Raw genomic sequence first — 142099 nt, 5'->3', positions numbered from 1 at the left:
CTCATCAGCCCCCTCTCTTCGTCCTCAGGGTAAGATCCTGGTGGGGACGAAGGACGGGGAGATCATCGAGGTCGGGGAGAAGAACGCGGCGTCCAACCTGCTGCTGGACAGTCACGCTCGGGGAGGAATCTGGGGTCTGACTGCTCATCCTGCTAAAGATCTCTGCATCACCGCCAGCGACGACGCCACCATCCGACTGTGGGACCTCACTGACAAGGTACACACACACACACACACACACACACACACAATGCAACCACCAGACTGTCACCAACATGGTGTAGCATGGTACCAAGTTACTGGACGCATCTCCAGGATATTGGATGAGTGTTATTTTCTTTTTGTCTCTTTCTGTAGAAGCTGTTGAACAAAGTGTGTGTCGGCCACGCAGCCCGCTGTGTGAGCTACAGCGCAGACGGAGAGATGCTGGCGGTGGGGATGAAGAACGGCGAGTTCCTCCTCCTCCTCGCCAACTCGCTGAAGATGTGGGCGAAGAAACGAGACCGCAGCGCCGCCATCCAGGACATCAGGTGGGAGAGACAGAAAGAGAAAGAAAACAGCCACTAAATATACAACATGTCATGAAATTCACAAATAAATGAACAAAAACAAACGGGGGGAAAACAAAAGCGACCTCTGTGTGTGTGCAGGTTCAGTCCAGACCGGCGGCTGCTGGCGGTCGGTTCAGTGGAGAGCACGGTGGATGTTTACGATGTGAGCGGAGGTCCGAGTCTGAACCGGCTGGTTTACTGCAGCGACATCCCGGCTTTCATCCTGCAGCTCGACTTCTCTGCTGACAGCTGTTATATACAGGTATATACACACACATATATACAGGTATATACACACATATACAGGTATATACACACATATATACAGGTATATACACACACATATACAGGTATATACACACACATATATACAGGTATATACACACATATACAGGTATACACACACACATATACAGGTATATACACACACATATACAGGTATATACACACATATATACAGGTATATACACACATATATACAGGTATATACACACGTATATATACAGGTATATACACACATATATACAGGTATACACACACACATATATACAGGTATATACACACGTATATATACAGGTATATACACACATATATACAGGTATACACACACATATATACAGGTATATACACACGTATATATACAGGTATATACACACATATATACAGGTATATACACACACATATATACAGGTATATACAGGGATATACACACGTATATATACAGGTATACACACACATATATACAGGGATATACACACACATATATACAGGTATATACACACCTATATACAGGGATATACACACGTATATATACAGGTATACACACACATATATACAGGGATATACACACACATATATACAGGTATATACACACATATATACAGGTATATACACACATATATACAGGTATATACACACCTATGTACAGGGATATACACACATATATACAGGGATATACACACACATATATACAGGTATACACACACATATATACAGGTATATACACACACATATATACAGGTATATACAGGGATATACACACGTATATATACAGGTATACACACACATATATACAGGGATATACACACACATATATACAGGTATATACACACATATATACAGGTATATACACACATATATACACACTGCTGACTGTGTGTGTGTTCAGGTGTCCACAGGAGTCTATAAGCGACAGGTGTTCGAGATTCCTTCAGGGAAGTTGGTGAGTGACCAGACCATCATCGACAGAATCACCTGGGCAACCTGGACCAGGTAACACACACACACACACACACACACACACACACTGTCACCTTCAGCTTTTTATTTATTTTATACACCTCTTGTCGTTTCCCCCTCAGCATTCTGGGAGATGAAGTTTTGGGGATTTGGCCGCGAAATGCTGACAAAGCTGAAGTCAACTGTGCGTGTGTGTCTCACGCCGGCCTGAACGTCGCCACTGGTGACGACTTCGGACTCGTCAAACTGTTCGACTTCCCCTGCACAGAGAAGTTTGTGAGTCACAAGAAGTTTTTGTTCCTGTGTTCATTCTGTGGTTTCGGTGGTCAGATGCAGTGATATTGTGGAGTAACCTCAACAGACGTATGATGTTGTATGGAAATAAGATGGTTAAACACTGGTTTAATTAAAGTTCCTTTTTATGTTAGAAAAGACCAAATACTTGTTTAAACGTGCTGAATATGTGACGTTGGCTCGATGATTAACAGAAGTTTGCAGGATCAGACTGAAGAATAGTTTTATTGCACAAAAGTGGCTTTAGATGGTTTATCTGTCCGTCATGGCTGTGTAGCATCGGTAGAGTTTATCAGGTGCAAAGGAGCTGTTCATGAATAAACTCGTTGATTTGAGAAAATTTTTTAAAAAATGTCAACTTCTCACAAGGATTTCTCTCGTTAGGCTATTTCGTATACATTCATTTTCTGGACATCAGATTGAAACTTGACAGAGTGAAGATTGTTGTTATCTGCCAAACAGAGAGCTTAGAAATACTATCAGCAAGAAGCAGAAGCACAGCACCTTTTGAATAACAGTGAAAAAGATGATTTTTTCTTGTTTAGTGAAGAGAATTTCTGTCTCCAGGCCAAACACAAGCGCTACCTCGGCCACTCAGCTCACGTGACCAACATCCGCTTCTCCCATGAAGACAAACACGTGATCAGCACAGGAGGAGACGACTGCAGGTGAGCTGATCACTGATCAATAACAGACGATCGCCTGAAACACGGCAACAACATGAAACATGTTTCTAGAACAGCTTCTGTGGTCGTTCTCGCTGCAGTAAGTGTCTCCAGGAACACATTTACCATGATGACACACATTCTTGGGTGCGGAGAGAGTCGTAACCGAGTCCGACCTGAACCTGAAACACGTCCGACCCGACTCGAACAGGACGCAGATAAAACCCTGTTCAGTGGTTGAAACTGTAAACTGTCAGTTCACACCGATGTGACTAGACGAGACGGTGTATCATCTCAATTGCAACGACTCGGCGTTGTACTTCAGCGCCGACTTGTCTGATTTTTCACATCTCCATATAATTTGGAGCGTCTTAAAATATGAATCAGCTGTTACCATGGTTGCAGCCTGCCTGTTAACCCTAATTACAGACAGGTAAAGTGTAGGTTACAACGAAAATGCATTGTTCATGTCCATCTAAGTTACATATAATGAGGTGACCGTACCCGACCTGAACCCTGTAAGAACAAAGTCCAGAATGTGGTCTTGGTGACAGAAGCTGCAGCAGCGACACAGTTCAGCTTCTAAAGTCAAACTGTGTTAACAACTGTTTGTCTGTTGCAGCGTGTTTGTGTGGAAATGCCTGTAAACGCACAGATTTCTGCCGTCCGGTGACGCTTTTATCCAAAGCGCCTTAACAACACCTCAAGTGGATCCAGAGGGACTCGAACCCACAACCTGAACGTCTCCACACCGCAGTTTGTTAAACAGCAGGTTTCCTTTCAAAGTCGGAGATGGAGGAAGACTCAACACAAAGCCCACCTCGGTGACGAGATGTTCAGATTCTGTTCTGGTTGGCTTCAAACTACAGACACTTGAGACGCTTCATGATGGATCACATGACGGGAAGGAACCCGTTAGAGACGCACAGAACCTGAAGAACCATCAACTTTTACAAGAAATCGTTGACTGATTGTTTTTCTTGCTCTGAACCAGAAAGCAATCCGATCCATATTTATCTATAAAGTTAAAACAACAGCTGACCAAAGTGAATCCTCTTCGCTCTGGTGAAACACATGCAGGACGGCGCCAGCGTCTGCCGCTGTCAGCACTTTTTATGTTTGTATTGTTTCTGTCATTTGCCGACTCTTTACTGGGAAGCAAACTTTTTCTAAAAAAATTATTTTGGATTTACGACTGTGCAGTTAGAAGCCAACCAGCTTTGAAAGAAAAGTCATGTGACTCACTGCTAAGGGGAGGATTCACTCACTGTCATGTCTACCCAGAAGGCCTTGCACGGGGTCGTTGTTGCAGTCGGTGCGTCTCAGATGACGAACACGCTGCACCTCCAGCTCATCCGTTGATCATGTGACCATCTGGAGCCAGAAAGAAAAGTTCAACAAAGAAAAAGCATCTGAAGCAGCTCAGTGTTTCCTCCGGTCCGGGGTCAGATGTTTAAAACTCAAATATGAAAGATTGACGCAGCCTCTCACACACGGCTTTGTTTTATTCAGATCCTCAACACCGCGTCTAGTTTCTCTTTGGTATCGAAAATGGCGTTCACTATCAATATTTTACAAAGTTAGAAATTCTAGTATCGTGTCAACTTTAATTTCAGTGTTCTGAGATTTAAGTCTGAATTCTGACTGAAAAAAAGTGAGAAAGCTGAGAGATGTTTGTACAGTGAATCCTCGTCTGTAGAAATATAGTCAGACGGTACAAAGTGTGATTCAGCGAAGGATCGAATGATAAGATGATGAGCCCAGGCCAGGTGAGCCCAGGTGTGAATGGTTGTTAAGCTGTCTGTGGAGAGAGCTCAGTACAGTATTGTAGGTGGGTGATCAGTCATGTCTTAGGCCACCTCCTCTGTTCAAAGACGGTCGTTCCAGTTGGACATTCATGGATTTACTCCTTTACTGGTTTGTGTTCTTGTCCTCGTGTCGTTTAAACATCTGACTCCTGGATTCACAACTGTTCACACACGTCTTATTAAAGCTGCTGATGCTGCGTTCAGGTCACCATCGGAAAAAAAAACATTCAAGGGGAAAAAAGTTACGTTTACAGAATATTTCATCACAGACTAAACTGACGGGAGCATTAAAGGACAATCTGTAAGACACTGGTTCATAAGTGATCTGATCAGACTGTTGGTAGATCACTCAGGACGTCTGGACCGGGAGAGAAGATGCTCTGATGCAGAAACGTCCTGAAGTTTGTCTGAAACTCAGAAAGAAACTTGACATTTGATTTCAAATCACTTTTCATTTCAAAGAGCCTTTACTGTGTCTGTCGTCGGATATCATCACACTTAAGTGCCTTTCTGGATCTTTCTACCTGTGTTTGTTTGTTTTCTTCATTATCGGGGGGGAGGGGGATATTTCATACACTGAATTTTTTTTTAATTTAATCCATAATTGAGTTTATTTTGTACTCTGTCTGGTGCTACACTGAGAATGTTCAAACTTTTATTCATCCACAATGAAAGGAAACAAAAAAAAACAACATTTTCTTTGCTGCTGCTTTTTGTTTTAGAGACATGAAACATCCAAAGCATCGTGATCGTAAAAACAACACAGGACATCTGAGGATGTCAGGAGGAACATTTACAGAAATATCTAAATGTTATTTATGCCTAATCTACAGTGTGGATGAGCTGTTGAATATTAACTGTTGTGAAAAGTGTCTAAAGAGTCTGTTTGTGTGAAGATGAAAACAGTTCAGTCTGATTTGTTGACTCGTTCGCCGTCGACACACTCGATCTCCTGAGATGGTCGCTGAAGTAATCACTGAGGCTCGACTGCTTCAGTGTCTGAAAATTAAAAAAAAGATCACAGCCTGAAAAAAACACAAAGATGGAAGGTTTTGACCCTTCACTCATAGATTTAAGGTCAAAGGTCACAGCAGCAGCTCAGTAGTGAAATGAATCTTAACTGTTACGTCAGATGATAGACGATCCTCAGAGAGGCGGGCTGACAATAAAGCTGTAATCTGTAAAATATGGCCAGAATTCAAATGTCACTCCAAAAGGAAAGAGGGCAGCATTTCATCTGCGTCACCAACAACTGCTGCTGTCTGGCAACCGTTTCTTGGCTGTAGCTAGCTACCGTTAGCTTATTAGCTTATGACTCAGTTAGCCCTTGAGCCAGTGGCCAGTTAGCCTGGACCAGGACTTTGCATTGGGGGGGATCTGAAGTGGACATGAGACCAGGACTGAACTCAGCCTCTGAGAGCGACGGAGGTCAGTGTGAAGACAGGGGACACAGTACAGAGGCGATTTACAGCAGATCTGACCAGGACTATGACTCCAGCGACGAGAAGACACGGCAGGAGAGGACTATATTTTCACGTTACTCTGTGAACTGAGGATTTATTTGGACCGAACCAGAGATGACTGTCGAGATTTGTTTGTGTGTGTTTGACGATGAGTTAACGAGGAGATTAATCTCGTCTGAGTTCAGTCACAGAGAGAAACTTGAGTTCAGACGGTGGACGGGTGTCAGAATATTTCCTCTTTGACGTTAAGTGAGTTTATTTTGTTGACTTGTTAGACTCGGTGGTGAACTTTTACATCTCCAGCTGAAACTACAGGCTGTCAGACTGTCACCTCTGAGATACACAGTGCTGTTAGGAGGCTAGCTGGTTAGCATGCTAACTTCAGTAGACGTCTCTGCAACACAGAACAGAGACGTCTTTTACTTCACGAGATGATGTTGTTTCTTCTGTTCATTTTTTAAATATTTTACATTAAAGTTCTGGCCATATCTTACAAATCACCCCTTTAAAAGGAGCATACCGTCTATTTTTTTCTGCAGATTTTAGTCCACAAACTTGAGATGAAGAGTTTCCTTTAAACCTGAAATATTGGCACACACATCTGCTCTGGCCTGCCATGGCTCAAAAAAAAGGATTTTGAAATGATTAAAAACGTTGAATTTGATCTTCGTTCCTGTGATCTAGAAAAGAGAAATGTTTGACTGAGCTGTTATTCACGTTTACTAGCAAACAGTCTGATGTACGGGCTGTTTGTGCAGAGTGCATGTGTGATGAGGTCGTCCACGGCGGCCGCAGATACTCTGACCATAAAAACAGAAGAAGACAAGAAACGTCCACAAAAAAAGAGAAATAAATGTTGCACTTGTTGAAGATGTAAAATGCTGCACTGAGATCAGTTTGGTTTGTAAATGTTTCTCTGTGTTCAGACTGTGTAGCTCTTCTGTCGTCACATGATCTGTATCATACTGTACATGGAAATATAAATGATGCTCAGATGCATGAATTTATTTTTAAACCAAAACCTGTTTGTGTATGATTGATGAGATTTTATGGTGTGCTTTAGGTTCACCGGTGGATTTTTATACCGAGGTGATTGTGATCACAGTGTGTGTGTGTGTGTGTGTGTGTGTGTGTGTGTTCATGTACAAACAGATTAAATGAGACTTGTGCAAGAAAACGAGTCTGATGTGTCTCACAGAGAATAAAGGTTTGATCAGAAGCAGAGTCTCCGTGATGATGTAGCTCTAGACCTGGACCTCATCTCCAGGAAGCATCTTAAGGCAAGAAGATCGTCCAAACATACACGTGCACGTATCTTTTATCGTAAGTGTGTGTATTGATTTGCAACTCGTCCTGGTTGTTGCAAGAACGGAAAGATGGGAAACATTTAATTTTACAGGTCTGATGTGATGGTTTGTCGGTGTCCAACATCTTTGATTGAATTTCCTTTGATTTACCCCCAAATTACCACATTTACCAAATCTATTGAGCGCCAACTTTATCGTATAGTAATGTTTCCAATAAATAATAATATATATAAAATAATAATAAGTAATTTTTTAAATACTTTTCCACAAAACTCCCAACTGGTTTCTGTTTATTTTCACCACTTGATGATTTTCCTAGATTTCATTTTTTTATTCCTTGTTGCTATTTACCATCAAACACAAGTTCATAATGAAGAATCAAGTGACAAACAACCCGTTTTAAAAGTTTCATTTTGTCTATTGAGGCCTAATAATTATGTGTCATTACTCAAGTTTAATTTTGAGACAGAAATGAATCAGCAAATAAACTAATAACAGCAGTTAACCATAAACTGGTTTAATTAAACTGCAGAAACTCCTGAGGGGAAGTTGGACAGAAACTAGTAAGATATTAAAACGTCATGATCAGCAGACAGTTGAAAGCTTCCTAATAAAAATACCATTTCCCTATGAGCTGCTTGTTAAAACATATCAGAATGTTTTTATTGAATATTATGATGTGATTTCAGTATTTTTTTTGGTTATTGTGATAATTTGAGGATGATTTCAAAGAAATATGCAATATGCTGCTTGGTAATCACAACATACTCATCATGACAGCGTCACCCAAACATGTGTTTCTTCTCCTTAACTAAATCTTCATGCAACTATTTTGCTGACTTGTTTTTGTTTTGTTGATATTTTTAAGATGATGTGTCGCAGCAGGACTCACACGACTCGGCCGATGAATAGGAGTTATGTTGGACAGACGTAGAGTCGGGAGTGTTTGGTCAACATCTCGCCACACGCTCCCCACACTGTCTTTCATACATCCTGAGTTATGAGTACGACTTTAATGAAGAAATGCCTCTAATGAAACATTTCAGAGAAAAGCTGCTGACTGATTTTAACATTTGTTTATTTGCTGTTGGTATTCAAATATTATCCAGAGATGATTACAGGCACACTTCACAGGCGTCATGGCCGAGGGTCAGCAGTTCTTTAAAAAGTCTGCTAATGAGATGATACAGTTTAGGATTAATACATATTGTCGAGGAGTCTCATCAAACTCAGAGAGAGGATTTGATTCATAGGGAAAAAAGACTTGTTGAAAAAAAACGACGGCTTGAACAACTGAATGTGTCCACCTGAAAGACATTGTCAAGGACGATGAAGAGACGATTGAGGAGGAATTACAGGCCATGGAAAGAGAGAGGAAAACCTGGACTGTAACCCTGAAACTATATGAGAAGTTTGATGAATCGATGATTGTGAAGAAGGAGAGGCAGCTAGAGAGACTTGATGTTGTGAGACGATGTAGTTCACTGAGCGCTTTGACACAAAACTACATGAGGTTTGACTTTAATACAACAAACTGACAAACATCATGTGACTCATGACCCAGTTCAACTGGATCAATAGATTATTATGGCATCATTTTATTATCTGAGGCGGACGTACCATTAAGAAAAGGTCAGCAAATGCTTTGAGCCCGAAGTCACCAAGAGACCCATAAAACACCTCATAGACTTGTGGGTAGGAAAGTTGTCTTTTACTTTTCCCTCATTAATTGTGTTGTTTTTTAATCCATCCATTAACTGACTGACTTTGTTCACCACAAACTGAACAGACGTGACGTCAGAACGTCAAAGTTTTGATTTAAACTCTTTGAAATGATTAAAGTTGATTATGAGTCAAACTCAGGATGTTTATTTAGTCTCTGACACTGACCGACCGTGAACACTCATGTTTATTCAGAGCTCAGAGAAACACCACACTGCATTCTGGGAAATCTCCCTCACAGTCTTATTTCACATCGTGTGGCTTGATGATGTCAGAGCTTCCTGGGCTGTGATTGGCTCATTTGTTGCAGCCGTTGCTGTGGCAGCAGGTCCAGCGTGGATTCGAGCAGTTGTCCAGCGTGGTGCAGCCTTTCTCTCCGTTATCTGCAGCAGCAAACAGGAAACGCATCAGAGCCGCACAACAGGTTTGTAAATCCACACGTGTCGTCACAAAGAGCAGCTGTGAATGTTTCCACACAGTCGGCTCAGCAATCTACATTTAAATGACACGGAGCAGGTGGTTGACTCACCTCTGGTGAAGCACGCCTGCTGGACTTTGCTGGTGCAGTCGAGCAGCAAGTTGTTGACCATGAAGAAGTCCTCACCATAACACTGGATGTGAAAGTCCTTAGCTGCAACACAAACACACCTGTGATCACACCTGAGACAGTCTCACCTCTTCAGATCACATCTGGGACTCACACGGCTGTGACGAGACTCACAGTCGGGTAGAGTCGACGATCCGGCTGAAATGAAGAACCTCCGTACGGTTTAAAGACAAACACCTGAACTGAAGCACACCTGGCCCCCTAAAAAACCTTCAATGGAGCAGCCAAACCTCCAGACTTAAAAAAGTCTCCAGAGCGAATGCATAAACCTCACAGGAAATCCACCATTTTGAATTTTGTGTGAAAGTGTATTTTTAAGAAGTTATCAACAGGTTGCGTGAATATAACGGCGTGGGCGTGGCAAGGAAACAGGAAGCTGTTAAATTATGACAACAACATCTGTCAGCCAATAGAATCTCTCCGCTGGTGTCAGGTGGTGTCTGTTTCAGCATCAACAGTCTGGTAGTTGTCAGTTCTGCAGGATGTGCCCAGAATACTGTACTGCCCTAACGTTAGCTCACTAGCTTAGCAGTGTTAATGTTTGCTAGCATTAGCAACATTGACAGCACAGGTCGTGAACAGGAAGCACGTGGCACACATCATCACATGGTGGTTACTCTGTTACGTGAGCTCAGTTCACTTTTTCAGTTGTGTTTACTGTCACAAAGGTCGACTGAGAGAAAACTACTTGTCATCTGTCGCCATCACAGAGATTCACTGCAGGACTTTATTCAGTATTGAACTGAGCCCACGAGGCGGCCGGTCGTCAGCTGAAGCAGGTCTGCTGCAGCTCTGTCATGGTAGCGTAGCCTCTCGACTCGGTCTGGAGCAGAAACGGTTGAAGACTTCTGATTTTCCTGTCAGCTCAGTCCGTCTGTGAATGCTGGTCTGAGGTCAGCGCGTCACAGACCTGACAGACAGCAGTTCAGTGTGTCTGAAGGCCTCGTGCAGTGATATCGCTCCTCTAGTGTAAACGTTAACCTTTAATACATTTTATTTTACGACATAACTTCGTCTTTAATTCAACAGTACTGTCATAAATCATCATCACAGCGAGAGTGATAAGAGATAAGAGCACAAACCAAGTCATTTAAATGTCTTTAGCTGCAGTTTACACCTGTGCTGTTACTAACTGCTCTGTATTCCTGGTTCACCCTCCTTCACTTTAAACACTTCAGTATAATTGTACCTGAGCAGAGCGGCAGCAGCAGCAGCAGCACCAAGTAAACCTTCATGTTCCTGTTTCTGTCGGTCCGACTCGACGAGCAGCTGAAACTGAGACGAGCTGAACGAGGCCGGACTTTTATCCTGCGCTCACACACACACACACACACACACACACACACACACACACACACAGGTGAACAAACAGATAACTCATCACAAAGTGAACTGAACTCATTTGGCCTCAGAACGACGTCCACGATGTTTCAGATCAACTCTTCATCGTGTTGTTTGACTCGTGTCCACGTGTTGGAGCGACTGAGTCTCAAGTGGCTGATGGTGTGTAAGTGTGTTTACATGAGGATTAAAGGGCGATATGAATATAAATGCATTGTGTTTCTGCTGAGTCATGACAGTGCAGTGATTGGCTGCCAGTTGATGACATCAGCAGTTTATCTGCACTTTGAACGCTGATGTTGAGCTTAAACCAACATCTGTTTGTCCCTCGCAGACTGTTTGTCCCGACCCAGCTGATATTACGTCCTCACAGATCGATCAAGATCTTTGTATCTGTAGTGTGATCACACGTCTCATCGTCTCGACCCTCGACGTCCCTGTTTACTGCTCTGACCTGTCACAGACCTGAAACCCCTGTTTTAGCGCTTTACCTCACACTGTAACTTGTTGCAATGTTTCAGTGTAACTTCAGCTGGAAAAGTTTCTGCACGACATGTTCTGAGTCAACAAGTCGTCAAGTTCGTCACAAGTCCTGAAAACTTGAGTCTCTAGCTCTTCTGGCTCTGGAGTGTTCAGGTGAGGTGAGGTCATCAGGATGATCAATACCTTGGGACCTCTTCCATCACGTTTGTTGGGAATAACTTCCGATCGGAGCGAAGCTCCATCTACGAGCTGTTCTGAGCCCAGTTGGCTCCATGTTGGTGCTGGTGACGTGTGTTGATGAGACGATGTAGTTCACTGAGCGCAAACATCATATGTGTGATTCATGACACAATTCAAACAGGATCAATAAATTATCACGGCCCCATTTATTACCTGAGGCGGACGTACCATTAGGCAAAGGTCAGCAAATGCTTTGAGCCCCAAGCTACCAAGAGACCCATAAAACACCTCATAGACTCTTTCACTCATTAATAACATAATAAAATAATATTCCCCCTTCAGTCCCCACTACTTTGGACTTTTCCATCGTACTGCGTATTTAAAGTAAAAGTACTCATTGTGCAGTAATCTGTTACTGTCAGTGTTTTATGATGTGTGTGGATTAATGTTCCTGCTGTGTTAATGTGTGCGTGTCACTTTACTGCTGCAGATGTTTAATGTTGAGCTCGTTGTAACTTCCGGTTCCTCTGGTGGAGCTTATTGATCACAGCTGTGTGTAGTGATGAAGAGAGACAGCTGATGTATTGATCCTGTTTGAACTGTGTTCAGTCACACATGATGTTTCTCAGTTTAAAAGATCATTTTCAAGTCAATGATTGATTTAGATGTTTATGTCTATAATACATATATATAATATTACAGACAGCTGAAACAGAGCATAGTTGTACATATTATGAACCATTAAAAGCCATTTAAACTATTTTTTCATCCCAGTGTCATTACAGCATAAAATCATGGATCACATGTTTTCATTCTGTGGTCCTGGGTGAGTGAATGTAATTTTTTATTATAGGCCAAATTCATGCTATCTCACCTTGTGCTCTGTGTTGCCTCATAGTAAAACTGATAGTTATTACAAAACATGTTCTGTCAAAAACTGCCAGAAAAATATTATATTAAGTTTATGGAAAATAACATTTTTGTGTTTTTTTCATTTAAACAAACTGGTATTTAAAAGGTTAAAATCCTGAAATATTGAATATTTGGTGGTTATTATCAGGACTGGTGTTGGCTAAAAAAAAGTCACCTAGCATAATTTAAAAATAATCTTAATATATAGTGTTTTTACGGCAGACCGGACTGGACCCGGGACAGTCAGCTGGGATGACCAGATGAATGTGACCTCTGTGTACCGGTCACGAGCCGGTCAGCGCTGCAGAAGACCCCGGCGTCGCTGCTCTGAGGTACGTTTCATTGTAATGTGATAATAATCTGTGTTGCACTTTGGAGCCTGCGGTCACAAATTTGCGTTGCTGCCTGTGTGAATAGTTTGAAGCGTCACGTCCCCGCTGTGTAAAGGCCTTTATGACGAAACATAATTTGTTAATCTGAAGAGAAAAATCTACAAGATGTCTCCGTGGTAACGGCAGGTTTGGGCTTCGTGTGCACAGACAATAGAGACGTCAACCAGCAGAGATTTAGTTAAACCTTTATTCATCATGTTTTAATTCAGGGAGTTCGTCAGAAGGCAGACATTTACATTTTTGTCTTGAAACAGATTTTTATTGAAATTAAATGACATAAACTGTGATATTAGATTGTATGAATATTAAAGGAAACAACAACTGTTCTGAATCACATCCTTAAAACTCTCATGCCACAAAACAACCAAAAAAATAAGCTCACATTAAATAAAGATAAAGAAATATAACATGTTTTTAAAAAGCAAAGCAAAAGACATACTGCTTAGATAGACGTTTAATAGACACATATTAGATATAATAATGAAAAAATGAACAACTAAATCAAAGAGCAGACGAGAGTTACGTTAGCACAGCGCCGCCGTTGCTGTTAGATCCATAGATGTAGAAACACAGATGCCTCATTGGATCGTACGTTAACGCCGCCGCCATAAAACTCGCCTGTAAACAAATACAAGTGAACTGGGGAGCAGCGTTTTCTCTGGATAAAAAACACTACGTTTGTTTTCTCAACTTATCTCAATTAGTCTTTTTTATATTCAACAGCCTTTGAACTACGTGTTGTTCATAATCGTGTTGTTGGACACTGAAGTAGAGTCGTTCTGCTCGTCTCGTTTCATCGTATTGGTGTAAACAGAAATGCTTTATAGATGTTGCAGACCACATTCTTGCAAGTAGATTTGGTTTGTAGGTTTGTACTCTCAAATGCCCTCAAAACACCTCAACTGCCTCCTTCCAGCATCCCCTGACGTTCGCTGAATGCCCCCTACCGCCGCTGCTGAGAAACACAGTAAGTCATACATTTGTCTTCCTGTCTATTAGATTGAATCTCACTGCAGCGAATTGAATTACATCGAATCATCCGGCATTAAAGAGAGTATCATCCTTGAATCGCATTGAAGCCACTGTATCTAGTTGTGTATTTGATCGTCTTACAAGGGAGAGATGCACACCCCTGGTTTGTCTACCTTTCTTTTTCTGTTTTGTCTTTTTAACTCTTTCTCCGCCTCCATGAAGCTGACTGTGTGGTTGTTGTCATTATTCATACTGATGAACTGCATCTATCATTGCTGTTCATTCTGCTGCTGTCATTGCTGTTCATTCTGCAGCAACACACAGCGGCCAGAAGCTTGTCTACGACCCCTTTCCTCATGAAAAAATACAGAAGTAAGTCTGCAAAAGGACTGAGCCGCAGAAAAGCGATCGACAGGTTGGAGAAGGTAGGGTTATTCATGTTTTCCCTGGCCAGGAACAAAATGGCGGTGGGCAGGAACAGCAGCGTGTGATTAAGCAGCACCAGAACCAATGACCCAATAATTCGTCGTTTTTCATCAGAGGGGACACGGCTGGCAGTCAGAGCTTTGAGGGTCCCTCCCAGGAAGAATATCATCAGTGGGACGGGGAGGAGGATGAAAGCGCTCACTATGGTTATGGGCACGTTATGATCATGGTAGTAAAACCAAAAGAAGCGAAGCATTAGAACAAAGACCCAGACCACAGCACAGACCATCACGGAGATCTTCATAGGCCGTCTGAAGCGGTACCACATCGGACAGGTAATGACCAAATACCTGTAACACAAGATTGACACAGTGTTTGAGGAGCTTAAAAATTTAACGAGTACAAGCATGCTGGATTTAAAGACGGGTACCTTTCCATGGCAACACACACCATGAAGCCGACACTGGCCAACATGCCTAAAGAATAAATAAAATTTCCAATTCTGTCTATCGTCTCATCATCGTGTCCGGACAGCCGAACGATCCTGCCACAGAACTGAAGGAGGTTGGAAACGAGAAGGTTGATGATGTAGGTCGGAGCAACATGATTAACTCGCACCTGCAAGACAACATTGGTGAAAGTAAACAAACAGCTGAAAACAACAGGGAGGCAACGATATATCTGCTGAACATCTGTATCCATATGTGCCGTGTTGACTGCTGTCACCACGTCAGGAAATGCAATGGCAATGGCCGATTTTTATCTATCGGTTCTCATGATTTATGTGCTGGCTTGTGACATTCATGACATCAGTTTGTACTTAACGACTTTACTATGAACTACAACAGTCATGGTCAAACGTTTACATCTACTCGTAAAGAAAATGTACAGGTGCATCTCAAAAATTAGAATATCACGCAAAAGTTCATTTTTTCCGTAATTTAATTAAAAAACACAAAGTGAGATCTCTCAAGCCTTTTTTGTTTTCATTTTGATGATTGTGGCTTACAGCTCACGAAAATCAAAAATCCAGTATCTCAAAGTGTTTTAATATTTCATAAGACCAATCAACAAAAGGATTTATGATTCAGGAATGTCGACCTTCCTATAAAGTATGTTCATTTATGCACTCAGTACTTGGTCCGGGCTCCTTTTGCATGAATAATTGCATCAGTGCGGCGTGGAGGTGATCGGCCTGCGGCACTGCTGAGGTGTTGGGTGTCTCTCATCTTCCTCTTGACATACATCATAGATTCTCTACGGGGTTCGGGTCAGGCGAGTTGGTTGGCCACTCAAGCACAGTAATACCACGGTCAGCAAACCAGTTTGTAGTCCTGATCAGCGTCTCTATACAGTATGGAGATGCTAATTTCCTTTTCCATTAGGACTTGGCACCTGCCCACAGTGCCAAACTACTAGTAACTGGTTTGCTGACCGTGGTATTACTGTTCTTGATTAGTTCAACTCGCCTGACCTGAACGCCACAGAGAGTCTATAATAGTAGTATTGTAATATTTTAATATTTTGAGATACTGGAGTTTTGATTTTCATGAGCTGTAAGTCATAATCGTCAAATTTAAAACAAAAAAAGGCTTGAAATGTTTCACTTTATGCGTAATGATTTCCACTTTTTGAATTAGATTATGGAAAAAAATGAACTTCTCCAAGACTTTCAAATGTTCTGAGATGCACCTGTTTATCTTGGCAACAACACACTCAACAACACTACAACTCTCATGTTTCTGTGATGGATTGAATGAAACACAAACTACACAAAACACAAAAAACATTCATGAAGTTTGTTTCAATAGTGAATTAGATCTTCTGAAAATGTGACCAAATCTGCACCTGATTGAGTTGAAAAAGGAGATTTAACCAAATATTATTTTATGCATATGACCCAGCAGAGTTGGTCACTTTTTCAGAAGAACTGTAATAAATTAATTAGTTGACTAAGACTTTTGAGCGTGTGCTTGGCTGATTTAACCTCGGTATGAACTTTCTTATCAGCACCATCTGCAGCTCAGCCTGCTCCTTTTCACTTCCCATCAACATGTTGCTTCCTAATCTATTAATAATTATGCTTACGATCACATTACAATCATTTTTTGAGTAATATGTTGAGTCATAGCCTCGCACATTTATCCGTGACCAAAGTAAATATTTTGTATATTAATGAAAATTAACTACTACTGCTACTACTGAAAACTTTGTCCAGGAGAAGAGCTGCTCTCACAGTAAATCAGACACTGAACATGCCCAGTTTTCATTTCATTTCAAATTAACTAAAGTTCGCCTCCATATCAGTATAAACCACAAACTCAATGAAAACAGCAGCGCACATCAAAATCCTTTATAGACGCACAGACTGCGTGACACACACGACACATTTGTAATGTACCTACCAGAGAACAAAGGGCGTAGATGGCGACGAGGGTCACAGAAAGCCCGACTGAACTGACTATGTATTCCACCACAAACCTGATGAAGCTGCCTGACTCGTTGTTGGAGGTGGTGCTGGTCGAATATGAGTTGTCGGTAATGTTGAAATCTTCCATTCTTCAGAGTGAAACCAGTTGTTGGAAAGGTCAGGTCACAGGAACGAAGCAGGTCTCCAAAATAATACCTACATATATGAGAAGGTATAAAATGGACCTTCGAATGCTGAGAGACTTCACCGGACTGCGTTCTCTGACGTCTGGCGTTTTGTCCTCTGCATTCAGCAGCTCAGAGTCAATATGTGATGTGACAACATGCAGCAGGCTCCTGTTTATCGACTCCTCATCTAAGGAAGTGAGATTTAAGCAATCAGACGTACTGAAGCATTAACATTTCAACGGTTTCCGCTCAAGTGCATGTGGATGCATTTTTCTGTTGTAGTTCAAGCATGACAAACATTGTAAATCTGAATGATTAAAGGTGTCATTTGGGAGAAATGGCCAGAGTCCGATACTCTTTGCTGTAGCTATCTTTGACTGTGGCGATGAGCTGCTGTTGGCAAGTAGCTCAGATAGTCGTGGAGCTAATGGGCCCTGTTACCTGAGGGAGTCTGGCCTCACAGCAACTTCTGAGAGTGACGGAGGTCCGTACTGGCTCCGTTACAGTATGTAGGTGATTAGCAACGGCTCTGACCAGGACTATGACTCCTGGGACGAGAAGACACAGCAGGTGGGGACAGGAGAGGACAGAGAGAGAGAGTCGGACATCATCGGCGTGTAGAGACTCAATATTCACATGTGAACTGAGGATGTATTTGGACCGAACCAGAGGTGACTGTGGAGACAAACCAACACTGTTCTGGTGACTTTGACTGAGTTTCTGTCCAGTTTGAATGAAGTGTGTTTTGCGGTGAGTTAACGAGGCGATGACGCTCGTCTTAGTTCAGTCAGAGAGAGAAACTTGAATTCAGACGGTGTACGGTTGTGTTTTTCTGTTTATAAGGAAAACAGGTGTCAAAATATTTCCTTTCTTGACATTTTGTGAGTTTGTTATTCACAGTCCCACGACGGTATCATGACATTTTATTTATCACGATGAATCCTCTCAGAGCTCGATTGTAAGGCCATCACACAATAACCCTAACCCAACTACAATAACACGGGACATCACACACCCACTCAATCGCTGCCTCACTGCACCACCCTCTGGGCTCAGCTGAGGGTCCCTGAGGTGCAGAAGGACTCGCTTTGTCAAAACTCTGGTACCCGCAGCCATAGGAGCCCTAAACAGGGTGATTCGCTGAGGGAAGTACGAGTCGAGTTTTCATGTTTGTTTTTGCTGTCGTTGTTGTGTGATGTTGTGCTGTACTTCATCTACCTCCGTCCGTCATTAAGGTAGGTGTAGGTGATGTGTACAAATCTGATGTGCAGTCATGAAAAATAATCTCCCCCAGGGACAATAAAGTCTGTCTAACTATATTGTGAAATTTGGTATATTGTTAAATCCCTATTTTTGACAAATCTGCCCTTTCAAAGAATGGTGGGGACATGTCTCCAGTGCAAATGAAAGTTACTAACCTACACTGAAAAATGTCTGTCTAATCTGTTTTGATTGTTCCTGTCACACTTTATGATTTCTGAATTATCATCTGAGAGTTTTGATAAAACATCATTTGGTTACTTGAAAATAAAAGACACAAGATGTCTCCGTGGTAACAGCAGGTTTGGGCTTTATGTTCATGAAGACAATAGAGATGTCAACCAGCAGAGATTTAGCTGAATCCTTATTTATTTATTTGGGTTTTATACAGTGAGTTCTTCAAAGGAAATAAACTCACGTTTTTTGTGTAGAAGCAGACTTTAAATTTAATCTCCAGAAAACGTACAATTTCACATTTAATTTACATGTACTGTAAAATAAGATTTTATCGATATTGATAGCACACAACAACCGCTCTGAACCACATCCTTGAAACTAGCGTGCCTACAAACAAAACACCACAAAGGAAACTTAAAGTAAATACATTTGAAGTAATCGTATGTCATTGTTTCCTGTCTGTATGAAACATTACGGAAAAACAAAACAAATACAGTTTTGGAAAAATTAACAATTAAATCGAAATGAATATGAGAGAAGAAAAGCGGCGGCTATAGTTGAGCTCAATAATATAATAATATCCGCTTTGTTTTAGTGATTAAAGGATAATGATGATAGACATTAAGAAGAAGTCTTTTATTTACAGTCATAAAACAGTATGCAAGGAATGCTGCTCGTGTGTGGACAATGGTGGCCCTTTAAATGAGTTAAAACCTGTTAAGATCTATATTTAATATAATATAATATAATATAATACAAAGGCAGCAATTTTGTACTTGGCTGAAACACGTAGGCATGTTTTTACTGTTGTTTTGATTCAATAGCCTTGAGATATTAAAGGCTTTTTAACACATCGTCATCTTGAGTGCCTCAGACTTCTTCAATGTCTATTCACATGTGGTGAAGCCATCACTGTGAACCAGAACAAGTTGACCAGAACATTTCCCAGCAGCCAGCGCTCCCACAGCATTGCTTCCTTTTCTCTCCAGTTAGGTTAGGGTTAGTATCAGTAGATGCCAGTATCTGTCCTGTCTCTATCCTTTCTATTTGCCTACATGTCTTCTTCTGTTTTCTCACCTCTCTCTTTCTCCGCCTACATGAAGCTGACTGTGTAGCTGTTGTCATTATTCATACAGATGAACTTCAAATATCATTGCTGTTCAATTTGCTGCTATCATTGCTGTCCATTCTGCAACAACACACAGCGGCCAGAAGCTTGTCTATGATCCCTTTCCTCATGAAAACATACAGAAGTAAGTCTGCAAGAGGACTCAGCCGAATAAACATGGCCGACAGGTTGCCAAGGGTCCGGGCATCTAAGGTGTCATCCTCTGCCACGACCGAAATGATAATAGGCAGGAACAGCAGCGTGTAAATAAGCAGCACCAGAACCAAAATTCCAACAATTCGTCGTTTCTCATCAGAGGGAACACGGCTGGCAGACAGAGCTTTGATGGTCCCACCCAGGAAGAATATCAACAGTGGAAGTGGAAGGAGGAGGAAGACGCCGAAGACGATTTTCTCAGCCATATAACTAGCCCCTAAAATTAAAGGCAGGACAAAGGCTAGAGTAATGACCCAGACCGCTACAGAGACCGCCACAGAGATCTTGATGGTTCGTCTGAAGCGGTACCACAGTGGGTAGACGATGCCCAAAAACCTGTAACACAAGATGGATGCTCAGTTTTTTTACGTGCTTTACAATTATATAGTAATATGGTGGTCAGACATAGCTGCACACATACTGCATAAACAGATAGTCACCTTTCCAGGGCGATACACACCATGAAGCCAACACTGGCAAACAGACTTATACGATAAAAATGATGTCCAATCATCCTGCGATCCTCAGGTGCTGCCACCTCAGTGATCATGGAGCAGAACTGAATGAGGTCAGAAATGAGAAGGTTGATGACGTAGATCGGAGCAACATGATCACGTCGCACCTGAAAGACAACATTGGTGAAAGTAAACAATCAGATGTAAAAATAGGGACGAGGCAACAAAACATCTGCTGAACATCTGTATCAATGTTCCCCTTGTCGACTGCTAGCTGCCTGTTGGCGATAAGACGACATTCACAGACTGCAGTTGCCGATGTTTGTCTGTTGTGTCACGTCTCTCTGCCATCAGCGTGTTAGGCTCCGTTAGTCCTGAAAAATACTTTTCATTGAGCAGGTAGTTCTGTAGGAGTCTAAACATGCTTATAAAGCAGATACTTCTCAAAATAAACATTTGTATTTGTACATTTGAAGGGCTGAATGAGTTTATTTTTCATAAAGAATATGTATTTGTATCCCTGGCACAACAGTGGAATAATTATCATAAACACAACTAAATAAACATCTGAAATTGTATCGGCCCACAATTGAAACAGTTAGGCAATTATTAATGAGCACAATATCTGATTACTGTAATTCAAACTCAAATGGTATCTCATTAATATAATCCCTCTGATTCGATTAATGAAATGACCTGTAAAACACTTCGTAACCACGACTAAAGATCTGCTGAAACAATCTACACACAAGTTGAACCACAACTTGCTCATTAGGGAACTTTCAGCCTGGCTCTGTAATCACTAAACTGTCATTGTAACACTTATTTCAGGATATATTTATGTTTCTCTGTAACTATCTGGTAACGGGCAACTAATCGAAACATGTGTTTCTATAGATGGTGCGAGACTTACGGTACCTCAGAGTGACCTTATTTAAAATCACCTCTGAAGGAATCCCACTCTGTGACTGAGGGATTCTCTGGTTTCGTAAGGGGCAGCTTCATATCCCCAAGTTTTGCAGGTTTTTAGTCCTAAATTAACAAATAGAAATGTTCTACCTGATGATGGCGCTAAATGAAAAATGTCAGGGATCACAAAAGTTATTACTGTTCAACCTCTGGGCACCATGAATGTCTATCATTTTTGTATCAGTGCATCCAGAAGTCATCGAGACATTTCACTAAAAACCCAAAACATCAACTTCATAGTGGTGCCAAAGGAAAAGTCAGGAGATGAACAAGGGCAGAGGGCTGCATCCTCTGGGGACAATGAATATCTACAAATATCACACTTGATTGCTTTTAATTAATAGAAAACAAACAAAGAAATAATGAGGCCAAATAATGCTGAACAAATTACTCTGACAAACCTGACGACTACTTTGTGTTTTTCATCGAGCTGGAACTAAATGGTGCCGTTAGCCTCAACAGTTTAAGAGAAGGCTGTGATGGAGCCTCACATACAAACTACATGTATGAAGGGTACAATCAGTGTAATGTAAATGTTAATTATGACGTACATGTTTCCTGTAAATTAACAGAAACAGATTTAGATACTTTAGAGACACACAGACTGTAAGAAATCTCATTTATAATGTACCTACCATAGAATAAAGAGCGTAGATGGCCACGAGGGTCAAAGGAAGGCCGACAGAAATGATTATGTATATCGCCACCTTCATGATGCGATAGACTTTATCACGATCATCGTCGACAGGTCTGCTGTCACTGTAGTCAAAGGTGATGTTGTCATCGTAGTCATGGGCAGTGTTGAAGTAATCATAGCTGTTGTCCTGTGAGGTGTTGGTAATGTTGAAAACTTCCATTCTTCAGAGTGAAACCTGTCGTTTGACAGATCAGGTTATAGACAAGGAAGAAGTTTTTAAATAACTACCCGACATTGTTCAGTGATATCACTGAAGCAAACACCTCAGTATACCTGTAGTATACCCACAATCATATCATATCAAAAGCTTCCATATTTTCAGTCTTATATAAATATTCATGCATTTTCATGACTGTTTGCAGTCCTCATCTTTATATGTAAGAAAAAAGTCATACATTTTACCTTTGAAAGCTGAAACACTCCACCTGACTGTGTTCCCTTCACCAGCGTCTGATGTTTTGTCCTCTGCATTCAACAGTTCAGAGTCAATATGTCAAGTTATTACATGCACTCAGATCCTGTTAATCAACTCCTCCCTACTCCTGACAAAAATGTAGTCAGGCATGAATATACAGGCTTCAGATTGACCTTTAGGTGTCTGTTGTTTTCACCACCGTATCCACACAGTGTCACACAGTACTCTCTATTAATCTACGCCTTCTTCTTCTGAACAGATAACAAGATATCATATGCATTTCCTGCTATAGAAATACAGTTCAGGTTCAAGAATGTTAAAGCTCTGTTGTTTTAGTGTTGGATCAAAATGATTTGTCTCGTGCTGCACCTCAAAGTCATGTGACTTTTTATCTATATATATTTTATCTACACTGAAAACTGCTCTGAACCACATCCTTAAAACTAGCATGCCTTACCACCAAAACACCAAGAATGGAGCTAATATTAAAGGAGCACTATGTAGCATTTTAGAAGAAATTAAAAGTCAGAATTTTAACATTTACAATATTAGGTAATATGAGGTAATGACACAACCTCAGAAGAAGTGAATAAACAAGCTGTTCTCAGAGGAAAATAAGGTCCCAGAACACTGTTTGAAGCTAGAAAGGTGTCAGGGTCCGCCACATATAAACAAAGTTAAAGAAAATAAGTTGTGTTCTCCTTTAAGGTCAGTTTGTTTATTCAGTCATGAACAAGCAGCTGTGAACAACAGGGAGGCAATCATATTTATGCTTTGTCAACTGCTTTCAGCCTCACAGCAAATAAAATGACATTCAGCAATTGCAGTTTGGTGTTTATCTTACAGTTCACATCCATTTTGCACTGGTGCATTCATGAGCTACTGCCTAGGGACACCCCCCACATTCCCAGATAATCTGGGCTGACTTTCAGGACCGACCAAGCGCCCAGACAGCCAGCAACCACATGAGGATAACCACATGCCAACTCACCCCACTGGCATGCGCTATCAAACACTGTTTCCCCTTCCTATCATACTGGACTCTTTTGCATGCCTTAGAGACCCTGTCAGGAGTTGTGAGAAGGTGTAGCAAGTACAAGAAGATAGAGATCTTTTGTAGGACCTTATCAGGGAACTTAGCTTCTAGGTCAACAGCCTGAACAGTAGGATATGATTTGGTCCCCTTTGCCTCCATTGAACAATCCCTTAGACTTGCTACTACCACTATTGTGCATTATCCTCAGATACATCTGACATGTAGTCTTGGCAGAGCATTTATATTTTCTGAACCCTTCAGAATGAACCCATCTATCAACGGCAGGTAGAAGGTAAACAGGCTATAAGTCTGTAAAGTGTTGGCTTGGCTTTGGTTTTGTTTCTTTTAAGGCAACACATGCACCATACAACACCACCAACCAAACCATGTGCACGTTCTGCACAACAGTCCGCAACCAAATCACTGGCTGGCTCCAATCGTGGATGAAGAGAAGCCTACTAACCTATCCTGTAACCACCCTTCCTTCCACCTTCCTTTCCTTCTCTCTTTGTTTCTTTCCGTTTCATTTTGATGTTTCTATTGGTGGTTTAAAAGCAGCGAAGGAATCAACAAACGTTAAAGGTTGCTAATGAAGGTATGATGTTCGTAACTAGACATAGTTAGAAATCATCTGCCCAGACACGCCCTATTTAAAACAAATAATGAGGCCAAATAATGCTGTACAAATTACTCTGGCAAGCTTGACGACTATTTTATGTTTTTCACTGAGTTGGAACTAAATGAATGAATGAATTTATTTATTTCGGTATATATCAAGCTTATATAACCGAAAGGGTGTAGGTTGAAGCCAAAGCTTATATGGTGCAACTTCCCTTCGAAGGAAGTGAGATATAAGTATGCATGATCATGCATTACTCCAACCGCCACCATTTGCTGGCCAAGTTTTGAAAAGATCTCTGATAAATGTTTTGTTCAACAGTTCCTGTTCTTGTGCTTGTGCTTGTGGATGCATTATTCTGTTGTGGTTCAAGCGTAAAAAACATGGTATATTTTAATGATCGACATCACCATAGAAAAGTAACAGAAAATAACAACATAATTATTTTTTAGTACATTCAAATGTCTTTAAACGACTCAACGTTTCTTTTATATGTTGTCGAGTTGTGTACTTACATTGTCCCAAATGTTTCCAACAATGTTCAAACCAGAGAAATCCACAAGTTTACTCCAGGTAACGGTGCGTTTCATCTGGTCGCCTGTCGCTACTTCCAGGATAGGGGAGTCTGCAAATGAGACCATAGGCGGAAATCACAGAGGGGACAGGGGGGTTTGGACCCGTCCTTTCCAGGAAAGGGGATGTCCGCTGTAGATGTCCTGAGGTCTCGGTAAAAACACCTGGTTTTGTGGTGACGAACGGGGCTAGAACATTTTGCAGGTTGTTGTTAAAAACATTCAGGGGTGTCCTCTTCAGGAATTGCTCTTGAGAAAGTTTTTTGTTTATTATCTCCCCCAACAGTGAAGTGAAAAATCTGAATGAGACAAAACTTAACACAGATAAAACTTTAAACATTACCTCGTCTGTGAACAAAGGTTCGTTTATCGTCCGGTGATCGGACAGAAACATGACATACTGTGGTGACACACAACGGCAGGACTACACAGGCTATCCACCAAGTGGATCAGCGCAAATGAGATCCTAGAGAGCGTAACACATATGATCAGCATACAGTGCGTTATACGATAGGTAGGACCTGCGGTCCTTTCACAACAAAACGTAAGCAGCACGCTTTAACTATCTGTCTCTGCCCAAACAAAAGCCTCTTACGTGGGTCGCTCGTTGCGACTAGCATGCGTCCCGTCCAACTTGAAACTCCAACTCATTTTGGATGCAACTGCGGGGTCAGCGTCCTAGCAGCGAGAGATGGCAGGCTGTCCTCCCGTTAGTGGAAGCAAACAGTGGGATCGGTCAGGTTGAAGGACCGGACCTCGGTGGTTCTGTCTCCTTCTGAAGAAAATGTTCTACCTTCTGCAGGCGGTGAGGGTTGTACAGTGTTCCTCTATGGATCTGAACAAAAGTAATAAAGAATATTCTAACAAAAAGAAAAACAGTCTCTGTCTCATCCAGCAAGTTAGGAACTGTAGCCGCGGTCAAAGCAAATTGAAACGTTTCACCAAAAATACATCCGTATGGTAACTGCTGAATAAAGCCGGAGCTTCTTCACAGCATCCCGTTACCTTGGAAATGCAACGGCCAGCGGGCCTTTAAGCCCTGAGTGACGTCATGGTCATCTCGCCGAAGTTTTATTGATTGCGGCAACTTTCGTCCAATAGGGAGCAGGTTAGAGTTTTGGGACTGATATTACCTCCAAGTGAAGTTTGCCGGACCTTTGGGAATTGGCTCAGTTCCTTTGTTCTGAAAATCCTGCTGGTTTGAGAGGTTCTTGTAGTAAGGCTTCTGGTTTTCCTTACAGGCCTCTCCACTGTTTGCAATATGTGGATGAGGTCCAACACTGTTAAGTCAAAGACTAAAAATGAAACTTTGTGAATATGTGTAAATAAAATCAAGTTAATTAAGATTATTTATCCTTCTCTTCTTCTTTTCTCCCTCACTTTTCTCTTCCTCCTTCTCTCCTGTTTGTTTTAACCCTAACCCAACTATCAGTCTCTTATTTTGAAACTTTGCTCAGTCTGCTGTACAGATGACAAGATGAGAACCTTTTTACTGCACTACATTCACCTGACAGCTGCAGCCACAGATTCAGGTTTTACACATAAAACATGTGACTAGTTTATAAAATATGATGCAGTGTTACAGATGAACAACCGACAGTCATCTCCGCCTTGATGATTACAACACTCAAATACTTCTTACACGTTAATGCATCAATAATAAAGATTTAATGATATAGAAAGGGCTCACTTTTCTGAATTATTAGTACTTTTACTTTTCAGTCCTGTAGTGACACCTTCAATGCAGGACCTTTACCTACTGCTGCTGAATACTTCCTCTACCACTGCACACTGGGAGTCATGAGCAGGTTTCCTTTTTTAAAACTTTATTGAACAACAAGAACAACAACGACAGTCAGGGATTTTGTGGTGACATCACAGTGACATCACTAGAAGCTATTAAACACAAAATACAGAATAAGGCAGATAAATGCAACATTTTGAAGATTTTTTTTCTTAGAGTAAAAAAACTGTTTAGTCAAAGACTAAAAATGAAGCTTTGTGATTGGAAGTTGTATGAATATGTGTAAATAAAAAGTTAATTACATTGAAGTCTTTATCTTTAGCAGAGGACTAATCAGTACAGTCGGACATGTTCATAAGGAAGGCAACATTCAGCGTCAACATGTTGAGTAATAAATGTGCTGACATCATTACAAAGTGATAGACATCTTCAGGTCACGAAAATAACAACAAACTTCATGTTTATATTTCTGGACTGACAATGAGCTGAACTGAAGTTTTACACAAATAATGAAACAAAAAAGTAAAAGTACAATCATTAAACAATTCTGAATTGAATTATTGATTTCCTCACTACAGCTGCTGCATAAGTTCACCTCTTTAACGCCTCCTTTCAAACAACTTTTGGACTCTTTCAGCTGGTCATTAGTTTCTGACTTTGATACCTGATCAGTGCAGATTGAAAATCCACCAACTCGATGAATTTTACAGCCTTTCACTGACTCAGCAGCCGGGCTGGTTCTTGAACACTAGTTAGTTTAGCAAGATGGATGTCAGACATCAGCCAGACCCACCACCAGAAAGTCCAGCAGATCCCATTTATTCTATTTATGTATTTGTTTTGCCCAACGCAGATTCCTTGTACACTTGTTTGGTGATTTAAAGTGATTCTGATTCAATGGTAGTTGGTTCTTTCTCTCTCTTTCCCTGCCTACATGAAGCTGACTGTAGTTGTTGTCATTATTCATACAGATGAACTGCAGATGTCATTGCTGTTCATTCTGCTGCTATCATTGCTGTTCATTCTGCAACAACACACAGCGGCCAAAAGCTTGTCTATGATCCCTTTCCTCATGAAAACATACAGAAGTAAGTCTACAAGAGGACTCAACCGCCGAAACCCAAAAGCCAGGGACTTGAAGGTCCAGCCAACAAACGTGTTTGGCTTTGCCAGGTACTGAACGATGGTGGGCAGGAACAGCAGCATGTAAATAAGCAGCACCAGAACCAAAATTCCAACAATTCGTCGTTTCTCATCAGAGGGAACACGGCTGGCAGACAGAGCTTTGATGGTCCCACCCAGGAAGAATATCAACAGTGGGAGGGCAATAAGGGAGAAGATGCCAAAAGTGATTTTCAGGTCCATAAATTCAACTCCGAATATCAAAGGGAGGGCAAAGGCGAGAGAAAGGACCCAGACCGCCACAGAGACCACCACAGAGATCTTGATGGTTCGTCTGAAGCGGTACCACAGTGGGCAGGCGATGACCAGATACCTGTAACACAAGATGGATGCTCAGTTTTTTTTAGAGCTGTATAATTATATAGTAATGTTATGGTCAGACATAGCTGCACACATACTGCATATACAGATAGTCACCTTTCCAGGGCGATACACACCATGAAGCCGACACTGGCAAACAGACTTAAAAGTTGAAAAAATGTTTTAATGTCAGGCCTCATCTTTGTCGCTATCCTAACGATCATGCAGCAGAAGTGAATGAGGTCGGACATGAGAAGGTTGATGACGTAGATGGGAGCAACATGATCACTTCGCACCTGCAGGAAAACATTAGTAAATGTAAACAGGCAATTGTGAACAACAGGGAGGCAGCGATACCTCTCATATCTGATATGATGTCTGTATTTATATTTTTTTGTCAACTCCTATCTGCCTGTTGGCAAATAAGATGACACATAACGGTTGCTGATTTTTATTTGATGTGTCACATACATTTTGCGCTGGTACATTCATGAGCTACTGGCTCCGGAGAGCCCTCACATTAACCAGATAATCTACGATGACCTTCAGGACCGACCAAGCTCCCGGACCAGATTTCTCCATTTGTTGGGAGGTGCAAATCAGGATTATGTCTGGTGTTATACGGTGGTCAGACATACACTGATTCCATCACTTGCTCACCGTTCCACCACTCCACAGATAGTTTGCTTCTTTTCTTATAAAAAAGACAGTGTACCGAGTAACACTGGTGTTCTCATGAGCTTATTAGTTGGTGGGAAAACTCTAAATCATTTAACCAGATTTCAACCTGTTACCATTCCTAAAAATGCAGTTGACGTGTTACAGTCCAAATTAACTGGAAAACACAATGGATCCACATCATATAGTCTTACATGGTCCCAGGGGTGTGGTGCCATTTTGTGACTTTAAACTTTTTCCTGCCTGAGAGTAATATGAGTAAAAACTCATTATAGTATTTTATTTACATACTCACACTAACTTTGTGCATATGACATAGTCAAAACAAGTCCCGAGGTAGCAAAACAGCCTATTCAAATAGAAAATTACATAAAATGGCATCAATTTGCTTAGTTTCCAAGTTTAGGGCTTTAAAACCTATTTAAATTAAATCTTCATGGATTTGAAATCTCATTTATAATGTACCTACCATAGAATAAAGAGTGTAGATGGCCACGAGGGTCAAAGGAAGGCCGACAGAAATGATTATGCTTTGCAGCACAAACATGATGAACCAGAATTTTGTCCTATACACAGTGTCGACGGTGCTGTTATGACTGTAGCCAGAGATGATGTTGTCATTGTAGTCATAGGCAATGTTGCTGTAATCATAGCTGTTGTCCTGTGAGTTGTTGGTAATGTTGAAAACTTCCATTCTTCAGAGTGAAACCTGTCGTTTGAGAGATCAGGTTATAGACAAGGAAGAAGTTTTTAAATATCTACCTGACATTGTTCAGTGATATCACTGAAGCAAACAACTCAGTATACCCACGATCATATAATATCAAATATAATCTGTATCTTCAGTTTTATATATTCATAGATAGATATTCATGACTGTTTGCAGTTCTCATCATCTTTACATGTAAAAAGTCACAAAATTTACCTTTTGAAAGCTGAAACTCTCCACCTGACTGTTCCCTTCACCTTTGTCTGATGTTTTGTCCTCTGGTTCCTCTTAATGTGACACTTCCCTTCGAAGGAAGTGAGATATAAGTATGCATGATCATGCATTACTCCAGCCCCCACTATTTGCTGGCCTAAGTTTTGAAAAGATCTCTGATAAATGTTTTCTTCAACAGTTCCTGTTCTTGTGCTTGTGGATGCATTAGGCATGCATAGGCGGAAATCACAGAGGGAACAGGGGGGTTTGGACCCGTCCTTTCCAGGAAAAAGAGAGAGTTGTCCCCGTCAATAACCTTTATCAGTGAAAACATATAATTTGAAAGTATAAAATAATATGCAATGAAAACATTTGTGGTGATTACAGATGCAGAACGATGTATTTTAAAGTTTCTAAAGATTGGCTGCCCCCGTATACATGCCTCACAATGGTTTGGTCCACTGCCAATCAACCTGCACCTTAAACACATGCCTGTGGAGCGTCTCTCAGGTTATAAAAACAGTTGTTTTTTTTGTTTTTGCTTGATATAGCTCCCATGTCTGTTGCCACAAACACCTCTGTACATGTCCTGAGGTCTCAGTAAAAACACCTTGTTTTGTGGCGACAAACGGGGCTAGACCATTTTGCAGGTTGTCGTTAAAAACATTTAGGGGTGTCCTCTTCAGGAATTGCTCTTGAGAAATGTTTCTGCTTATTATCCCCCCCAACATCGAAGTGAAAAATCTGCCCTTGAATGAGACAAAACTTAACACAAATAAAACTTAAAACATTACCTCGTCTCTGACCACCAGATCGTGTTTCTTTGCCTCAAACAGCCAGATTTCTTTACTGTCCATTAGCTGTGCGCGACCGTTAGCGAGCAATGGCACACTCCAAGGGTGTGTGTGTGTGTGTGTGTGTTTGAATTGAGTTGAAGCTCTGAGTGAAGTCAGCACTCAGCAGAGACTCTGGTTCTGGTTCTGGTTCTCTCTCTCCTCTCTGTAACGTTACGTTCATGAAGTAAAGTCCATTTCCCCTCCAGCTCCAGTCAGCAGTCAACATTACAGAACAGAAACACCCGACAATGGAGGTCACCTCCGGATCACTGCTGCAGTCAGTGGATTTATCTTCACTCCTGGTTATCAACCTGTTTAATCCCAGAAGTTACAAACTAATCTCTGGGCTCTCCTCCTGTCTGTGAACGGCTCCGGATCAGAGCAGAATCTGATGAGACTCCAGGTGTTAATTCTTCCAGAACGTCCAGATCTGCACTCTCTCCTCCAGAGCTGGAGGCTCTGCCCCCCCAACACCCAACATAAATGTCAGTGAAATCACCAAAACCTCCAGCTCCCTTAGCCAGCGGTTTAGTTCAGTTGGAAAAGCACTAATAGGAAATAAGAGCAAGTAAACATAAAATATCGGCCTGCAGGTGGTGATTGAACTGCGGAATTGAAGTATTTGTCAGTGAGTAGAAAAAACACAAACACAGACAGTTGTTATTAGGGATAGTTACAGTACTGTTGGGTTGTCATCAGTAATACTCAGTCTAATAGGAACATAATTATAATAATAGTTAAACTGTTGTTGTCTCCTGTTTCTTCCACTGTATCCACACATCGACACAGTGCTGCCTGTTAATCTACATCTTCTTCTGAACAGATAAACAAGACATCAGGTTCATTTCGTGCTATAAAGCGGAAGTTGATATTTGGTTTCATCATGTCCTCATCTTCAACAATGACTCAGTAATGTAAGAGGACTCACTTGCCGAAGTGCAAATGACAGGTAGTCAACAAACGTGTCTGGCTTTGCCAGGTAGTAAATGATGGCGGGCAGGAACAGCAGCGTGTAAATAAGCAGCACCAGAACCAAAATTCCAACAATTCGTCGTTTCTCATCAGAGGGAACACGGCTGGCAGACAGAGCTGTGATGGTCCCACCCAGGAAGAATATCAACAGTGGAAGGGTAAGGAGGAAGAAGACGCCAACAGAGATTTCCCAGACCGTCAAACTTACCCAGAAAATTAAAGTGAGGACAAAGGCAAGAGAAAGGACCCACAGAGATCTTGATTGTTCGTCTGAAGCGGTACCACAGTGGGCAGGCGATGACCAGATACCTGTAACACAAGATGGATGCTCAGTTTTTCAAGAGTTTTATAATTATATAGTAATGATGGTCAGACATAGCTGCACACATACTGCATATACAGATAGTCACCTTTCCAGGGCGATACACACCATGAAGCCAACACTGGCCCAACCACTTAATACATGAAAAAATGTTTTAATGTCAGGCCTCATCTTTGTTGCTATCCTAACGATCATGCAGCAGAAGTGAATGAGGTCGGACATGAGAAGGTTGATGACGTAGATGGGAGCAACATGATCACTTCGCACCTGCAGGAAAACATTAGTAAATGTAAACAGGCAATTGTGAACAACAGCACCAGGACCCACCCAGAGTGGCTAACTCAGGGCAGGACAGTCCTAATACTGAAGGACCAATCCCATCCAACCACCAGACAATTACCTGTCTCTGCACAACATGGAAGGCCCTGTCAGGCATCGTTGCGGCAAAAATGAGTAAGCATGTGGCTCAATACATGAGCGAGGCACAGAAAGGAATTGGCAGTAACACCAGAGGAGCCAAGCACCAGCTACTGGTTGATAGAACAGTCACCCGAGACTGTAAGAAGAGACAGACCAACCTGTGCACTGCCTGGATTGACAACAAGAAAGCCTACGACTCAATGCCGCACACATGGATACTGGAATGTCTGGAACTGTATAAGATCGACAGGAACCTAAGGGCCTTCATCCAGAAATGTGGAAGACAACCCTAGAGGCCAATTCAAAGCCGATTGCCCAAGTCAACATCAAGTGCAGCATATACCAGAGAGATGAACTATCACCACTGCTGTTCTGCATAGGCCTGAACCCCCTCAGTCAGATCATCACGAAGAGTGGCTACGGGTACCGAGTCCGTAGTGGGGCAACAATCAGCCACCTGCTCTACATGGATGACATCAAGCTGTATGCCAGGAGCGAGCGAAAAATAGACTCACTGATCCACACCACCAGGATCTACAGCGATAACATAGGGATGTCATTCGGATTGGACAAGTGTGGCCGGATGGTCTCAAAGAGAGGCAAGATGATCAGGACTGAGGGGATTGACCTACCAGAGGGCAACATAGGTGATATCCAAGACAGCTACAGTACAAGTACCTTGGCATCCCACAGGCTAATGGAAACCATGAAGACGCCACAAGGAAGTCAACCACAGTCAAATACCTCCAGAGAGTAAGGCAGGTCCTGAAAAGTCAACTGAATGGTAAGAACAAGGTCCGAGCCATCAACATGTACGCACTACCAGTCATCAGATACCCCGCTGGTATCATAAGCTGGCCAAAGGAGGAGATAGAAGCCACAGATATCAAGACTAGAAAACTCCTCACCATGCACGGAGGATTCCACCCCAAGTCCAGCACCCTGAGGCTATCCACTAAGCAGAAAGAGGGAGGCCGAGGACTAGTGAGCGTCAAGGGTCCAGGATGAAACATCGAAAATTCGAGAATACATTGAAAAAATGGCCCCCGAAGGACGAACTGCTAAGTGAATGCCTCAGGCAGCAGAACCCTGATGAGAATGCAGAGGAGGAGGAGCAGACAACCTGCAGGGACAAGCCCCTACATGGCATGTACCACCGTCAGATAGAGGAAGTGGCTGATATCAAGAAATCCTACCAGTGGCTGGAAAATGCAGGACTGACAGACAGCACAGAGGCACTAATCATGGCAGCATGATCAGAACAGGCCATAAGCTCAAGAGCCATGGAGGCCAGGATCTACCAGAGTAGATCAGACCCAAGATGCAGACTGTGCAAAGAAGCCCCTGAGACAGTCCAGCACATAGTAGCAGGGTGTAAGATGCTAGCTGGATCAGCGTACATGGAGAGGCACAACCAAGTGGCTGGGATAGTACACAGGAACATCTGCAACCAGTATGGAATAGAAGTACCCAAATCCCAATGGGTCATACCACAGAAGGTGGCTGAGAACAACAGGGCCAAGGTTCTGTGGGACTTCAGCTTCCAGACTGACAAACAGCTCCTGGCTAACAAACCGGACATAGTGGTGGTGGACAAAGAACAGAAGAGGGTGGTGGTGATAGATGTGGCGATCCCAGCTGACGCCAACATCAGGAAGAAGGAACACGAGAAAATTGAGAAGTACAAAGGGTTGAAAGAGCAGCTGAACAGATGTGGAAGGTCAAGGCTAGCGTGGTCCCCGTGGTAGTGGAGGCACTCGGGGCAGTAACCCCCAAACTGGGAGAGTGACTCCAACAGATCCCAGGAACAACATCTGAAGCCTCAAACTCCCAGGCCTCTGGTAGAGGACCCGAGCTTGAGGATGACACAGATACCACCCCACCAGGGTGAGAGGGATATATATATATACATATATATATATATATATATATATATATATATGTATATATATATACATATATATACAATATCCAAAGCTACACATTCATGACTGTTTGCAGTTCTCATAATCTTTATATGTAGGAAAAAAGTCCCAAATTTTACCTTTGAAAGCTGAAACACTCCACCTGACTGATCCCTTCACCAGTGTCTGATGTTTTGTCCTTTGGTTCCTGTTAATGTGCCACTTCCCTTCTAGAGATATAAGTTGGTGGCTAATGTATGATTATGCATTACCCCACCGCCACCATTTGCTGATATAAGTTTTGAAAAGCCAGCAAGCAAGATTCTTTGTTCTTAGAGTATTAAACTGTTTTAATTTTTAGTCTAAGACTAAAAATAAAACTTTGTGCCTGGAAGATTTATCAATATGTGTAACGCAAATCAAGTTAATGACATTGAACTCATTATATGTAGCAGATGACTAATCAGTACAGTCGAACATGTTCATAAGGAAGGCAACATTCAGAGTGAACATGTTGAGTAATAAATGTGTTGACATCATTACAAACTGTCAGACATCTTCGTGTCGAAATCTTCAGTTCACTAATACAACAAACTTCCTGTTTATATTTCTGGACTGACAATGAGCTGAATTGAAATTTTACACAAATAATAAAACAAAAAACTTGGAAAACTTGAAAAAACAATCAGAAAAAGGCTGTCCGGTAATTTATTTTCCACAGATGCAGAAGTTTATCCTGAAAGCCTCTTGTTTGACATTTAAACACTATTTTTCTTCACAGACACAAATGTTGCAAGACAATAAAGTTCAGTTTTGGACTCATGTGTTCAGTCTGCTGCATATGGAAGAGGATTAGGGCTGCTGTACACACACTGTACACAAAAATAAGTCCACTGATTTTTACTTCATATAATGTTTATATCAACATAATAATACATTGTCATGAGTTCATGAAGTTTTTTATTAAGAGCAGAAATGAGCATGTGATCTATGAGAGCACATAGGCCTCAATATACATAAAATATGAGTGTTAACATAACTAGTATACATAAGTATCAAAGTCCAACTGTAGCTATTATATAGAGTAACAGGTTTGTTATCAGTCTGTGTAAAGTTCAGGTGAAAGAGCAGAGAAATGGGAAACGGCAGTAATATGTCGAAGGGTAAAACAGCATCAAACGTAATGTGTAGCGTTGAGTGTGATACCTTTTCATGTTGGTGATAACTTGCAGCCACCTGATGAAGACAGACAGGTTCATAATCAAACTTCAGTGTGATTTGATCTGTGTCTCATCAGGAGACAGACATCAAGACAGCAGGCATCAGTATCAGGTGTTTATTGTCAGATAAACTTGCCGTTCTAACAAGAACAGCTTGTTTGGGATGAAACGTTTTAGACTGTTATAAATCAGAGTGCCACGTACTCAGTTTCTTGCCATGAACTTCATCACTCTGCAGCTCTCTGTTGTCCCGACCACAGCTGTGTAAGAAGGGTTTTCTGTTGTGGGATGAACTGCTCCATTAAATCCTCTGCCTCCTCATCAGTCCTCGGTGTCTGTTGGCTGTTGTAACACTCGAACAATGAAATAAACCCATGTAAACCGGCAGCACTCAGCAGTGTGTGTGTGTAATATAATAACGTGATCAATGTTAAAGTTTAACCCAAAGCAGCTTCCTGCTGAGACTCTGACACACTGGAACTAACCTGAGGATGAATCAACCTCCATCACTGAAAACAGCAACACTCAAACACTGTGATTGGCTTTATTTGTCTGTACCGGGTGGAAATGCAGCCAGCAGGAAGGGTTCATGTATTGTCAGTTTCTGGTCCATGTAAACCACAGGAGTCTTTTAAGTCAGTCTAAATATATTTGTTAAACTTCAAGTGTGTAATATTTGGAGTATTTAGCGACATCTAGTGGTGAGGTTCTAGATTGCAACACGCTCAAGAAGTCTAAATATGGACTCATTCACAACAGCGTACAGTATTTCTACTAATTCAAGTGATGTGGTGAAGATGTATTTAGTTATTCAGTCTATAAAACTAGGTTTTAACTAAAAACAAAGAGATTCTGATCAAACAAAGAAATCATTACTTTGATTGAAGGCTACATACGGCAGATGAACTTTTACAGAACTCACTCATTTAAATTATATTAAGGGTTTAAGTTACGCATAATTTGAGTGACAGCTAGCTGTGAGCTGTCTGCTCGGCTTCACTTCAGCCAATAAAGTAATTACTATTCATTCCAAAGTCTTCTCTCAGCACCATTACGTGGACTACATGTCTGCTGTGTTCGCATATTTGAATGTTTCTCTCTAATGTTTTTTAAATAATACAGTCAAAGTTGTAAATTGTCTCTTCACTGCCCTCCTGTGGCCACAGTGCAGAACTACAACACTACAGACAAGCTGAATACAGACGGGAGCTCATACAGGTCACAAAGAATGACTGATACTGCCATCCACTGGTCAAACAGAGGACTTCTTCTTCGTCCTGATTAGCTCGTGGGCAGTCACTGCAGCCAGCTGACCAATCGCAGCTCCACATTGGATATTTTAATGACAAGAGAGAGTGATCAGCTCCCTCCAGTGGTCAGTGTTAGTAACTGCAGCACTCTCAGTGCAACACTGTTGATAGAAATACACACAACAGCATGCTACCATTTCCTGTGACTCCTTTCAGAATAAAATACACCCACCAAAGGTGCTGACTTCCTGTCTGTGTTTCAGTGTGTAGCTGCACCACATTTCAGTCCTATAAACTACAGAGAAGAAGAGACAGAGAAAAGACCTTTTAAAGGCACAACGGGCTGTTTGAAAAGAGGAGTCTGTCCAGGAGGAGGGAGCAGAGGGTGGGACTAACTATTTCACATTAATATGTATGACTCTGTATACACCCGTATATGTACATACATGTTGTTTATTCACAAGCTCTGTCTGCTGCACACTAAGTTCCTCTATATGAGGGGAAGAGAAGTGTAGAGAAAGAGGAACAGGATGGTTTTAGATTCTCTCACAGGGATTGTTATTTAATAACTGCTCAACACTTTATTTTGTATTTTCAGAAAATGGGATAATGACTAAGGCTTTGTCTTTGGTCCTTCTGGTGTGAAAGTACAAGGATCGCAGCATCTTGTAGGTGAGTAAACCAGCCCCTCCCTAGGTTCCTTATCTCTGTTGGTGGATGTTCAACATTTATGATATCTGATTTTTGGATTTTACAGTTGTTACGTCCCCGTAGGGCCAGGGGATGAGGGGAGTAACATAGTAAAATAAAACCGGGCGTAAAGGAGGGAAAAGAAACGGGATGTAGTTTTAAACTAGAAAATAGTTTATTTCCAAAAGAACCAAAGGGAAAGGATCAGCATTTCCATGCTCCTGTACTCTTTAATTAAATCAGGACACCCTCACAGCCCTTTTCTGTATCGTCTACTCACTAGTCCGTCTTTATAGGCTGACTTTAATTACAAACAATTTTAACTCTGACTTTACAACTTGTACATTGATCAATTTATAGAAAATCTGTATAGTTATTGTGTAGTACGAAGCTTAGTGGCGCTGACGTTTGAGTCATGTGACTTTTAGGTCGTCTGTTTATAGCCTAACATTAGCTTTTTACTGCTAGAGATTTAATTTACGCTTCAAAAACCACAAAGTGGTGTTCATCTGTGAAGCAGCCTTGCTGAAACAGTCGTTCTAGCTCGGTGTGTATGAAGGGACGGCCCTCGCTGCAGCCACCCTGCCTGTCCAGACAATGTCTGCCCAACAAAACAAAACAAAAAAATGCAACTTGAGCTAACTGGCAGCATTTTGGGTTCCAACTGAATGACAATGGAGAGCCAGCAAATCTCAAGGAGGCTCTGTGCAAGATTTGCATGAAGACAGCCAGAGATACTTAAAATACTTAAAAATATAATTACATAATAATATGTTAAAAATGTGAACATAAGATGGAAAATTACAGTTAAAGTGCAGAGCAGCTACCTTGTGGCTAAAAACAGTAGAGCAGTGATCGTAAATGTAAGATGGCATGGTAGAGGGAGGGTCACGTGCCGAGTTTTATTTAGTTATTTAAGTGTCTTTGTAGGTTATAAGTGGTTTTCACTCTGTTTGTGTTTTTTTTTTAATTTATTATTATATTTGTTTTGTCATTCAAATTTTTATTGAAATTTTTCAATTTCAAGACAAAACACAAAACAAACCAAATGAACAACAGATCGACGGTACATGGCATCCATAAACCCCCCAACCGCCTCCAATCATGGCACAGACATCACAAGACATGGCATATGAAAAACAAATGACAAAACACCCAAATAAAAATAAAAATACAGACAGGCTGTCTACATGTAAGTCAACATCCAGTTTACAGTGCATGGCATGAAAAATAAAATAATAAAAAAACTATTTTTAAAAAAATTCTGTCACTGAGGGATCTCGAACCAGAGATGCAGATTTTATTATTATATTTTTATATACACTTTATTTACTAATTTACTATTTACCATTTCTGTAGTGGAGTCTTTAAGCATAAGAAAGCCCTACAATGTGATTTGTAATCAGCTGGTATATACTGTATACCGCGGGAAAATTTGGGGAATGTGTAACAGTATCCAAAATTGGATCCCCGGGATGTGGCTCAGGCAGCGGTAGAGTGGTCGTCCACTGATCATAAGGTTGGTCGTTCAAATCCTGGCCACTGCAGTCAACATGTGAAGTATCCTTGGGCTTATACTTATTCCCAAATTGCTCCCTATTGCTCCTGATGAGCATGGTAGCCTCTGCCACCTGCGCAATAATCTGTGTGAATGCTATCTCTTGTTGTAGAGAGCTTTGTGTAGTTGCTAAAACTATAAAAAGGGCTATATAATTACAGTCCATTTACCATTTACCAACCCAAGCTTTTGTTCAAGGCATTGTTATCTTATTGGTATCAGTGATACCAACCTGGGTTTTACTTGGTATCGGATCGTAAAGGAAATTAGTGATATCACATATCAGTACTCAGCACAGAACTCTTGCTGTTTGCTTGGATACATTTTCTTTACAGACTTCCTTCAGGTTGACGATGCTGTCTGTCATTAACAGGGAGCCACAATGTTGGAAGAGGACCTTTTGAACATCCTAGAGGATTTGAGAGACTTGGAATTTGAAAAGTTCAAATGGTATCTAAAGCAGCCTGGAATTCAGGAAGGCTACAAAACCATCAAGGCATCCAAGTTGGAGAAGGCAGAAAGATGGAACACAGTGGATCTGATTGTGAACACCTACACACTCCATGGAGCTCTGAAGGTGACCAAGAAGGTTTTGGAGAAGATAAACAGGAATGATCTGGTACAGAGTCTGTCAGACACCAGCTCAGGAACAGGTAAACTCTTTTTTTGCAAGTTTTTGTATTTGTAACAACGCTAATAAAGATACAGGGTCTTGCAGTATGGAAGCTCATTGCATTCACCGGAAAATAAAAGTCAAGGTTGTTTGTTTCATTACAATGCAATTATTTGCTGGGAAACCTTTGGTCACCCACCCAAACACCTTTGCAGAGAAAGTCTAACTCATTAAACCTCCACAGGATTCATGGATGTTCCATCTCAAAACCAACAGGACTCAAAGGATCTGCTGGCAACACCCTGATGCCAGACACCACATGACAACTCCAGAAGTCTGGGAATAGGCATGATGCATATTACGACTGTCTTCGTCCTTCAGGTGGTCCAACTGGTCAGGTTGGATAGTCAAAAGCTGCCCATGTCAATGATCTTCTCAAAAGTTTGCTGCTCTTAATCCAAAATACCAACATTCTTGAGGGAGTTTCAGCAATAAAGCCAAAAAAATTACCGTTAAATAACACAAATGTGGTGAAATTTGGAAGAGCTACCAACCACTAGATCTTTGTCCAATCCATGGAGGTCACCCAGTGAATCAGACTTGGCCCTGACCCTTCAAGGTACAGACAGAGGACCTCTGGGAGTATCCTGTGGTGTCTGGCACCAAGAAGTTGGTGGCGGATCCTATGAGTCCTTTTGAGGTTGTGAGCTGGGGCTTCCATGGATTGGACTTACTCTAGCTTGTCCTACTAGAACTCGATTAGTTTGGGATATGGGGGATTTGGAGGCCAGGTCGAATGCCTTGACCTCTTTGTCATGCATCGTCCTGCTTGGGGGAACCAACGTCATCAGGAGTGTTGTTGCCATGAGGGGTGGACTTGGGTAGTCGACAGCGGTGTTTGGGTGCGTGATTCATGTCATCCATATGAATGCCATGACCAGAGGTTTCCCAGCAGATAGTTGCATTGTAACAAGATGATCAAGGTGTCTCCTGTTTACTTGTATTGCAACTTTGAATTTAGACTTTAATTTGGTGTATGACTTCATTATAACTGGAAAGTAAAGGCAGGAACATCAGAGGAGATCCTGGAAGCTATTAAGTTCATTTTCAAGGGTCTTAAACATTTTTTCTTGGTCGTCATCGACAGAAACTTTTGAGAAATTTTTGGATGTTGGGAAATGTTAGACATCTATAAAGTAAGTGGGATTCTTGTGACGGTGGATTTTGCTGCATGAAGCGTTTCAATCCTCTTTTGTCAGCACCATCAGACCTGCTCACCACTGCTAGTTACAGCTGCCAGGAAGTCATCGGCTTCTAATAGGCAGGAATATAATCAGTATACAGAATCAGACGCAGGACCTTCTTTACTGCAGAACTTTGATCAGGCTGTTTGTGAGGTACATTTTCAATGCAGATGAAGTCAATACAGAGATGAGACTCCAACCCTGATGATCTTTGTTGTGTTCCTTCAGGAAGTGATTCTGCAGTTTGTCAGCGTAAACTTAAATCTAACCTTCAGAAGAAGTTCCAGTGTGTGTTTGAGGGGATCGCTAAAGCAGGAAACCCAACCCTTCTGAATCAGATCTACACAGAGCTCTACATCACAGAGGGAGGGACTGCAGAGGTCAATGATGAACATGAGGTCGGACAGATTGAAGCAGCGTCCAGGAAACCAGACAGATCAGAAACAACAATTAGACAAGAAGACGTCTTTAAAGCCTCACCTGGAAGAGATGAACCAGTCAGAGCAGTGATGACAAAGGGAGTGGCTGGCATCGGGAAAACAGTCTTAACACAGAAGGTCACTCTGGACTGGGCTGAAGACAAAGCCAACCAGGACATACAGTTCACATTTCCATTCACCTTCAGAGAGCTGAATGTGCTGAAAGAGAAAAAGTTCAGCTTGGTGGAGCTTGTTCATCACTTCTTCACTGAAACCAAAGAAATCTGCAGCTTTGAAGAGTTCCAGGTTGTGTTCATCTTTGACGGTCTGGATGAGTGTCGACCTCCTCTGGACTTCCACAACACTGAGATCCTGACTGATGTTACAGAGTCCACCTCAGTGGATGTGCTGCTGACGAACCTCATCAGGGGAAAACTGCTTCCCTCTGCTCGCCTCTGGATAACCACACGACCTGCAGCAGCCAATCAGATCCCTCCTGAGTGTGTTGACGTGGTGACAGAGGTCAGAGGGTTCACTGACCCACAGAAGGAGGAGTACTTCAGGAGGAGATTCAGAGATGAGGAGCAGGCCAGCAGAATCATCTCCCACATCAAGACATCACGAAGCCTCCACATCATGTGCCACATCCCAGTCTTCTGCTGGATCACTGCTACAGTTCTGGAGGATGTGTTGAAGACCAGAGAGGGAGGAGAGCTGCCCAAGACCCTGACTGAGATGTACATCCACTTCCTGGTGGTTCAGTCCAAGGTGAAGAACGTCAAGTACGATGGAGGAGCTGAGACAGATCCACACTGGACTCCAGAGAGCAGGAAGATGATTGAGTCTCTGGGAAAACTGGCTTTTGAGCAGCTGCAGAAAGGAAACCTGATCTTCTATGAATCAGACCTGACAGAGTGTGGCATCGATATCAGAGCAGCCTCAGTGTACTCAGGAGTGTTCACACAGATCTTTAAAGAGGAGAGAGGACTGTACCAGGACAAGGTGTTCTGCTTCATCCATCTGAGTGTTCAGGAGTTTCTGGCAGCTCTCCATGTCCATCTGACATTCATCAACTCTGGAGTCAATCTGCTGGCAGAGGAACAAAAATCATCCAAGAAGTCAGAAACAAAAACAGAAGAATCTGCAGAGACACGGCTCTACCAGAGTGCTGTGGACGAGGCCTTACAGAGTCCAAATGGACACCTGGACTTGTTCCTCCGCTTCCTCCTGGGTCTTTCCCTGGGGACCAATCAAAAACTCCTTCGAGGCCTGCTGACACAGACAGGAAGTAGTTCACAGACCAATCAGGAAACAGTTGAGTACATCAAGGAGAAGATCAGTAAGAATCTGTCTCCAGAGAAAAGCATCAATCTGTTCCACTGTCTGAATGAACTGAATGATGGTTCTCTAGTGGAGGAGATCCAAAGGTACCTGAGATATGGAATAATCTTCAATCCAAATTTCTCTCCTGCTCAGTGGTCAGCTCTGGTCTTCATCTTACTGTCATCAGAAAAAGATCTGGACGTGTTTGACCTGAAGAAATACTCTGCTTCAGAGAAGGCTCTTCTGAGGCTGCTGCCAGTGGTCAAAGCCTCCAACAAAGCTCTGTAAGTACAGAGATAGTTGGATTTTTTTCCCTCTGAACACCTTCATGGTGCCTTCAGACCAAACGCGAAGAGAATATTCATCTTGCGTTACTCACGTAAGTTTGATGGCGGGGTTATTCATTTTTATTGGTGTTACTCACACAGCACCCAGCTGGGTGAATTTCAGCATCTGGAGCTGCGTCTGGATGACTGCAGCTTCCAGCACCACCTGAGGCTGACCGGTGCCCAGTTCCCTCGCTTGTCCATCTGTCTCCACTGAGTGGCAGCTTCTGAATAGGTGTGTTAAAATCAATAAATAGAAACTGTGACCAGCAAGTAGATGTAGACTGAATTAATCTGTTTAACCACATCGGTGTGAACCCAAAATAAAGAGATTTGTCATCTGACGCAATACATGGATCAGAAGGACACTGAAATAACAACATCATAATGCTGCCTTGTGAAAAAGCCTGAACTCATGCTTTGTCAGGTCTGTCGGCCAGATGACAAGCAAATAACTTTTAGAGTGCTTGTTCCCTGAATGGAGTTCAGATCGATCAGGGCTATGCTGTGCTGAGACATATTCCCAAACTTAGTAACACACTTTCCTCCACGGCAGCTCTTTTTTTGTCCTGTCTCAGTATGAGTAGATGTATTAACATACAGCTCTGGGTGTCAGGAAGTGGCCCCGATTAGTGATTAGTCTCCCCCATTGCTGTTCATGAATGTCCGGACATCACTGACATTAACGTCATAACGTCAGTGTGAATGTCTAACTGGCATTCAGACACAGCATCACGCAAAATCCAACTCATCCAACTTTAACTCGTGAATGACGCAAATTCACGTCTATTCATTGACTTTGTATGAAATAAGGACATGCAAATAAGTTGCATCGTGTTTGGTCTGAATGTCCCATTACACATCAGCGGCATATGTGGGGTTTATTCCCACACTTATATATGTCTTTGAACTGTTGTTTGAAGTACTTTCACACAGAATTTGAATATTATGTGGCGAAAAAAGATACCATTTTTTTGTTTTGAACATTTTTCTTTTTTGCACCATGAATAAAGGTATCACTACCACAGGGGTGTTTTATATTCCCTGCTCATTACACACTGGTTACCTTCTAGATGAAGTTGATATTTTAGTATTAATGAGCAAATTTGAAGTCCATATGTTTGACTTGATGATAAAATGCTAATGTCTTTGTTCCCTGTGAGCTGAAGTGCAAGCTGATATCTTTGTTGCTTTGATTAGACTTTGATCCAGACTAAACCTAGAGGATAATTACATTTTTGGGTTGCATTTCTGAATTTGAGGTCCTGTGTCCCCTCAGAGTTGCAGTAAGTCAACAGTTGCACATTAGCCGACACTGTTGTAACTGCTGTTTCCCAGTCTGATCTACCGAACTCACCCAGGCGAGAAAACGGTCTCCTGTCACCATTGACAAACATCCCCATGCCATGTTTAAAGCGTCTCTGCACCACATGTATGTAACATCCTGTGTTCAGCCTCAAAAGCTTGAAACAAAGTTAGTCGGCAAGCTAGAAGGCTAAGAAAACACCTTTAAAATCACGATGTTATGCTGGTACAAGGCTCGGCGGTCGATGACTGTCGCGATGGATGAACACATCGTCTATCAGCCCAACCCAATCACTACAATGACATTCAAATTCTTTTTGATTCTCATCTCTGCAGACTGAATGGCTGCAACCTCTCAGAGAGGAGCTGTGAAGCTCTGTCTTCAGTTGTCAGTTCCCAGTCCTCCAGTCTGAGAGAGTTGGACCTGAGTAACAACAACCTACAGGATTCAGGAGTGAAGCTGCTGTCTCTTGGACTGTTCAGTCCACACTGTACATTGGAGGCTCTCAGGTCAGATCAAGTTACAGTTTATTTTATGTTGTTTGAGATTTTTTCTCTAAGTTGAACACAGTTTAAAAACAGCCTCTTTTCACTAGTTACCTTCAAGTTAATTTTTCAGTTTTGCTTGGAAAAATTGTCCTCAAGTTTGACTGCAGGTTTTTTTAAATGTTATTTTATTTGCACACACATACGATTAAATCAAATCAGATGATTAAAACAATGACATGTCAGGAGAGATCAGAAAGCTATCAGGCTTGTACGGAGGACACCCTCCATTACAGAAACAAAAAACAATAAAAATGTATATAACATGATTTGGAAAAAATACAAGTGCCAACAAATACACAATAAGCAGACAAACTCAATCAATAGACAATAATCCAATAAAAAAAAGTAGATATGCATAATAAAAAAAATTCAAGAAAGAAGAAAACATTAAATATACACATGTTCAAGAAAACACCAGACTTCATGAGTTAAATGTGATGACAGTTTGCTTTAAAAAGGTTGTAAAGATGACGAGTTAGGCATTGGCCATGTTTTGTATGAAAAAAATGAAGTTGACGATGATCAACCTGTCTGGTTTTACATTAATGACATTAATTTATTTATAAAGTTTGTAAAAGGGTGATGGTAGCGAAAAAGGCAAGAACATATATTTGTACACAAACACACATCTGAAGAATATTGTTATCATCTGCTGAAAGAATGTCCTGTTTTCTGAAAAGGGGGAAGAGGCCTCGTAACAGATTGAGAAATTTGCCAATCTTACAAAATGTTTCTGCAACAAATACAGTTTATGTAGATTTTGTTAGTTCCCTCTTGTAGTTATGGTTGTTCCCTGTGAGCTTTTATCTTTCTGATTGTATTTTATTCCAGACTCAGCAAGCACTTTGTGACAGTGGCAAGAAAAAAACTGCTTAAACAGGCAGAAACCTCAAGCAGACTCAATGGTGGGCGGCCACCTGCCTCGACCAAAGCGTTATTTGTTTTTTGTATGAAGTTCATTAAGAAATAATGAAATAATAAATCATTTTTCACTTCCTGATTTTGGATTCTCAATTGAATTACAGATTACTTAATGATACCCAGACCTGCCAGCTATTTTAAGTTTCAATGTTAATGCAGTGGTTGACTTAATGTTATTAAACTTACGTCTGCTAGATACCTTCAATGAAAAAATGTCGGCCTCTAATTTTTCAGCATGAGTTTATAAACTCTTTCAGCATCTCCCTCAAATGCTAATGATATCAGCCCAGAATCAAAGTATTTAAAAGCATCTTTTGACACTTGTAATACATCAAGAGATTATTTTCTTTTTATTTGTGCCACGTGTTTCTGAGAATACATAAAAAAAACTTTTTAGTATTACTATAAGTTTAAAAAAGGAAATATAACTGCAGGTCAATGACATTGCAAGCAGAAATATAAGAAGCAGTTAGGCATTACGAACATGCACATTTTTAAGGAGCATTGCAATAGTTTTAACAATAACTAAATTTAATTATTGTTGACTTGTCTCTTCAGATTGAATGACTGCAACCTCTCAGAGAGGAGCTGTGAAGCTCTGTCCTCAGTTCTCAGCTCCCAGTCCTCCAGCCTTAGAGAGCTGGACCTGAGTAACAACAACCTGCAGGATTCAGGAGTGAAGCTGATGTCTGCTGGACTGAAGAGTCCGCACTGTTCACTTAAAACTCTCAGGTCAGGATCCTACGATCTGCTCGTAATGTTGACTCAAATCCTGGTTTACATTTGTGATAAAATCATAACCTCCATGATGTTTTGTCTCTGTGTATTTGATCTTGATTCGTTGAGCATTTGTATAATGTAATGTGATACTTGATGTCTTTGCAGGCTGTCAGGCTGTCTGATCACAGAGAAAGGCTGTACTTCTCTGGCCTCAGCTCTGAACTCCAACCCCTCCCGTCTGAGAGAGCTGGACCTGAGCTACAATCATCCAGGAGACTTGGGAGTGGTGCTGCCGTCTGCTGGACTGGGGCATCCACTCTGGAAACTGGACACTCTTAGGTATGGAGAGCCTAAAACAAAGCCCTACCCATCTTTATCAATACTTTCTTTGAACCTTCCTCTTGACAACACCTCATCCATTATCAGTGTTGGGGTAGTTACTTGAAAATAGTAATGTATTACTTTTTCATTACCTCCCTCCTCCTGTCAGGGTGGAGCCTGGTGGAGTCCGATGGTTGAGAGCAGGTCTGAAGAAGTGTAAGTGTGCTTTTAATTTCCATTCATGAAACAAATCAGCTTGAAACTGCAACATCACTATTTCAAACATCTGATGTCAATAATTAAACAGATGATAGATCAATAACTGCAGCTGTGTCTTGTGTCTCCATCAGATTCCTGTGAACTCACAATCGACACAAACACGGTAAACAGAAAAATGAAACTGTCTGAGGACAACAGGGAGGTGATCAACGTGGAGGAGGAACAGTCATATCCTGATCATCCGGACAGATTCGACTGGTGTCAGCTGCTGTGTAGAACTGGTCTGACTGGTCGCTGTTACTGGGAGGCAGAGTGGAGAGGACATGTTGATATATCAGTGAGTTACAGAGGAATCAACAGGAGAGGCTCTGTGTTTGGAGGGAATGATTGGTCCTGGAACCTGAGCTGCTCTGATGATCATTACTGTGTCTCTCACAATAACAGAGGAACATACATCACTACCTCCTCCTCCTCCTCCTCCTCCATCTCTAACAGAGTAGCAGTGTATGTGGACTGTCCTGCTGGCACTCTGTCCTTCTACAGAGTCTCCTCTGACACTCTGATCCACCTCCACACCTACAACACCACATTCACTGAACCTCTTTATCCTGGGTTTGGGTTCAGGCTCTGGTCCTGGTCTAACTCGTCTGGTTCCTCAGTGTCTCTGTGTCCTCTACAGATCTAAAAGGAGCAAAATCCTGTTGATGAATCAGTCTGTAAACTCTTGTTTAAAGTTTAATCTTCCATGATGGAAAAATGAACAGTTTTAGTGCCAAACATGGCAGCTTGTTTCTCAAATCTGTATCTTTCCCTCCACAGTTAGAGGCAAAGTTTTTAGTTTTTAGAACTTAAATATTAAAAAAAATATATACTTTGTGTCTGTGAAGAAAAAATGTGTTAAAATGTCAAACGAGAGTCTTTCAGGAAAATATTTAAAATAATTCCAAGTCCGTCAAGTTTTTTGTGTCATTATTGGGTTAAATTTAATTTTTAATTTGTTCTTCCTCCAAAGTTTTTCTCCTAACACAGAAACAGGAAGTTGATTTTAGTTGTTATGTTAGTGATCTTGTCACTTTGTAATGATGTTGGCACATTTATTACTCAACATGTTGACTCTGAACTTCTTCATGAACCTGTTTGGATTAAATGATTCTTCCTCTGCTTAAGATAAAGACTTTTTAGTGTTTAGTTTTTTCAAGTCAGAATTTTTAGTAAAAAGTCAGATTTTACTTTTTTTTTTTTTTTAAAGGGAGATTTCTTATTTTAAAAAAGTCAGAATTTTTTGAAAAACGTCAGTTTTGTTATTAGGGCCCGAGCACTGACCAGTGTGAAGGCCCTATTGTTTTTCTTCATCCTTCCCCAGAATCCCATATTTGGCAGCCTGAACATACCCCAAAACTCACCGAACTCAGAACATACGTCACATCTGGTGAAAAATTTGATAATTCAACATGATGATTTTAAATGATGATGATTCAAATCCAGTATCAAACAGCCTGTATCACTCTCAGTTCTAAACCACCCATAACTGCTGAACCATAATTTAAGATCACCAGATCTGCATCAAATATCACTCACTCAGTGGTTTCTGTGTAATCCTGCTGGCGAACCAACAGACACAGCTGAAAACATTGCGTCTTTGGCATGACGACAATGTAAACAAGACGGAGTTATCAGATGAATCACAGTTTCACATGTCAGGGCAGATCTACACTCTTCTCCATATAAGCACTTCTGCCTTAACAGAACCGGTCTGACGAGAACAGATGTGATGAAATGTGCTGCTGCAGTTCCTCTGAGAGGAAGAGAAAGAGGAACAGGATCGTCATGTGAATAGACGTGTCAGAGAGGGAACAGCAACAGACTTTCAACTTTTAATTTACTGTTTAACTTTTTTAATTTATTGACACGAAGAACACCAAATAAACATTTTTCTTTTTATTCCGTTTTTTAGAAAAGTCAGATAACAACAGAGACGTCTTTTTTCTTTTGCTGTGAAACGTCAGCTGTGAGGATTGCAGCATCCTCTGGGTGAGTGAAGCAGGACAGGATTCATATCCACAGTATGAACGGTGTGTTGGTGGATGTCAGGCGTAGATTATACATTTAGAGTTTATTTAGGAAAATATTCCGTTTGGATCTTAAGATTTCAGAAGGCTGTAGCTTGGAAGTGGTGAGAGATAAATCCACAGTGTAAATGAGAAAAATATTCATAATGACCTAAAGTTTGTGATGGGAGTAAACTTAGTCATCTAATTTGCATATTGTGACGTCACCAGGTGACTGAAAGTAACTCAGTAAAACTGATTTTTGAACATATTACACAGAAAAAAAAATATTTATATTGTCATCTTATCCTCAAAATAAAGGAACAGGAGTTTGATTGGAGTAAATGTACTAATCTAATTTGTATATCACCAGGTACAATTCAGTAAAACGGAATTCTGAACATATTTACACAGTAGATTTTTTTTTCATTTCATTTTTTCAGATTTTTTCATCCTCTCATCCTCAGAGTAAATGAACAGGAATCTGATAGGAGTAAATTTCCTTATCTAATTTGTAAAAAGAAAAGAAAACTCTCGCCGTGATCAGTGCGTGTTGCTTGTGTGACAGTGTCTGCAGCTGCAGCATCGTCAGTCACTCGTCTCTGACGAGCGATCGCCATCAGAGGGCAAATCGTCCCCTTCTGAATCGCGATCAGCAAAGATCTGTGCAGGCACCTCATCCGCACTGTAAAGTCTTTTGGGCATTTTGTTTTTTATTACAAACATCGCTCTCTGTCTCTCCATCTGTCCAGCACACTTCTGCCACCGCTCCGCGGCTCTCTCCTCTCCCACTCTGCCGCTTAGCCGCTGCCTCTGACAGCCGGTGTCGGTTTCAAACTTTTTTTCTCAGGTATTTTGCATAGAAACACGCCCACAAATGACGTCAGGACTGAAGCTGAATCTAGTGGCCATCTAGTGGTAGCAAGCAGTAACAGCACAAGGCAGTAGATTTAAAGATATGGGCTGTTTTATTCAGCAATGTTGCCTGTCGCAATAATGCAGCTTTGGCACCTAGAGGGTTAATGAATATTTACTAAATCATAACTAGAAAAATGGCATTTCCTGCGAAAATACAGTGTGAATGCTGACGGCTGATGTCATTTCGGAAATCTGCTGAATGTGCTGGAAATGCATAAAACTATGAGAGTGAATGGTCAAGAATTTGCAGAAAAAGCTGAATTTTTCAAAAGCTGAACAGTTTGACAGCCAGACAGTTTCTGTAGCAGCACATGTGCTGGAGCAGTAGCAGAACCAAAGCTGAAAATGTCCCCATAAGAATGAATGGGAAAACACCTCCCAAACAGCTGCAGGTCTAGAAAAAAGTGTAATGGTTATGGCCAAAATATGTATACAGTGAGTAACAGGAGACATTGCTGAACCATGTGATGTGTTTTTTATTTCTGTAGAGTGAAAAATGAGGGCACAAGAGCGAGAGACAAAACCGGTACCGTCTGCTCCACTCCAGAGATTTAGGCTCAAAGTTAACACTGCGGCTTATGGGGGAGTTGCTGGAGTGCTTGTCGCTCGAGGGCTTCTACAGCCAAAAGTTTAAGTCCTACATCTGAAATAAGACCATCATCTGAAAGCCAACAAGATTTCCTACATTTCTATGTATATATTGTCTATGTGAAGTAAAAGATGTGGGACCCAAATCAAGCTGAAGAGAGTTTTTTCTAAAGTTTTTGCAGCTGCTCTCCACTCTAGCGATGATGTCACCCACTCTAGCTCACGCAATACACACCCATTATAAACCCAGAAGACGAGCTAAAAATCCTTCAAACTAAAACTGTGATAATTTCAAAACCATAAAAGATTTTAAAAAGCTGAATATATGACCAATAGTTCAAGGTCTTCTGACTCTTTTAAAGTTGGAATGGTGTCTCTAGCTCAAAGTATGAGGGATAAGAAGACAATGAAAGTGGATGAGTTTTGAAGGAGATTTGAAGATTTTCCCATTTGCTTCTGTATTAATTTTTTTTTTTTTGGAAAAAGTTGAAAAGCTAAAAGGCTGAAAGAGCTTAAAGAGCTGAACATTTTGATAGTTGAACGGTTTCTATAGCTGAACGTATGCTGAAGTAGTAGCAGAATAAAATTTGAAAAATTCCCCATAAGGATGAATGGGGAAAATTTGGCAGAAAAAGCTGAATATTTAAGTATAAGTATAAAAGATAGAAATGCCAAAAATACAAGCTCATGTCCTTAATGAGCTGAACATTTTCATAGTTGAATGGTTTCTGTAGCTCAAAATTTGTAGGAGAAGAAACGAGGAGGACCCCTCTAAAAATCATTGATTTTGGATTACTTGTTGGATAAAGTCAATTTAGGAAAGGTGAACATTTCAGATGTTGAAGGGGCTTTTTTTCAGAGTCCTTCGGAAATTCTTCTGAAATCTTCGAGTAATTTCGGAAAACTTCAGAAATTGTTGGAATTTTCGGAAATAATGTTTTGTTTTCAGAAAGTCTGAGCTTTTGGGAGAAAAGTAATTTTCTTTCTTAAAGGTCCCATATTATGAAAAACTCTTTCTGGGATTTGGGGTATTATTTTGGGTCTATGGTGCTGCCACACGCATACAAACTTTGAAAAAAGACCATCCGTGCTTTTTCGAGTGAGATACAGATTTCTGACGGTGTGAAAACTTAGGAAATCTTCGGAAAATTTCGGAAATCTTCGGAAAACTTTGGGTAATTTGGAAATTGTTGGAATTTTAAAAAAAAAAAAATCTGAAAATCAGAGCTCATGCCCCTTGTTTTACTCTGAGCCCCTCAAAAGGACTCCAATCACAGATTTTGGATTACTGGCTGGATATAGTCACTTTAGGAAAGGGGATTTAAAAATGTTGAAGGGCTTTTTTCAGAGTCCTTCAGGAAATATAGGAAAACTTCGGCTAATTTCGGAAATCTTCGGGAATTTTCGGAAAATTTCGGAAAACTTCGGGTAATTTCGGAAATTTCCGGAAATCTTCGGAAAACTTCGGAATTCTTCGGAAGTATTCGGAAAACTTCGGAAATCTTCGGGTCATTTCGGAAAACTTCGGGAAACTTCGGGTCATTTCGAAATTGTTGGAATTTTCTATAAAAAAAAATCTGAAAATCAGAGCTTTTGGGAAAAAAGTCATTTTCTTTAGAGAAAAATTATGAAAAGTCTGAAAAAGGTCAGAGGTCAATTTTTCTTAACAGTGGCCTTGATCCTCTCATGTGTCTGTCCATCATCCAACAGTCTAAAACCAAAGACTTCATTCACTGACATTAATGACAAAGACAAGCAGATCATGTTCACAGATATGGAGATGGGAACCAGACAAAGTTTGACATTTTGACATTTTTGGAAAATTTCGGAAGTGTTCGGAAAGCTTCGGAAATCTTCGGGTAATTTCGGAAGAGTTCGGGTTATTTCGGAAATTTTCGGAAAATTTCGGAAGTGTTCGGAAAACTTCGGAAATCTTCGTTTAATTTCAGAAAACTTCGGAAAAGTTCGGGTTATTTTGGTAATCTTCGGAAAACTTCGAAAAATTTGGAAATTGTTGGAATTTTCTAAAAAAAAAACTGAAGATCAGAGTTTTGGGGGAAAAAGTCATTTTCTTCAGAGAAAAATTATGAAAAGTGAAAGTCCAAGTCTGTCCATCGTCCATCCAGCAGTCTAAAACCTTCATTCCACCTAAAAGACTTCATTCACTGACATTAATGGCAAAAACAAGCAGATCATGTTCACAGATGTGGAAATGGAAACCAGACAAAGTTTGAAATTTTAATGAAAATTGAAAGGACACATCATTTGCAGATCCTCATGCCCCTTGTTTTACTCTGAGCCCCTCAAAAGGACTCCAATCACTGATTTTGGATTACTGGCTGGATATAGTCAATTTAGGAAAGGGGAACATTTAAAATGTTGAAGGGTTTTTTTCTGAGTCCTTCAGGAAATATCGGAAAACTTCGGGTAATTTCGGAAATGTTCGGAAAATTTCGGAAAATTTCGGAAATCTTCGGGTAATTTCGGAAAAGTTCGGGTTATTTCGGAAAATTTCGGAAGTGTTCGGAATTCTTCGGAAAACTTCGGAAATCTTCGGGTAATTTCGGAAAACTTCGGAAAATTCGGAAAATTTCGGAAATCTTCGGAAAATTTCGGAAATCTTCGGAAAACTTCGGTTACTTTGGAAATTGTTGGAATTCTCTAAAAAAAATCTGAAAATCAGAGCTTTTGGGAAAAAGTCATTTTCTTTAGAGAAAAATTATGAAAAGTCTGAAAAAGGTCAGAGGTCAATTTTTCTTAACAGTGGCCTTGATCCTCTCATGTCCATCCACCACCCATCCAACAGTGTAAAACCAAAGACTTCATTCACTGATATCAATGACAAAGACAAGCAGATCATGTTCACAGATATAGAGATGGAAACCAGACAAAGTTTATGATTTTAATGAAAATTGAAAGGAAACATCATCAAAACATCATTTGCAAATCCTTGTGCCCCTTGTTTTTACGCTGAGCCCCTCAAAAGGACTCCAATCACTGATTTTGGTATACTGGCTGGATAAAGTCAAGTTAGGAAAGGGGAACATTTAAAATGTTGAAGGGCTTTTTTCAGAGTCCTTCAGGAAATATCAGAAAACTTCGGGTAATTTCGGAAAACTTCGGGTAATTTCGGAAATTTCCGGAAATCTTCAGAAAACTTCAGATAATTTCGGAAAACTTCGGAAAATTTCGGAAGTATTCGGAAAACTTCGGAAATCTTCGGGTCATTTCGGAAAACTTCGGGACATTTGGAAATTGTTGGAATTTTCTAAAGAAAAAAACTGAAAATCAGAGTTTTGGGGGAAAAAGTCATTTTCTTCAGAGAAGAATTATGAAAAGTCTGAAAAAGGTCAGAGGTCAATTTTTCTTAACAGTGGCCTTGATCCTCTCATGTGTCTGTCCATCGTCCATCCAGCAGTCTAAAACCAAAGACTTCATTCACTGACATCAATGGCAAAAACAAGCAGATCATGTTCACAGATGTGGAAATGGAAACCAGACAAAGTTTATGATTTTAATGAAAATTGAAAGGAAACATCATCAAAACATCATTTGCAAATCCTCGTGCCCCTTGTTTTACTCTGAGCCCCTCAAAAGGACTCCAATCACTGATTTTGGTATACTGGCTGGATATTGTCACTTTAGGAAAGGGGAACATTTAAAATGTTGAAGGGCTTTTTTCAGAGTCCTTCAGGAAATATAGGAAAACTTCAGGTAATTTCGGAAAACTTCGGAAATCTTCGGAAATCTTCGGTTACTTTGGAAATTGTTGGAATTCTCTAAAAAAAAATCTGAAAATCAGAGCTTTTGGGAAAAAAGTCATTTTCTTTAGAGAAAAATTATGAAAAGTCTGAAAAAGGTCGGAGGTCAATTTTTCTTAACAGTGGCCTTGATCCTCTCGTGTCCATCCACCACCCATCCAACAGTCTAAAACCAAAGACTTTCATTCACTGATATCAATGGCAAAGACAAGCAGATCATGTTCACAGATATGGAGATGGAAACCAGACAAAGTTTATGATTTTAATGAAAATTGAAAGGAAACATCATCAAAACATCATTTGCAGATCCTCGTGCCCCTTGTTTTACTCTGAGCCCCTCAAAAGGACTCCAATCACTGATTTTGGATTACTGGCTGGATATAGTCACTTTAGGAAAGGGGAACATTTAAAATGTTGAAGGGCTTTTTTCAGAGTCCTTCAGGAAATATAGGAAAACTTCGGGTAATTTCGGAAATCTTCGGAAATTTTCGGAAAATTTCGGAAGTGTTCGGAAATCTTCGGGTAATTTCGGAAAACTTCGGGTTATTTCGGAAATTTTCGGGAAAGTTCGGAAAATTTCGGAAGTGTTCGGAAATCTTCGGGTAATTTCGGGAATCTTCGGAAATCTTCGGGTAATTTCGGAAATCTTCGGAAATCTTCGGTTACTTTGGAAATTGTTGGAATTCTCTAAAAAAAATCTGAAAATCAGAGCTTTTGGGAAAAAAGTCATTTTCTTTAGAGAAAAATTATGAAAAGTCTGAAAAAGGTCAGAGGTCAATTTTTCTTAACAGTGGCCTTGATCCTCTCATGTGTCTGTCCACCACCCATCCAACAGTCTAAAACCAAAGACTTTCATTCACTGACATCAATGGCAAAGACAAGCAGATCATGTTCACAGATATGGAGATGGAAACCAGACAAAGTTTAAGATTTTAATGAAAATTGAAAGGAAACATCATCAAAACATCATTTGCAAATCCTTGTGCCCCTTGTTTTACGCTGAGCCCCTCAAAAGGACTCCAATCACTGATTTTGGTATACTGGCTGGATATAGTCACTTTAGGAAAGGGGAACATTTAAAATGTTGAAGGGCTTTTTTCAGAGTCCTTCAGGAAATATCGGAAAACTTCGGGTAATTTCGGAAAACTTCGGGTTATTTCGGAAATTTTCGGGAAAGTTCGGAAAATTTCGGAAGTGTTCGGAAATCTTCGGGTAATTTCGGAAAACTTCGGAAAACTTCGGAAATCTTCGGGTAATTTCGGGAATCTTCGGAAATCTTCGGAAATTGTTGGAATTCTCTAAAAAAAATCTGAAAATCAGAGCTTTTGGGAAAAAAGTCATTTTCTTTAGAGAAAAATTATGAAAAGTCTGAAAAAGGTCAGAGGTCAATTTTTCTTAACAGTGGCCTTGATCCTCTCATGTGTCTGTCCATCGTCCATCCAGCAGTCTAAAACCAAAGACTTTCATTCACTGACATCAATGACAAAGACAAGCAGATCATGTTCACAGATATGGAGATGGAAACCAGACAAAGTTTATGATTTTAATGAAAATTGAAAGGAAACATCATCAAAACATCATTTGCAAATCCTTGTGCCCCTTGTTTTACGCTGAGCCCCTCAAAAGGACTCCAATCACTGATTTTGGTATACTGGCTGGATATAGTCAAGTTAGGAAAGGGGAACATTTAAAATGTTGAAGGGCTTTTTTCAGAGTCCTTCAGGAAATGTCGGAAAACTTCGGGTAATTTCGGAAAACTTCGGTAATTTTCGGAAATTTTCGGAAGTGTTCGAAATCTTCGGGTAATTTCGGAAATCTTCGGGTAATTTCGGAAATTTTCGGAAAAGTTCGGAAATTTTCGGAAATTTTCGGAAAACTTCGGAAAACTTCGGGTTATTTCGGAAAACTTCGGGTAATTTCGGAAAACTTCGTGTTATTTCGGAAATTTTCGGGAAAGTTCGGCAATTTTCGGAAAACTTCGGGTAATTTCGGAAAACTTCGGAAATCTTCGGAAAACTTCGGGTAATTTCGGAAAACTTCGGAAATCTTCGGAAAACTTCGGTTAATTTGGAAATTTGTTGGAATTTTCTAAAAAAAAAACTGAAAATCAGAGCTTTTGGCAAAAAGTCATTTTCTTTAGAGAAAAATTATGAAAAGTCTGAAAAAGGTCAGAGGTCAATTTTTCTTAACAGTGGCCTTGATCCTCTCGTGTCCATCCACCACCCATCCAACAGTCTAAAACCAAAGACTTTCATTCACTGACATCAATGGCAAAGACAAGCAGATCGTGTTCACAGATATGGAGATGGAAACCAGACAAAGTTTAAGATTTTAATGAAAATTGAAAGGACACATCATCAAAACATCATTTGCAGATCCTCGTGCCCCTTGTTTTACTCTTAGCCCCTCAAAAGGACTCCAATCACTGATTTTGGATTACTGGCTGGATATAGTCACTTTAGGAAAGGGGAACATTTAAAATGTTGAAGGGCTTTTTTCAGAGTCCTTCAAGAATTTCGGAAAAAAACCTTTGGAATTTTTTTGGAAAACTTCGGAAAATGTTTTTTGCAGAAAGTCAGAGCTTTTGTGAAAAGTCATTTTCTTTAGAGAAAAAATTAGAAAAAAAGCAAATGTTGAAAGGCGTTTTTCAGAGTCAGTCAAACAGAAGTGATCATCCGACCAAAAGGAAAATAAACATGAAGTGTATTTCTTCAGTCTTCAAACAATCCAGAAGACTGAAAGGTGAATGTGTCTCAAATAAGAGCCGGCAACTGTCAGTTTATTTATTATTGAGCTGAATGAGTGTGTCCTCCTATCAGAGCTCAATGTGTTTGTCAGGTGACTGGCTAGATGATGAGAACTCATGTATTGCTCTCCCAGCAGGTTGTCATTACTGTGTGAAGGTGTGTGCTGCTATGAATCAGTGTGGGGAGACAGAGGAGCGAGTCCCTGCCTCTAAAACCAGTCTGTGTGGAGAACATGAAGCTCCAAGGTGAGACCACCATCTCTGACTGTCCATCAATCACGTCACTCCACTGTCATTATCACACTCTGAACTGTGTGTGTGTTGTGTTGAAGCCCAGAGCAGCACACACCAGACTCTCCTGGAACTGGTCCTGGATCCAGATGTGTGTCCTTACTGAGCTATACATCAATGGAGTATCCTCTTCTGTTTAGACAATCTGCTGATGGAAGGTAAATGATTCAACATATTTTCACCTGTTTTTATCCACCATGTACATTTAACACATTTGAAATAACACCTTGACTCCACTGGGCACATCTCTATGACCTCACGTGTGTGACGCTGTTTTGTTCCGTCCCCCTGGCTTCATACCACCAGGAGCCAGAACCCATCATCAAAGCAAAAAACTGAGGGACTGACTCCATTACAGAGATTCACTGTTTTTCATGGACCTTTACCTCTTGTTAGTCTCTGTGTCGACAAACATAATGTGAGCTGATTCTTCATGATTCATTCGCAGAGTGGACCAGGAGAGCTCAGAGGTTCCCACTGGTCAGTCTGCCCGACAACATCAAACACACCTGGACTCCATAATTATGGTCTGCACATTTACAACTACTACTTTTCACAGAAGCCCCTGAGGGTCAAATGAGGTGATCTATTTTGTAAGTCTGATCTAGATTGTTTTCTCTGTTCAATTTTTAGGATCAAAAATCTGAAATTTGAGAAAAAGTAAGGGAAAGTCAGAAATGTTCAGAAAAAGTTAAGGAATAAAAACAGAATTTTGAGAAAAAAGTTAAGGTGGGAAAAGTCAGAATTTTCAGAAAAAGGGAAATATCAAAAATTTGAGAAAAACTTAAGGGAAAAATCAGAAATTTGAGAAAAAGTTCAGGGAAAAAAGTCTGAAATTTGAGAAAAAAAATAATTTTGAGAAAAAGTTAAAGGGACTTGGGGCAGGATCAAGAAATAAGACTCAATAGTGACACACCGGCCGTTGCAGCCGTTAGGGTAACTGCAGCCATCAGACAAGCCGGTGCGGGAGCACACATGAACTCTTCACAGCAGTGCAGCTGATGCCTTATCCCCTACACACATGAAGCAGCCGGCTCGCTATGTGTAGAGACACACAAGCGCAGCGATTAACCGTTACGGTTGATGCAGTCTGACAGGCACAGGCGAAAGCAAAGACGGCCTATTGGGGGACAGAAATATCGTCTCTGATCAGGGATTGTTGTGTGTTAGCGGCTATGTTGCTACACAGACACAAACAAACCGTTAGCCTGTGGCTACAGCCAGCTGCTAACGTCACATCCCGGATAACAGGTTGGGCTTTCGGTCCCATATATAAAGGGACATATTTGTAACTATTCAGTTTCAGACTAAAGGACCGTGGAAAATGTGCAGTCTGTAACTACTCAGTGTTACACAGCGGTGGACTAAGTTACATGACCTGTAATGTTTTCTTACCTGGTTACTAGGAAATGAGCCATGTCAGAATCTGTTTTCAGTCCCAATTCAAGCTGAAGCTGCCTCCATTAGTTGAACGCGTATCCGATGTGTATCCAGGTGCCAGCCCGGCTTTGGTCGTAATTTCGTTTCGACTCACGACATGCTGCTGATAAAGCCTTCGTTTTCTTCTTAGTATGACTTTTTAGTGGACTTTGTGTGGTGGTGGGTCGTTTGCCGTATCCAAGTCGAAAGACGTCGAGGATATGCATTCAGCATACGTCACATCAAGCAGGACTGCGCGGGAAATTCGGACACCAAATTGCAGTACATAATGCAGCACACAGCCTGTTCAAGGCAATGGAGAGATACGTGGGTGGGCTCATTCTTTTTGGTTTTGAATGCTTCATCAACCATTAGCATTAAAAAACTTAAAATGCATGTTTATTTTTTCACAAATCCTGCCCCAAGTTCCTTTAAGGGAAAAAAAGTCTGAAATTTGAGAAATAAATTATTTTTGAGAAAAAGTTAAGGGAAAAAAGTCTGAATTTTGAGGTGATCTATTTTGTAGGTCTGATCTAAATTGTTTTCTCTGTTCAATTTTTAGGAACAAAATTCTGAATATTGAGCCTTTTAGTAAAAGGGCAGAGTTTACGGGGAAGAAATCATAATTTAGAAAAAAAGTCAGAATTTTTAGGAAAGCAGTCAGATTTTTTAAGAAAAGTGAGATTTTTTAGAAAAAATTTCAGATTTTCTGATATTTTTGGCAGGATAATTCATTGTGCAGCCTCACCGTTTCATTTTTGAGGAGAATTTATTTATTTTTTGGGGGGGGAAGTTAGGGGTGAAAATATTAAATAATATTTATTAAAATAATTAATAATAATAATAATTAAAATAATTAATATTTTTAGAAAAAAGTTAGATTGTTAGAAATGTTCTTTCAAGTCAGAAAAAGTCAACATTTCTAGAGCAAAAAGAAGTAAAATGTGTTTTAGCAAAACAAGTCAGAATTGGGGGGGGGGGGTCAGAATTTGTAAGAAAATTGAGATTTTTTGGGAAAAAAATATCAGATTTTCTTTCGAGTCAGAAAAAGTCAAAATTTCTAGAACAAAAATAAGTCAGATGTGTTTTAGCAAAAAAGTCAACGTTTTTTTAAGTCAGAATTCGAGAGAATCTTTGGCAGGATGATTCTTTGTGCACCATCACCGTTTCATTTTTTAGGGGAAGTCAGGGGGGAAAATCATAGTTAAGAAAAAAGTCAGATTTTTTTATGAAAAAGTCAGGATTTTCGAAGAAATCTTTTAGAAAAGAAGTCAGAATCTTTTTGAAAAAAGCGAGATTTCTTATGAACAAAAGTCAGAATTTTTTTCTAGTCAGAAGAAGTCAAAATCTCTAGAAAGGGTGAAAAAAAAGTGAGATTGTTTAGAAAAACTGCTAGAATTCTGGGGATTTTTGCCAGGATAATTCTTTGTGAACCTTCACCCAGTGTCAATTTTTAGAAAAAAAAAGTCAGAATTTTTAGTAAAGAGTCAGAATCTTCTGAAAAATGTCAGAATTTTTAGAAAAATGACAGAATTTTTAGAAAAAAATGACAGAATTTCTGGGGAATTTTTGGCAGGATAATTCTTTGTGCACCATCATCCAGTTTCAATTTTTGGAAAAAAAGTCAAACATTTTCGGAAATGTCAGATTTCTTGTAGAAAAAAGTGAGATTTGAGCCTGAAGTGCACCAGCTCACCCGGTTTCAGACATAAAAAACATTTTTTTTAAAGTCCTGAAGACTTTTTCCTGAAAAATGTTTTATGTGTGTTAAACCAAATCTCATACGCAATTCATGAGATTTTCTTCTTTTCCAACTGCAACTGGATGGAAAACATTTTCAGAAGATTTTTTTTTCATGTGACATTGAAAAAAGTTTCCAGGAGAAGAAAAACATTTCATGTGTGAAACCAACTGAAAAAGATTTTGAAATGACCATGAGAAACTGAAACAAGTCCAGTTGCCTTCATTAACACACTATTACCATGACCTGGATGACTGAGAACCTTCATCAACATCTTCAGGAGAACAACGTTTTGGCGGGAGAATATTTTTTTTGTAAGGCTCATCGTCTGTTTGTTTTTGTAATACTCATTTTGACCACAACCAACTCACCTGGTTTCATACATTAAAAAAATAAAACTCCTGGAAATCTTTTTTGGTATTTTTTCCATGCAGTCTGTGTGTTTATGACTTGAGAAAAACATCGCAGGACAACCTTTTGATATTCCATTTTTCATCTATCTACAAACATGTTCAGGACATTTATTCTTTCAAGGGTGAAACCGAGTGAGAAAAGACATTTTCCAGGAGAAATGTTTTTTGCCATGTGTGAAACCAGTTGACAAAAGTTTTCAAGAGTAAGTGTGTGAAACCCGCTGGATATATGTTTTTTTTTCTCCATGTTTTAAACGAAATGAAACAAGGAGATTTCCAGATAATTATTTTATGTGTGACAGGCAGGAGAAAGTTGTGTTTGGCAGGTGTGTTTTTAAGTGCAGCTTGTGTATTTATGAATTGAGAAAAAAATTCAACAAAAAACATGGAAGATTTTTTTTTTTCTTGATTTTTTGTTATGTGTGAACAGACTGGACTGACATTTTGTGAAACCAAGTGAAAAAAAAAATCCATGAAGAAAACTTTTTTTTCCACTCAGTTTCATAAAAGAAAAGAAAAAACATGCAGTTTCACACAATTCACAAAAAACAATTCTCTTCAACTGAAAAGAAACAATTTTCAGGAGAAGCATTTTTGTCTTCCATGTGTTGAACTGGGTGAAAAAAACAATTTCAGGAGAAATTTTTTTTAAAATGTTTTCTTTTCATGTGCTGAATTTTTGTGTGACCACAAGAGGCTGAAGTTCACCAATTCTAAACATTTCTCCTGAAAGGTGTTTTTTTATTATTTATTTTTTTGCAGCTTTAATCTTTTAGGAGAAATTTAACTTTTTCATGGAAGCAAAAAAAAATCCATACATTTTTTTCCCTCGGTTTCACACATGAAAAAAAAAAGTTTTATTCCTGCAACAAACAAAAAAATCCTTTTGTTTCAAACATTCATTTTTGTCTCTATCTTGTCTTGCTTTTTGCTGATGAAAAAAAAAAGTAACTTGGAAAGATTATCCTGGCAAAACCTTTTTTTTCCACCAGTTCCTCAAGTCAAAAACCCAGGAGAGAAAACAATTTAAATCAGACTTAGAAAATTAATCACCAGAATAAAATGTCTCTTGGCCCTCAGAGCTTCTGTAACGTTTACTTCGATTCCTATCACAAAAATCTCCACGCTGCACTTTTCAAACCAGTGGAGTGTCGGTCAGTCCAACATGGATCTGATGTTTGGTTCCATGATTTCTGTTCAAGCTGCTGGAAGACAACATTGTCACTTTTGTGAAGAACGAGCTGAAGAAGATCAAGAAAGTTCTGAGTTCAGATTACCCAGAATGCTTAGAAAGTCAGGAGGGGGATGAGGAGGTGTTAGATATTGAGGAGGAGGAGAAGAGGAGGAGCAGCAGAGAGGCCTTTCTGAAGATCACACTTCACTTCCTGAGGAGAATGAAGCAGGAGGAGCTGGCCGACCGTCTGCAGAGCAGTAAGAGGATTTTTCAAAAGATTGAACATGCTGGATAAATGTGACTGTTACTAATGTGTCAAAAGACGGGCCGACATATGTTGATATACTCAGAGTTTGAGGAGGTTTGATGTCAGAATATTTTCTTTGTATGTTCTTTCAGGTAATCCTCTTGTAGTTTGTCAGCGTAAACTTAAATGTCACCTTCAGAAGAAGTTCCAGTGTGTGTTTGAGGGGATCGCTAAAGCAGGAAACCCAGCCCTTCTGAATCAGATCTACACAGAGCTCTACATCACAGAGGGAGGGACTGCAGAGGTCAATGATGAACATGAGGTCAGACAGATTGAAACAGCATCCAGGAAACCAGACAGACCTGAAACAACAATCAGACAAGAAGACATCTTTAAAGCCTCACCTGGAAGAGATGAACCAATCAGAGCAGTGATGACAAAGGGAGTGGCTGGCATCGGGAAAACAGTCTTAACACAGAAGTTCACTCTGGACTGGGCTGAAGACAAAGCCAACCAGGACATACAGTTCACATTTCCATTCACTTTCAGAGAGCTGAATGTGCTGAAGGAGAAAAAGTTCAGCTTGGTGGAGCTTGTTCATCACTTCTTCACTGAAACCAAAGAAATCTGCAGGTTTGAAGAGTTCCAGGTTGTGTTCATCTTTGACGGTCTGGATGAGTGTCGACTTCCTCTGGACTTCCACAACACTGAGATCCTGACTGATGTTACAGAGTCCACCTCAGTGGATGTGCTGCTGACAAACCTCATCAGGGGGAAACTGCTTCCCTCTGCTCGCCTCTGGATAACCACACGACCTGCAGCAGCCAATCAGATCCCTCCTGAGTGTGTTGACATGGTGACAGAGGTCAGAGGGTTCACTGACCCACAGAAGGAGGAGTACTTCAGGAAGAGATTCAGAGATGAGGAGCAGGCCAGCAGAATCACCTCCCACATCAAGACATCACGAAGTCTCCACATCATGTGCCACATCCCAGTCTTCTGCTGGATCACTGCTTCAGTTCTGGAGGATGTGTTGAAGACCAGAGAGGGAGGAGAGCTGCCCAAGACCCTGACTGAGATGTACATCCACTTCCTGGTGGTTCAGTCCAAGGTGAAGAACGTCAAGTATGATGGAGGAGCTGAGACAGATCCACACTGGACTCCAGAGAGCAGGAAGATGATTGAGTCTCTGGGAAAACTGGCTTTTGAGCAGCTGCAGAAAGGAAACCTGATCTTCTATGAATCAGACCTGACAGAGTGTGGCATCGATATCAGAGCAGCCTCAGTGTACTCAGGAGTGTTCACACAGATCTTTAAAGAGGAGAGAGGACTGTACCAGGACAAGGTGTTCTGCTTCATCCATCTGAGTGTTCAGGAGTTTCTGGCTGCTCTTCACGTCCACCTGACATTCATGAACTCTGGAGTCAATCTGCTGGCAGAGGAACAAAAATCATCCAAGAAGTCAGAAACAAAAACAGAAGAATCTGCAGAGACACGGCTCTACCAGAGTGCTGTGGACAAGGCCTTACAGAGTCCAAATGGACACCTGGACTTGTTCCTCCGCTTCCTCCTGGGTCTTTCACTGGAGACCAATCAAAAACTCCTTCGAGGCCTGCTGACACAGACAGGAAGTAGTTCACAGACCAATCAGGAAACAGTCCAGTACATCAAGGAGAAGATCAGTAAGAATCTGTCTCCAGAGAGAAGCATCAATCTGTTCCACTGTCTGAATGAACTGAATGATCACTCTCTAGTGAAGGAGATCCAACAGTACCTGAGATCAGGACGTCTGTCAACAGATAAACTGTCTCCTGCTCAGTGGTCAGCTCTGGTCTTCATCTTACTGTCATCAGAAAAAGATCTGGACGTGTTTGACCTGAAGAAATACTCTGCTTCAGAGGAGGCTCTTCTGAGGCTGCTGCCAGTGGTCAGAGCCTCCAACAAAGCTCTGTAAGTACAGAGAAAGTCGGATTCATTTGTCTGTTATTTTTTCAACAAGAATGACAAAAACTATCCACTTGTATGTTCCTTCTTACTGTATCTTCAGACTGAGTGGCTGTAACCTCTCAGAGAGAAGCTGTGAAGCTCTGTCCTCAGTTCTCAGCTCCCAGTCCTCTAATCTGAGAAAGCTGGACCTGAGTAACAACAACCTGCAGGATTCAGGAGTGAAGCTGCTGTCGTCTGGACTGAAGAGTTCACACTGTACACTGCAAACTCTCAGGTCAGGATTCATTAACCTGCTGAATTTTGTGCTATAAAGAAGAATCAGAAAGATAGCTGGATGTTATCAGATTGTTTGATTTTGTGGTTTGGGGTTCGTGTCATGTTCTGTTTTATACTTCCTGTCTTTGTATATTTTTTCCATTTCCCCTCTTTAGTGTATTTGTCAGTGTTTTTCCTTCACTCTTTGTCAGTTTGTTTCAGAATCAGAATCAGAATCAGAAACAGATTTATTGCCAAGAGGGATTTTACACCGACGAGGAATTTTTCTTGGTGAATAAGGTGCATGCATTGAAGACAATAAACAAACAGTGACTATAATATATACAATATAAACAATATAAACACTATCAACACACAGAGGAAAAAAGTGTGGGATGGCTGATAAATAAAGACGGAAAATAAAATATAGAAGATATTAAAAATACAGGATGTACAAATTCTGCATTAATGTAATGCAAAGATTCAAGGGCAGAGGTGGGTTTAAGTGCAGGAGTGCAAGAGTCAGTGTCAGTGTCAGTGTCAGTGTCAGTGGGGGACCCGGGACTTGTTGAGGATCCCAACTGCAGAGGGGAAGAAACTGTTATGTGGCGGGCGGTTTTGGTCCTGATGGACCTCAGCCTCCTGCCAGAGGGGAGAGTGTCAAATAGTCTGTGACGGGGATGGGAGGGGTCAGCCACAATCCTACCTGCACGCCTCAGAGCCCTGGAGCTGTGCAGGTCCTGAAAGGATGGAAGGTTGTAGCCAATCACCTTCTCGGCAGAGCGTATGATGCGCTGCAGTCTGCTCTTGTCCTTGGCAGTGGCAGCAGCGTACCAGACGGTGATGAAGGAGGTGAGGATGGACTCGATGATGGCAGTGTAGAAGTGCACCATCATCGTCTTTGGCAGGTTGAACTTCTTCAGCTGCCGCAGGAAGAACATCCTCTGTTGGGCTTTTTTGGTGAGGGATCTGATGTTCAGCTCCCATTTTAGGTCCTGGGTGATGATGGTGCCCAGGAAACGGCAGGACTCCACAGAGTTGACTGGGGAGCCAATCAGGTTGACGGAGGCGGGTGGGGCTGGGTTATTTCTGAAGTCCACTACTATCTCCACTGTCTCAGTCCCGTTTTGCTCCTTCTGTCTCACCTGCATTTTTGTTGCTTCTGTTCTTTGTGTCATCCTGGTTTGTACTCAGTTCTGCTCTTGTTTGTTGTTGTCTGCCTTTGTTGTTTTGATTTCAGCTTTATTTTGGGTAAGTTCTCTTTTAGTTTCTTGAACCTGCCTTGAGTCTTGCACTTGGGTTGTGACTAGGAAAAATATCAGTAATGATGTTAATGTGACCCCACAGTAACCTTCCAGCATTTCTAGGGACCTCATATCTGTGTTGTGTGTTTGCAGGCTGTCAGGCTGTCTGATCACAGAGGAAGGCTGTACTTCTCTGGCCTCTGCTCTGAACTCCAACCCCTCCCGTCTGAGAGAGCTGGACCTGAGCTACAATCATCCAGGAGACTCGGGAGTCAAGCTGCTGTCTGCTGGACTGAAGGATCCACACTGGAAACTGAACACTCTCCGGTATGAAGAGCCTTATGTTTAATTATTAATATTCTCTTTGAACCTCCTTCTTGGCAACACCTTCTTTTTCGTTTGTCCATTATCAGTGTTGGGGGAGTTACTCTTACATAGTAATGTATTACTTTTTCATTACTTATTTACTCCTTACCTCTCCCCCGTTGTCAGGGTGGAGCCTGGTGGAGTCCGATGGTTGAGAGCAGGTCTGAAGAAGTGTAAGTGTGTTTTTAATTTCCATTCATGAAAACAAATCAGCTTGAAACTGTGACATCACTAATTCAAACATCTGATGTCAATAATTAAACAGATGATAGATCAATAACTGCAACTGTGTCTTGTGTCTCCATCAGATTCCTGTGAACTCACAATCGACACAAACACAGTGAACAGAAAGATCAAACTGTCTGAGGACAACAGGGAGGTGATCAACGTGGAGGAGGAACAGTCATATCCTGATCACCCGGACAGATTCGACTGGTGTCAGCTGCTGTGTAGAACTGGTCTGACTGGTCGCTGTTACTGGGAGGCAGAGTGGAGAGGACATGTTGATATATCAGTGAGTTACAGAGGAATCAACAGGAGAGGAATCAGATATGACTGCAGGTTTGGAAGGAATGATCAGTCATGGAGTCTGGAGTGCTCTGTGGATGGTTACCATGTCTGGCACAACAACGCAGGAACATCCTCCTCCTCCTCCGTCTCTAACAGAGTAGCAGTGTATGTGGACTGTCCTGCTGGCACTCTGTCCTTCTTCAGAGTCTCCTCTGACACTCTGATCCACCTCCACACCTACAACACCACATTCACTGAACCTCTTTATCCTGGGTTTGGGTTCTGGGCTGGCTGGTCTGGTTCAGTGCGTCTGTGTTCTCTGTCGGAGCCCTGAGGGGCAAGTGAAGAAGTCTTTTTTTCTGGTGATCCATTTTCTAAGTCTGATCTAAATGTTTTCCTCTCCTGTGTTATGACTTGAGAACTGGTGGAAAAAAAGTTTTTGAGTCCCTTAAATGTTTTTTCTATCTGTGAAAACATGGAAAAATCTTTTAGGATATTTTTTTTTTTTCTTTGTGTGGAAGGTGCTCGTCTCAAGTTACAAAACCTGCTAACTATATTTTTCTCCTGAAATAATTTTTTTCAGTTGGTTACATGAAAAGAAAAAAGTCTCCTGAGATAAATTGTTTCACATTATTGTCTCCCCACCCAATTTCACAAGTGAAACAAATTTACTTTTTCTCCTGACATTTATTTATTTTTTTGGGTTTTTTTTCACATTTTCACAGATGGAGGGGCAAATGAAGAATTTTTTGTTTCTGGTGATCCATTTTTAAACTCTGATCTGTTACGCCCCTGGTCCAGAGGAACCTACATAACATAACATAACATCATGTGTGTCTCCCCAATCTTTTCACTCCCAAGAAAACCAGTGTCACACAGTAGTTATATTTAAAGTAGCATTTATTTTGCTTCAGAGGGAGACAAGGCCAACACGACAAACAAAAGAACCGGTTTCCCTACCTTCCTTACCCAAATCTAAAATATGAACAAAAAGACAAAATCTTACCCAACTCCTAAATGAGGAAAACAGGAGAAAAAGGGTTAAAGAAAAAGGCTTCACCCTCCTACGAGGCTACCACGATTTTTTTATATTTTCAAAGTATCAGATTGTACTACAGAAGTTACTCACTGGTACATCACAAACAGCACGCTAGTCAAGCTACACACTGGTCCAAGTTGGAAATGTAAGGACTGGTGGAGAGGAGGATCGCCGTCAGCCAGCGGTTTAAAAAGGGCTCCTCTCCTCCCTCTGACCAATCCCGTGTCAGCAATCAGACTGAGGCAGCCAATCAGCAGGTCCAACCTGCTCTCAATCAAAAACACACAGAGGAGGAGAGAGATCAGCAACAAATAAACAATAATGACTCAGGGTCATAACAGATCTTAACTGTTTTCTCTTCTGGGTTTACGACCTGAGACCTGACGGGGAAAAAAAAGTTTAGCCAGGATAATCTTTATAAGGCGCTACATTTTTATTCCAGGTAGCAAAAGATTCATTTGTGAAGCCAGGTGTTTTTTTGTTTTGTTTTTCTGCAGGAAGCTTGTAATGACTTCATTTGTTGAATATGAGATGCTGTCATCGTGTTTCCATCATCTGAGCTCTGTCACTTCAATTTTCCTGAACCACAAATACCACAAACTTAAAATAAAGGTTCTGTTGGACTGATTTTCATGTGTCTTCTGCTGTTATTTGCTTGTTAAATAATCTTTATTGGTCAAATGTATGTTTCTGCAGGCGGGTGTGTATACTTTTTAAAAACTAATTTTATGGGATATGGTAAATTTCCATACAAATCTAGTCGTGAAAAGGCTTTTAGTTTCCATCATTAAGTACCTGATGTAAGTTTAAACACACTCCTCTCATCCAGCAGTGATTGTAGTCTAACACTCACGATTATGAACAACACGTAGGTCAAAGGCTGTTGAATATAAAAAAGACTAATTGAGATAAGTTGAGAAAACGAACGTAGTGCTTTTTATCCAGAAAAAACGCTGCTCCCCAGTTCACTTGTATTTGTTTACAGGCGAGTTTTGCCCTCTGCAATATGGCGGCGGCGTTAATGTACGATCCAATGAGGCATCTGTGTTTCTACATCTATGGATCTAACAGCAACGGAGGCGCTGTGCTAACGTAACTCTCGTCTGCTCTTTGATTTTGTTGTTTATTTTTTCATTATTGTATCGAATATATGTCTATTAAACGTCTATCTAAGCGAGGGTTTCTCAACGGATATAGAATATAGAAACAGCAGTCGATGAGAAACAGAACGCTGCAGGTGTATTTATTGATTTATGTAAAGCGTTTGACACAATCGATCGTTCCTCACCGCTCCAGAAATGTGAACGCTATGATGTAAGAGGTGTCGCACAAAAATAGTTAAGAAGCTTTTTAAATAAAAGGTTTTAATATATAACAATGAATAATATCGAATCACATCTTAGCAGAGTAACCTGTGGTGTTCCACAAGGTTCAGTGTTTAAAAGTTATTCACACTTTCTTTGAATAATATTTGTACGGTATCTTACAGGTTTGTAACATTTGTGGATGATACAAATTAATTTTGTTTAGAAATGATCTCTAAATAAATATATAACAGAAATGTAAGATGCTCAGTGATTAGTTGTGAAATAAAACCGAATTTAAATGTTGAAATTAAAAGAAAATGTTGGGAGTGATTATAGATCATAAACTGTTTAAAGCCACACAGAGAACATACTAAACAGAAATGATCTAAATCTACTGCTGTTCTTTATAAAACAAGAGAGCTGTTGAATAAGAAAAGTTTGTATACATCGTTCTGTTCACTCATAATGCCACATTATGCGTCTTTCTATGCTGAAATTTGGGGAAATGTATAAAAAAAAATGGACCCTATAATTAACCTTAAGAAAAGAGCTCTCAGAATAAAACATTAAACTTATCATCATGAATCTAGTAATACATTTTTAATAGGATCCTTCACCTTAATATTTTTAGTCGTCGTGTATTTAGCGAGTTGTGAAGAAAATCCTTCCCGTCTGTATTCAAAATGTTTTTAAATTAAAAGAAGGAAATTATAATTTAACAGCGTTGTTTATTTCTGAAACATGTTAAACATGAAAACTATAGAATGGACTTAAAATGTAAAAATGATTCAAATGTAAAATTATTGATGATTGCAAAAGTATTTATTTATTAATGTATTTATTGTCTCTTTTTCGGTGTTGCTGATATTGTAGGTGATTCTTTGGTTGACACAGGACAGGCAACAATAAGCTGTGGGCTCCTTCAGTTATTGACTGTGAGGAAATGTGAAATAATCTTTGTATCTCAAGATGTAACTAATGCACGAACACGTACGTAATGTACCTCAATAGAAATGATTCAAATCAAACTAAACACATCATCGAGAGACGACTTGTGATGACTTTTGTTTTTGATGAGCTGAACAATGAAGAAATTTCTCCTCCTGCTGAAGCTAAATAAACTAATTTAAAGCCTCTTGGATTAGCTGGAAATGCATCGTCACAAAGCTGCTAACAGGCTGTTTTTCTGCTTTTACACACGTGTTGTTCTCACTGGACAGACGCTGCAAACATGAGATGATCTTACAGAATATGAAGCGTTGCTGTGGATTAAAGAGCAAACAGGAGCTGAAGTCTCGCCCGTCCTGTCCCCCTCATGGGACCTTTGATCAAACCTTCGTCTGCAGTGATGAAGAGAGACAGATGATGTACTGATCCAGTTGAACTGGGTCATGAGTCACATGATGTTTGTCAGTTTGTTGTATTAAAGTCAAACCTCATGTAGTTTTGTGTCAAAGCGCTCAGTGAACTACATCGTCTCATCAGCACCAGAACCAACACCAACATGGAGCCAACTGGACTCAGAAGAGGACGTAAACAAGATGAACATCACAATAAATCTGCTCATACTGACACCTGCAGTTCTGGTTCTGGTTCAGTTCTGCGAGCTGCTGATCTACAGGAGCAGCTCTACAGTGTTTCAGTCAGGAGACGACGTCACTGGCGACACTGTTGGCTGTGTCGTCTTTATAATGACGTCACAGTCTGACGTGTCATTAGTTTGACAAACATCATGTGTGACTGAACACAGTTCAAACAGGATCAATACATCAGCTGTCTCTCTTCATCACTACACACAGCTGTGATCAATAAGCTCAATAACAGATTACTGCACAATGAGTACTTTTACTTTAAATACTTGAAGTACTAGTTTCTAATGATACTGACATACTTTTCCTTCAGGGAGGTTGTGAATGCAGTACTATGAATACTGTGAACTTGATGTGAGTATTGAATATATGGACCCTGTCGACATGTCGGCGCTCACCGGCTGTTCTCCGGCATGGAGGAGGATCCTCCTCCGGCATGAAGCGGCAGCAGCGCCGCTACGTTAGCCGGCCTGACACTGCAGCCGCGGGCAGCTCCTCCCCGTTAGCACCGCTAATGCTAACACGAGCAGCGCCGGCTTCCTGCCGCTGTTTAGTAGTGATGTCGTCAGTGATGGCCGCCGTGAAAAAGCTCGTCACCTTCGGTAGTTTTGCCACAAACCTCCCGCTTCCTCCGTGTTTCTGCGCTGCAGTCACTTCACTTCACTGCTGTTTGGACTTCGCGCCATTAACTTTGTTTTGCTACTGACGTCATTTCTGCACATGCGCAGTACGATGGAATAGTCCAAATTAGTGGGGACTGAAGGGGGGTCCGCAGACACAAATGTTCAGCGTTGTGATGATATTTTAGCGCAGGGACTAAAACATAAATACAAATTAAAGCTGCAAGCAGCGATGAACGGGCCCTCGCCCCCCCACGTACGTCGGCCGTGGCGCCGTCGGAGGGCGAGTCTGTCCACTATGTGGCCCGAGAGCTCACCCATCAATTATACGTCATGTTGTAATGTGTGATTTGGAGAAAACAGCCTGTGAATGTGACGTAAACTGGATGATGTTTGTCGTCACAGCACATAGCTGAGCGAAAGATAGCGCCTCAGTGAGCTTCTGTCAGAAATGCATGTATGTGTTGTGTGTGAGAGAAAGTGTGTGTGTGTGTGTGTGTGTGTGTGTGTGTGTGTGTCTTTTGGTTTCACTTCTGTTTTGTTGTGCTTGCTTTTATTGTGTGAAGCTCTTTGTGCTACATTGTATTTGTATTAAATGTGCGATATAAATGACGTCTGATTGATTGATATCAGGCTGACCCACAACACAACGTAGCCACCTAGTGGACAGTTTGTGTCCAACACACACCACACGTTGACGTTGCTCTTACAGTGGCCAAGCATTGAAAGTTCAGACTGTCATGCCCACCAGGAATAACGTAGGCGAAAGCTTTTTACAACTCTTCATCATCAAGGTATGAGGATGAGTCTTAGTGAGTGTGAAGTCTGTGGCGTTAAATCTGTAGGACTAGTGAAATAAAGTACGAGGCGTAGAAATGAAAAAAAAATTAATGGGAAAAGCCATAAGGGGGCGTTAGGGGGCGCTACTGAGCTATCGTGCTGCACATGAGGGCAGTTGTAGTGTCGAATTAAGTACTCATGTGTAACGAGCTACGGGCCAAATCTGGTGACCCATGACTCATGCAGCCAGTGTAGTTACATGATCCCAACATGATTTTGAGTCAATTGATCACATGACCTGGAAGCTATTGAGCTAACATGCTAATATTTACATATAAAAATTAATAAAAATTAATTAAAAAATATGAAAAGATGTAAAATGTAAAAACAAGAGGCATATCTCTTGCATCCAGTGTAGTTACATGATCCCACACTGATTTTGAGTGAATTGATAACATGACCTGGAAGCTATTAAGCTAAAATGCTAATATTTGCTAAAAATGCTGATATTTGCCAATAAAAATTAATAAAAATTAAAGCTGCAAGCAGCGATGAACGGGCCCTCGCCCCCCCACGTACGTCGGGCTGTGGCGCCATCGGAGGCTGTGTGCCCAGATGTGTGCTTGTCTGTTGCCTGTGGATATGTTCTACCTACTGTAAATGGGATACGTGTCACACAAAACACAACAGTGACATCTTCAGTGACTTCCTGTGTCCAGTGGGTGGCGCTATAGATATGACGCAGTATTGATGCAGAGACGTATTCTGGGTGAGCTCCTCTACATGTGTGACCAATTTGATGCAGATCGGCAATTGTATGTTGAAGTTATAAGGACTTCCTGCTTCATAGCGAAGGATTTAAATTGACCGCACGGCCACGCCCACCAGGCACAACGCAGGCTTTTTAAGGTCTGAGGACGCTACTGAGTGAATGTGAAGTCTGTGGTGTTAAGTCTGTAGGATGAGTTAGTTAAAGTACGAGGCACAGACATTGGGTCCGTACAGAATGGGAAAAGCCATAAGGGCGGCGCTAGGGGGCGCTACTGAGCTTTCGTGCTGCGCATGAGGGCAGTTGTGGTATCGAAATAACGTACTCGCGACGTCGAGGGTCGAGACGATGAGATGTGTGATCACACTACAGATACAAAGATCTTGATCGATCTGTGAGGACGTAATATCAGCTGGGTCGGGACAAACAGTCTGCGAGGGACAAACAGATGTTGGTTTAAGCTCAACATCAGCGTTCAAAGTGCAGATAAACTGCTGATGTCATCAACTGGCAGCCAATCACTGCACTGTCATGACTCAGCAGAAACACAATGCATTTATATTCATATCGCCCTTTAATCCTCATGTAAACACACTTACACACCATCAGCCACTTGAGACTCAGTCGCTCCAACACGTGGACACGAGTCAAACAACACGATGAAGAGTTGAACTGAAACATCGTGGACGTCGTTTCTGAGGCCAAATGAGTTCAGTTCACTTTGTGATGAGTTATCTGTTTGTTCACCTGTGTGTGTGTGTGTGTGTGTGTGTGCGTGTGTGTGTGTGTGTGTGTGTGTGTGAGCGCAGGATAAAAGTCCGGCCTCGTTCAGCTCGTCTCAGTTTCAGCTGCTCGTCGAGTCGGACCGACAGAAACAGGAACATGAAGGTTTACTTGGTGCTGCTGCTGCTGCTGCCGCTCTGCTCAGGTACAATTATACTGAAGTGTTTAAAGTGAAGGAGGGTGAACCAGGAATACAGAGCAGTTAGTAACAGCACAGGTGTAAACTGCAGCTAAAGACATTTAAATGACTTGGTTTGTGCTCTTATCTCTTATCACTCTCGCTGTGATGATGATTTATGACAGTACTGTTGAATTAAAGACGAAGTTATGTCGTAAAATAAAATGTATTAAAGGTTAACGTTTACACTAGTGGAGCAATATCACTGCACGAGGCCTTCAGACACACTGAACTGCTGTCTGTCAGGTCTGTGACGCGCTGACCTCAGACCAGCGTTCACAGACGGACTGAGCTGACAGGAAAAACAGAAGTCTTCAACCGTTTCTGCTCCAGACCGAGTCGAGAGGCTACGCTACCATGACAGAGCTGCAGCAGACCTGCTTCAGCTGACGACCGGCCGCCTCGTGGGCTCAGTTCAATACTGAATAAAGTCCTGTTTCCTTGCCACGCCCACGCCGTTATATTCACGCAACCTGTTGATAACTTCTTAAAAATACTCAACTTTCACACAAAATTCAAAATGGTGGACTTCCTGTGAGGTTTATGCATTCGCTCTGGAGACTTTTTTAAGTCTGGAGGTTTGGCTGCGCCATTGAAGGTTTTTTAGGGGGCCAGGTGTGCTTCAGTTCAGGTGTTTGTCTTTAAACCGTACGGAGGTTCTTCATTTCAGCCGGATCGTCGACTTTACCCGACTGTGAGTCTCGTCACAGTCGTGTGAGTCCCAGATGTGATCTGAAGAGGTGAGACTGTCTCAGGTGTGATCACAGGTGTGTTTGTGTTGCAGCTAAGGACTTTCACATCCAGTGTTATGGTGAGGACTTCTTCATGGTCAACAACTTGCTGCTCGACTGCACCAGCAAAGTCCAGCAGGCGTGCTTCACCAGAGGTGAGTCATCCACCTGCTCCGTGTCATTTAAATGTAGATGCTGAGCCGACTGTGTGGAAACATTCACAGCTGCTCTTTGTGACGACACGTGTGGATTTACAAACCTGTTGTGCGGCTCTGATGCGTTTCCTGTTTGCTGCTGCAGATAACGGAGAGAAAGGCTGCACCACGCTGGACAACTGCTCGAATCCACGCTGGACCTGCTGCCACAGCAACGGCTGCAACAAATGAGCCAATCGCAGCCCAGGAAGCTCTGACATCATCGAGCCACACGATGTGAAACAAGACTGTGAGGGAGATTTCCCAGAATGCAGTGTGGTGTTTCTCTGAGCTCTGAATAAACATGAGTGTTCACGGTCGGTCAGTGTCAGAGACTAAATAAACATCCTGAGTTTGACTCAAAATCAACTTTAATCATTTCAAAGAGTTTAAATCAAAACTTTGACGTTCCGACGTCACGTCTGTTCAGTTTGTGGTGAACAAAGTCAGTCAGTTAATTAAAAGTAAACCTCGTATGATAAATAGTGATCTGAAGCTGGAGTCAGAGGAAGTTATTGATCCAGAATAGTTATCAGCTGTAAATGTAAAGTGACAGCTGTCAGACACACCTGACTCCTTCATGTGACATCATATCTTTATCTTGGTGATATGAGTTGTTTCTCTGAGAGCAGCCGGGCTTCATGCTTCAGAGACATTTTACAGGTGATTCACACAAAACAAAGCTGCTTATGAACTTGATACGTATCTCCACATTGAGCCGTGATGTTTACAGCATCTGACCAATCACAGACACGGTCCAGTCTACTGACAGCAGACTGCAACATCTACAGAAGAACTGTTTTCTCTCATTAACGGTGTAAATTAATTCATTATTTATTTTTTTCATCTTTGAAAACATTCTGGAGAATTTTTTGATTTTTCTTCATGTGTGAAAAAAAGTTGTTTGTTTTAATAATATTTGTTTTGAGCAGCAGAGGCTGCAGCGCACCACGACCTCGTGATCCATTCAGTCGCCTCAGTGTAGCTGGATTTAGTTGAACAGTGACAGACGGAGCTCTGTGATTAAAATTGAGTCTTTATTTTGTGTTATTTAGTTTATTATTCAATGACATTATGTTTAATTTATCTGTTCTTGTAGCTCCAAATGTCTCCGACTCTGATTTTACATCAAACACAGATCACGTCAGTGGTTCAAACAGTTTTCTAAAAGGAAAAATGTTCAATATATTTTATGTTATTAATGATTAATAGACAATCGATTGTTAAGGCAGCCGACTATTGATTAAAGAAATTACTTAAAATTTGCCTCCTAATAGCCAATAATACAAAGCCAAATTGCTTTTGTTGACTTAACAAGTGCAGCATCTACTCACAGAAGATGGTGGTCTGCACCTTTAAAGTTGTTTTGTGAGCACTCGTTTTTTTAAATCTGATCTAAACTGGAATATTAAATAAATCAGAGCCTCTTACACTCAGGTGGTACACAAAGCATAACAATGTTGGTTTCTATCATCTGTTATTTTATTGGTGTCGACCGTGAGAGTCAGGTAATTATCGGTTATCGTATCGGCTGAAAAAAATCCAGATCGTTCATCCCTGTTTATAATCTGCCGTCAGTGTCACGGGTGGAATATTGTGAATTATCAGCAACTCGGATCAAAGATCAGCATTTAATGGCCTCATTCTGATATATGAGCCTTTAAATGTGACATCATAGTTCATGGTTATAATGTTAACGGTCACTTTTGTGTTTTCTCATGTTTTATGTTCAGTGTTGTTATAACACCAACAGCAGTAGTTACCAGTTGGCTCCAGCAGAGGGAAACCTGACGTCATCCTCTCAGTCATTATACACATATTATATACTTTCACTCAAACACTCCTCTCTGCTCAGATTGAGGGACGAAGCTCAGCGCTAATATTCTGGGATATTTTTCTAACATCTGATCAGGTGAGCAGGACTCGGGCTTCAGGTGTGACCAGGAGACACGCCCCCAGTCAGAGCTACGACACCAGACAGAACACAGTCACAGCTGACGGAGAAGATTTCATCTTTAAAGTCGTGAACTTGTTCAAATATACGAGTACCGCTCTGAATTTAATTGTTATTTGTTCTGTTTGACATCGCGTCAAACATCCTGATGATAAACATTAATGTGCTCATAGTCCAGACGATGAGCAGCGAGATTATAATTATTCTCTAATATTTTGCTCTTCTGTATAAAATGCTGTCGGCAGACTCGTCCACGTCTGTGATTGGTCAGATGCTGCAAACGTCACAATGAATGTGGAAACCTGAGCTGACGTATCGAGTTGATAAGCAGCTTGTTCAGGTTGGTGAAGACGGAGAACAGAAACAGATCCTGGGTTTGTAGAAGCTTCAGTTACCATGGCAATGTACATCTGACCTCTGACCTCTGATCATAATCAGCAGGAAAAAAACAAACAAAAATTATCAGTTTTCAAAACATTTATTTGCATTTTTTTGTTGAAATCTTCAGTACAGTCTGTCGTCTGACAGGAATGCATGAGAGAAGACATGATTGGCTCAAAACAGTCACATGAACATCATCATCATCATCATCATGGGTATCAATGTCATTACTGATCACTGAAAAATAAACATTTTAATCCAGAAACTCCCACAAGACCCCGCCCCTCCCCTTACATCCAATAACCCCGCCCTTCCCTTACATCCAATAACCCCGCCCCTCCCTTACATCCATAAACCCCGCCCACCCCATAACCCCGCCCCTCCCTGAACAACCAGGTGAGTCCCTGAACTCTGTACAAGCCCTTCAGAGAGACGAGCGTAGAAAAGATGAAGATATTAAAGATAACGAGTATTAAAAAGGCAAAAACATGAACAACCCACCCTCCCCTCCCCCGGAAGGCCCCTCCCCCTGGAGTGACATCATCATGACATCATGACATTCAGAAAACATTTTGAAGAGAAATGGTCCAGAAGAGACAAAAACAAACATCATCAGCCGTCATTCAGTGAGTCACTGACAACCAGCCAATCAGAGGAGAGGATCGCATGTATGTCCTGTGACCTGATTGGCTGAGAGATGTGAGTGTTGAATGTGAAGGGCGGCTGAGTATTTTTACAGTGTAGCTGAGGGGCTGCTGCCCCCTGGTGGTGAACAGAAATATACACAGGTATCTGCAGTATATACAGACAGAGATCCTCTAACAGAGAGACGTCTCACTCCTCTGTCGACTCTGATTATTAAAACACACCTGAGTCACAGTTTTTAATCTGGAGGCTGACTTTGTGTTACTGTTAACATCCTCTTTACTTCCTGTTTCCACCTGTTTACTTCCTGTTTCCTGTTCTCAGTGTGACTTTAACTTCAGCCTCAGGCTGCGGTCCAACAGTCTTTTAGGACATTTCCTGACTGAGTGAAATGACCCTGAAGTGGTCGTTTCAGTGTTTCCCTTCTTATCTCCTTCAGCACAGGAAACGCTAAAGGAGGGGAGATAACGCCGTCCCACAATTCCTTGCAGCCCCAGTTTACCTGCAGTCAGACTGTTTTCATGAATTCTTCAAATTTGTCTTTGACATCACGACGTTTCAGATCGAGTGTTGAGGAAGGAAAGGACGTAACGTTATGTGACTGTTGGACCGCAGCCAGCCGCTCTGGACCGAAGCTCACCTGTTGTTTATATTTCCTGCAAGTTTCATAATAAAAGTCTACCATACTACTGTCCCTTCTCAGGAGGACTTTTACTGTGAAAATCCTTCAGAAGGGTTGAGTTTGGCAGTTTAACAAAATAAAAGTCAAATAATAAATGAATCTTATCAGTGTTACATGATTCCTCTGATCAATAATTGTTAGGAACCAAATATCAATAATCACTAAAAGTAATTTTATATCAAAGGAATAAAACAAGTTTAAAAACTTTTTAAAAGACATTTCAGACTTTTGCAGGTCCTCTCTGATTCCCCGACACTTCCTGTTCTTCTCTGCTCTTATTGGAGGAGGGAACGTTACCCAACACACCTGAGACTCATCTCACCTGTCGGAGTTCATCCTTTAAATCTTTCCTCATCAAAGCGAAACATTCCTTCACACTTCTCTCTTTTTAAAACCCCATCGCGTGTGTGTGTGTGTGTGTGTGTGTGTGTGGTTGTGTGTGTCAGGTAACAGCTCCTCCTCCAGTCTCTGCTCAGGTAAATCAGAAACTCCAGGTGTTTCAAACTGTGACATCACGTGCTCAAACTGAAGGAACGTTATTTTAACAGCTGACTGATTAGAAAACAACCTGACGCTGCAGCCACACACACACACACGCACACACACACACACACACACACACACACACTATCCTTGCGAGGACCGTCATTGACCACTGAGAACTGTTAATTCAATTAGTTTCCCTGTAGTCAGATGTTGTTCACATTAACTCAGTATCAACTCTTATTTACCGTCACAGCTACATGTGTTCATCCTAAACTGAACCTGCACCTGCTCCGTCTTTAAAAACCCAGTCTGAACCCTCAAACAGACGTTTAAAGGTTCAACACAAACTAAATGTCCTCGCTTTGTAAAAATGTCCTCACACCGTGTTCAACCTCTCCTGGTCCTCACAAAGATAGCTGTACAAGAACACTCACTCATCTACACACTCAGACTCGTCTATGAGGGGGGGGTGAGGGGGGGCAGCCCCTCGTCGCTGGGCGTGGCCGTGTCGTCGCTCGGCTCCAGGCTGTCCTTCAGACTCACCGTGCTGTCAGAGGGGGGCGGAGTCGACTCGGAACGGGGCGGGGTTAACTCAGAGACAGGCGGGGCTAACTCTGTGGGGGGCGGGGTGTCTGGGGAGGGCTCTTGGGTCCCGTTGGCTGTCGGAGGAGGGGCGGGTCCCTGTACGGGTGTGGCTGTATCGAGAGAGGGAGGGGTGAATACAGGCTCCGCCCTGTGGGGGGCGGAGTTAGAGAGGAGGCTGTCGGTGAGAGAGAGCGAAGATTTCTCCACCAAACGCCACTGCATGATGCTGGTGTCCTTCCCCCCCGTCGAGATCAGGTGACTGTCTTTATACAGGAAGCTGACGTTGGTCACATGACTGCTGTGGGCGCTGTACTTATGGCTGGGAGCCTGCACACACACACACACACACACACACAGATTATTGATTGATTGATTCTCAGCTCGTTTCTAGTTAATCAGGACGGCTGAACACGATCAGTATCGACTAAAGAACCAGATGAGAAACTGTTTCAGTTTTTACTTTTGTTTTTGTGTTTTCTGATCTTTGTTTCTTTTGAAAAACGAAAACCTTCAAGTCAACAGATCCAACTAACTATTGATCGTTCAGTCAATTTACAATCAGAAACATTTTTAAAGATGAAAAAGAAAAAAGGCACAAAGTGACGTCATCAATGAAGCAAGAGAACGTTTCTTAAAATCACTGAACATTAATTATTACACCTGCTCCGTCCCTCCTACTACCACTGGAGACCAGTGTGTGTGTGTGTGTGTGTGTGTGTGTGTGTGTGTGTGTGTGTGTGTGTGTGTGTCTCACCTTTGGCGTGGAGCACGGGTAGGCGAACAGGTGAACTTTACAGAAGTCGTCGGCGAGAGCGATCACCTTCTTGTTGTGAGATCTGATCAGAGCGTTGATGTCGGTGCCGTCTGAACCCTCCGGCCACACACCTAACACACACACACACACACACACACACACACACACACACACACACACACAATGAAACAGGAACAAACAAAGTTGTCAGAAATCGTTCGTCTCAAACATCAGATCTGTTCTTGTGTCACAAACAAGTGATTTGAGAATTTGCCACATTATATTTTTTTATCTCATCGTGTGTGCAGGTGTGCAGGTGTGTGCAGGTGTGCAGGTGTGCAGGTGTACTTACCGAACACGTGGTATCCAAGGACGCAGGTGTACGTCGCCCAGCTGATGTCTTTGCACTCTGATCGATTCCGGATCAGTTTGCAGCCGTAAGGAACGTCCCCTGAAAACACACACCTGTCACTGCACAACACAGGTACACAGTACTGCACAGTACTACAGTAGTGTAGTACTCACAGTACTTCACAGTACTACAGTAGTGTAGTATCAGAGTACTTCACAGTACTACAGTAGTGTAGTATCAGAGTACCTCACAGTACTACAGTAGTGTGGTGTAGTACTCACAGTAGAGGATCTCGTAGTCTCCAGAGTTGGACATGATGAAGTTGTTGTCAGGTGACCAGTCCAGGTGTGTGATGTAGCTGGAATGTCCCTGTGGAAACATTCAGGTAAGTCATGAACACACCTGAGAATCATCATCATCAGTGAAAACGTCGTCCAATAGGGAGCGACCTCTTCATCAGTCGTAGGTTTTAATATACATCTGACCAATCAGACGTCACACAGTTGTGGTGATCCAGTTTGTGGTCATCAGGTTCTGTCCTCGGTGATGCGTTTCATCGTCACGGCCTCGAGACGAGCCGTCAGTAATATATTTAATAATAAACGTGAACCCTGTTCTTCTTGTTCTGTTTGGCCTTCGTTGATCCGGTATCCTGATGGTTGAGAGTTCGTCGGCTGCCTCAGACGGGTCAGAACGTTGCCATGTTCTTCGATAGTGATTCACTTTATTCTGTCGTCTGTTCGGAGCTCATGGATCAAGACTTTCTGGGATAAAGTGTTTAAATATCTGATTCCAGCAGTGGGCTCGTCATATCGCACAGTCCACAGAGAGCGGTCCAGTCAGATTACGTTCTGGCGTCGATGCTCAACACTTCTTTTAGATTTTATTAACGTCGTCCACCGTGTGTGGCGTCTGCTGTACGTCGTCCTGTAATCGACAGTAAGACCGGACATCGGTCTGAAACATCCTCAGATGATCCTCAGCTCCGTCCGGCCGGGAGCCGTTTCTGCCTTCTTTACAAACCAGGAAGTGAAACAGGTGTGAACTCTTTCTGCTGCAGAACCATCACATCCAGGCGACTTCTTCACTTCAGCCTACAGTTCATTTATCATCAGTCATCGTTTGTCTTACAGGAGGACAGAGCTTCAGGTAGACTTCCCCCTCAAACTTCTGTCCTATAATTTAACGGCCTCCTGAATTTCCCTTTATTCACTTTTTTATTGTTTTATTTCTCTGGTTGTGATTCTGTGAATTGTATTTTCTGATATCTTCTTTTTCAGTTTCCCACTTTCACAGAGCTTCTGTTTAATGAACATGAACATTTTTCTGGATTTCTTCTGCAGCCAGATTCTGTTCCTATTATTTCTCATTTCCTCCTCTTATTAGAGTCCATTTCTGTTCGGTGTCGCTGCCTAGTTACAGGATATATGGTTATATATGTTTTCTCTCTACTGCTGTAATACCGCTCTCTGATGGTTTTGAACGTTATTGATCTCCTTATTAGTTAGAAAACATTCTTCCGCGTTATCTCCCGTTTCAAATAATATTTAAAAGAAGAAGAATCATCAGACTTACGGTGCACTTCCCGTAGCGGCTGTACTTGCGTCCTCTGTCGGAGACGGTGTAAAGGTAAATAAAGTTATCATGAGATCCAACAGCCAGCAGACTGCCATCTGCAGACACACAGAGAGGAGCATCATGGGACATGTAGTTCACCTATCTCATAATGTTGTCATAGAGCAGAGATCGTAAACAGGATCACTTCACTAGACTCCACCCACCTACAGAGAAGCGCATCACAGACAGCTGCTCGTTCCCGTCGGTGTGGATCGCCACCAGGTCCGTGGTCTCGGCGTCCAGAACGTACCACCTGAAACAGGTAGACCAGTCAGACCACCATGAAACAGGTAGACCAGTCAGACCACCATGAAACAGGTAGACCAGTCAGACCACCATGAAACAGGTAGACCAGTCAGACCACCATGAAACAGGAAGACTAGTCAGACCACCATGAAACAGGAAGACTAGTCAGACCACCATGAAACAGGTAGACCAGTCAGACGATGATGGATTATCGATCAATAATTGTACTTACTTTCCTGAGTGTGTTCCTATGGCGACCACGGCTCCACTGGGATGGAAGTCTGCACAGTGTCCATGTTCCTGAGGGAGAGACAAAGCTGTCAATCATCTGTCAATCATCTGTCAACCATCTTTCAATCGTTCATTGATGATGAATCCACCAATCAGCGGTCAGCCTCACCTCCAGCGTGCGGCTCCATTGAAGACTGTGATCCACCGCGTTCCAGAGGCAGACAAGCCGGTCCTGAGCACACGTCAGAAACATCTCTCTGGACGGGTGAGACGCCAAGCCCCACAGCTCGTCTGTGTGACCCTGAACACAACACACCACAAACACACTGAGAGCCTGAACACATCACATCACACCACAAACACACTGAGAGCCTGAACACATCACAACACAAACACACTGAGAGCCTGAACACATCACAACACAAACACACTGAGAGCCTGAACACATCACAAGACAAACACACAGAGAGCCTGAACACATCACAAGACAAACACACAGAGAGCCTGAACACATCACAACACAAACACACAGAGAGCCTGAACACATCACAACACAAACACACAGAGAGCCTGAACACATCACAACACAAACAAACTGAGAGCCTGAACACATCACAACACAAACAAACTGAGAGCCTGAACACATCACAACACAAACAAACTGAGAGCCTGAACACATCACAACACAAACACACAGAGAGCCTGAACACATCACAACACAAACACACAGAGAGCCTGAACACATCACAACACAAACACACAGAGAGCCTGAACACATCACAACACAAACAAACTGAGAGCCTGAACACATCACAACACAAACACACTGAGAGCCTGAACACATCACAACACAAACACACAGAGAGCCTGAACACATAACAACACAAACAAACTGAGAGCCTGAACACATCACAACACAAACACACTGAGAGCCTGAACACATCACAACACAAACAAACTGAGAGCCTGAACACATCACAACACAAACACACAGAGAACCTGGACACATTACATCATGATGATGTCACGATGATGTCACATGGTCTCACCTGGACCTCCACCAGGAAGCCGTCATTGAAGGTTCCTCTAAGGATGAAGTTTCGAGAGGTCCCAACCAGAAACTCGTCCCCCTTCCCTTCAGACACGGCTCTGATGGTTCCATACTGATCCGGGACCTGTCGACACAAGTCAGTCATGTGACATCAGTCATGTGAACCTCTAGTTACTTTTGTGTAACTTGGTTATTTCACATTTTTAGTCACACAGTAAATTTTTGACTCAAATTGCAGCAGCCGGGTTCTGAGGCGTGCGTGCGTGTGTGTGTGCGTGTGCGTGTGCGTCTGTGTGTGCGTGCGTGCGTGCGTGTCACCTCGATGTCGCGGTCAGCTCGCAGTTCGTGGTCCCACAGGATGATTTTTCGGTCTTTTCCTCCTCCGGTCAGCAGAGTGCCGCTCCTCATCTCACACATACAGAACACACTGCCCTCATGACCTTTGACCTGCCGACTGATCTGAAACGCTGCACACACACACGCACACACACACACACACACACACACACACACACACACACACACAAACACACACACACACAGGTGAGTCACACCTGTACTCTTCTGAACTGAACTGTTAATAAAGTTAGAGGTATGTTTCCTCACAGAATTTAAATTAAACAGTATTTAATATTCAGTGTTTGGTCGTCAGTGAAACTCCACGTTTCATGTTTCATGTCTGCGCCTCAACTGTTTCCTGTGTGTTCAGGTGCAGTTCCTGCAGCAGCCAGCAGGAGGCAGCAGATCACACAGAAAACACTTCCTGGTTCTTCAGGTTTCCTGTTCGAACAAATCTGCTGCTTGAGGCCAAATTTATTATGTTCAGTGCGTTTACAACATGAACATTAAACTTGTGTAAATGTTTGTGTCTTCTGATGTGAAGTGTGTTGTTTGACCTCAACATGTTATATCTGTTAATCTGCCACCGACACTCTGAGGAACTCTGCTCTGATTCCAGTGAAGAACTTCACCTGAAAAACGTTTAATTTTTGGCAGCGTTCCTGTTGAAACCAGTTTAGCAACGTGTCACTAAAACCATTACTGAAACTGGGCCAACACACACACACACACACACACACACACACCTCTGTGTTTCTTCTTCAGTGTTAAACTGATCTCAGGTCAGGTTTTCTATTTCTATTGTTTTAATTTCCTGTTAAATGTTTAACTGAAGCGTTTCACAGTTCAAATCTATCAGGACTTAGTTCCTCACCTGCAGGAACTACAGACAGTATCATGATAACAGCTGTGAGTAACGTCACACACACACACACGCACACACACACACAAAGGTTCTGTAGTGTTTGTGTCGCTCTTCATAATGTACATAAAAATATAGAATGACTATTTTCTACACATTAGTTTAAAGAGCGCCTTCAATGACAGTTCCTTAAAATCAGCAGATAACTGTGTCTCTCTGCTTCATGTTGGTCATGACATCAGCTACGACATAAAAGACATATACATCAGTTTTCAGCCGACGCTCACCTCGGGGTCCCTTCCCGGTGGGGGTCTCAGCAGAGCTCCTGGTCCAGACCAGCAGGATTCCTCCAGAGTCTCCAGTCAGGATGTCTCCAGTACTCAGGAAGGCCAGACACTGGATGAACTTTGGCTTCTCGTATTTCTGCAGACACAACAAGAAACTGGGTCAGAGGCAGACCAGGACAGGACAGATCTCCCCTTGAAGAACTAATCTAAAGATCAGATCAATGAATCTATGTTGTTAACAAATCAGAGTTAAAGGTGCTGATTTTAAATATTTAACCTGATGAGTCTAATGAACTGGGAGGAAGAACTGAATGTAAAAATGGTCGACTGCTGTCAGGTCAAAGGTTTTCCTTCAACTTTACATAAAGGCAGTTTGAGTTGATTCTGATTCACAATTTCATAAACTCAAAAAAAAAGTTTTGTAGTTATTTGTTTTCTATTAGAAAATGATGCAAATATCAGAGAACATGCCAATAAAACCTTGTTTGTTCCTTTAAGGGGAAACTTGATACTTAAATAAAAACCTAAATAAATAAATAAATAATCTTCTCACCCCAAAGATTCCCTGTTTACGAGCCAGCGAGGTCCCACTCCAGGTCCAGAAGAAGATGTGGGACTTTCCACAGGTGACAATGGTGTTTGGGTCGGTGGGGTGGAACTCCACGGCCAAGACCACCTCGTTAGTGGTCTAAAACAGTTTCAACAGACAGACACCAGTTAGAGACCAGTCAGGACCAATTAAAACCAGTCAGAGACCAGTCAGGACCAATTAAAACCAGTCAGAGACCAGTAAGGACCAATTAAAACCAGCTCAAGTCCAGTATGACAACTGTGTTGCTTGTTGTTCACCTTGATCTCAGCGATCTTTGACTTCTTCTGCCAATCCCAAACTGTCAACATGTGATCGTTACAGTCATCAATGACACTCAGGTGCTGACCAGAGTCCTGAAAGAGACAGAGACAGGTGTGAGACAGACAGACATATGTGAGACGGGCAGACAGGTGTGAGGCAGACAGACAGGCGTGAGACGGACAGAGGTGTGAGACGGGCAGACAGGTGTGAGACGGACAGACAGGTGTAAATGCAGCCATCGACTATGTTTTCAGTGATGTCTAAATTTGAAGCTTTAGATGTGAGCAGTGTGGTCCACGTTACACAGAACCACAGTTCCCATCATGCACCTGGGTGATACTTACAGCTTTAGAAAAAGCCAGCGAACCGACGCCTCGCTCAAATGTTCCCAAACCGATGACCTGCAGAGTCGACAGGCTGACGCTGTCCCAGATACGAACGTGAGGCTGCAGCGGCTGAAGACAGAAAGATTGTGATGAGTTCATTTGTCCGTTCAACCGTTCACTTCACTGTTGAGCCTTTAAAAGATCTCGAAGAGTCAAACGTGTTTGTTTAGTTGTTCTCTCGTTTGTATTGAAATAAAATTGTTGTCAATAAATATTTTTGTTCATAGTTTTCTGATGACGTGAACACTTCCTGTCCTTCATCATCAGATTCAGTTCAGTCAGAAAGTTAAACTGCAGATTAAAGTCTTTGTCCTCACCCGTCCATCTTTGTCCACTCCTGCAATCTGTCCTGTAGCAATCCGGATCTTATCTGGATGGATTGCCAAACTGACGGACAGAGAAGGAAACATGACGTCACACACATGTCACCACACACCAGCCAATAGGAGCGCAGCAGATGATTCTAGTGCGGGTGTTTTCTCACCACTTAACACAGTCGGTGTGTCCGAGGTAATGTCTCTGCGTCCGTTCTTCATAGTTAAACAAAGCCACAACGGAGGCAATGAAGTAAACAATCTCTCCGGTTGGAAGGAGGTAAACGTTCGCTCTGCAGTCTCTGCCACGGTAACCATACCTGCAGGAAGTCAAGGACAAACCTGGCAAACATCTGGTAAACACCTGGACATTCAGTCTTTGTGTCTCATCATCTGTAACTTCATTGTTTTATTGTTGTATGCAGACGACACTCTTCTGTCTGTGTCTGATCATCTCAGCATCCTTCAGTGGATCTTCAGTCTGTCAGCTGAGACACGTTTAATCTTTGTTGTTTATCTGAATTTAAATCAGAACTCATGAATATTATTTTATTTCAAACTTCACACATAAACTTTCCTTCTCTTTTTTCACCTATAGACTGTTGATACAACTGTTTTGTTTTTAATAAAGAATTACTTTAGCTGATCATTTTCAATCAATATTCTCACTATTATGTTTAATTTTCAACTGACGCCGATTATTATTAATTATTAGTGCTCCTGTACAGAGTGAAGGATACACCCATTCCAGCTTGAGTCTTTCTGAAGGGAGTTCAGTCCGAACATCTTCATAGTTTTCCACGTCTGAAGGGATGAACATGGTGATTGGTCGACCACGCATGAACATCTTGATGTGGCTTCCCTCTGAAACAGCAGACACAAACACAGAAACATGTTGAAGGGAAAACATTTATTTATGAGAGATTTTATATCTTCTCTTCAACATTCAGGGTTGATCTGGACAGATATCAGACTGAAACAGACTTCCGACAGGTTAACGTCTGATAACGAACCATCAGCTGATAGAATAAACACATTACAATACAACAAGCCCAAAAACTGACAGACGCACACAATGAATACAAACAATGCAGCCGTGTTTTCTCTAGCTGTGGTTGTTTGGAAACAAACTGGATTTGGTTAATCAATACATAATCAATATCATAAGATGGAAGACTGTTCAGGATCAGAACACGTCTGCTTTAACTCTTTTCACCAATTTAAAGAAATAATGTAAACAAACATGTTTAATAAAGATTTGGTTCACTGTTGAAGGTCACAGTGTGAGCACCCCCTGGTGGACAAACACTGTTTCTAAATGACCTCGATATTTACTGATCAGCTGATACTGAGCTCTAAACCAGTCAATGTGATCAATCCAGCTCTGATCAGGTTCTGTATCATTATTGATCTGTGTTGGCTGCATCCAATCAGATCACACAACATGAAAACTCGGTCTGTTCTGATTGGTTAAAGATCAAACAAGAGTCAGACACACAGGTGAGGGACAGGTGAGGAAGCACTGATGCCGTGCAGGTGAAGCAGGTGAGACAGAAACACCTGCTGCGTCGTCGTTTACCTCCATAGAATCACAAACAAGATGATGTCACATAACCTGTCAATCAACCTGAGAGCAGCAACCAATAAAATGCTTAGGTTTGGAGGGTGGGCGGGTTTCTTTGTTTCACTGATTGGTCCTTTAATAATCTCAGACAGAGCACCTGTTCCACCTTCTATGGAGGTAAAGACAAGCAGGGGGTGGAGCCACAGACAGGTGTGCTATCACCTGATCAGGCTGAAGGAGAGAGAGCAGGTGGGTGAGCGAGGCTGATGACGTAAAGCAGAGAGAGAGAGAGAAAGAAAGATGTGATTGGTCCAGAGCAGAAACAGGAAGCGCGAATTCAGCTGCTGTTAGCATGTTAGCCTTTTGTTAGCCTGCTAGCTCGCTCACACAGTCGACTCATCAGGACTCACCAGCTTGGCTGTTTTTCTCTCGAGTCGACATTTTGGCTGGTTTGAGACAAACACAGTGTCACTCAGAAACATAAACAAACAGCAACAACACAACAACAACAACAACAACACAAACAAACATACAGCAACAACACAACAACAACACAAACAGCAACAACAACACAAACAAACAGTAACACAACAGCACAAACAGTAACAGGAACAAAAACACAACAACACAAACAGCAACACAACAACAACACAAACAAACAGCAACACAACAACAAAAACAGCAACACAACAAAAACAAAAACAACACAAACAGCACATAAACAACAACACAAACAAACAGCAACACAACAGCACAAACAGTAACACGAACAAAAACAGAACAACAAAAACAGCAGCACAACAAAAACACAAACAAAAACAACACAAACAGCACATAAACAACAACACAAACAAACAGCAACACAAGCAGCAACATAAACAACAACAACAACGGCAACACAAACAAACAACGCAAACAGCAACATAAACAACAACAAACATGCAGACACAAACAAACAAAAGCAACAGAAACAGAAACAACAACAACAAAACAAACAGACAAAAACCACACAGACACAAACAAACAACAACGGCAACATAAACAACAACAATACCAACACAAACAGAAATAACAGCAGAACAAACGACAACAAACAAAAACAAAACAAACAAAACAGGATCACCAACAACAACAATGACATCATCATCAGTCGTTACAGGATTCCTGTTGAAATATTTTGAAATATCTTGAAAGCTGTGGTGCTGAAGGCTGGCCTCCTATTGGCTGTTACAGATGATGATGACGATGATGATGACGATGAAGACTATGAAGACTATGGATCTTTATGATTGAGATGAAAAAAATATATTTACCTTGACTGACCACCGGGTCTTTGTGTCTGAAAAGAAGCAATCAATCAATCAATCGATCAATCAAACAATATCAATCAATCAATCAGTGTGTGTGTGTTAGTGTGTGTATGTATACCTCTCAGCGTTCTTTACCACTTTGGCGAGCAGCTTCGAGGTGGATGCAGCTTTCACCAGTTTGTTCCTGTTGTCCTCTGAAGTGTCCCAGGTGCTGCTCTGAGAACGCTCCATACCTGAGGACCGCTTCACACTGGGCCCCCTGAACACACACACACACACACACACACACACACACACACACACACACACACACACACACACACACACACACACACACACACACACACACACACACACACACACACACACACACACACACACACACACACACGCTGTCACATGAGGAGGATGAGCACGAGGTCACTCCGAGTCACTGAGCTTCATCTCGATTTATCTCCAGATCAGTTCAATGTGTTTTTATTCATTATGGATTGATTTGATCAGTCTCAGTTTTATGTCCCTGCAGAACTCCACCACATCTGTGGATGTAAAGGCACAGATGCAGAAGTCGAGGTGAAACCCTGGCTGCAATAACAAGATCTGGATCTGGAAGTAATTATAAATGGGCAGTAATATAATATGTGTAATATAATGTGTGTAATATATGTTCTACAAGTGCAATAACTATTCTGCTTTTACCAACAAACTGTGACAAACGTCACGTCATCAGTTCAGCTTCAGATTCATTAAAGTCTCAGTGACTCAGAGTTCAACACACGATCCAGGAGGAGGTTAGTGAGCTGGGACACATCAGAAACTGAAGCCACAGACTGCAGAAGGCCTGAGGAAGAGGAGGAAGAGGAGGAGGAGGAGGAGGAAGAGGAAGAGGAGGAGGAAGAGGAAGAGAAGGAGGAGGAGGAGGTCCTCAGGTGAAGCTGGAAGGAGAACAGGTTAGTAGTTAAAAACACACGCAGCCCAGTCTGAACTCTCTAGCAGCAAACAGTAAAGAGGAGTCGGAGGGGACGAGGAGGCAGGAGGCTCCAGGACTCCCATGAGACCTCAGTGGCTTCCAAATTAACCAGGAGTCCTCAGGAAGGACTCGAGGGACTACAGGTTAACTTGGAGGCCTCAGGAGGCTCTAGGGTCTCAGGTCTCAGGAAAGTCCAGTTAGAGGAGGTGAGGTCTGCTGGAGGAGGAGGTCCTCAGGAGAAGGTGGGAGAAGAAAATGTTAGTAGTTTGAATAAAAACACACACACAGCTCAGTTAAAGCTTTCCACCAGCAAGAAAGAGGATCTCCAGGAGGCCTCAGGTGGCTCCAGGAACCAGACCTTCCTGACACCTTCTGGAGCTACAGAAGGTCTCAGGAGACGCCAGGATCCCCAGGAGACACCTGAGCTGGTCAGGTACTCAGGAGTGGGCGGACTGTTGGTCCTCTGGGGCGGGGTTAGTAACCACTCACAGAGTGATGTCAGAGAAGCGTCAGCAGGAAGTGAGATTAGAAGCAGCCGACAGATCACAAAGTGAAACCTTTTAGGAGGGACGTGGCCTCTACTGCTGTCAGCAGACTGAGCTGGTCTCTGGGGGGTCTGAGGGGTCTGGGGGGTCTGGGGAGGGTGGGGAGAGGAGGGAGAGGGGGCTGAGTCCTTTGGGCGAGGAGACTCCTCACGCTCCTGGATCTCCTCCATCAGAGACCGCTGGCTGCTGACCTCCTTCTTCCTGTCTGCTCCACTGTGGACAAAACCAGGACCATGAGAGAGCACCAACTACAGATTCTACTGGTTCTACTGGTTCTGCTCTACATCGACTGCTTCTACTGTGTTTCTACTGGTTCTACTGTGTTTCTACTGGTTCTACTGTGTTTACTTTAGTGACTCAAACCACCAAAATCCATCAGAGACCGCTGGCTGCTGACCTCCTCCTTCCTGTCTGCTCCACTGTGGACAAAACCAGGACCATGAGAGACCAGAACACATTGATTCTATTGATTCCCCTCTCCCATGGGTCTAGACCAAGACTGTGAGAGACCATAACTACTCCTGTGGCTCTACTGATTCTACTGAATAGTCTTTACGGCAGTGATTCTGGTTCCACTGGTTTATACTGGGTGGGTTGGAGCACTGGACCACATAAATAAAGTCAAAACAGTAAAGTCATTGATTATATCAATTAACCCGATTAATCTGATCTGGTCTGCAGACACTCACGATGAAATCAATGTGCTGTGAAGAAAAATCATCAATTAATCAGAAAAAAACAAATGTATACAGAAAACTGAAAACAACCTCAAAATGACCCAAACAGGCACCCTTACAAATAATTTGTGTTTACCTTTTGGCAGCAGACGACAGCGTCTCCTTCCTGGTGACGGAGGTAGAGTCTCTCTTTCGTCCAGATGTTCCTCCGTTAGCGATGCAGGACATCGAGTAGGCTTCACGCAGTGCAGCCCCGCCTGCAGGGGGCAGCACACTGTCAGCACTGACCATAACGAGTTAGCTCGCTACATCACGACCAGTTAAAGACTGGATATCAAATCAGTCTTTAACTGGTTACCAGTGTTTCTCACAACAGTGGCAGTTGTTATTTGTGTTTTCTTAGCTCAGCTAGCCGGCTAGCTTTGTTTGGAGCCTCTGAGGCTGACACCGCTGATGTAATAAGTGCTACTTAGAGAACAATATCCCCTCGTTAACATTTACCAGTAACCATTAGATGTCGTGTTTCTCTCATGTCGCTGCACCTTTTGGACCCAGCAACACAAATCAAGTTTTTAGAGAATGATCAAGTTCAAATAATTAAGGAAGGGAACCTTACCTTTCCCTCCATGTTGTTTCTTGGTTGAAGAGGCAGCAGAGACTTCAGAGGCAGCGAGACGGCGAAGGACGTCAGCGAGAGCTGCTTTCATCACCGTCAACTCGTCTTCCTGCTGCTGAACACGAAGCTCCAGAGCAGAGAGACGATCGTTGACATCTGAGACGCTCGCTCCAGACATACTGTCATCTACAGAGACAGAGACATACTGATCTGAATATATGTTCATCTACGTCGATCGACACGTATGTCTTCGTTATGATGAGAGTGCAGAAAGCAGATTACTGACCAATCACTGAACTGATCCATCAGGAACTGATCAGAAACTAACTGTGTGTTCAAATGATTAAACGTGAGCAGAAAATCACTGATTGTTTTCTGTGTCAGTGAAAAACTGTTCAGTCCTGCAGACGCTGCATGTGTCTGCATGTCTGCCACACACACACACACACACACACACAGAGTACACTCTGTAATTGAGTTCAGCTGACTCCAACAACAACAACAGGGAGGGAAACCCACATTTTTTACTCAAACACACACAGACACACATTTGTCTCTCTATACTTAAGAGGACCCTCTCTGAGAAAATATCTTCCTCATCTATAACACTGACGCATAAACATGGATCCAACCAGAACCTTCAAACCAGGTCAGAACCTTCAAACCAGGTCAGAACCTTCAAACCAGGTCAGGACCTACAAACCGACTGACTGCAGGCGTCACCATCTTTACGTTTGACGTTGTGTTAGTTCATGCGACTCGTCTCAGAAACCTTCAGGGACGGACAAATAACATCTCACCTGCAGCAGTGATGACATCACTTCCCTCAGGTTCACCTGCAGCAGTGATGACATCACTTCCCTCAGGTTCACCTGCAGCAATGATGACATCACTTCCCTCGTGTGTTCAGGTGAAAAGAACAGATAAATTTGACTGTTGAACTGCTTATCTGCAACTTGTGAAGAGTCGATTTCATGATGACGAGCTGTTCTCACTGAATCCTGCGACATGATCAATCAATCAGCCGCTGAAAGATACATCTAACTATCAGTGTTGTTGTTGTTGTCAATCCCATTAAACCGCTGACCTGATCAATCCCATTAAACCACTGATTTGATCAATGACATGTAACCACTGGCACGATCAATGACATGTAACCACTGGCACGATCAATCACATTTAACCGTTGACACGATCAATCACATTAAACTGCTGGCACGATCAATCATATTAAACCGCTGACACGATGAAACACAGCAAAACCACTGACACAATCAATCAAAACAAAACCGCTGACCCGATCAATCACATTAAACCTCTGACCCGATCAATCACATTAAACCGCTGACACGATCAATCAAAACAAAACCTCTGACACGATCAATACCATTAAACCGCTGACACAATCAATCACATTGAACCACTGACACGATCAATGACATGTAACCACTGCCATGATCAATCACAGAAAAACCACTGACACAATCAATCCCATTAAACGGCTGACACGATCAATCCCATTAAACCGCTGACCTGATCAATCCCATTTAACCACTGACAGGATCAATCACATTAAACCGCTGACACAATCGCATTAAACCGCAGTCACGATTAATCACATCAAACCGCTGACACGATCAATCACATTAAACCGCTGACCCGATCAATCACATTAAACCGCTGACCTGATCAATCACATTAAACCGCTGACACGATCAATCCCATTAAACCACTGACACGATCAATGACATGTAACCACTGCCATGATCAATCACAGAAAAACCACTGACACAATCAATCCCATTAAACGGCTGACACGATCAATCCCATTAAACGGCTGACACGATCAATCACATTAAACGGCTGACACGATCAATCACATTAAACGGCTGACACGATCAATCCCATTAAACCGCTGACCTGATCAATCCCATTTAACCACTGACACGATCAATCACATTAAACCGCTGACACAATCGCATTAAACCGCAGACACGATTAATCACATCAAACCGCTGACACGATCAATCACATTAAACCACTGACACGATCAATCACATTAAACCGCTGACCTGATCAATCACATTAAACCGCTGACACGATCAATCCCATTAAACCACTGACACGATCAATGACATGTAACCACTGCCATGATCAATCACAGAAAAACCACTGACACAATCAATCCCATTAAACGGCTGACACGATCAATCCCATTAAACGGCTGACACGATCAATCACATTAAACGGCTGGCACGATCAATCCCATTAAACCGCTGACACGATCAATCCCATTAAACCGCTGACACAATCAATCACATTAAACCACTGCCACGATCAATCACAGAAAAACTACTGACACAATCAATCCCATTAAACCGCTGGCATGATCAATCACAGAAAAACCACTGACACGATCAATCAAAACAAAACCACTGACACGATCAATCAAAACAAAACCGCTGACACGATCAATCACAGAAAAACCACTGACACGATCAACCAAAACAAAACCACTGGCACGATCAATCAAAACAAAACCACTAACACGATCAATCAAAAAAAAAACGGTGACACAATCAATCACATTAAACTACTGACACGATCAATCACATTAAACCGCTGGCATGATCAATCACAGAAAAACCACTGACACGATCAATCAAAAGAAAACCACTGACACGATCAATCAAAACAAAACCACTGACACTATCAATCACATTAAACTGCTGGCACGATCAATCACATTAAACTACTGACACGATCAATCACATTAAACTACTGACACGATCAATCACATTAAACCGCTGACACAATCAATCACATTAAACCACTGACTGGATCAATGACATGTAACCTCTGCCATGATCAATCACAGAAAAAACACTGACACGATCAATCAAAACAAAACCACCGACACGATCAATCAAAACAAAACCGCTGACACGATCAATCACATTAAACTACTGACACTATCAATCACATTAAACTACTGACACGATCAATCACATTAAACTACTGGCACGATCAATCACATTAAACTACTGACACGATCAATCACATTAAACTACTGACACGATCAATCACATTAAACTACTGGCACGATCAATCACATTAAACTACTGACACGATCAATCACATTAAACCGCTGGCATGATCAATCACAGAAAAACCACTGACACGATCAATCAAAAGAAAACCACTGACACGATCAATCAAAACAAAACCGCTGACACGATCAATCACATTAAACTGCTGGCACGATCAATCACATTAAACTACTGACACGATCAATCACATTAAACTACTGACACGATCAATCACATTAAACCGCTGACACAATCAATCACATTAAACCACTGACTGGACCAATGACATGTAACCACTGCCATGATCAATCACAGAAAAAACACTGACACGATCAATCAAAACAAAACCACTGACACGATCAATCAAAACAAAACCGCTGACACTATCAATCACATTAAACTACTGACACTATCAATCACATTAAACTACTGGCACGATCAATCACATTAAACTACTGACACGATCAATCACATTAAACTACTGACACGATCAATCACATTAAACTACTGGCACGATCAATCACATGACTGTGGTGGCTGATGTGGGTCATGTTGGTCAGGATCAGACTAATTTCCTGCAGTGATTGATCAGATTGAGGCATTTCTAGTTCTTTTCATGTTTCTGAACAGTTTGTACTGTTGGGGTGTGTGTGTGTGAGTGTGTGTGTGGGGTGTGTGTGTGTGTGTGTGTGTGTGTGTGTGGGGGGGGGGGGGGGGGGGTGTGTGGGGGGTGTGTGTGTGTGAGTGTGAGAGAGAGAGAGAGAGAGAGTGTGTCCCAAAGTTTCCCAGCAGTCATTGTCAGGAGATGATCAATGTTTCACCTGTGATTGATCTGTGTATTTACTACAGCCACTGGCTCTGACTACTTCCTGAAATACTCTCTCTCTCACACACACACACACACACACACACACACACACGAGGTGTGATCAGACTCCATGAATCAATAAATCATTTCCTGAGTCGTTGTTCTGCTGATCAGAGTCCACACACACACACACACACACACACACACACACACACACACACACACACTCTCAGTGAATATTGAACAGAATCAATAAAATCTTCAGGTGAGACTCTTGTTGGGGTTTTGGACTAACTGCCCCCCTGGTGCCCCCCAAGATGCCCCGCCGGTCTCTGCCGGTCTCGCACAGATCCAGGTCTTTATCTTTGGGGGTCCAGGACTCTGGAGAGCCTCCTTCAGGAGGAGCTGTTGGTTTTGTGGCCCTGCAGCCGCCGGAGGGGCGGTGCGGAGTCTTTTTGATAAATACAGCAGTGACACGTGTAAAGCCGCCAGAGGCGCGTGCGGCTCTCCCCGTCCCGCCGCTGCACGGACAGGTGACCAGGTGATCTGCGGGGCGCGAGCGGCGGCTGGGACTCACCTAAACTGCCGGTGAATCCGTCCATTTTCCGGGAGAAAAGCGGGAGTCCGGGCCGGAGGCCTGCGGGAGGCTGAGCGCACACTGCGGGCCTCCGTCCGGGTTTTTCCACCGCAGCGGGGGGAGGAAGAGCCGAGCCGAGCCGAGCCGGGTCTGTCCCCGCCGCGCCGCCTGCCCTGTCCGTCCGTCCGTGAGGCCGAAGATCCGCTGCTTTCCTGCGGGCTGGAAGAAGACGCCGCTCCCGGAGGATCCGACAGCCGACAGAGAGACCGAGAGAAGCCGCGGAGGAGCCGCAGACACGACGGACCGACGCTGCTGCGCGTTTCCGACTCCGCCTGCTCTGGCAGCGCGCGCTTCCCCCGGAGGAGGGGGGGGGAGACAGAGAGGGGGGGCCAGGGGGGAGTGTGGAGAGGAAGCGGGGGTGGAGCGAGACAGAGGGGAGGGGGGGAGACTGGGGGGGAGGAGAAGACTGAGGGGGAGTATGGTGAGGAGGGGGGGGCGAGACAGAGGGGGGAGACAGGGGGAGCATGGCGGGGGGGGGGGACACTTGAGGGGGAGGAGAAGACTGAGGGGGAGTATGGGGGGTGAGGGGAGGAGGAGACGGGAGGGCGCTGAGGGGGAGGAGGGGGGGTGAGGGGAGGAGGAGACGGGAGGACGCTGAGGGGGAGGAGGGTCAGCAGCGCCGCCTCGCGGTCACTCGGCGTCAGCACACCAACAGGAGGAAGTGACGTCACAAAGTTTAATTGCTTTCCACTGTAAGAACATAATGAGGTTGCGTTCAGGTGCAGTGGGACATTTCTAATTGATCATTTGGATAATCTCGGTAGTTACTGACAAATGTCCGCTGGTCAATGATCAGATGTATTGATAGGTGAGTCTCTGCCGCGGTCATGATGTCACTTTGAAAAGATGACGTCATGGTGAGCTGCTGCAGAATTATTAACTTACATTAAAATGATTAATTAAAATAAGAGAAGTCAAATCAAATATTCAGAAACAGATTTGTTTGTTTTCTTCTGTCAAGTCGGTTTTATTTCTATTTTCTTGTTTCATTCTTTGACTTTAAAGCAATAAATTAAACTAGAGGCATAATCAATAATCAATACTACTGTTCAGATCAATACAAACACTTCAATAAAGGTTTTTAGTGTTTGAATCAAAGTTTTTGTCTCAATGTTGTTTTATAAAATAATAAAAATCTGTCATGAACAAAAACACATTTTTAATTTAAAAAACAAACTCAGACCAAAATCCATTTTATTTTGTCGAATATAAAAATTCACTTGGATACAAAACAAAACAGAATCCCTTCAGAATAAAAGTCGTCTGTTAATGAAATGAAATCATTAAATCACAAACAGAAAATTAAACAATTCAGATTTTTTGTACTGATTGGCTCAAACATCCTGAAATCTTTATTCATACAAAACAATTCAACAAACATTCAAAAGCCTGTTAACATGAATCCAGTGTCAATAAAGTTCTGTCTCCTGTGATCACATGACCCGAAGCATTGCGACTCTTCCTCTGTGGTGTTCCGTTATCCAACGAGAGCTCGACATCGACCGTTTCCTGTTTGTGTTTCGCTTTGTCGTGTCGATGAAATCTAAACTGATGATCATATTGATCGATCAGCTGATTTTAATGTTCACATCTCATTAACATTTTTAAAAGGTCACCTTATATCAATCATGATGTTGATTGATCAGGGTTCATCGTTGATCAGCTGACCTGTACACGCATACTGATCAGAAATGAGCTGGTATCAGTATTGATACGTATCAAATGAATGTGTTGATGCGGTCAGATCTCTGTGATCACAGTGAAGACAGACAACTTCACCTGCTGCGTCACACCTGGGTGACATCACTGACTCATCCTTCTCTTATGGCTCAACTGGACTCCATCAAAGGTTCACTTCCTGTTTTAAATCACAGACAATGAAGACAGAGTCAACTAATCAGCAACCAGTTTGATAATCAATTAATCATTTCAGTCTTATCAAAATATAAACTCTGATCTCTTTGGGTTTTGGACAAAACAAGACATTTATCAATACTTTATGATTAACTGATTAATCAAGAAAATAAGCAGATTCAGTCACATGTTCAGAGATCGAAAGAGAGAGAAACAAAAGACCTGAGTTCAACCTGAAGGTGATGATGATGATGATGATGATGATGAAGGAGGCACTGAACAGTAAACAACCAATCAGGTCTAAGGTCACGTGGTTCAATAAACATTCAGAGGACAGAAACAGTAGAAAAGGCCTGAAGCTGCAGCGTCATTCTTAAACTGCAGGAAAAGTGAAGGCAGTCTGGTGCTGAGCAGGAACACGTCTGTTAGACCGTGAAGCTCTCAGTGACAAAACAACAACACAAACAAATCATCAACAACAACAAAAATACAAAAAACATCTACAGAGCAACACCTTCTCAAAGAGCTCAAAGTCCAGGAAGACGATTATTAGATTCAGTTTTCACTCAAGAAGAAAGAAACACGTCGTTCAGGACTGTGGAGGCTCCGAGGTCATCACCCTGATGACAGGAAGTGAAGGCAGTACTGAAGAAACACAAGAAGAAGAAGAAGAAGAAGAAGGCACGTCTGACTGAAGAAACTTGGTCCAATGACACCTGGTGGAGGCTCCACCCCTGCAGGTGTGGCTTCAGTAGCTGAATTTGACCTTCTCGATGTCAGAGATCAGAGTCCTGGCCAGGTAGATCCCCACCATCTGATCACAGGGAAACACACAACAGGTACAGTCAACAGCAGGCTGGGACCAGCACACACCAGTACACACACCAGTACACACACCAGGAGACACCAGTACACACACCAGTACACACACCATTACACATAATCTAATTTCATTATTGACTGATTGATTGATTACTATAGCAGATTAATCAGAGTAAGCTGCTGATTTTAATTCCAAAAACCTTTGAAGATTTAAACATATACTTCAGTACACAGTACTGATGTAGTAGCAGTACTGAACTGGAGTATTTGTACCTGAAGCAGAGAGATGACGATGAAGACGATGGCCACCGTGTACAGATTCCCCGGCAGCCAGTCCTCCAGCGCAGTGATGCAACCTTTAACGTAGATGTGATCACTCCAGTCCCTCTGTGAAGGAACATTAAAGAACGTTAGAGAACATGTTCCTGTGGAACATTGATCACATGCTATGTGGGACTGTTACGACTCAAGAACCCAAGATTATAAGAAAATCAACAAAAAGTTCCCATTACAACATAACAGTAGACGCATACCAACATACAACATGTTCCTGTTAGAACGTGTCATTAATCCACGTTCCTGGTACATGTTAAAATGACAAGAACAGGAACACGATGCTAAGGTTTAACAGGCCGGTGCCCGTCATAGAACAAGAACAATGTACCTTCACTACTTTATAGGCGAGTCAACAACACGTTCTTGTTAGAACCAATGTTAGATACATAACAACATAGGACATGTTCCCATACGAGCACCAGAACAAGTTGTTCAGTCAGTGTGATCCGGTATCGAACAGCCCGGCTGCACCTGCTCCATCATTAAACTGTACGTACGTATTTCACTCTGTGACACTAAACTTCATGTCGTCTCTGAGCTGTGACAATAAAGTTGAATCTAACATTGATTTTATATTGAGTCAGTCAGATTACACAGAACCTCAGATGTCATCATGTCACCTGTACCTGTAGAGACACGCCCACATCATCTTGTGGACCCTCACCTGTCCCAACAGGAAGTTAGATTTAAAGAACAAGAGGTGACCTCACCTTTGGTCTGTTTCTGACGTCGTAGCCACACTGAGTGTTCACTACCGAGTCCTAAACGAACACAAAGTTCTGTCAACATCACACTCATTGTATTGTTAAGTAACCAGGGTGACGAGCCATGTGTATTGATCAGTATTGATCAGTGATCAACTCACAGCGGGATCAGTGAGGCAGCAGGAGAAAGGAACTCCACACTTCTCTCTGCTGCGATGACTCCCGTTACAACTGAAATACACATTCATATCCCAGTCCTCTGGTTCCTGAGCTCCACAGCAGTGGTTCTGTTAAAGAACAAGATCCGTCAGTCACCATGAAACAGTTAGAACAGGATACTCTAACAAACCGGAAACAACATCCTGCAGGTGTAACTAAGATTTCCTGACTTTCTATTTGACAACACAAACAGCGATGAGTTACCATCCTCTGCAGAGAATCTATGAGGTTCTGCAGGTCGATGTCGTCTCTGTACGCTTTGATGTTTGCCAGGAAGAAGTCGTTGATCCATTCTCTGACCTGACTCTGAAAGACCACCGCCAGCACCGCCACCGTCAGCTCCAAGATGAAGATGAAGCCGATCACACCGGAAAACTGATCCAAAGACACAAGACAAGTTTAACAAACGAATGTTAGCGGACAGACATTTTAACGTACAAACTTTAGTATAAAACATTTTTAACGTACAAACTTAAGCAAACAAATGTTTTCTCTCAGTGCTCCCACACAGCCAGCGAAGCCCAGGATGAAGGTGACTCCACCCACCACCAGGACCAACCAGACCGGGTCAAAACCATGCAGCTGGGTCACCTGGGTCAGATCCAACAGGATTCCCTGTAAAACACAACAGACCAGTTCTGTAAACCAGGAAACAGTCAGTCCAGTAAGAGAGTTCTAACTTTTAGATATCAAAATGATGTGATGATGATGAACTGAGTCACCTTTTCACTCCACGCCCAGAAACCAACTGCAATGAAGGCAGCTCCAGCCAGCTGCAACAGACACACACCAGTGTTTCCACAGATCAGACCACAGACACACACCAGTGTTTCCACAGATCAGACCACAGACACACACCAGTGTTTAGACAGATCAGACCACAGACACACACCAGTGTTTAGACAGATCAGATCACAGACACACACCAGTGTTTAATTCAAAAGTTTCCTGATAAACCAGGAGGTGTGAGACGTCTTCACGTCATTCAGACTGAACATGTTTAGATGTGAGGAGAGAACTGTGATATTTCACAAGAACAGACGAGAACACAGTTTGAGAAACACTTCACATTTCCTGCTCCCTCAACCAAACAGGATGCCGTGCCATCGCTTCCTGCTAACTATCAGACAGGAAACAGACTTCAGTCTCTACATTCAAAGGAAACAGAGCTCCCTCTCAGTCAGGTTAACATGTGATCAGGTAAACAATTGAACAGGTGATCAGATGTCTGTGAGTAAGCAGGTAACTCACCCAGAAGATGATGTTGTAACTGAACATCAGGTATTTGTAGCAGCAGCTGACCTCAGCACTCTCATATCGATAGTAGTACATCTGTGACAACACACTGCAGTTAGACACTCTACATATACTATACATATGTACTGTACATACACTGTGTACATACACTGTATACATACACTGTATACATATACTGGCACATGCGGTAACATTCATCAAGTATAAACCATACAAACATGTTTATTAATGATCAGTATTTGTAAACAATGTCTCAGTAAACAGTCCAGCAGACTTTCTAACCGTTTTAATAAACACAGTTAGCCGTTAGCCGAACACTAGCAAGCAGCTGTTCAGCTCCGGTTAAACAATAATAAAGTTAGCTCAGTTGAAGCTAATTTGTCTGCAACTCCGTCTGAAGCTACATCAGTTAGCCTCTTTCTGTTGTTGTAAACGGACGTGTTTTTTTCCTTTTTCTTTCTGTAAATTACGAACAAGTTCGCCTCAGCTCAGCTCTCCGGTGTGTTTGTACAGTACCGAGTAACTTCCGTTAATGTGCCGTTACTAACTGGTAATGATGCGCTGTGACTGTTCGCCCACAGCTAACAGGAAGCAGCTAATGCTAACAGAGAGTGAATCACAGGGTGAAGAGTGAGTGTAGTGAGAGGAGTGAGCGGGAACAGGCGGGAACAGACGGTCTTACCTCAGATCAGTCTTTATCGACACATTCACTTTCCGTCGACACTTTAATCAAACTAACGAACACACCCTGATGATGATAACGGACTTCGTCTTCTTCTGCTGTTTCCACCACAAACAAAAACACAGCTCGCTCTTCTTCTTTGGTTTTTAATGTCGGTAAAATACCATTTTACAGGTCAGCGCCCCCTGCTGGAGAGCAGAGGAGCATCAAACATAACTTTAGGAAGCCTTCACACACCGACTCTATATTTGATATGATATGATATGATATGATATGATATTATATTATATTATATTATATTACATTATAATAATCCTTTGCTTTCGGTGGTAATATGGTAGAGGAGAAAGGAAAGGGAAGGAAGAAAGGCCCTGTCCAGGATTCAAACCCAGGACCTTACCACGTAACAGAGCTCATCACTGCATCACCATGTCTGTATAGTCACTATTAAAAATATTCTCCATTAAAAGCCTAAATGCAGAGGCTGTCCTCCATGTACAGAGGCTGTCCTCCATGTACAGAGGCTGCGTCCTCCATGTACAGAGGCCGCGTCCTCGCTGCAGTGACGCACGGCTCAAATCCGACCTGTAAAAAAAATCCTGCATTCAACATCATACTTCAGTAAAGGTACATTAGTACTGTCAGTACACTAGTGTCAGAAGTAATAGTATTCACAGGTCTGAGTTACTGTGGTGGGATGTAAAAAAGTACATGTACTCAAGTACTGTACTTAAATAAACTTATGAGGTACTTTTACATACTTTTCATGTTCTTCTTCTTATTGCAGTATATTTCAGAGGTAAATGTAATATGTTCTGTTACAGTACATGATTCTGCTGTAAGTTTACACATTTTATGTATAAAACATGTGAATGTTGTATAAAGTGTTTTACTATCAGACCAGTACCGTGTAAAGAAATTATACAGTTTTCAGACTTAATGGGTTAGAATTAGTAACAGACTTAATGCATTGTCCTGCTAGTGGCTCAGATCTGGTAAACAGGAGTCGGCCACAACAGTTTTGCTTTTAATGTGAAAAAACTTACGGGAAATGAAGCGAGTAAACAGGAAATGAGGAGATGTGGAGCGGAAAATAAAATCACGAATAGTGTTAAGATTGTTGATGAAATATAAAAGTGTGATTCTTCCTGCTTGACTCAGCTGTTAACGATGTGAGGAGCTCGTTAACGAGGACTCTCCTAATGAACTTCCTGTGAGACTGATGACATGGCAGGGTCAAATAGTTTGTAACTGTTGTCACGGTAACCAGCCGTTCACCACCTCCACACAGTTTGAACAGGATCACAGTCTGGCCTTCAGCGAGAATCAAAATCCTGCAGTTACCATGGAGACGGTGACCTCATGTTCTCTGTCACCATGGTGATGGAACAGACGGGATTCTGGGTCACGCTCAGTTTGTTAAAACGACAGAAAACAAACAAATAAACAAACAGGATGTTTACAAATATATGTAACCTTTGACTCTACAACACACACACACACACACACACACGTTCGAACTCTCCTTACAGCTGCAGCTGTGACGGCAGAACAAGGAGGGAGAACCAAAGAGTAACTTTATTAAACTGACGATCACACAAATTAAACTTCATCTGTGTTTGAAGTGAAAATTAGGTGTGGGATCTCCTGCGGTTGTAATCTGGATTAAGATAAAGATTATTTCATAAACAAACATTTTGGGTTAAAGTTTTGCTCATTTATCCAAAATGTGACGAGACGACGAGACGACGAGAACACGCCACACGAAACAAGACCTATTCACTTCCTGTCATGAGCTGTGCGCCTCCTTTAATCTGATTGGACTTTGGATCTGTCAAGTTTCAATGCTCCTCAAAGTCCAGCCAATCAGAAAGAGGAGGGTCAGTTGACCAACAGGGCCAGTGACAGTGGTTAGCTGTTAGCCTTTAGCAACTCGGTTTGTTCTGTTGAAGTTAACAAGCAAAGAAGCACAAAACACGACGTCACACAACAAAAAATTAAACTGAACATAAAAACATGTTTGTCTTTATTGTGTCGTCGCTTCAGTTCTGAGAAAATCCCTCATCACTACAACATCTGTTGAGATCCACAGAAACTCAGCTTACACTGATTTATTCACAGAGATGGAGCGGACAAAAAGACAGAAACAGTCAGTAAAAATCAACACAAACTGAGGATTTGTGTGTGTGTGTGTGTGTATAATGTGATCTGTTACCGTGACGCTTCGCCTCCAGCATCCCATCACCGTCTCCATGGAAACAGGGCCAGTAATATGACACGTTACACAATATTTGGATCATTTTGTCTCATCAGTCAGAGCTGTGTGTGTGTGTGTGTGTGTGTGTGTGTGTGTGTGTGTGTGTGTGTGTGTGTGTGTGTGGAGGGGGGGTGTTAGCTGCCTTTGTGAGGAGTGATTTCACTTTAAAACCTGAGAGGTTGTCTGTACTGTGAAGACATGTCTTCACTGAGAGGACATGTCTGCATCGTGCAGACATAATGAGTCTTAACTAGTCTTAAAACTCTTAACGAGTACACACATTTCAACTGATCCAACCACAACAGCACCAGACTCCCTTAACAAATGTAGTGATTTTAAGAGTTGTTTCATGAGGAGAAACTTAACAAACTTTGTGAAACAGCTACAACAGATTCTGAATCATTGGTGCCTTCTCTCCACAATTTCACCAGACTCCCTTAACAAATCAGCTAATTTTAGCTGTTGAGTTAAAATAAACTCTCTAACGTAGTGAAACTCTGTCTCTGACAGACTCTGAATCATTGTCTCCTTCTTGTAAATTCAGCATTAAATGAAAACAGTAAGTTGTTTGTTTCCTTGTAAAAAGTGTCAGTTTGTGGCAGCATGGCTGTACCAGCCTGTCTGCTTCTGTGTCTAAAGTGCTGAAGTCTCACCTGCCAACATTTAGCAGCTGTTTGAACACAGTCTCTGTGTGAGGTCCTGATAACACTGCCTCTGTCTCCACGGCAACCAAGGCCAGTAGATGATGTAGTGAGCTTCAGACTGTCTCCTGTTAGTGTGTTACATGAGGACCACACCTGAGTCCGGCTGAAGGAGAAGATTCAAACACTAATGAGCAGGTTAAATATCACATTATATCACTAATGTCACCATATTACACTGATGACTGTTAATACTTATTGAAACTGATCAATGACCATCAGCAGTGTGGATATGACTCATTAGAGCATCACTTTACAGTCTCCTATCACCATAACCAGATAATGTGTGAATATTAACGAGGCCGACATCAGCTCATTAATGATGATAATGAATGGAAAGTGAAGTCAGTGTGTTCAGGTGAAACTGATCTGAGGTCTGCTGATGGTGTTTTCATCCTGAGAGAACAGATAATCCTCAATAATCCCCTGAAGATCAGAGGAGGATCAGAGGAGGATCAGAGGAGGATCAGGACTCATAAAAACAGGATCAACTCTCATCATCAGAGGAGCCACCAGCTGATCTGTGATCAGTAATATTAAAGACGAGTACATTTAAATCATTTTAAATATCTAATGGAAGGCATCAGTAAAAACACACAGGCTGAGATTCTTTTACATCAAAATAAACTTTATTGATTCACACTAAATAAGAATTTCTGTACAAACTGTCACTGAATGCCTCATCAGAGACCACCAACTGTCCCTGAACGCTTCATCAGCATCCATCACACTCAACATTTCTCAGAAGTCTCTCGTCCAATCAGAGCGCTGCAGCATCACTTGTTCCTGGGCTGGGCGGCGATGTAGAGCGCCATCAGGCAGTACAGCACCCCCCCAACTGTCAGACCCATGGTGGACCGGTAAAGCAGGCGGTCCATGTAGCCCCGCTTCAGGTGGACCGGGACACCGTCCGCCCTCTGGACCAAAGAGACAGGCGTGTCACATCATCACACAGGTCACATGATCTCAACAGACACACCTGAGCTCAGGTGCAGACAGACCACTTGAAGCATTTTCGCTACAAAAGTCTGTAACTCCTCCCCCAAAGAGCCGATTGTCTGCTTCATAGCAGCCAGACCAAGACATATATCAGCCATTCATCGAGACAGAGTTCAGGTCCTGCCGACTGAATTAACTGTCTGCGGCCATTTCCAAGATGGCAGCGAGGTAGAGAGACTTGTGGCCTCCCTTCCTCTTCACTGAGCCCTGGAACCTGTTCGTGGATCCTTAGAAACCTCCTCAAAGACCTGTACAAGACCAGGACCCTGGAACCTGTGTGACTTTCATTAACATTTTTAAGGATGCCACCTATAAAACAAACACACACACACACACACACACACACACACACAGAGCTGATATTTCTGACATCACAGCATTACCTGGAAGGCTTTCTGCAGGTCAGGGACTCGATTGGCTCCCAGGTACTCCACCTGACTTCCTGCTTCTGACACCAGTTTGGTCGGAGATGCAAAGATCATTGGAGGAGAGGCAGGTGGGACAACTGGACGCAGACCCTGAGGAGACAGACAGGTGGAGACGGACAGGTGGAGACAGAGACACACACATACTGGTAACACTGACAGCAGGTGAGTAGTTGCTAATTATTTCTCCTACTGAACTAATTGATTATTCAGGTGATATTAAACACATCGTTGATCAGGTTTTTTAATTAGGTTTTCGGACATTAATCAATAATCAGCTCATTAATCAATAAAACGCATGGATCAATAAATAAATAACTGTTAGCTGTACGTCATTGATCGATAATGTAAACAGTTTCAGACCGGAAGTCACTTATGAAGATAAATACAGCTGATTGATAAATCAGGAAGTTTGTTCTCTGACGTCACTGATCATCAATAACACCAGGACGGAGCTGATCAATCAAGCGAACTGATCAGCTGATCAGAGGTCAGATCAGATTGAAGTCCCTTTCATCAGATTCACTGATGAACTGATCGATAACTGATCACTTCACGTTGTTGTTGGTTAGCATTAGCATTAGCAGCAAACAAGGTCACGCGCGCTCGGGTCTCACCTGCGGGTTGTAGGCGGCGGCGGGAGCTCCGGTGAGCCGCTGCGTCACTCCGTTCAGCTTGTAGTACATCACAGAGTCACGTAACACCTGAACACACCTGAACACGACGGAGTTCACCTGGTTCTGCTCACAACACACCGCTGCACTGACGCTCCGATCCTTCTGCTGACAGCGCCGCGCTGCGCAATGACGTCACAGCAGCGCCGAAGGACCCGCGACGGGAGACTGTCCGCGCTCTGCCTGACCGGAAGTCAGAGCGACAGGCTCGTTCGAGATAAAGACCAGAGTCCAGTTTACAGCAGAGATCAACACCATCAGCAGATATCAGATCAATAACAGCAGCAAACTGTTCCTGATGATCGTCAGGTCTGAGATCATGACGTCACAGCACCGCCATGTTGAATGACTCGTGTTAGTAACTTTCCTCTGATCTATACTTTTATCAGAAATCATCTTGATCGTATCACAACTTTACAATATGTAAACATATCCAACCCTAACCCTGTTCATAGGTTTTATCCTGTAAGAGACAATATTTGTCATGTCAACAACAGACGCTGTTTTTGAGATGAAACTATTGATCATGTCACAGATTGTTTCGTGCTGCTGCCTTTAACAGAAACACCTTTCAGAAATGCTTGAACGAGATGTCTCTCTAACAAAGATTGATATTTTACTCCAGCTTCTCCCCAGATGAAATGTATATAATTGATTTAATCATTATTTTTGGCAAAATACTACATTCACAAAATGAAATGGCTTGAAGGATTTCCCTCCTGTCACACTTTTAAAGTTACAGATTTGAAAATTTAAATCTGAAAAAGACAATTAGACTATTTAGACATTTCAGATTTACTGCTCATAGTCAGCAGACCTCTAACTGTGCTGTGTTTGTTGATGTTCGGTTGTGCTCAGGATGGACTGGAATTTTGAACTTGTATAAATTGTTGTATGTTTTCAAGTTCTTGAATAAAAAGATAAAATAATTCAAACCTCTGCTCTTCTTTATTATTTCTGCCTTCAGAGAGACGCTGCAGCTCACTGACCTGTTGACGATTCTGTTTTTGTGAAATCTGGAATAATTTCCGTCAGAAGCAGGAACTCTTCTGTCCTGACGTCTGAGATGTGTGAAATATTCTTTGTGTCGTCAAGTTTGAGTCAGTCTGTCAGAGAGGAGGCGTCAGAACAGACTGAACTCTGCCTGATGACTGAAGGTGACAGTTTGTCATAATCAGAAGAAATTCAGGAGAAATGTGACCTCAGGAACAAACAGTCCGCATGTTCTGTGTTGAACTTTAGTTTCTCTTCAGATACGTTAAACTCCTCTCAAATAACCGCGAGCACTGTCTGAAAAAGACAAATAATGAATGTTATTTATTCCTTAAACTATATTTACTTTTTTGTGACGATATGAATAATATTTATGGAAACTGTGATGTGACACTTGAAATCTGATTTTAAAAAATGGCAGCAGCCGTGAAAGAACAAACAGGAAGTCACAGAAAGACTTACTTCCTGTTTAATCCATCTGTAGGCTCAATAATCAATGAATAAATCAATAAACATAGTTTTCACAGCAGTTGGTTTGTCTGTCAGGACCTTTTGTTTGTTGCTGCAGCTCACTCAGTCTGATAGCTTAGCATTAGCTGGTTAGCTCTGTTTTGGTAGCCTAGCATAGCTTCCTCATGATGTTGTAACTTCAGCTACTCTAAAACTAGCCAGCTAATGTTAGCATTGGCTCACGTGCTGAGATCTGGGAGATCTGTGATGACTTTTTGCTGAATGTATATTGTATATGTATATTTCATATTTTAAATTTGTTTCCTGACTTCTTTAAAATCTTCTAATAACTAAATAATAATTATTTTTTTGATCAGTTTTATGAATCTGTTTTTCTTCATCACTGATCGTCTGATGTTCATCCTCAGTCTGTGATTTCAGAAATACACGACGTCGCCCTTTAATGGGGGATTTTATCAGATTTAATGAAGAAATACAACATGTAAGAGATCGAATCATCTGTTATAGGAGAAAGAAAGAAAGAAAGAGTGGTGTCTTTTTAAAGGTTAAAGGGATAGTCCGTGTAGTTTGTGCTTTGGTTTAAACCCTGCAGTATTTCACACCATGGAAGAAGAAATAGAAGAAGAAGAAGTGTCCTCAGTGAGATAAATCACACCTCCACCGTCCTGACATTCAAAACCAAATGTTTCCAACACTTCAACTTCCTGTCTCTGAGTCTGCTGTTGCCGTGGAAACAGTGGATGGTGTCCAGTCAGTCCCAACAGCTCCAGTTACACCACAGACTGCCGGTTTAACCCCTGACAGTCCAGAGACGAGTTCATGACAGTCAGTCCCGAGGGGGGGCGCTACAGGAAACAGACATGTGAAGAGTTTGTCCTCTGCTGAGCAGGAAGTGGATCTGTTCCTGTTTCCTGTTTACAAAGATCAAACTGTCTGTGGACTGAAGGAAAACATCACAAAGATCCAGACACGTACGGTCAGACCTGAATGTTCACCTACAAACACAATATTTTTTTTGAAGAAACCAGAAAAGAAACAGGAAGCATCAATTTGAATCAAAGAAACGTTTGTCCTCTAATGGAAGAAAGATTTAAATGTTACAATCAACCCAGTGAACACGTCATGAACTCAAAGCACTGAAACATTTACTCTCTCATACTTTACTGCTGTCTGCAGCAGTCACTGGTCTGCAGGAGTCACTGGTCTGCAGGAGTCGCCTGTCTGCAGGAGTCACCGGTCTGCAGCAGTCACCGATCTGCAGCAGTCACCGGTCTGCAGCAGTCACCGGTCCATAGGAGTCACCGGTCTGCAGGAGTCGCCGGTCTGCAGCAGTCACCGGTCCATAGGAGTCACCGGTCTGCAGGAGTCATCTGTCAGTTTGTGTCCTCTTATAAAAAGTGCAACTTAAATGTTCACCACCTAGCCGAAAGCCCTCATTTTCAACGACTGAAAATGGCCTCAAATCTTTTCCAATAAAATAACCAATTGCCCTGGTAATTCCTTGCGCTCTTGCGTTGTTATGGGGGAGAGGAGATGCAAAGCCTCTCGTCAGGGTGGTTGCCCCTTTGGCAATTTTCGCTCAGGAGGTGGCGTAACGTTACTTTGCTTCTCACTGTAGTGGTGGCTAATATGCTGCTGCATGTTGCTCGTGTTGCCGGTATATGTTAGCAGTCTCTTGCAATATTTACATGCTGTTTTGGTTTTGTCTGTCCATTTCTCACTGGTTGTATTTGTGTATATGGGGAATCCAAAATGCCACCACACAGGTAATTTTGAAAGTTGTTGCCTACCGTCGCCATGTCTTCCATCGTTCTGTGCCCTGTACCTACGTAGTGATGTAAGTCACGTGACTTGATGTCTGACGTTGAACAAATGAATCACCACCCAATGACTTTTTTTTAAGATAACGTAACCTAAATCTGAAAAAAAAAAGTACGTATCCTACTTCTCTCGCATTCGCAATTCATTTTTTTGTAAACCGGGGCGAATCGTCACACATTTGTACCGATTTTTAATCGTGTCACGATGCATCGTTACATCCCTAGTCTGCAGGAGTCGCCTGTCTGCAGGAGTCACCGGTCTGTAGGAGTCGCCTGTCTGCAGGAGTCACCGGTCTGCAGGAGTCGTCTGTCTGCAGGAGTCACCTGTCTGCAGCAGTCACCAGTCTGTAGTAGTCGCCTGTCTGCAGGAGTCGCCGGTCTGCAGGAGTCGTCTGTCTGCAGGAGTCGCTTGTCTGCAGGAGTCGCCGGTCTGCAGGAGTCGCCTGTCTGCAGGAGTCGCTTGTCTGCAGGAGTCGCCTGTCTGCAGGAGTCGCCTGTCTGCAGGAGTCACCGGTCTGAAGGAGTCGCCTGTCTGCAGGAGTCGGCGGTCTGTAGGAGTCGCCTGTCTGCAGGAGTCACCGGTCTGAAGGAGTCGCCTGTCTGCAGGAGTCGGCGGTCTGTAGGAGTCGCCTGTCTGCAGGAGTCACCGGTCTGAAGGAGTCACCGGTCTGAAGGAGTCGCCTGTCTGCAGGAGTCGCCTGTCTGCAGGAGTCACCTGTCTGCAGGAGTCGTCTGTCTGCAGGAGTCACGTGTCTGCAGGAGTTACCTGGCCGCAGGAGTCACGTGTCTGCAGGAGTCGCCTGTCCGCAGGAGTCGCCTGTCTGCAGGAGTCGCCTGTCTGCTGGAGTCACCTGGCCGCAGGCGTCACCTGTCTGCAGGAGTCACCGGTCTGAAGGAGTCGCCTGTCTGCAGGAGTCGGCGGTCTGTAGGAGTCGCCTGTCTGCAGGAGTCACCGGTCTGAAGGAGTCGCCTGTCTGCAGGAGTCGGCGGTCTGTAGGAGTCGCCTGTCTGCAGGAGTCGCCGGTCTGAAGGAGTCACCGGTCTGAAGGAGTCGCCTGTCTGCAGGAGTCGCCTGTCTGCAGGAGTCACCTGTCTGCAGGAGTCGTCTGTCTGCAGGAGTCACCGGTCTGCAGGAGTTACCTGGCCGCAGGAGTCACGTGTCTGCAGGAGTCGCCTGTCCGCAGGAGTCGCCTGTCTGCAGGAGTCGCCTGTCTGCTGGAGTCACCTGGCCGCAGGCGTCACCTGTCTGCAGGAGTCGCTTGTCTGCAGGAGTCGCCGGTCTGCAGGAGTCGCCTGTCTGCAGGAGTCGCTTGTCTGCAGGAGTCGCCTGTCTGCAGGAGTCACCGGTCTGAAGGAGTCGCCTGTCTGCAGGAGTCGGCGGTCTGTAGGAATCGCCGGTCTGCAGGAGTCACCTGTCTGCAGGAGTCGTCTGTCTGCAGGAGTCGCCGGTCTGCAGGAGTCGCCTGTCTGCAGGAGTCGCCGGTCTGCAGGAGTCGTCTGTCTGCAGGAGTCACCGGTCTGCAGGAGTCACCTGGCCGCAGGAGTCACGTGTCTGCAGGAGTCGCCTGTCCGCAGGAGTCGCCTGTCTGCAGGAGTCGCCTGTCTGCTGGAGTCAACTGGCCGCAGGCGTCACCTGTCTGCAGGAGTCACCTGTCCGCAGGGGTCGCCTGTCTGCAGGTGGCGCTGAGCTCTCAGACATATCTGAACAGATGTTGTTGACTTTAATTTCTGAACGTGAACTGAGCTTTTAGACTTTAAGCAGATGTTTTATCTACATTTATGATCCCTTAAATCTTTAAAACATCTGAATAATGTGATACTGGTTATTGAACATGTAACGGTTCAGATGGTTTTCAAAGTAAAACGTTTCAGTGCTGCAGATTCAGAGTTATTTAAATGTCAGTAGTAAACATTCACTTTTTACAGACAAACAGCTCGTCTCTGATTTACTGATCACTCGTCAAAACAAACTGGAGTGTACCTGGACAGGTGTAGTTTGGTGTTCACAGTGTTCAGTTCATCTCATTTCATCAGTTTCATTTCATTTTACTTATTTTAGTCGTTTACAGAAAGAGTAACAAACACAGAGGACGTTTCCAACAAATAAATGAATATTAATCTGAGTTTAAAGTCTCAGATCAGTTATTCTCTGATTCTCTTTTAAAAACTGTTCATCAATAACTTCTGTCAGTGACTCGTTAAAGGAAGAACATTACAGAAACTCCTAAAAAACAAACCTGAACTCAAAGTTTTAACTAGTTCAAAACAAAAAGGTCTCGTTCAAGAGACACCGTGTTGTTTTTTTAACCCTGTTTGACATCAATGGCTTCAGCACTTCCTGTCTGGTTCCCTGTGGCAACGTTGTTGGTCAGTTATTGAACTCATGGGTCAGTTGACAAACTTGTTGGTCAGTTAATGAGCTTGGGGGTCAGTTATTAACCTGTTGCTCAGTTGACAAACTTGTTGGTCAGTTGAAGAACTTGATGGTCCGTTGATGAACTTGTTGCTCAGTTGGCAAACTTGTGAGTCAGTTGATGAACTCGTTGGTCAGTTGATGAAGTCGTTGTTGAGCTGATTAACTTTTTGCTCTGTTGACAAACTCATTGGTCAGTTGATGAACTTGTTGGTCAGTTGATGAACTTGTGGGTCAGTTGATGAACTCGTTGATCAGTTGATGAACTTGTTGATCAGTTGATGAACTTGTTGATCAGTTGATGAACTTGTGGGTCAGTTGATGAAGTCGTTGTTGAGCTGATTAACTTTTTGCTCTGTTGACAAACTCATTGGTCAGTTGATGAACTTGTTGGTCAGTTGATGAACTTGTGGGTCAGTTGATGAACTCGTTGATCAGTTGATGAACTTGTTGATCAGTTGATGAACTTGTTGACCAATTGGTGAACTTGTTGGTCAGTTGACGAACTCATAGGTCAGTTGATGAACGTGTTGGTCAGTTGATGGACTTGTTGACCAGTTGATGAAATTGTTGATCAGTTGATGAACTTGTGGGTCAGTTGATGAACTTGTTGATCAGTTGATGAACTTGTGGGTCAGTTGATGGACTTGTTGACCAGTTGATGAACTTGTTGATCAGTTGATGAACTTGTGGGTCAGTTGATGAACTTGTTGATCAGTTGATGAACTTGTTGACCAGTTGATGAACTTGTTGATCAGTTGATGAACTTGTGGGTCAGTTGATGAAGTCGTTGTTGAGCTGATTAACTTTTTGCTCTGTTGACAAACTCATTGGTCAGTTGATGAACTTGTTGGTCAGTTGATGAACTTGTGGGTCAGTTGATGAACTCGTTGATCAGTTGATGAACTTGTTGATCAGTTGATGAACTTGTTGACCAATTGGTGAACTTGTTGGTCAGTTGACGAACTCATAGGTCAGTTGATGAACGTGTTGGTCAGTTGATGGACTTGTTGACCAGTTGATGAAATTGTTGATCAGTTGATGAACTTGTGGGTCAGTTGATGAACTTGTTGATCAGTTGATGAACTTGTGGGTCAGTTGATGGACTTGTTGACCAGTTGATGAACTTGTTGATCAGTTGATGAACTTGTGGGTCAGTTGATGAACTTGTTGATCAGTTGATGAACTCGGTGGACAGGCTGTGGGTGCAGCGGGTGGAGCGTACCTTCAGCTCGTGGTAGCACTGGACGAAGCTGTGGTAGATAAAGGTGATGGGCAGCGCTAGCAGCACAATGCCGCTCACCACGCAGAGGCCGCCCAGCACGCGGCCCGCCACCGTCACAGGGTACATGTCCCCGTACCCAACCGTCGTCATGGAGATGATGACCCACCAGCAGGCAGCAGGGATGCTGGCGTAGTCCTGGTTTCCCGCCTCTAGGTCCAGGCCATGCTCCAGCAGTTGGGCCAAGGCGCTAAAGATCGCCATGGCAACACAGATGAAAATCAGCAGCATCATCATCTCACGGTAGCAGCGCCGCAGCGTCAGGCCGAGTGTCTGCAGGCCCAGGAAGTGACGAGCGAGTTTGATCACCCAGAAGATCCTCATGATGCGCAGGACGCGCAGTGTGACACCGGCTCGCTGCAGCTGAGAGTTCTCCCCTGTCATGATTGTCACGGTAACGGAGACGTAGTATGGCGTGATGGCCAGCAGGTCGATGATGTTCAGAGGACGACGGACAAACTCACACTTGTCCCGAGACACCAGGAAACGGATGATACACTCTGCCGTGAACCAACCAATACACACCGCCTCAATGATCCTGCAGGGGGCACAGCCAATCAGAGAGAGGGGGGAGAGGACCAATCAGATTCACAGCATGGAACAATGGCACTCTAAATGAACAAGATGATCCAATGAGATACAGAAACAAGTTTAACACAGATCTTGTAAATACTACACAGTGTGTAAACATCCGGTCTGGTTCCTGCTGTCCTACCTGTGCTGGTCCAGGGTCTCGGTTGTCTTCCAGTCCGGTAAGGTGCTGGCACACAGCATCACCATGGAGATGATCACGAACAGCATCGACACCGAGGCGAGGATCTGCGCCGCCAGCGAAGACGTGGGTTCCTCGAACGTTCTCCTCATCATCTCTAGCCAGCGGCTCCGTGGCTCCTCAGGGCCCCGTGGCTCCTCCTCAGGGAAGAAGTGGACGAAGCAGTCGGACAAACGGTCATCAAGACGCCGCTGGCAGCACGGCTGCAGGTCGGCGCTCTCCAGGCCCCAGTACAGCATCTCGTTGTAGAAGGACAGCTCACACATGTGAGGCACAAAGCGTAGCTTCCCGTGCTGCACGTACAGCATGATGAAGCTGAAGGCCTCCGAGTGGCGGTCAAAGAAAAACTCGTTCCTGTCGCGGTCGTAGTCGTCGCAGAGCTCCAGCAGCTCGCTCTCCGACACACAGCGATGCAGCCGGCTGAGTCTGCTGAGAGGGAGGCGCTTCATCAGCTCCGCCGAGAAGGAAAACCTACGACCGCCGACATTCAGGATGCAGAGACTGCTGCCAAACTTCATATTACTTCACTTTAAAAACACAGACGGCTTCCAAACGTTGTTTCCTTCGATACAAACATGGACTTCTGGTGTCCAAACTTCATATTGTTCAAAATGCCGACAGTTTCCAAAATTCATCGTCTGTTTGTTAAAAAGCTGAAGCGGCTTCAAAACTTTATTTTGTGAAATAAAAGCAGCCAGTGCTGCTACCAAACATCATCTTCTGTGTTCTTTAATCTTCAATCTGTTTGTGAAGCTGCTTCCAAACGTTTCCTTTTGTGAATTAAACCAGCGACTGATGCTTCATCTCAAGCAGAAGCTTTCTGTCTCACCAGCTTCCTGTTTTCATCCTCTAATTAAAGCCTCTGCTCGTCTTCTTCTTTGGTGCTTGAATGAAATTAAAAATGTGTCAGTAACAACATGAGTGTTTCCACTGGCCCACATTGATCTGAAATGATCTAATTCTCTTTCTGTCTCTCTCCCACTCACTTATCATACATTCAATTATTCATAGAAAACTATAGAAATATTTTCCTTTGACAACAAAAACATCAAAACAAACAGAGCGAAGTGACTCAGAGCAGCTGATTTAAAGATCAACATGAAAAACTCACCAGGTTTCACCAACCGACATGAAGCTGATAACAAGTGGATCCTCTCTGACTTCTGTTTGTTGAATCTGAAAGTGAAGAGCAGCAGCAGCAGTACATCCTCCTCCTCCTCCTCCTCCTCCTCCTCGTCCTCCTCCTGTCTGAGAGGAGGAGGATCACAGTCGATGATTCAAACACTCAGTCTGAGCTGCAGAGAATCTGAACCTCCACAAACCTCCTCAGTGTCTGACTGACTGAAGATGCTGCTCATCATCTTCATCATCACCATCATCTTCATCATCACCTCTCTTTGTTGTTCTCTCTCCTCCTGCTCCTCGCTGTGATGACCTCATCATCAATCAGAATTAAACATTTGATCCACCTCATTTTCATTCAGCGTCTCATGAACATCAGACAGATTATTGATGAATAACGAGTCAGACTTTATTAATTCATTAACAACCTGCAGTGTTTTTGAGGAGATGGCTCCCCCTGCTGGAAGATTCTGTAAACTGCAGCTGAAACAGAGACATGTTGGACTGTTTCTGGACCCGGTCTGGACCTGGTCTCTCAGTACAGTATACCAGTGACAGTCTAATATGGAGATATAAGTCCTGTCTGTCTGTGTCTCTGTGGTTCTGACAGGAAATGTTCTCAGTGTATCTTAGTTAGCTTAAAACTAACAAGCTCATTCACTAACATGTAGTGTCATAAAACAGACGTGGAGCGACCGACTGAACGTCACACCGACACATCTGAGAGCGACAGGATGAAACCTCAGTGATGTTCGGTTCAGATGAGCAGCAGGTCAGAAATTAACGAGGCTGATGATGTCACAGATCATTCACAAGTGAAATAAAAACAACCATTTCTTCTTCAAATAAAAATTTAGAATTTTTTATTCAATAATATCTTTTATTGCATTTTAAAAGGAATCTTTTGTGTTTACAACAAACATGAAACAACACGTCATGTGTTTGTTTACAAACTTCTTCTGTATAAAGATTCAAAAATACAACAACACTTTAAATCTGCTACACACCGCCCTCTACTGGACGTCTCTTCAAAATACAAGTCAAACCTTACATCTCACATACATTCCTGCTTTATACTCTTCATATATATATTTATATATTCACTACTTTTCTTTACATCGACAGAAAATAATAGAAATAAAAATACAGAAAAACATAAAAACTGTGGAAGATGTTTGTTTTTGTAAAATGTGTTCAGACTCTTCAACAAGTGACCTGAAGAACTTTTTATCATTAAATCTTCTTCTCTGAGGTTTGAGGAGGTTTAAATTTTGGCTGTGATGGCAGAGGAGGAGGAGGAGCAGGAGCAGGAGGGGATTAGGCGGAGGACGAGGAGGACGAGGAGGAGGACAGGTAGGGGCAGGAGGGGGACGAGGAAGACAAGGAGGAGGAGCAGCAGGAGGAGGAGGAGGAGGAGGAAGAGGAGGAGTTAACTGAGTATCAGATTATTTTTTGTGTTGATGAAAAGCAGTGAATCCTACAGACATACATAATAATATTTATGTTAAAATCTTTACAGGATGGATGAAAATTGTGTCACAGCTCTGAACTCTTGAATTAATCACAGAAGTTTTATTACATCAGCTTGATTCTGAATAAATAAAATGGACTCTATTGAACAAAATGTCGTTTTCAACACAGCGAGTTTGTTTGATCATCATCTCGTCATTCAACATTTTTCTGACTACAGTTTGATTCCTGGAGAAATCTTTATAAAAGCATGACTTCAGATAACCAGATATTTATTTTATTTAATTCATAAACAAAACAAAACAAACTTTTAGCTCAACCATCAAATTTGTCGCATCGAGATGCTTCATGAAGATGTTTTAAAACATAAAGGAGAGCATCATCAGCGTATGGGCAGAACTTATTTTCTGGATGTTAAAGTGTTTTTTTGTCCGTATTTGAGGGAAAATGCTCCGACTTTTTTATTTTTTACAATTAACAAGAATGTGACAAATCCCCTTCAGGAGGTAGATTTGAATTAACTTCTCACACTTCAATTAAATAAAAACACTACATAAATATATAATTAAATCCTAGTATGATACTTTGGAGATACAAAGTTTCAAGTTATATTCTGTCTCCTCAAATTAGTGTATCATCACCTAAAAAAGTTAAACTCACATCCAACTGATGATAGGGACGACTATTTAATGAACACAAATATTTACAACAGCACTTGTGTTGAAAACAACATTATGTTCAGCGTCCCTGAATGCCACACCTGTCCTCTGCCATCACAGCCAAATGACAGCAAACACGCAGGTTTACTGGTCGCACCTGAACGCACCCCGTCGCAGACACACGCCGACCTGCCGCTGTCCCTGATGAGACGTGAATAAATTATGTTTTAGAGTGTTGACTTTGTTAACAGACCAATCAGGTGTCTCCACGGCGGGTTTACATCAGGACTCTGTGCAATTTCATCAGATTTATGTCATTAATTTGTCAGTATTACCTATTGATTACTTTGTTTTGTGATCAATAAAGATTATAGTTTGATCGTTTTAGTAACAAAACTCTGATTTTGAGTTTTGGACCAAAGAAGAAAATAATTTCTGCTGCTTTATATTCTGTATCTGGACACTTAAGAGTCTTTATTACTGGAGATCAATAAACTGATCAGTTTACTCGTCAAACACCAACTGTTTGCTCGTACGCTGATCTCAGAACTACAGATGGATAAAGAACCGTCAGTCACACCACCTCTCTGACTCTGAGGGCAAACAAACAAACAAAATAAATTCCTTCAGACTTTTGTGTACAAAGAAGAATCCGTCAGGACAAACACTGTTAGCTAACATCACGTTAGAACGTTAAATCATTTAGTAAATCGTCTTGTTCTCTCTCGTTCTTTAGTTTTAACTCATGTGTCCAGAAGAGAGAAGAGTGTTTAGCTAGCCAAGCACAAAGACCGTTAGCTCAGCTCCATCAGAACAATGTCTGTTGTTCAGTGAACAGTTAGCACTGCAGCTAGTCCGTCAAAGGAGGCTAGCAGTCTTTGTGCTAAGCTAGGCTAAATATGCACTGACAAAGTGCAGCCATTAAAATTAGTTTTTAGATTGTAAATAAAGTTTCATTAAGAGAATAAATCATTCAAAGCATTTGTTCCATTAATTATCATCAACATCACAAAGTCGTCAAAATAACGGAACGGGAAGTCGTTTGAAACGTAAGTGTGTGAGTCTCTAACAAACACGATCACTCTGATGTTTGACCACATGATGATCAGGACTCCTTCACGTGTCGGAGGCGTGTTGTCTTCAGATCCGTTCTCAGCAGAGATTCACAGGCGTTACATATTTCAGTGCATGAAGCTGAGGTCACGTGACATCAGTGTGTGAGGTTGCCTTGGCGACAGGAAGCTCTGAGGCACGTTGAAAGTATTAGACACATTGTCAGCCAATCAGACGACAGTAAAGGCAGCACGAACGCAGTCATGAACGTGTGTTGGAGCAGCAGCGCCCCCTGTGGACACTTTATTTTATATTAATCTGATGATTTATTGATCACTGATTGTTTTAATAAAAACTTTATTATATTTTAATGTCTACTTGTTGTGAATGACATCACATCCTGTTTCTGGTTCTGTCCAGCAGGGGGCGACGCTGCAGGTTAGAGCTGTCTCCGAGGCGTGTGTGTGTGTGTGTGTGTGTGTGTGTCCATCTTTTAGGAGGCGTGTCTGAGGAGCAGCGTGGGGGCGGGGCTCCACTGTCCGTGAGTGTGATGATGTGGTGTGGGGGAGCAGTCACAGGAACAGGGGGGGGCGGGTTTACCTAACACCCCACCTGAGTCCAGAGGGTACTCCAAGATGGAGGCCGGCGCCAGAGCGTACGGGTAGTCGTACGGCGCTGCGTAGATCAGACCGGACTCAGGCCCCGCCCCCTGCATCAGAGCCGCTGGGTGAGGCGTCCCATTGGGCAGCACTGTCTGGATCTGACGAATAAGAGGCATGAGGGCGGGGCCTGTCGGGGCAGGTGTACGCAGAGTGGTGGGAGGGGCCACGACGGGGGCGGGGCCTGAGAGGAAACGAGGTGTCTGAGAGGTGCCTGTTATAGAGAAGGTGAGAGAGGCTGAGGAGGAAGAGGAGGAGGAAGAGGAGGAAATGTTAGTTAGAGACATGATACAGGGTTTTTCTACCCAGAAGTTATTTTAAACAAACATTGTGATTGGTTCTGTTCTGACTGTGTCTGATTGGTCGGTCGGTGTCTTACTGGGTTTGATGTTGGCATCTCTGTACGTCCCATTCAAGATGGCTAACTCCATCAGCTGCATCTTCTTCAGACTGTCCTCGCCCTCCGCCTGAAACACACACCAGGTACTGATACTGCGCTGTAGTACTGCAGTTTGTACACATGCTGTGATATATGTATATATGTATATATGTCAGCAGAGGTCAGAGGTCATGTGACTCACAGCAGGCACCAGCAGCTTGTTGACTTCATCAACGGCTCGTTTCAGTTTGATCTCAGCTCGATTCTGAGAATCTTCCACCGTGATGAGGACGTGAAGATCCTCGTTCAGGTGCTCCCAGTTAGGCTTCCCCCGATTCTGCTCCTCCTGCACAGACAGACAGAGAGACAGAGAGACAGACAGAGAGAGAGACAGAGACAGAGAGACAGACAGGCAGAGAGAGAGAGAGAGAGAGAGAGAGAGACAGAGAGAGAGAGAGATGACATCAGTCAATATGAATAAAACACCAAACAACATCAAATAAAGTGACACAGATGAACTATAACAACAAATAATCAATCAACAAATCAGACCAACGATCACATTTCTGTTTTCATCCTCTCCTCTCCTCTCCTCTCCTCTCCTCTCCTCTCCTCTCCTCTCTCCTCTCCTCTCCTCTCCTCTCCTCCTCTCCTCTCCTCTCCTCTCTCCTCCTCTCCTCTCCTCTCCTCTCCTCTCCCCTCTCCTCTCCTCTCCTCTCCTCTCCTCTCCTCTCCTCCTCTCCTCTCCTCTCCTCTCCTCTCTCCTCTCCTCTCCTCTCCTCCTCTCCTCTCCTCTCCTCTCCGCTCCTCTTCTCTCCTCTCCTCTCCTCCTCTCCTCTCTCCTCTCCTCTCCTCTCTCCTCCTCCTCTCCTCTCTCCTCTCCTCTCCTCTCCTCCTCTTCTCTCCTCTCCTCCTCTCCTCTCCTCTCCTCTCCTCTTCTCTCCTCTCCTCCTCTCCTCTCTCCTCTCCTCTCCTCTCCTCTCCTCTCCTCTTCTCTCCTCTCCTCCTCTCCTCTCCTCTTCTCTCCTCTCCTCCTCTCCTCTCTCCTCTCCTCTCCTCCTCTCCTCCATCTGGTTCCTGTTCACCTCCTGTTGTTCTCTCTGTCTCATGTATCTGTTAGCATAGCAGGTGGCTAACCTCGTTAGCTTCACACACACACAAGATAAACACGAGTGTTTTTGCAGCAGTTTGACCTGAAATGTCTGAAATAGTTTTCGTATTTTCTTCTTCTTCTCTTTATTTTCACTTCACTCACGTCTTCATGACTTCAGATTCAAAACAGATGAAAGAATGTTTCCATCAGAAGAAGAAGAAGGAGAAGAAGAAGAAGAAGAAGAAGAAGAAGAAGAAGAAGAAGAAGAACAAGAAGAAGAAGAAGAACAAGAACAAGAAGAAGAAGAAGAAGAAGAAGAAGGAGAAGGAGATGGTTCATGTTCATGTCAGACCGACAGGAAGTAAAGTTGCTTTAGTTTTGGGAAACACCAGCTGCTCTGGACCAGGAGGCCCAGGAGGTCAGGGGGCCCCAGGAGGTCAGGGGGCCACACACTGCTCCTCTGTTAGACACTGATCAGAGTGATTATTTATTGATCATCTAAAACCAGAACCACAAACAGGCTCTGAAGTCATGTGACCAGCACAGTGTGTGTGTGTGTGTGTGTGTGTGTGTGTGTGTGTGTGTGCGTGTGTGTGTGTGTGTGTGTGTGCGTGTGTGTGTGTTACCTTCTTCCTGTCTCTCATGGAGCCCCGCCCCCTCACCATGATCTTACATCCTGTCTCCGCCTCCAGCTGCTTCGCCGTCAGACCGCGAGGACCCAGAATCCTCCCAACGAAGTTAAACTGACGGACAGAGGAGACACATGAGAGTGACACCTGAACACACACACACACACACACACACACACACACACAGTAACACACACTAACATCTGGATGCTCCTTGGTCGGGACGTAAAGTTTCTCCTGCAGTTGGACGTTTGGACCGACAGCATCCGGCAGCTCGCTGATCCTCTCCGAGCCGTTCAGAGTGTCGATGTACATGTCCTTCCTCACACGACTGATCTCTGCAACACACACACACACACACACACACACACACACACACACACACACACGTTAACGTCAGTAGCAGATCTGTGTGATCAGAGCTGTTGGAGTGATTCTATTGGCTGACACTAAGATCAACAAAACAATCAGTTTGGACCCGACAAACATTTTAAATGATTGTTTCACATCAGAATAATGTTTGTGAGGAGGAGAGAGTCGACTGTAGCGTGTGGACGCCCTCTACTGGACAGAACGTGTTGACATGTTGACGCACCAGCCTGTGAGTCCAGCAACATAAATATTGATTATTATAATAAAATAAAGTCAAACAGGACGACAGCTGCAGACTGACACTGAGCATGTGCAGCTCTCGACACAGCTGAGACAGAGCTGAGAGGTCTCACTCCTCGGTTATTTTCCACCATCAGCTCGAAACAAACGACTCAAAAAGTGAAAGGAGGTGATCAGCTGTTTCAACGACTTTACACATGTTTATTAAAAAAACCTGCGTGCGCATGACACCCTCAGACACACACACACACACACACACACAGACACACACACACAGACACACACACACACACACACACACACACAGACACACACACACACACACACACACAGACACACACACACACACTGTCTCTCAGGAGAAGCTGAGATCATTACAGCAGGATGCCAGCCACAGGGCATTATGGGTAAATTAATTTTGCAGACACAGACACACACACACACACACACACACACACACACATTTTCATTTCATTTTAGCTTCTGAATTAATTAATTAGGCCAATTTAGTGATGAAGAGCTGCACTTAGTGTGATGAAGTGGGGACGAATAAAAGGGGAAGAAGAAGAAGTCAAATATAATCTGGTGCGTTCAGGTGCTGCTGGGAAACTTCAGTGGTCAAACGTCTCCATCGTGAATCCATCAGGACGGACTGATGACGTCATAGAGAGAAGACTCCACCCACCAATCACCTCCTGATAACTTTCATATTGTCTTGTTTGTCTACTGAAACAGTGCACAGTATGACGTCACGTCAGTGTTCATGTCCATTACACTGTGAATAAACCTGCACACAGCTGCTGATCGATGATCAAGCTGCTGATCAACCCACTGACTGATTAACCGATAATCAATGAGCTCTAAAGTTCATGTTGCTGATCTGAACTCTGAACAAAACAACGTTTCCTCTAAAATGTGAAAAAGATTCAAACATCTTTTTATTTAAACTTCTTCCACTTCTGCTTTTATTTTGTTTTTACTTCCTGTTGTTAAAACGTTTACATCTGGGCCACACAAGCACCAGAACCTCAGAACTGTAACCCGGTTCAGACGGACCGGAGTCACTGTGAGCAGAGCCAAACCAGACTGTCACTGAAGTAGACAGACAGTCAGACAGACAGGTGAGCAGACAGACAGGTGTGTGAGGTGTCTCACCCTCGTCCAGCAGCCTCTCCAGGTGCGTGAAGATCCCGCAGAAGTTTGGCAGCCCGCTCATCAGCTTCTTGTCGTTCATGAGCTGCATCAGATAATCCGGACTGGCTCGAGGCTTCTCCATCTCCCCCACCATGGTCCGACTGACCCGGGACACCGACCCGGGACACTCACAGGAAACTTCAGGCGGACTGACCCGAATCACAGCTGCACAGCATGAAGCCAAATCCAGGTCCTGGACCCGGACCCGGACCCGGTCCTGCAGCTGCTTTTAAACCCACAAGTTGTAAAAGAGTGAACCTCAGACTGAGGTGATCCGGATCAGAGCAGAATCCGGAGTGACTCCGGCTCTGGCCCCGGCTCTGGCCCCGGCTCTGCCCCCGGCTCTCTCCCCGGAGCTCCCCGGCGCTCAGCGGCTCTCTGTCGGCGAGCAGCGGCCCCGTGCTCCGGTCCGTCCGGTCCTCCACACACACCCAGACTGACTGAGACACCCGCAGGACTGACACCCGCAACTACTGCAGGCATGCAGCTTCCGGCCACGCCTTCACAATAAAAGCATGTACAGAATGGTGGCTATCAGAGGGATCAATAAATCTGACAGAAATATATCGATTATCTCAACACAGAGTCATCTGTCTGCTCTGACATGTTTAATATTCATCAGAATAAATCAAAGTTACAGTCAAGAACATATTTGTGTCAAACTGTTTAATAATAAACTGTTTATTAAACTTTTCACATCAACATGAAACATTTTACAGATAAAACACATCAGACATTTCATTCAACTTTGTTCATCAAACACAAAACTGATTAAACACTCACATCATAACAATAACAATAATAATAACAACAATAAAAATAATAACGTAACATTTTTTACTAAACGTTTGTTTTTGACATTTTTACAAGTCTGTTTTTCTTTTATTTTGAAGTTAAGTCCACCTAACTTCCTGTGCTGTTCATCTAACATGACAATCCTCTCACACACGCGCACGCACACACACACGCACGCACAAACACACACTCATACCTGTCGCACTCCCTTGCTGCTCTCTGATTGGCTGAACACTGGGACACATACCTCACCTGTCTGATCGTCCAATCAGAGGGCAGTTTATGGTTTAGGTGAGATGTTAAAGCGTCCAGCAGGGGGCTCCACTGGTTCCAACAGGAGTCTGACTGTATGGAAGCTTATGAGAAACAGTTCTGGAGTTGATGGTTCCGTCTCGGTTCATGTTGTTAATTACAGCAAAATTAACCATTAACAGGAGGATTTACCTGACACGTTACCATGGCAACAATCCAATCAGGACAACCTCCCCAGCTCCACCATCTCATCCAAATATGGTCAAAGGTCACAGCATCAGTGTGACGCTGGAGGGTTAAAGGAGCATTCAGCTCAAAATAATGAATCCTTCCTGATCGTGAAGAAGTTACACACATGTGACAGGAAGTGAGTCGACAAACTGTCCTGATGGACTGAACTATGAAACGTTTCACATCCAAATCGTTTTATTTGTTTTAAATCAGAGTTTAATTTTCAATAAACACAAGTGAGAGAGAGAGACAGGGAGTCGGTGTCGCTCGCTCGTTCCCAGGCGTCAGTGTGAATAAAGCTTCTTACTTTGAATCTGTCGCTTTAAATACTTTAATTGGTTTAATGGTTTTACTTCTTTTTCATATGGTAACGAGTCTCCCCCTCCTCCCCCCTCCTCCCCCTCCTGGGAGCCACAGAGGAGAAGAAAAGGCATGAAAGGAGAGGAAAGAGAGAGGGGGAGGAGGGTGAGGAGGGTGAGGAGAGGAAGAATCTAACAACAACACTTCTTCTTCTTGTGTTTGTGATGTCAGTTTGGCTGCAGCCTCGTCTCTCTGAGCAGAAACACATCACACTGAAGAATGTGTCCACAGCGGCACATCTGATCAACCCTCAGCGTCGTCTGCCAGGCTACAAACTGAACAGCTGACCGGCTCTGATTGGTGGAGCTCACACCTGCAGCCAAGACTCAGGGCTCGGAAAACCCTCAGCCACCCACACAGACTTCCCTCTGTGAGCTGAGGTGTTTCTCCTGACCTGCAGCCAACAAGTGACCTCAGCTTCACAGAACCAGGACCAGAACAGAACCTGACCCGAACCAGACCAGGACCAACTCCAGATCTGAGCCTGTGTCTTGGTCAGTGGCTCTGACTGGTGAATCAACCTAGTGTCCATATTTTGATGGTGGGGAAACCGGAGCACTCAGAGGAGAACAGGCAGGTAGACAGACAGACAGGTGACAGGTAGACAGACAGGTGACAGGCAGGTAAACATGTATACAGAGGGACAACAGATCTGAGCTGATGAGGTCCAGGTGTGGAGGTGGTCCAGGTGTGGAGGTGGTCCAGGTGTGGAGGTGGGCGGGTCAGAAGAGTCAGAAGTGTTTCTCTTCTCCTGAAATGCTACATTAGCCACATTAGCTCCTGTGGGTGAGTACTCACATTCTTTACTTCAGTAAAAGTATCAACAGCACACAGTAAAACTGCACAAACAGAGTACTGAAGAGTACTGAGGAGTACTGAAGAGTACTGAGGAGTACTGAGGGGTACGGAGGAGTACTGAAGAGTACTTAGAAGTACTGTGGAGTACTGAAGAGTACTGAGGAGTACTGAGGGGTACGGAGGAGTACTGAAGAGTACTTAGAAGTACTGTGGAGTACTGAAGAGTACTGAGGAGTACTGAGGAGTACTGAAGAGTACTGAGGAGTACTGTGGAGTACTGAAGAGTACTGAGGAGTACTGAGGGGTACGGAGGAGTACTGAAGAGTACTTAGAAGTACTGTGGAGTACTGAAGAGTACTGAGGAGTACTGAGGGGTACTGTGGAGTACTGAGGGGTACGGAGGAGTACTGAAGAGTACTTAGAAGTACTGTGGAGTACTGAAGAGTACTGAGGAATACTGAGGAGTACTGAGGGGTACTGTGGAGTACTGAGGGGTACGGAGGAGTACTGAAGAGTACTTAGAAGTACTGTGGAGTACTGAAGAGTACTGAGGAGTACTGAGGAGTACTGAGGGGTACTGTGGAGTACTGAGGGGTACGGAGGAGTACTGAAGAGTACTTAGAAGTACTGAGGAGTACTGAGGGGTACTGTGGAGTACTGAAGAGTACTGAGGAGTACTGAGGAGTACTGAAGAGTACTGAGGAGTACTGAGGGGTACGGAGGAGTACTGAAGAGTACTTAGAAGTACTGAGGAGTACTCATACTGTGTACTGTGGGTCAGTTTGTGTTTTCAGAAGAATCTCTGGAACGAGCTCTCCACCCACTCTCTGCTCTGATTGTTGGGAACAAACGACATCACTGTTCATGAGGTCACGTGACACAAAGACAACAGACACACAGACAGACAGACACTGACACACAGACAGACACACAGACACACAGACAGACAGACAGACACTGACACAAAGACAGACACACAGACTGACACACAGACAGACACACAGACAGACATGTACAGGTGTATATAAAATGTCTCAGGTACAGCTGGTCTGGTTCAGTTTTGAAGTTGTGACCTCAGAGACGTCTCTGCCAGACAAACTGCAGCGTGTCCTGATGGATCCTCAACATCACCGGTTCAGTTTCATCTGTCCCTGAACTGCTTCTGAATCTAAACTGTCAAATAACCACAAACAGCTGATGAACAAACTGTGTGTGTGTGTGTGTGTGTGTGTGTGTGTGTGTGTGCGTGTGTGGATCAGCTGACTGTGTGTTGGATCTTTGTTTTCCATCAGACAAAAGAACAAAAGGACACAAACGTTCGTCTGTCTGCAGAGTGACTCCTCCTGTTTTTATAAAACATCTTCTGTGATGTCACACATCGACTGTCTGATGTCGTCCAATCAATCTGCAGCGTCAGATATTGTTCTTCTCACTACATGATGCTGATCATAACTGTGTACAAGTACTACAGACTGCAGTATTTGTACTCTATCTCCTGTGTGATGGATGTAGGAGGTCCTGGGAAAGGTCCTGGTCCTGGTCCTGGTCCAGGTCTTGGACCGAGCCAGACTACCGAGCCAGCAGAGACTCCACAAATCAACAGACACAAACCACAGAAGAAGATTTGATTAAAGGAGCAGTTCACCCTGTCATGAGGAACAGCGCCTCCTGCTGGAGTCTGAATGCTCTCAGATCAGTTTACATCTCTGATCCCTGTCCTCTCCTCTCCTGCTCCTCCTCTCCTCTCTCCTGCTCCGCCTCTCCTCTCCTCCTCTCCTCTCCTCTCTCCTGCTCCTCCTCTCCTCTCCTCCTCTCCTCTCCTCTCTCCTGCTCCTCCTCTCCTCTCTCCTGCTCCTCCTCTCCTCTCTCCTCCTCTCCTCTCCTCACTCCTGCTCCTCCTCTCCTCCTGCTCCTCCTCTCCTCTCCCCTCTCCTCTCCTCACTCCTGCTCCTCCTCTCCTCTCTCCTGCTCTCCTCTCCTCTCCTCCTCTCCTCTCCTCTCTCCTGCTCCGCCTCTCCTCTCTCCTGCTCTCCTCTCCTCCTCTCCTCTCCTCTCTCCTGCTCCTCCTCTCCTCTCCTCCTCTCCTCTCCTCTCTCCTGCTCCTCCTCTCCTCTCTCCTGCTCCTCCTCTCCTCTCTCCTCCTCTCCTCTCCTCACTCCTGCTCCTCCTCTCCTCCTGCTCCTCCTCTCCTCTCCCCTCTCCTCTCCTCACTCCTGCTCCTCCTCTCCTCTCTCCTGCTCTCCTCTCCGCTCTCCTCCCCTCCTGCTCCTCCTCCTGCTCCTCCTCTCCTCCCCTCCTCTCCTCACTCCTGCTCCTCCTCTCCTCTCTGTTAAACTTTCTCCCACAGTTTCTCCTCTGGTCTTTGAGGAGATCTGGATCTGTTGTGGGATGACTGGGTACAGTTCAGACCTCCATGTTCTCTGAAAGGAGAGGTCTGACCCCTCCTCCTCCTCCTCCTCCTCCTCCTCCTCCTCCTCCTCCCCCCACTTCCCTCGCTTGGTGTCTTTGTCTCTGTCCTTGGCATCCACAGTGAGTCCTCAGAGCGTCTTTCAGGAGGAGAGAATAGAGGATTGTCTTCATCAAGGAGGACGGCTTGTTTCAGGAAGTCCAGGCCGGGAGGAAGGGGGGAGGAGGGGGGAGGAGGAGGGGGGAGGCAGGCAGAGGGAGGTGAAGCAGAATGTCAAGGCGAACGTCTTTGTGTCGGGTGTTTTCCGCCTGGCGACAGCTGATTCATATTCAAATGGTGCTTCTGAATGGACGGTTCACACACACACACACACACACACACACACACACACACACACACACATTCCTGGAGGAGGTGAAAACTGTGAGAAAGGAGGAGGAGACAAACAGGAGTCACATCCATACTGACGTTGAACTTTTATTAGTTTTGATAAATGATGACACGTTGATGATGTCATTTACTAGATCAACAGCATGAAAAAAAACACTCAAACACATGATGTCACAACATATGATGTCACAACATGTGATGTCACATCTGTAAACATGAGAATACACCATCAATGGAAACATCAAAGGCTGTCCCGAGTGTGAGGTCACAAAAACACGACTACATTTAATCCTGATCGGTGGTCGGGCGCTCCACGCTTCTGACGACTGTCGCTCCACCGGTTCAGACGTCTCCATGGTAACCAGACGCCATCCTCCAGCCGCCACAGTGACGACACAAAGTTCTTCAGGCTCATCAAAATTGTCGAGCGTCCGACCACGAATCAGGTCGTCAGTGTTACTGGGTCGACTCTGTCGCCATGAAAACAGAGCCGCTGACTCAGCAACAACCACACCTGAAACTGAACATCAACATCTACAGAATGCTGAGTTCTCATTGGACAATTCTTTATTTGAGGTAGGAGGAGCCGTCCAGCTGTCTGTCAGAGGAATCGAGGGTCTCGATTGGCTCGTCGGGAGCGGAAACGGATCTCAGACAGTTTGGAGTTGATGCCGGATCCGATGACGCCTTTCTTAGCGAGAGGAAACCGAGCCAGGATCGCATCTGACAAACAGAGAGAGGAAGACCATCAGAGAGGAAGACCATCAGAGAGGAAGACCTTCAGAGAGGAAGACTATCAGAGAGGAAGACCATCAGAGAGGAAGACCTTCAGAGAGGAAGACTATCAGAGAGGAAGACCATCAGAGAGGAAGACCGTCAGAGAGGAAGACCGTCAGAGAGGAAGACTATCAGAGAGGAAGACTATCAGAGAGGAAGACCGTCAGAGAGGAAGACCATTAGAGAGGAAGACTGTAAGAGAGGAAGACCTTCAGAGAGGAAGACCGTCAGAGAGGAAGACCGTCAGAGAGGAAGACCATCAGAGAGGAAGACCGTCAGAGAGGAAGACCTTCAGAGAGGAAGACTATCAGAGAGGAAGACCGTCAGAGAGGAAGACCATTAGAGAGGAAGACTGTCAGAGAGGAAGACCGTCAGAGAGGAAGACCGTCAGAGAGGAAGACTATCAGAGAGGAAGACCGTCAGAGAGGAAGACCGTCAGAGAGGAAGACTATCAGAGAGGAAGACCGTCAGAGAGGAAGACCGTCAGAGAGGAAGACCATTAGAGAGGAAGACCGTCAGAGAGGAAGACCTTCAGAGAGGAAGACCGTCAGAGAGGAAGACCGTCAGAGAGGAAGACCATTAGAGAGGAAGACTGTCAGAGAGGAAGACCTTCAGAGAGGAAGACCGTCAGAGAGGAAGACTATCAGAGAGGAAGACCGTCAGAGAGGAAGACCGTCAGAGAGGAAGAGTGTCAGAGAGGAAGACCGTCGGAGAGGAAGACTATCAGAGAGGAAGAGTGTCAGAGAGGAAGACCGTCAGAGAGGAAGACTGTCAGAGAGGAAGACTGTCAGAGAGGAAGACTATCACAGAGGAAGACTGTCAGAGAGGAAGACTGTCAGAGAGGAAGACCATTAGAGAGGAAGACCGTCAGAGAGGAAGACCATTAGAGAGGAAGACCGTCAGAGAGGAAGACCATTAGAGAGGAAGACTGTCAGAGAGGAAGACTGTCAGAGAGGAAGACCATTAGAGAGGAAGACCGTCAGAGAGCGACAGATTAAAGGAGCAGTCTGCTGAATGAACCTACTGAAGATGGCGTTGATCTTGTGCGGGTCGAGCGCGCTGCGTTGTGGTTGGAAGGCAGGCCGGCGGCTCCGCCCACCTCGTAGGTTACTGTTCATCAGCGTGTTCATATCAAACACACCCATCAACAGCGTCCGGGCCATTGCTGTGGGAGACTGCGCCTGATTGGCTGCCTGCCACGAGCGGCCTTCACATAGAACACCTGAGCCTGGATACACCTCCACCTGGCTCACCTGGACAGATGAAACCACAACAGACAAGTTTAAAACCTGATCAGATTAAACCAGACTAATCAAAACTAAAAGGTTGGAACGCCTTGGAAGCCGAAAAATGTAACATGTACGGATCCACTGCAAGCCAGACCATATGAAACCAGTTTCAGATTAAACAAATTCCTGATTAAACCAGTTTCAGATTAAACAAATTCCTGATTAAACCAGTTTCAGTGTGAACCAGATCAGATTAAACCAGTTTCAGAGTAAACCAGATCAGATTAAACCAGTTTCAGAGTAAACAAATTCCTGATTAAACCAGTTTCAGTGTGAACCAGATCAGATTAAACGAGTTTCAGTGAAAACCGGATCAGATTAAACCAGTTTCAGAGTAAACCAGATCAGATTAAACCAGTTTCAGAGTAAACCAGATCAGATTAAACCAGTTTCAGAGTAAACAAATTCCTGATTAAACCAGTTTCAGATTAAACAAATTCCTGATTAAACCAGTTTCAGTGTGAACCAGATCAGATTAAACCAGTTTCAGAGTAAACCAGATCAGATTAAACCAGTTTCAGAGTAAACCAGATCAGATTAAACCAGTTTCAGAGTAAACAAATTCCTGATTAAACCAGTTTCAGTGTGAACCAGATCAGATTAAACGAGTTTCAGTGAAAACCGGATCAGATTAAACCAGTTTCAGAGTAAACCAGATCAGATTAAACCAGTTTCAGAGTAAACCAGATCAGATTAAACCAGTTTCAGAGTAAACAAGTTCCTGATTAAACCAGTTTCAGTGTGAACCAGATCAGATTAAACGAGTTTCAGTGAAAACCAGATCAGATTAAACCAGTTTCAGAGTAAACCAGATCAGATTAAACCAGTTTCAGTGTAAACCGGATCGGATGAAACCCGTTACAGAGTAAACCAGATCAGATTAAACCAGTTTCAGAGTAAACCAGATCAGATTAAACCAGTTTCAGTGTAAACCGGATCGGACTAAACCCGTTACAGAGTAAACCAGATCAGATTAAACCAGTGTCAGTGTAAACCGGATCAGATTAAACCAGTTTCTGTGTAAACCGGATCAGATTAAACCAGTTTTAGTGTAAACCGGATCAGAAGTGTCCTTACATGTCCGTTAGTGTGTCCAGCAGTACACTGGCTCTCGGAGCAGCTCCTCCTCAGCTCCTCCATGTCGGTCTGGCTGCAGAGTGGCGCCTCCTCCCCCATGTGGCTCCCCAGGCCCAGGTCTGCTCCTCCTGGCAGGTCCTCATCCTCAGAGCCCAGCGGGCCCCAGGACTCCAAAATGTCCCCGCTCAGCTCCTCCTGGAGCTGCTGGGTGTAGACCTGCGGGTGGAGGTCTCCGTCCTGATTGGCCGGCTGGTGGTGATGCGAGTACGGGGCGTAACTGTCACTGCCTCCTGTTGCTGTGGAGACGGAGTGATGACTGTTGGACTGACCCAACGTCTGCCACATGGTGGACAGGAGCCCAGGGATTTCTGGGAAATGTAGTCACAGTAAATGTCATGAAATTAAACCAGATAAAATAAAACCAGGCAATTTTATTCAAACCAGATTAGACCTGTTTAAATCAGATCAGATTAAACCAGATTAGATCTGTTTAAATCAGATCAGATTAAACCAGATTAGACCTGTTTAAATCAGATCAGATTAAACCAGATTAGACCTGTTTAAATCAGATCAGATTAAACCAGATTAGACCTGTTTAAATCAGATCAGATTAACCCAGATTTGATCTGTTTAAATCAGATCAGATTAAACCAGATTAGACCTGTTTAAATCAGATCAGATTAAACCAGATTAGATCTGTTTAAATCAGATCAGATTAAACCAGATTAGACCTGTTTAAATCAGATCAGATTAAACCAGATTAGACCTGTTTAAATCAGATCAGGGTGAATTCTCTCCTCGTGCTCAATAAGGTGTGTTTTTGTCTGATTATTGCAGGTCAGATTGAATTAGATCAGGTGTGACAGGAAGTGAAAGAGAGTAACTCAGTGGTCTGTGATTGGTTAGCCATGACCAGGTACACTCAGGTGACTCACCGTGGACCAGCATGTTCCTCAGTCTCTGGTTCTCCGCCGACAGCTCGGCTCTCTCTCTCTCCAGCTCTCGAACCCGCGAACGCAGGAAGTGAAGCTCATTGGTCTGTGGCGGGGTCAGGACCGGCCCACCTGACACACCTGACTCCACCTTCACCACCTGCAGGAGGGAGGAGGGTGGGGCGGTGTATCTCACTGTCAATCAACAGATTACTTCTCAAACTCTTCTTCATGTGCTGTGAGAGCGACGGTAAATGAAATTCTGTCCATCAGAGATGTTCTGATCCAAGTGTTCGCGGCTCATCGTGTGTTTTATATGAAATCGGTCGGATAAACGTAGAAGAAGAATAAAGTAACACAAGATGCAAATACTCACGGACAAGTACTTTAAAACTGTATTTGAGTAAATGTACTCGGTCGCTGGTAGCAGCACAGAATCTCAAATAAACAGAACCAACATTAAATGAACTGCTGCTCAGTTTGTTGAATAAATGTTTTGAAGCTGTTCTGGTGGATGATAATGAGCCTGCATCGCCTCCCACAGGTCCGACTGTCAAACTGCACCAACACCAGAATAAATCATGTCAAGTCTTTATTTCTTCTGCACACTGACGGCACTACAACGTGTTTTCTATATTTGTTCGACCGTGTTTTATTTTGTTTCATTATTTATGATCTAGTTCTCACACATTGATCTCCTGATCAGCTCGTGTTGTATAAAGTTTAGCTGCTGTTTATCTCTATAAAAACTGTAAAAAGTTATTCAAATTCAAGTTGAACAAAAGTTCAGAAATTATTCATATTATTCATTATTTTCTTCATATTTTACCTTTATTTCACTTCTTCTCTCTCCTGCAGTCATTTACTGTCAACTTATTAATAAGAAACATACATAAACAGCTGTAGCATATATTTGTACATATGTATGAACTAATTCAACAGTAAAGACATAAACAGAATGAATATTAATCTTTCATTATTAATTTAATGACAGCTCCGTGACGTCAGCTTTTGTAAGTGACATCACGACCACAGCTGAAGCATTTTACCGATCAATACACCTGATTATTGACCCGCAGACAGTCGTCAATAACACAGTAACAGTCGCTCTGATTGGCCGTGAACAGACACAGTACTGTCAACAACCTGAAATATCCCACTGCACGTGAACTCAGCCTCATTATATTTAATGAACACCGTGCAGGTAAACAGTCAGTGTGACGTAAGCACACACACACACGCACACACACGCACACACACATCATATGTCTACGTGTCTGTGGTACATCATATAGTGCAGCAGGTCTGTGATGTGGCCGGGAGTCTCACCACCGGCGGCCCGGTGTCGCCGCTGTGTGTCCGCTGCAGGACGCTGCTGTCCGGACACTCCGTCATCTGCAGCCCAGAACCGGAGCCACTGCTCGGGCTGTACCGTCCGAGAAAAGCCGCCAATGTTCCGCTGCCGAGCCGCCAGCCGCCGCTCACAGCAGCACACAAAGAAGAAAACAAGTTTATTAAAATTCATAGAGACGTCCACATCCGGTGCTCCCCGTGACGTCATTACTGACAGACCGCGCTGTAGTTCTACACAGGGACGCTTTGTTACGTTTCTGCGCGTCCGAGACTACAGTACCCAGAGAGCACCGCGGCCGGCAGACTGTAAACATGCATGGCGCCTGAAGGACGAAGAGACTGATGATCGGTGAGTTCTACTAAGTTCTACTGGGTTCTGCTTAACATTACCGTTTCGGTACTGGGTTCTATACAACCTTAATCTGTTTCTAATGAGTTCTGTTGAGTTCTACTGGGTTCTACTTAACATTACCGTTTTTTTCGAATGAGTTCTACTGGGGTCAGCTGAGCTGTACTGTGGTTCTAAGTGAGACACGTCACCTCTCACCTGTCACCTCTCACCTGTCACCTGTGTGTGTCTGCTCAGTGTTTGTGCGGTATAACCTGGGGCCAGGTGTGGCGGTGGAGCTGCAGCAGGAGGCGAGTGTGGCCCAGCTGAAGGAGCTGGTGGGGAGTCAGCAGGGAGTCCAGCCCGAGCACCTCAGGGTGCTGTTCGCTGGCAGAGAGCTGAGCAGCTCCGCCACATTGCAGGTGAGTTCAGGTGAGTTCAGGTGAGATCAGGTGAGGAAGAAATGGTTACTGTACTGAGGCGTCTTCACCTCCTCTTGGTGACTCCTTCCTGTCCTCTCCTCCTCCTCCTCTCAGGGTTCTGACCTCCCGGAGCAGAGTACCGTCCATGTTGTTCTCCCTCCATCAGGTTCCTCCTCCTCCCAGCTGCTCCTCCTGCAGCAGCGCCTGGCTCGAGGAGGCGAGGAGGAGCAGGACAGTCTGACCAGGCTGGACCTAAGCTCCTCACGCCTCCTCTCCACCTCCTCTGGCCTGGCAGTGATCCTGGAGGGGGGTGATGGAGGAGCACAGGAGGCGAGAGAGGAGGCGAGAGAGGAGGTGCATGCTGCAAGTCTGCAAGGTCAGAGTAGTAACAGTGTCAGTACTCCTGTAGTCTGTCTGTACTCTTGTACTGTATCAGTAGTACTCTGACTGTGTGTACTTGTGTGTACAGGTGTGCGTACTCGCAGTACTTTCTTTGTGTACTGTAAGAGCTGCAGGTCGGTCCAACCTGGAAAACTGAGAGTTTGTTGCAGAAGCTGCAGACAGACGACACTGACACTCAGCAGGGTGAGAGCAGTACTTGTACTGTTAGAATGAAGTATTATTACTATTGTAGTGCAGTATTTATACTGACTGTACAGACGTTAGTTCACCTCGCTGTCATGTGACAGTCGTTGATGATGATGAAGATGATGATGATGAAGGCTCCTCTCTCTGTGTCAGGGTCCGTCCTGTTGGGAAGATGTTCTCCTTCGAGGTCGTATCCATGGCGTGTGTCAATCAGACGGTTGTCATGGAAATGAGGCGGTAAGTGGGCAGAGGTGCTGTTTGATGAGTCCACCCAATGGCATTCTGGGAGATGTAGTTTATCTACTCTGTGTGTGTGTGTGTGTGTGTGTGTGTGTGTGTGTGTGTGTGTGTGTAGGAGTTCTACATGAAGTGTGCGTCCCATCCGACCTCAGATGACGACCTCTCTGTGGCCCTCGACCTTATTATGACCAACAGCAGAGACGTCCCCTGCATCGCCTGCACCGACATCATGTAACACACACACACACACACCTACACACACACACACATACAGTATCCATATATCTACTCCTGTAACTTGTCTGTCTGTCTGTCTGTCTCTCAGGGACGTGGTCCTGGTCTTCCAGTGTTCGGAGCGTCACGTGATCTGTCTCGACTGTTTCCGTCGTTACTGTCAGACTCGACTCAACGAGCGACAGTTTGTTTACCATCCTGTGATTGGCTACTCGCTGCCTTGTGCTGGTGAGTGCATGATGTCACTGCAGTGTCATCAGCCCAGTAACCCACTGATGATGTAACAGTGTCATTAGTGATGATGTCACAGTGATGATCTCACAGTGAGGCTCCAGATGTGACATCTTGCAGGAACCCGCGGATCAATAAAACACTTCATCATCTTCACCATCACATGATCATCAATATAATCAATAGGTGTGATTCTCTGTCTCCAGCCGGCTGTGACGAGTCTCTCATTAAAGAGCTGCATCACTTCAGGATTCTGGGAGACGATCAGGTGAGTTTTAGCTTCTTCTTCATGTCGAATATTTCTGATGTGAGACACATGATGCTGTAACCATGGAAACATCAGAGGTCACAGAGGTCACGCGTCTGTGTGTTGAAGTACTTAACTTTGTAGTACTATTCACTCAGTAGTACTATTTTTGTAGTACTATTGTACTGTACTGAGTTCTGTCTGTCTGTGTCTGTCTGTCTGTCAGTATGGGCGGTACCAGCAGTACGGGGCTGAGGAGTGCCTGCTGATGACTGGAGGACTGATGTGTCCGTCACCTGGCTGTGGGGCGGGGCTTGTCCCACCTGATGGCAGCAGGAGGGTGGAGTGTGACCGACAGCTCGGCTGTGGCTTCATCTTCTGCAGAGACTGCAGGGAGGACTACCACCAGGGGGCGTGTCCCACTGAGCTGGTCCCGCCCACAGGTGGAGCCTCAGAGGTGAGCTGACCAATCAGGGAACAGATCAGCTGACTGATCAATATTATTATTTGTGATGGTCGACATGTTTCTCCAAAGTTTGAATATTCAGGTAAGAAATAACAAACAACTCTTCCTCCTCCTGCTCCTCCTGCTCCTCTTCCTCCTCATCTTCCTCCTCCTCTTCCTCTCTCTCCTCATCGCCCTCCTCCTCCCGCTCCTCTTCCTCCTCCTCTTCCTCTCCCTCTCTCTCCTACTCTTCTTCTTCCTCCTCCTCTTCCTCCTCCTCTTCCTCTCTCTCCTCATCTTCCTCCTCCTCCCGCTCCTCTTCCTCTCCCTCTCTCTCCTACTCTTCTTCTTCCTCCTCCTCTTCCTCTCTCTCCTCATCTTCCTCCTCCTCCCGCTCCTCTTCCTCTTCCTCCTCCTCTTCCTCTCTTTCCTCCTCCTCTTCCTCTCCCTCTCTCTCCTACTCTTCTTCTTCCTCCTCCTCTTCCTCCTCAGAGTTTCGTGGTGGATGAGGAGGCGTCTCTCAGGGGGAGGTGGGATCGAGCCTCCCTGCTCCTCCTGCAGGAGTCGACTAAACGCTGTCCTCAGTGTTCAGTTCCTGTCGAGAGAAACGGTGAGAAATAGTCTGAACTTACTGAACCAGTTTGAACCGGTCCCTGCCGGTTCTTACCGGTCCAAACTTTTTCTGAACTGGTCAGAACTTGTCAGCTTTTTAACATTTAGAACCTCATTGTGTTCAGGGACTGTAGGCTTTCTGTGTTTTCGAGCTCACTGACACGCAGCTTGTGTTGCCCTCAGTTTAGTCTGTCAGGCGGCACAGTGTGCCTGCTGTAAGCGCTGCAGGAGCATCAAGACACGTCCAGCTTTAAAAGAGTTAAAATCAGAGAGGTTAAAGGTCAAAGGTCACTGTACTGTACACACACACTGTATGTAACGAGCGTGTTGTCTCCCCCTGCAGGCGGCTGTATGCACATGCAGTGTCCTCTGTGTAAAGCAGAGTGGTGCTGGCTCTGTGGAGTCACCTGGAACAGAGAGTGTATGGGAGACCACTGGTTCGGATGACGCACACACACACACACACGCACACACACACACACACACGCACGTGCGCGCGCGCACACACATGCACACACACACGCACACGTACTCTCTCACACACGCACACACACACGCACACGTACTCTCACACACACACACACACGCACACACACACACACATAGAGACTCTCTAGGAATCGACCCTCCGACTCTGATCGACCAGCTGATCTTCAGATACAGATCATTAGATCATTGATAATCAAAGAAGCTGCAGGGGATTGTGGGAGATGTGGTTTTAAGCTCAGACCCTCGGTGTCTGATTTAATACACGTTGATTAATTATATTGATACTTTAAAGATGTCAATGTTATGATGTCACATATGATGATGAATTGTCAAAGTCCAGCTGAGCCTCTGATTGGTTGAAGAATGTGTCATGAAAACAGTTTCCTGTTTGTCTGTTCAATAAAAATGTTTATTTATTAAAGCAAGATGATTGGTTTGATTGATTTTCGTTCAAAGGTTTTGATCAGACGCAAAGCATGATGGGATCAGGGTCAGTCAGACAGGTTCTGTTCAGCAGATCAACGTTATTGATCCGTGTGGAACTGAAGTTTATTAACTTTATTCAATCTTTAAAATCTTTATTCAGTCAACAGATTTTAACAACAAACAGTAGAGACGTCTGAACTGATTGTTTATTGATTGTTTGCTAATAATGTAGAAATCATTTGATTATCAGAGCTGTGTGGACATCAGTATTGATCCAGGATCAGTCCGACACACAGTGAGGTCAGAGGTTCCTCTTTACAAAGATTAAAGCTAAAAGCTAAGCTAACGATTTTCAACTGTCCAATTTTAATTTTAAATGTATTTATTTTATTGTATTTTAGACTCCGACAGAAAGACAAACTATTTACTGCAGAAACATATAATTATTGTTTTAATTAAAGAATAAATCTGTTACATTTATTTATTTAATTTTATTAATTTCAGGTTTGTTTGGTGTCGTAATAACTCGACTGTTTGTCAGGAGGATTTAAAAACACTGATGTTCAACAGGAAACTGTGTGTTTATAAAATAAAAGCTCTGTTTATAAAGATGCTGGTTTTCATTCAGTGTTGTGTTGAGTCCTGGACCTGGACCTGGACCTGGACCTGATCCCTCCACCCACTGATAAGATGAACTATAAACCTTTGAGCTGATAAACGTCAGCTGACTTTATGGTTTTGTTTTGAGCAGCTGAAGATTAAAACCATGAGGTGAAGACTCAGACCGATCTGGATGAGCTCAGTCCCTCAGAACCACGAGGTGAAGACAGATCCAGAGACAGTTCTCTGCTGATTTTAGCTCAGGATAAAAGATATTAGAAACAGTTCGGACAGGTCCAGCAGGTCCGTTAGTGTGGAGGTCTGGAGTTCTGACCTGGTGGACGGAGACTCAACAGTACCAGGATGAAGAGGGGAACCCAGGCTGGACTAAGAGGTTTGCAGAATCCTGGACTGGAGCTGGAGACAAGGAGCGAGATGGTCCAGGTGAGTGTGAGCCAGAACCAGAGCCAGGTCCACCTGCAGCTGGAGTGTTTGTTTCAGTCTACCACAGCCGGGTGGAGCTTAACTCATGAGCTCCAGAAAAATGTTCTCAATAAGAATCATGATGAACTCTGAATAAATAATAATAGTTTTAAACCAGAATAAAGAAAAACATCAAAGTAAATCTGAAGAAACAAAAGTTCAATCAAAAACAGCTGTGACAGTCACACTGGGTCCATCCAAAAGCTCTGTGTTTGTCTTCAGGTCTCGAGGGACCCTCAGGTCCCGGGGGGCCCTCAGGTCTCGGGGGGCCCTCAGGGGTCCAGGTCCTCTGTGTCAGCAGCAGTGAAGGCTGCAGCTCGCTGGGCTTCGTACTCGTGCGGCCGCTGGAAGCAGAGAAGAGGGAAACTGAAAGGTGACGCAGAGACAACAGGTGTTTTTTCAGTCAGCTCAGCAGATCTGGATTGATTAAAGTTTCAGTATTATTGATTTGTCTTCAGGTGTTCAGCTGGCGACCAGGTACAGAGGTCTGGCTGAGGATGATGAAGAGCAGAAGGACGAAACTGACACGACAAATAAAAACCAGCAGCTCAATAGAAAAATGCTGAATCACTTCAGACAGCTGGCCACCAGCAACCAGGACACCGACCAGGTAACACAGGCCAGGTAACACAGACCAGGTAACACAGACCAGGTAACACAGGCCAGGTAACACAGACCAGGTAACACAGGCCAGGTAACACAGACCAGGTAACACAGGCCAGGTGTGTTTGTGTGTTCTTACAGGTGGATCTTCAGTTTGTGGATGACTTGATCTCAGATGGAGCCGATCCAAACAGCTCGGACAGATATGGACAGACCATCCTGCACGAGGTCAACACAAGATTCTTTAATCTGATTTATCAATTATTTATTTGTTTATTGACGACATGTTTACATTAATACAGTAAATATCAACATGTACAAACATACAAATACACTGTGAAGACACACACAGACAAAGACAACAACACAGAGACACAACACAATAAGCTTTGTCTGTTTGGTCAACCCTTCAGATCTCCAGGGCCTGGAGCGTGGATGTGATGCGGTTCTTCTTGGACCGGGGCTCAGACCTCCTCAGGCCAGATCAGTTTGGAGTCACGGTGCTTCACGTGGCCTCGGCGCTGGACTACCAGGAAATGGTTCAGTTCCTGCTGGACCGTAAAGGTCTTTACATGAACACAAAACATCTACACAGAGACACACTGGTCGCTGGTCTCTGGTCCTTCTGTAGAGCTGAATCAAGTTTTTGAAGTTTTATGTCCAGATTCTGAGATGATTGAAGTTCTGCTGCTGAAATGTCCTCAGCTGATCCTGAGGCTCGGACTCTTCTGGACCAGCAGACTCCTCTTCACTACGCTGCCAAGAACGATGCTGTCGGCTCCATCAGGCTGCTGCTGCAGGCCGGAGCCGCCATCAACTGCACCGATTACAAACAGAGAGCTCCACTGCAGCTTGCCGCCAACCTGGGTACCGCTGACATCATCACTGACATCATCACTGACATCATCACTGACATCACAAGCTGGCTCAGTACTGAGCCCACGGGCCGGTGCTGACTCAGCTCTGTCTGTGTGTTTTCAGAGCGCAGTGAGGCAGCTCGGGTGCTGTTGGAGCTCGGGGCGGAGGCAGGGTTAAAGGACTCTGACGGACAGCTCTGTATAACTGCCCTGATTGGTCGGATGAGTTCAGTGGTAACAATGTCCCGCCTGCTGACAGATAACAGGGCTGTGATTGGTCCAAAACAAAGTCATTCATTAAACTTTAAACCAACTTTTCATTATTGTTTCTGTGTGTGTAGTAACATACAGACAGATCAATAGAGTAGATCCTGGTGTTGATGAATGTGGTTGTATGTTCTGTTCAGGCCCGGCTGGCGCTCAGTCAGTTCCACGTGACCGACAGATTGACCAGACAGCAGTACTACTACCTGAACCTGCTGGAACCAGAACAACACTCACCTGAGACCCAGCTGCAAGGTAACACCACCACTACTACAGTACTACTGCCTGAACCTGCCAGAACCAGGACCGTGCTCTCCTGACCCGCGTCTCTTGTGTTTTGTAGAAGCTGTCGTCAGTGAGCCGACGTCTCCAGTGAGCTCAATCAGACTTATTGATCAAACATGTTTCATTGGTCTCAAAGTACTGACAGGAACAGACGTGACGGACTGACTGACAGCTGTTATACTGCACCGTGTG

General features: G+C 43.2%; 11 protein-coding genes and 1 pseudogene across 16 annotated transcripts in view; 4 read left to right on the top strand and 8 right to left on the bottom strand.

Annotated features, from left to right (window-relative positions):
* LOC311270736 (echinoderm microtubule-associated protein-like 6) overlaps positions 1-5645 on the top strand; it is a 63826-nt gene extending 58181 nt beyond the window's left edge. For both annotated transcript variants that reach the window (XM_084375865.1, XM_084375864.1), the window contains 7 exons: positions 29-217; positions 358-530; positions 651-813; positions 1720-1823; positions 1913-2066; positions 2652-2752; positions 3372-5645. In XM_084375865.1, the coding sequence (XP_084231991.1) occupies positions 29-217; positions 358-530; positions 651-813; positions 1720-1823; positions 1913-2066; positions 2652-2752; positions 3372-3396 (909 nt within the window). In that variant the 3' untranslated portion in view covers positions 3397-5645. The remainder of the gene's footprint in view (positions 1-28; positions 218-357; positions 531-650; positions 814-1719; positions 1824-1912; positions 2067-2651; positions 2753-3371) is intronic.
* A 13895-nt stretch (positions 5646-19540) lies between these two features.
* On the bottom strand, positions 19541-22002 carry LOC311270188 (uncharacterized protein; the record flags this gene model as incomplete). The annotated part of the gene is made up of 3 exons (XM_084374933.1): positions 19541-20057; positions 20162-20343; positions 21781-22002. 3 exons carry the CDS (start codon positions 22000-22002, stop codon positions 19541-19543), a joined length of 921 nt encoding a protein of 306 aa, XP_084231059.1.
* Positions 22003-27081: 5079 nt separating this feature from the next.
* On the bottom strand, positions 27082-29082 carry LOC311270187 (psychosine receptor-like; the record flags this gene model as incomplete). Its single annotated transcript, XM_084374932.1, has 3 exons — positions 27082-27723; positions 27828-28006; positions 28858-29082. 3 exons carry the CDS (start codon positions 29080-29082, stop codon positions 27192-27194), a joined length of 936 nt encoding a protein of 311 aa, XP_084231058.1. The 3' UTR covers positions 27082-27191.
* A 9782-nt stretch (positions 29083-38864) lies between these two features.
* LOC311270186 (NLR family CARD domain-containing protein 3-like) lies at positions 38865-47544 on the top strand (the record flags this gene model as incomplete). The annotated part of the gene is made up of 7 exons (XM_084374931.1): positions 38865-39135; positions 40568-42365; positions 44049-44222; positions 45741-45914; positions 46068-46241; positions 46393-46439; positions 46574-47544. The coding sequence occupies 7 exons, from the start codon at positions 38865-38867 to the stop codon at positions 47125-47127; spliced, it is 3192 nt and encodes a 1063-aa protein (XP_084231057.1). The 3' UTR covers positions 47128-47544.
* Positions 47545-48305: 761 nt separating this feature from the next.
* Positions 48306-66456, top strand: LOC311270779 (NACHT, LRR and PYD domains-containing protein 3-like; annotated as a pseudogene). Its single transcript, XR_014624919.1, has 9 exons — positions 48306-48473; positions 56638-56749; positions 56836-56952; positions 57243-57321; positions 61570-61798; positions 61941-64009; positions 65388-65561; positions 65727-65773; positions 65909-66456. The product of XR_014624919.1 is annotated as an NACHT, LRR and PYD domains-containing protein 3-like (transcript).
* Positions 66457-76841: 10385 nt separating this feature from the next.
* On the bottom strand, positions 76842-96513 carry eml4 (EMAP like 4). Of its 4 annotated transcripts, XM_084375928.1 has the most exons (24): positions 96282-96512; positions 91808-91993; positions 91328-91448; positions 90527-90727; positions 89118-89258; positions 89003-89028; positions 88100-88135; positions 86866-86989; positions 86296-86445; positions 86129-86198; positions 85770-85880; positions 85422-85517; positions 85126-85260; positions 84573-84708; positions 83403-83551; positions 83083-83208; positions 82203-82334; positions 82035-82102; positions 81721-81809; positions 81515-81612; positions 80221-80308; positions 79940-80038; positions 79588-79718; positions 76842-79160 (listed from the first exon to the last, which is right to left on the bottom strand). In XM_084375928.1, the coding sequence occupies exons 1-24, from the start codon at positions 96304-96306 to the stop codon at positions 78705-78707; spliced, it is 2994 nt and encodes a 997-aa protein (XP_084232054.1). In that variant the 5' UTR covers positions 96307-96512; the 3' UTR covers positions 76842-78704. The 4 variants fall into 4 exon arrangements, with proteins under 4 accessions (XP_084232054.1, XP_084232055.1, XP_084232056.1 ...); XM_084375929.1 differs by lacking the exon at positions 88100-88135 and having other exon boundaries at positions 96282-96513; XM_084375930.1 differs by lacking the exon at positions 90527-90727 and having other exon boundaries at positions 76843-79160.
* Positions 96514-97518: 1005 nt separating this feature from the next.
* Positions 97519-102352, bottom strand: tspan14 (tetraspanin 14). Its single transcript, XM_084375954.1, has 9 exons — positions 102216-102352; positions 101528-101608; positions 100999-101049; positions 100745-100891; positions 100481-100651; positions 100219-100344; positions 100064-100114; positions 99291-99404; positions 97519-99009 (listed from the first exon to the last, which is right to left on the bottom strand). Exons 2-9 carry the CDS (start codon positions 101606-101608, stop codon positions 98944-98946), a joined length of 807 nt encoding a protein of 268 aa, XP_084232080.1. The 5' UTR covers positions 102216-102352; the 3' UTR covers positions 97519-98943.
* A 3428-nt stretch (positions 102353-105780) lies between these two features.
* Positions 105781-107421, bottom strand: LOC311270800 (cytochrome c oxidase subunit 7A2-like, mitochondrial). The gene is made up of 3 exons (XM_084375963.1): positions 107215-107421; positions 106556-106690; positions 105781-106090 (listed from the first exon to the last, which is right to left on the bottom strand). Exons 1-3 carry the CDS (start codon positions 107281-107283, stop codon positions 105950-105952), a joined length of 345 nt encoding a protein of 114 aa, XP_084232089.1. The 5' UTR covers positions 107284-107421; the 3' UTR covers positions 105781-105949.
* A 4043-nt stretch (positions 107422-111464) lies between these two features.
* LOC311270787 (voltage-gated potassium channel regulatory subunit KCNG3-like) lies at positions 111465-116380 on the bottom strand. The gene is made up of 3 exons (XM_084375947.1): positions 116134-116380; positions 114966-115906; positions 111465-114788 (listed from the first exon to the last, which is right to left on the bottom strand). Exons 2-3 carry the CDS (start codon positions 115538-115540, stop codon positions 114143-114145), a joined length of 1221 nt encoding a protein of 406 aa, XP_084232073.1. The 5' UTR covers positions 115541-115906; positions 116134-116380; the 3' UTR covers positions 111465-114142.
* Positions 116381-116990: 610 nt separating this feature from the next.
* qkib (QKI, KH domain containing, RNA binding b) lies at positions 116991-124336 on the bottom strand. The gene is made up of 6 exons (XM_084375950.1): positions 123854-124336; positions 122288-122424; positions 122084-122200; positions 120567-120710; positions 120365-120452; positions 116991-120223 (listed from the first exon to the last, which is right to left on the bottom strand). Exons 1-6 carry the CDS (start codon positions 123984-123986, stop codon positions 119820-119822), a joined length of 1023 nt encoding a protein of 340 aa, XP_084232076.1. The 5' UTR covers positions 123987-124336; the 3' UTR covers positions 116991-119819.
* Positions 124337-129182: 4846 nt separating this feature from the next.
* Positions 129183-134785, bottom strand: LOC311270793 (uncharacterized protein). The gene is made up of 5 exons (XM_084375953.1): positions 134530-134785; positions 133204-133360; positions 132269-132636; positions 130927-131155; positions 129183-129848 (listed from the first exon to the last, which is right to left on the bottom strand). Exons 1-5 carry the CDS (start codon positions 134593-134595, stop codon positions 129727-129729), a joined length of 942 nt encoding a protein of 313 aa, XP_084232079.1. The 5' UTR covers positions 134596-134785; the 3' UTR covers positions 129183-129726.
* A 23-nt stretch (positions 134786-134808) lies between these two features.
* Positions 134809-138874, top strand: prkn (parkin RBR E3 ubiquitin protein ligase). The gene is made up of 11 exons (XM_084375946.1): positions 134809-134902; positions 135140-135303; positions 135418-135679; positions 135773-135888; positions 136045-136128; positions 136247-136362; positions 136457-136593; positions 136803-136864; positions 137070-137300; positions 137781-137898; positions 138244-138874. Exons 1-11 carry the CDS (start codon positions 134896-134898, stop codon positions 138345-138347), a joined length of 1401 nt encoding a protein of 466 aa, XP_084232072.1. The 5' UTR covers positions 134809-134895; the 3' UTR covers positions 138348-138874.
* The last annotated feature ends 3225 nt before the right edge of the window (positions 138875-142099 follow it).

Source organism: Pagrus pagrus (assembly GCF_965226575.1).
Source record: "Pagrus pagrus genome assembly, chromosome: 15".
NCBI lineage: Eukaryota > Metazoa > Chordata > Actinopteri > Spariformes > Sparidae > Pagrus > Pagrus pagrus.
This window is presented reverse-complemented; position numbering and strand designations above follow the sequence as displayed.

Excerpts from the sequence above, each read along its gene's own strand:
- eml4 (XM_084375928.1), bottom strand. The coding sequence starts at position 96,306 with ATGGACGGATTCACCGGCAGTTTAG. Across the intron at positions 88,136-89,002 it reads AGACCCGGTGGTCAGTCAAG|CCAAAATGTCGACTCGAGAG; the intron begins GTAAATATATTT and ends GTCTCAAACCAG. Across the intron at positions 80,309-81,514 it reads GCCGCTACGGGAAGTGCACC|GGACATTCCAGCTACATCAC; the intron begins GTAAGTCTGATG and ends ATGTTTCCACAG.
- tspan14 (XM_084375954.1), bottom strand. The coding sequence starts at position 101,608 with ATGTACTACTATCGATATGAGAGTGCTGAGGTCAGCTGCTGCTACAAA. Across the intron at positions 101,050-101,527 it reads GTTACAACATCATCTTCTGG|CTGGCTGGAGCTGCCTTCAT; the intron begins GTGAGTTACCTG and ends TGTCTGTTGCAG. Across the intron at positions 99,010-99,290 it reads TCGTCATCTCTCTGCTTCAG|ATGGTGGGGATCTACCTGGC; the intron begins GTACAAATACTC and ends CCCTGTGATCAG.
- LOC311270800 (XM_084375963.1), bottom strand. The coding sequence starts at position 107,283 with ATGTACTACAAGCTGAACGGAGTGACGCAGCGGCTCACCGGAGCTCCC. Across the intron at positions 106,691-107,214 it reads CCGCCGCCTACAACCCGCAG|GGTCTGCGTCCAGTTGTCCC; the intron begins GTGAGACCCGAG and ends CTGTCTCCTCAG. Across the intron at positions 106,091-106,555 it reads ACCTGCAGAAAGCCTTCCAG|AGGGCGGACGGTGTCCCGGT; the intron begins GTAATGCTGTGA and ends TCTTTGGTCCAG.
- LOC311270787 (XM_084375947.1), bottom strand. The coding sequence starts at position 115,540 with ATGAAGTTTGGCAGCAGTCTCTGCATCCTGAATGTCGGCGGTCGTAGG. Across the intron at positions 114,789-114,965 it reads GAGACCCTGGACCAGCACAG|GATCATTGAGGCGGTGTGTA; the intron begins GTAGGACAGCAG and ends TGCCCCCTGCAG.
- qkib (XM_084375950.1), bottom strand. The coding sequence starts at position 123,986 with ATGGTGGGGGAGATGGAGAAGCCTCGAGCCAGTCCGGATTATCTGATG. Across the intron at positions 122,425-123,853 it reads GGAGAGGCTGCTGGACGAGG|AGATCAGTCGTGTGAGGAAG; the intron begins GTGAGACACCTC and ends TGTGTGTTGCAG. Across the intron at positions 122,201-122,287 it reads CGACCAAGGAGCATCCAGAT|TTTAACTTCGTTGGGAGGAT; the intron begins GTTAGTGTGTGT and ends TCTGTCCGTCAG.
- LOC311270793 (XM_084375953.1), bottom strand. The coding sequence starts at position 134,595 with ATGACGGAGTGTCCGGACAGCAGCGTCCTGCAGCGGACACACAGCGGC. Across the intron at positions 133,361-134,529 it reads GCGACACCGGGCCGCCGGTG|GTGGTGAAGGTGGAGTCAGG; the intron begins GTGAGACTCCCG and ends TCCCTCCTGCAG. Across the intron at positions 132,637-133,203 it reads GAGGAACATGCTGGTCCACG|AAATCCCTGGGCTCCTGTCC; the intron begins GTGAGTCACCTG and ends TACATTTCCCAG.
- prkn (XM_084375946.1), top strand. Across the intron at positions 135,304-135,417 it reads GCAGCTCCGCCACATTGCAG|GGTTCTGACCTCCCGGAGCA; the intron begins GTGAGTTCAGGT and ends TCCTCCTCTCAG. Across the intron at positions 136,129-136,246 it reads GTTGTCATGGAAATGAGGCG|GAGTTCTACATGAAGTGTGC; the intron begins GTAAGTGGGCAG and ends GTGTGTGTGTAG.